Raw genomic sequence first — 144,179 nt, 5'->3', positions numbered from 1 at the left:
TTTAATCATGCCACCGGCTTGGTTGAAGAAACATATGATGTGGAATTTGATGAATCTAATGGCTCCCAAGGAGCACATGAGAATCTTGATGATGTAGGTGATGAACCATTGAGGGAAGCTATGAAGAACATTCCAGAGGAAGACATCAAGCCTAAAGATGATGAAGATGATGTACAAGTTATTGATCAACCTTGTTCATCAAGTGTACCACAAGATGGTGAAAAAGATAGGAGAGTAGAAAATGAAGATACTCATGTCTCCCATGAGCAAATGGTGGTACAAGCACAAGATGTTGATGCTCCACAACCTCCCCCTCAAGTGGTCAATAGAAGAAATACACCTTTCCTACAAGATCATCCACAAGATCTCATCATAGGGAGTCCATCAAAGGGAGTGATGACTAGATCTCAAAAACTTGCTTCATTTATTGCTCATCACTCTTTTGTCTCTTGCTATGAGCCTACCAAGGTAGAAGAAGCTCTTAAGGATCCAGATTGGATCAATGCTATGCATGAAGAGTTGAACAACTTCATAAGCAATGAAGTTTGGACTCTTGAAGAGCGACCAAAAGGAGCAATAGTCATTGGAACAAAGTGGGTGTTCCGCAACAAGCAAGATGATCAAGGTGTTGTTGTGAGGAACAAGGCTAGACTAGTTGCAAAGGGGTTCTCTCAAGTTGAAGGTTTGGATTTTGGAGAGACCTTTGCAACGATTGCAAGATTAGAAGCCATCCGTATCCTCCTTGCATATGCATCACATCATGAAATGAAATTATATCAAATGGATGTGAAAAGTGCATTCTTAAATGGCTTTATTAATGAACTAGTCTATGTTGATCAACCTCCCGGGTTTGAAGACCCTAGATATCCTAATCATGTTTATAGGTTGTCCAAGGCACTATATGGGCTTAAGCAAGCCCCAAGAGCTTGGTATGAGCGCCTTCGGGACTTCCTCATTCAGAAAGGATTCACCATTGGGAAGGTCGACACCACACTATTCACCAAGAAGCTTGAAGGGCATATCTTTATTTGTCAAGTATATGTTGATGATATCATCTTTGGATCATCAAATGAAGATTCATGCAAAGAATTCGGTGAATTGATGTCGAAGGAGTTTGAGATGTCAATGATTGGAGAGCTTACATTCTTTCTTGGTTTTCAAGTCAAGCAAATGAAAGAAGGCATCTTCATCTCTCAAGAGAAATACACAAAAGATCTTCTCAAGAGATTCAAGATGGATGAATGTAAGCCAATCAAGACTCCAATGCCTACTAATGGACATCTCGACCTAGATGAGGGAGGTAACCCGGTTGATCAAACTCTCTACCATTCTATGATTGGTAGCTTGTTATATTTAACCGCATCTAGGCCCGGCATCATGTTTAGTGTGTGTATGTGTGCTAGGTTTCAAGCTAATCCTAAGGAAACTCATTTAAATGACGTAAAAAGAATCCATAGGTACCTTAAGCACACACCAAGCATTGGCCTTTGGTATCCCAAAGGAGCTATATTTGAATTAGTTGGCTATTCCGATTTGGATTATGCCGGATGCAAAGTTGATAGAAAAAGCACATCCGGAGGGTGCCATTTGCTTGGTAGATCACTTGTGTCTTGGTCCTCCAAGAAACAAAATAGTGTGGCTTTGTCCACCGCCAAAGAGGAATACATTGCCGCGGGTGCTTGTTGTGCACAAATATTATATATGAAACAAACTTTGCTAGACTATAGAGTAGTTCTAGAAAAGGTACATCTTTTGTGTGACAATGAAAGTGCGGTAAAACTTGCAAATAACCCGGTTCAACACTCTCGCACCAAGCACATAGATATCTGCCATCACTTTCTAACAGATCATGTTGCTAAAAATGATATATCACTAGAAGGTGTAAGGACCGAAGATCAATTAGTGGATATCTTCACTAAACCACTAGATGAGGCTACTTTTTATAGATTGCGGAACGAGCTCAATGTACTTGATTTTAGTAACTTCACTAAAAGATGAGCTTGTGTTGTCCCTTGCATTCATTGTAATATACAACATGTTTAATTTTTGGTAATGCATATAAGGCTTGTCTAACATGGTTAAGATAACCGCCGAAAAGCGTGTGAAGAAGCTTAACCTTGGATCAAACTTGACAAGCAACTAGATTTACTTACAAGTATTGTATATGCATGAATGTTGTTTTGTCGTTTTGTTCAATCTGCCCTCTTATTTCCTATTTTCTTAAAAAGAATTATAGCCTAAGGCAAAATATTTTGAAAAACTTGAGGGTTTGAGAGAGGTCACTCATATCAGTCCCAATTGGTGTTTATTTGGATCTTATTTGAATTTGGGACTTGATTGGGAACAGGCAGCACGAAGGAACATTAAAGATTTGCTGGAAAAGAGTGACCGGACGCTTCACCGGACTCTGATGTCCAGCGTCCGGTCAGTTCACAAGAGGTGAACTCGCTACGAAGAAGTGACCGGACACTGCCTTTCTGCGTCCGGTCAGAAGACATTTCAGCGTCTGGTCGTTTGGAGAAGGAACAGGCTAAGTTGACCGGACTCTGGCTGCGTCTGGTCGGTGTCCACCGAACGCGTCCGGTCGTGATTCCAGAGGAATTGGACCTCTCTGGAATCGACTGGACGCTGGGTGGTAGTGTCCGATTGCTACCACCGGAGCGTCCGGTCAGCAGATCTCGTGCGGCTTTAGGACTCTTAATCCGTTTCCTTCTTTGTCGCGTTTGGGGACCCTTTATAACCAATCCGGCCGTACCTTCATCGCATCCATCTTGCCCTAGCCGCCTACGCCACCGCAGCCACCAAGCGCCGCCGTAGCCGTGCCCATGCGCCGCCGAGCTCCTCCGTGCCACCACCGCCGTGTCCGCGCGCCTCTCCGCGCAAGCGCCATCGCACCAGCCCCTGCTCACGCCGAGCCACTGTGCCCTGCCTGCGTCTACCACTGGAGCCTCCACAGCAACGTCCCCTCTCCACTCCGTGCCAGTAAGGCCATGACCTAGCATCCATTGTGCTTTGCCCATGACCTAGATCAGTTTTAAAGCATTGATTTCAATTGCTTCCAGAACCACTGATCCAGCGCTTCGCTAACCCTAGCTGGTTCCGAGGTTCCTCGCGTGACGTCTCATCTTTTCTCGGATTGCCGGTTCATCAGGTAGCAAGCCCGTCGCTTCAATTTCATATCTACATTGCTTGCTCTCATAGGGTTTCGTATCTATTAGATATATTGTATTTATTTGTATATCTATCTATTCTATCGTGCAGCGAGTCGGTGCCGTTGAGGTGTCAGGTGCAGTTGTCAGTTAACTCGGGGCCAAGCTCGTGAGTACGGATTGAGGCCAAGCCTTGAAAGTGTCACTGGACAGTTGTTCTTGTCAGTGACAGTTGATTCTTGTCAGATCAGATGGCTCACACCAAGAATGTCGGTGGTGGTCCAGGAGATGATGATCGGAGGCCCCCGCCTCGCCTGCCTGCAGATCCAAAAGGCAAGGCGACAAAGAAGATTGCATCCAAGAAGAGGAAGTACCCAAATGCAGAAATAGCCAGAGCAGCAGCAGTTGCAGAGGCCGCAGACCGTGCCGAGCGAATAGGTGCTCGCAGTGGGGTAGTCATCGTAGATTAGTAGCTCCCACCAGCCGCAGTAGAAGCCCTAGTGGAGTCTGAGCTCCTTCATGGTGGTCGACCTGGCACTGTCACAGTTGCAGGACGACGTCATGTTATTGGTGAGGGTTAGCCTCAGGGAGAGACACAGCCACAGCAGCAAGAGCCAGCTCAGGAGACTCAGGAGGGACAGCAGGCCGAGGAGGCCGAGGAGACAGAGCTGGCACCCCAGCTTCGCCGCTCTGGACATACCCGTGTTCCGGTCTCACCGAGGCCGCCCACTCAGCGGAGGGGATCGCGTCCACCACCTAGACCACAGGGTCCTCCTCCAGTGGTACATCTTGACTTGATTGCCGCCATGGCCAAACAGGTGCAGCAGCTTCGCTTCATGGAGTTTGATGTGTGGTTTCCACCCAGGAGGGATGAGAGAGCAGCAGAGGGTTTCTATACACCGCTCTAGGAAGACTTCTACAATGCATATCTGAATAGTGGGGCAGTCTTCCGATCTCAGAGAGTCTATAGTATTGAGGCTATTGTGGCAGCAGCCGGATAGCACATCCGCCCCTATCTTGCATATCTACCGGGGTTGATAGATCTGATTGGCCAGACAGGAGTATATGTACCATCTTGGGTTTGATAGTTCTATGCTTCACTGTATGTTGACCCGCATCATAACTATATACACTTTGCATTCAGAGGCAGAGACTATAGGATGACGAGTCAGAGGCCTAGAGAGATACTGAGGCTATAGGAGCAGCCCATCAGGTTACATGAGGTGTGTTATGGACATCAGGAGCCTCACAGGCGTCCTCATGGCAGTCTAGTGCCTCCTACAGACTTGGTTCGTCATTGCTTCAAGGAGCCCTTCGGTGAGGGGTCGAGGAGGAACCCTAGTAACCAGACTCCTATTGCCAGAGTGCTAGAGGCTATCATTAGGAGGACACTACTTCCCAGGATGGGATACAGAGAGGGCTTGACTCGCCTCCAGCTTTGTCTCCTTAATGCCCTCATGCAGCAGACTGTGTTTGATATTTGGGACCTCCTTCAATCAGAGATGGAGGATACTATAGCTGAGCGCTTCAAGGGTCACAGACAGCTCCCATATGCACATTGGATTACATTCCTTATCCTCAAGGCAGTGCAAGTGAGGACACCAGAGATGGTAGCTGAGTACAGAGGTGCCACCACAGAGTTCCCAGCATATAACATCGCACAGAGGATCAGACACATCACTCCTCAGGCACCTAGTCAGCCTCGCCGTTGTCTAGATGTACCAGAGTCTGCAGCTCAGCAGGATGAAACTATTAGAGGCATAGCAGCTACTGAGGAGGAGCAACTAGAGGCACAGCAGGAGATGAGCGACACTAGTGACAGCTTAGACAAGGATTACTAGGCTATACCTCAGATGCCTCCACGTCGACATGACCATGAGGCCGGTAGTTCTAGCTCAGCTCCACCTGCACCACAGACGGACCCCGCTTTCATTGCCATACTTGAGCGGATGCAGCAGGACCAGGCTAGATAGGCACAGGACACAGCTGCTAACTTCACACAGTTTTAGGCTTGTTAGGACGAGTTCCAGAAGTAGTAGCAGGTCCTCCAGCAGCAGCAGCAGCAGATGCACCAGCAGTAGTTACTCATGCAGCATGTAGTGACAGCACTTGGGGCCCCACAGCCACAGCCTTCGCCCCAGCTCGATCAGCCTGCCATCACTTCGACGACTCTAGCAGTACAGCCCAGTGGGCTTTAGAGTCAGGGACAGCCTCCAGCTCAGTTTGCTTCACCCCTAGTACAGGTGTCCTAGTGGTTATCTTCACCCGTAGTAGCCCCGCAGTTCGCTCCATTTCAGACGGGCTTCACACCGGACTAGTCACCCTCGCTCTTTGTGCCTGACACGTCAGTCTCTAGGAGTCTTGGAGCATCTTTCAGCGAGTTGATAGGGATGCCTACACCGCCACACATGTATGCCCCAGGCCCTTCTATAGCAGCTCCCGTCGCTGTGACGACTCAGAGGCTTCCTTCTTCTGTCGCATCATCAGATCCTACGACAGATGTACCAGCAGCATCTCAGGCAGCATCTGCCCCAGCTCAGACCCAGACCGCTTCAGCGACACTTCCTGCTTCAGAGGGTCAGTTAGTACAGAGCTTCGGGTTAGATGATGATGGCGCCCAGTTCACGCTTGCTCCTCGTACTTCAGCGCCCGACTCGTCCGCTGCCGCCCCGCCGACCGACCCTTAGGTTTTGGTGTTTGACGCCAAAGGGGGAGAGGGTTCGAGTATGTAGACTCAGGGGGCGCAACATTTAGGGGGAGCTTAGTTATCTATTAGCTTATACTTATATACATTTGGAGTTTTATTTGTGTGATAAACTATTATTATTATGCATTCGTGTGTTTTATCTTCATGCATACTTTTATATCTATGTGATAGTGATATCTACGTGATTGTGATATGTGACATGTGCTCTCTACTTTGAATTATTTATATGTCATATCACTTATGCCATGCTCATTTGCTTTGCTTCCGCGTTTATACTCCGATGCAAATGAGCTTTGTTATTTGTACTCATGCTTAATTCATATCTTTTGAGTACATTGTGTTGGCTTGGGTCATATAAGCTTGCCTAACTCTTTTGTTCTTATTGACAAAAGCTTATATGAACCAAGCATATCAAAAACCTCAACTCTTTTACATACTCGAGGTGGTATTGTCATCAATCACCAAAAAGGGGGAGATTGAAAGCATCTAGGCCCCTAATTGGGTTTCGGTGATTAATGACAATACAAGATTACTATGACTAACGTGTGTTTTGCAGAGGCAATTAAGTTAGGTCATGGTAATGGAGATCGATTGGGCGATCAGTGGATGTCATGCCCCTACGATGGAAATCGTTTCGGTTTTCAAGGATAGACGACAAGGTTAAGGATGACTAGTTCTAAGTGTCGATTGGAGTTGGAGAGACACTTAGAGTAGTTTAGGACTTTGTTTTTCCTTTGGCCGTACTATTAAGGGGGGTATAGACGGGTAGCTTGACCTAGGTGAGTCTAGTGAGTTAGGTGTGGTGCACACTTGCTAAGTCTAGCACTAGGTAGCTCCAACAAAGCCCTTTGATCCTATGGAGCAAACTTTATTCACAAATGATCGAAAATTGGAAGTCAATGGAGAGTCAAATACTGACCGGATGCTGGCTCCGGTGCGACCGGACGCTGGCCGTAGGGTCCGGTCAGTTCATTTGACCAAGGTGTAACTGTCTGGTGTGACCGGACGCTGGAGGTCATATGACCGGATGCTGAGGGCCAGCGTCCGATCGACTCCAGTAAGGTTCCAGAGAAGAGAATCTGCGACCGGACGCGTCCAGTCAGTACTGACCGGACCATGGGGGTTCAGCGTCCGGTCAAGTACAGTAGGCATCCAGTGAGGGAGAAATGTGACCGAACGCGTCCGGTCAGTGCTGACCGGACCCTGCCAGCGTCCGGTCATCACTTAAACACTGGTGTGCGGGTTGAACTGACCGGAGCGTCTGGTCACCCCGCAGAGGCACATAACGGTTTGTTTTTCAGCCGCTGTTATAAATACTTGATCCCTTCGTGTGAGGGGGTACTTTTGCTCATTCCAACAGCTGAGAAACACGTTTGTGAGTGCCAAGAAGTGCAAGGTCCTAGTGAGGTGTTTGAGATTTGAGAATCCAAAGAGAGCCCTCATTAGTGAATTAAGAGTAGCAAAGTGTGCATCCACCGTTCTCATTAGGCTTCGCGTGGTCAAGTGAGAGTTCGTGCTTGTTACTCTTGGTGATCGCCATCACCTAGACGGCTTGGTGGTGATTGGGAGCTTAGTGATCATCCGGCGGAGCTTGTGGGTGACCCAACTCAAGTTGTGAGCGGTTTTGGGTGATTCGCCGCAACGGAGTGTCGAAGAATCAACCCGTAGAGAGCACTTGATCCTTGCGCGGATCAAGGGGGTGCTACACCCTTGCGCGGGTGCTCCAACGAGGACTAGTGGAGAGTGGCGACTCTCCGATACTTCGGCAAAACATCGCCGCGTTCCTCTCTCTCTATTTACTTTGAGCAATTCAATTCTTGTCTTTTACATTCCTAGAATTGCCATGCTAGAGTAAGTTTGGAATATATGTTGCAAGTCCTTTTGTGCGTTAGAGTAATAGAAACACTTTTCTAGGCACAAGTGGTTAATTGGGCTAACCGTTGGATTTAATTATTGCAAGAAAATTTAGAATTAACCCAATTCACCCCATCTTGAGCATCTTGATCCTTTCAGCTACTTAAAATGAGTGATAAGTTAATAAATACCAACAGTATCCTCCCTGTCAAATCCCGTAGGATGTTCCTTACGATTCGTGCGCGGTTTGTTCATTAGTGTTTCCACTTGTTACTTAGGTGGTGTTTGGATCCAGTGACTAAAATTGAGGAGGTGTGTCGGGAGGATATTGCATGGGGTATTCGGATACTAAGAAAAAAACAAGTTACATAATCCGTCAGTACTCCACGAGATGAATTTTTTAAGCCTAATTAATCCATCGTTAGCACATATTTACTGTAGCACCACATTGTCAAATCATGGACTAATTAGGCTTAAAAGATTCGCCTCGCAAATTAGTTACAAACTATATAATTAGTTTCATAATTAGTCTATATTTAATACTCTATACATGTATCAAATATTCGATGGGACAGCCACTCATAACAACACCTTAAGCTGGTTCGTCTCCACAGCAGGCCGAAATAAAGCTGCAGGCTGCAGCTGTTGTATAGTTAGGCAAGCATGGCTATAGCATGTGTACAGTGTATTCATTTATTGCTTGCGTTACCTATCTAACATTTATCATTATAAATATTTAAATCACCGTATTTACTAAACCATACATCTAATTTATATTCCGATTAAACATTTGTGCTCCTTACAATTAAATCTAGAAATCAAGACTAATATTGAATAGTTTCTGATGTAAAATAAAACAACAACATGTGGGCCCCACAAGAAATGGCCATAACTTTTATACATCAAGCATATTCGCAATAACAAGTATCCATATATAAAGTTTTGAAGCAATTTTTATATGAAATTATATCTTTCGACGAGGTCTAACTTTCTAGTTTTGAGTTTTTCAGTTAATTTAAAATAATTAAAAGTTTCAGCAGCATATTAATGTCATACTAGTGTTTGTTGTCTTAGGAAAATCATATATTTCTTGTATGGTGTTAAATGAAGGTACTTTTTATATAAAAGTTGTAGCCCTCGATGACATCTACAACTTTATGGTTTTGAGTTTTTTTTTTATTTTAGGTAATTAAGATGCTTAAAAAATAATATAAAGTTTGAGTAGCATATTAATCGCGCACAAGCACTTTTCACCTTAGAAAAATTATATCTTTCTTGTACGGTGTCAAATGAAGATATTTTTATATAAAAGTTGCAATCCTATATGAGAACCACAATTTTATAGATTTGGGTTTTTTCATTTAAGGACATTATGATGCAAAGAATAATATAAAGTTTTAGCAAAAAATTTCTTCATATAAGGCCATATGTTTTCAGCGATCCAACGCTTCTTTCTTCCTTCGCCTTCTGCGTCGAGGTGAGCATTGATGTGTCGTACTTTCTTTAGGATTTATGGTTGAGGGTTTAACATTTTAGGGTTTATGGTTTAATGTTTAGGGTTTAGGGATTTACGATTTGCATTTTAGGGTTGAGGGTTTAGGCATTTAGGGTTTTAGGGTTCAAGGTTTAGGGTTTAGGGTTTTAGGGTTTAGGGTTTAGGTTTTGGGTTTAGGGTTTAGGGTTTAGTGTTTAGGGTTTTTCGGTTTAGTGTTTTGGGGTTAAGGGTTTAGGGTTTAGGGTTTTAGGGTTTACGGTTAGTGTTTAGGGTTTTAGGGTTTAGGATTTTTATGGTTAGGGTTTAGGGTTAAGAGAGGTTTTAGGGTTTAGGGTTTTAGTGTTTAATGTTTAGGATTTTAGGGCTTAGGATTTTAGGGTTTAGGGTTAGGGATTTAGGGTTTATTGTTTAAATTTTAGGGTTTAGGGTTGAGGGTTGAGGGTTTTACGGTTTAGGGTTTTTAGGGTTTTAGGTTTAGGGTTTAGGGTTTAGGGTTTAGGGTTTAGGGTTTTAGTGGTTTAGGTTTTAGGGTTTGGGGTTTAGGGTTAGGGTTTTAGGGTGTAGGGTTTAGGTTTCGGGTTTAGGCTTTTACGGTTTAGTGTTTAATGGTTAGGGTTTTCGGATGAGGGTTTTAGGGTTTAGGGTTTAGGGTTTTAGGGTTTATGGTTTTAGGGTTTAGGGTTTTAGAGGTTAGAGTTTCAAGGTTTAGGATTTTAGGGTTTAGGGTTTAGGGTTAAGAGAGGTTTTAGGGTTTAGGGTTTTAGTGTTTAGGGTTTAGGATTTTTGGGTTTAGGGTTAGGCTTTTAGGGATTATTGTTTAGATTTTAGGGTTGAGGGTTGAGGGTTTAGGGTTTTAGGGTTTAGGGTTTTTAGGGTTTAGAGTTTAGGGTTAAGGGTTTCAGCGTTTAGGGTTTTTTTCCTTGTAGTTAATGTATAAAAGCTTTGAACGTTTCATGTGGGGCCCAGATGTTGTTATTTCATTTTACATCAAAACTTAATCAACATTGGTCAGGATTTGTAGTTTTAATTGTAAGGTACATAAAGGTTCAATCAGATTATAAATTGGTTGTGTTGTTTAATAATTATAGTGATTTAAATATTTGAAACGAAAAAAGAGATGCACATTATCACAACCATTCATAGCATTTCATGTGGGGTGCACATGTTGTTATTTTATTTTACATCAAAACATAATTAATATTGGCTTGATTTGTAGATTTAATTGTAAGGAACATAAAGCTTCAACCGGATTATAAATTGAACATATGGTTAAATAAATTTAGTGATTTGAATATTCGTAATGACAAAAGGCACACACATTATCACAACCATCCATTGCATTTTATGTGGGGTCCACATGTTGTTATCTCAATTTGTAAATTTAATTATAAGGAACACAGAGGTTCAATCGGATTTTAAATTGGATATATGGTTTAATAGATACGGTGATGTGAATATTGGTAACGAGAAATGTGATGCACGTTATCACAGCTAACTAGTTCTTGACACGTCATCCCCTGGCTCATGCACATGCCTTCGAGTGGCCCAAGTTGCAGTACTCCACTCCACTGCGGCTATATATGTCCCTTTTCTCAAACAAATAAATGCTCTCTGCTTTCTTTTGTCTGTTCCCTTCTGTGATCGCAACGTATTACAGTTTTCAACCACGTTATAACTAGCATCGGCCCCATCTAATACACTGGATCCTAGCCGTTCAGAATAATTGAGGTCTTTGTCGATGATGCCGTGCGAGGCCAGCCTCCTGAACTTATCGACCTGAGTGCCGAGCTTGGGCACTTCGTGCGTCCCCTCCACGACGCCGCTGTCGAGGGTAATCTGAACGAACAGCCAGATCAGGGAGAACACCACCCTTTGCCCGAGGGTCCCCAAGACATTCACCCTCGCCACGACCGGGGCATCGCCCAGCCGCGAAACAGCCCATCATCGTCCTAGTTTGAAACCTCGTAAGGAATGTACACGGCAAGGTCAGTGCCGTTGAGGGTTTCAGATCCCTCGCTTCCGTCGTCAAGGCTATGGATGCTTACCATCACGACGAATCTGCTTGGATCCATCATCGCAATGTCCTTTGTCCCCGGCCTTGTTATCGAGGGTGCTGAGATCGGTTACAGCCGTCATAGCTATGCAAAGCATGTATTGGTAGGAAGCCGCAGCGTTCTTGAGGCCGATCGGGATGTCGGTTAGGATGCAGTGTGGCAGTGGTGCCGCATCTGCTCTGGGGACTAGCATGGATCCGGCAGGAGCTCTAGTGTACATCTAGATAGAATCTTGCGGCGGATTTGATAAGTGGGTTTTAGTTGGTTGTTAAGTTAAAAGTTGTCTAATTCATCCTTCTTATAGGCGTCATGGTCCCTTCACTTATTGTTCTAGATGGTACCATTATGCAAGTTTAGGTATATTGCATTGCACATTTAGCAAGTTTAGGACCTAGATGGTACCGTCATGCCAGTTTAGTTAACGGATCCAACATGTCAGATTCACATCAGCATTGAGTCACATTCCACGTTGACATATGGAGCGGGTCGAAATTTATTTAGCCTAGTTCAAGAGCCCAGAACATGTTTAAGGAAAAAATGGAAGATTGGGACCTACCAAGCTTAGTGACCAGCAATATATACTCATCTTTTTAAAACAAAGACTCAACTCTAAAGGAGAGGCTGGTGTGTCGTCTGCCTAAAAAAAAATCAGTTTTAGGGCATGTTTGGCAGGGCTCTGGCTCCTCTGAAAATGGCTCCGGCTCTGGCTCCTCTGAAGGAGCAGCTCCTCTGGAGGAGCTGAAGCTGTTCTGGAAAACGTTTGCCAAAACAGCTCCTTCGCACTAGACGACATGAACCCACAGCAAGGAACCGCGTGAAGCTCGTTTTTTAGGCTTCTCCTGCGTAGGCAAAAAAAAGGCTCCGGCTCTTGACCGGCTCCCTATGTGGAGCCTTTTTCAAAACAGGCGTTTGGCACAGCTCCTGCAGGAGCTGAAGCTGGAGCTGAAGCCCGCCCTGCCAAAGAGGCTCTTATTCTATCTCCGAAAATCTGCTTTATAGTAGTGTGTTTTGGTGGCCACATGCTTGCTCACGCATGTGACAATTTATTAAACAAAAAAAATACAAACATAAATTCGTATTACTGTTCTTTTTTTTCGATCAATCATATCACTGTTCTTTGAATAGAAGAATATAAGTAAAACAGATAGGCATGCGGGCGCTTTCTATGAGTTGGTGTCTTGCTGCTCCCTTATCGCCACGTAAACAATCGGCATCCTCACCTCTTCCACCGCCTCGCCCATCATATTTTCGAGGCCTTCCACAACGTCGTCGTCGACGACTGCGGCACTGCCCCTCACGGCGGCGGATCACCATCGCGCTCTGGACGACGAACAAGTCGTCGCACCGCATGTTGGCCGGCGGGCTCCCTTGCGCCTGCAGCGTCGCGACGACGTACAGCTTGGACGACGGCGGCATGACGCCCCTGTCCGGTACCGTGCGGTACCTGGACTGGTTCGCCAGCGCGGTGAACGCGACGAAGTCAGGTGACCGGTTCGTCAGCTGCAGCACGCAGGATACATCCCTGTCCACCTCGAACGGGAACCGCACCTCGAGGGGGTCTATCGCAAGACGCTCCAATTTGTACTCGGAGTTCTGCAACATGAACAACAGAGATTCTGATGCTTCCAATTCCAGCTACCGCTTAATTCGAAGGATGCCTCGAGACAAATCATTGTGTTTCAAAAGCATTGTTTCACCATCGTGAACTTGGAGTTCAGTGTTGTGATTCCACATAAAAAATCAATAAACTACACTTTACTATTACTAATCGTGGCCCTAATGGAACCTCTACATAGATGCTCACGAGACTCGCTAGGAAAAAAAGAATCCTAAAAATTCTAAAAAAATAAAGGACATTTGGCCATCTACTCGGCAGGCTCTACTCATCATTAATAATAATAGCCATTAGATTTGTTATGTTTTCTTAAAAAAAATACACACCTTTATCATTATTAAAATGATCTAAATTAATTCCTAAATAATGATTTAAATTAAGCACAACCGCCATTATGTACAATAAACTAATGTAACATCAAATTTTCATCTAAATTATCCATATATGCCTTTGTGGAAAATAATAAAACTTAACTCCCAAAATTTACATCTAAATTTCTTACATTTGTCATTGTCATTATATATATTAAAACTAGCTGAAGCTATGCATCCATAAGACTGTCTCCAACAAGGAATCCATATGGGCACCCAAACCCAAAATGGGTAGCAAAAGACAAAAAAATCAGCCTCCAACAGAGTACCTATACGGGAGACCTATTTTGGGTTGCCTGAGAGGCACAACCCAAATATGAGCATCCTCTCTTCTGGAAACCCATTTGCAGAAATGATTCTCTTTTGTGTCTTGTTCTTGGAGAAGATACCGAATATGTATTGAACCTTTTGCCTGTAGCGCTACCCAAAGGACGAATGTGTCTTATATTTTGGGGTTGTTGTAGGAGATAGCCTAACATGCGTCACTATGCAGACCTTATACACATACTACATGAAGCAATGAGCATGTCGATTTTCAAGCCAAATACATATATAATTGAAGATTTTGTTCCATCTCAACATATATCGTGTACAAATGAAAGTGTGATACAAAGATAAAAAAACATTAATGGGATGGAAAAAGTATGTTAAGCAATTGGTAACTTAAGTTACCACAACAGGAAGATAAGAAATTTTTTTTATATGAGATTAATCTAGTACACTACGCAGAAATGAAAGAGTATCAACTGAACAGACGTCAAACACACATAGAAATGCTATCCAAATGGAGAAAAAAATGAATAAGGAGAAGAAGGTATGTTAAGTAGCTGTAACTAAAGCTTATCACAACAGTAAAAAAATAAAGTATTTATGGAAATTTTGTTAGAATATGAACACGAGAGATAAATTCAAGTAAAATATATTTAACGCCAACGATTATGCCATGCAAAGTGGACTTTTATGAATTGGGGTGAAAAAGTATATAGAGAAATTGGAAGAAACAGTCCATCACCATTGGATATGGATAAGAAAGTATATGAATATTATGTTAGCATAGATGCAAATGAGAGAAAACAAAGGTAAACGATTTTGATTAGTCATTGACCCTAAAATTTATAATAATAAGTCTCTAATATTCATATCTTTTAAGTTACTAGCCCGTACAGCATCACATGCTAACTATATAGAGGAATACAAATTATATATTATAAGAGCATTTTGCTTCTGGTTATTATATGAATGATGTACTGGTCGTGAATATGATGATAATACCTGTCCTGTAAGTGATTTCCTCACAGTTTCTAACTTGTTCAGTTTATCAACAATCTCCCTTATAGTAGGCCTTTTCTCTCGGACTGCTTCCACGGACCTTAACGCTATTTCAACGCATGTCTCTACTTCCAGGTTATATGCCTTTTGCAAGATCAATGTATAACTTGAAGTCCCCTGCAACCTTTTCTTCCAGTTCTCTTTTACCTTTGAAAGTAAATCATAAAGAAGAAAGGTGTTATGGTTGCACAACATGAAGTAAAAATAAAGGTTCCTTGCTTCATCATGAATGTGAAAAGGTATATAAATAATCTTACATCCTCGATAAATTGTTCGGGAGACACTTCATCTCTTTCGGAATGGCCTGAATGTCCTGCAATTAGCTGTAAGATTATAACGCCCAAACTGAATACATCATACTTCATTGAGATTCGCCGTCTCTCAATGTATTCTGGAGGCATGTACCCTCTACACGATTTTAAACAATAGTGAGAAAAACCATACAAGAAATTAGCAAAAGATCACGAGGGTACCAACTTACCATGTTCCTATGAACGTTTTTGTGGTATAAGTTCTAGTATGACCAAAGAGTTTTGACAAGCCAAAATCAGCAATTTTTGGCATGAAATTCTCATCAAGTAATATGTTAGCGGGTTTCAAGTCCAAATGTTGCATAGGATCTTTTGAGTTGTTATGAAGGTAATCCAAACCTTCGCATATCCCCTTAATTATTTTGTAACGTATATGCCAATCAAGTCCACATGATTCATCTATAGAGAAGTAAACAAAAATAATGTTAGTGGAACGGAAATCTTGCAATTAGAACATTTATGTACAAGTGAAATGAAATAGTCAAAATAGATTGAGCAGCATGGATGTCTTACCCGAAAGATGCTTGTCAAGGCTTCCACGCTTAAAATATTCAAAGCAGAGGGCTCTATCTTCAATTCTAGAAAAAACATATTCTCCCTTGTCGTCCTTGACATGTTTGTGTCGTATTTCAAAGCAATAGGCAATTAACCTTATAATATTCTTATGGTGGACCTTCATAAGGTTATTAAATTCTTTCTTAAATTGCACATCGTCAAGTCCTATCATTTGATGAAGCTTCTTGATAGCAATCTCTGTCCCGTTACCCAGTACACCCTGATGAAATGCATCTGTTAATCTATGCTCCCACTGTCCAAGAATGGTAAGTGTATTTTGTAAAGGAAAATCCAAACTTCGATCAACACTTAGTCAAATTATGTTCTAGCGATTGCCTCTGAACCAGGGTCCTGCTCTGAACAACTGTTTGTGAACGAAGTCTTTGGTAAAGGGTTTTCATCAGCATTTTAAAGATAATTCTGCCGAAATCATGAAAAAATGTGTAGGGCTGCCTCTTGCTATAGTTAGAGCTGCCATGTTAGCGCAACATCAATCAGTTCATGAATGGAAGAAGATCGAATTGAAGTCATTAGTATCAAGTTCAGATGAAAATTATATGTGGCAGTTCCTCAATCTCAGTTACCACGATCTACCAGATATTCTCAAGACATTTATGCTGTATCTAAGCATATTTCCTGAGCACTACGAGGTTGATGTAGAGCGCCTAATGAGGCTATGGATTGCCGAAGGACTCGTCAATAATGCAAGCTACAGAACTTTGGAGAAAACAGCATTAAGCTACCTTGATGGGCTCATTAGCAGAAACATGGTGCTGCCGTTGCATGTGAACCATCATGGTATCCCGAAGTGTTGCATGGTTCACCCCGTGATACATGATTTCATTGTTCACAAATCCAGGGAAGAGAATTTTATTGCTGTAGTGAATGACCAGCACCAACATATAGCAAACAAATATCACACTATTTGTCGGCTATCTCTGCAGAGTAATAGCAAGAAAGATCGAAACATGCCTCGAAATAACTTATCCCATTTTCGCTCAATCATTGTCACTGGTCCAGCCAGCACCGCGCCTCCCTTGACTGGTCTGAGGCTGGTGCGTGTTGTGGACCTCGAAGGCTGTGACGTTAGGACCGTATGCCTCGATGGCTTGCACAAGCTTCTGCGTCTGAGGTACCTGAGCCTCAGAGGCACTAATGTCAGTGAGATCCCAGAGACTATTGGGGAGTTAAGGTGCCTGCAGACACTGGATGTGAGACCCACGAATGTGAAAGAGCTGCCCTTCAGCATTGCCAGGCTGGAAAAACTAATGCATTTGCTCTGTGGCAGTGCCAAGTTACCTCCCACAATCGGGAGGATTAAAATGTTGCAGACATTGTCGTGTGCCACCAATAGCTCGAGCATTATTAGGGAGCTCAGTAAAATTGCTGGCTTAAGGGAACTAGAATTATTTCTTGATTTTACTCAAATGCCCCCAGGATTGGAAGCAAGTCACTTTCCCTCATGGAGGGTTTCACAGTCTTAAGAAACTGTGCATCCGATGCCACTCAGCATCAGTGGCATTTGTGTCCACGTTGCCGATGGTCGAAGTGCTTGAACTGAGTTTTAAGGGACTTCTCGTTAATGAATCTAGCGTTGTGACTGGCATTGAGCATTTGCGGAGCCTGGACCATGTGCTACTTGAGTTCTCACAGGTGGATGCAGGTGCCATGGCGACGGTGCATGCTGTGAAAAATGCTGCCGCCACATCGCGCTATTACAATCCGAAGGTTACTGTCAATGTGGATGGGAGGTAAGTACATATTCTACTTATCACAAACAGTGGAAGAAATATGTTGATTTAATTTTTTGCACCCCTTAAATAGATGACATTTTCATGGTTTGTTAAGTTGATGAGCGCTGTACTTTGTTTAGTGGAGTGCCTTTTCATTTCATTTATGTGTGATAATGTGTCAAAATTATGATGTTTTCTGCTATTATTCCTTGCTTTCAGGCCCCTTGGTTCGACAATCACTTAAATGGCCTTCATTGTTCTATGCATCCTTAGCAGGTACTTCTATTCACCTTTATATATGTCCTCTACTATTAGCTACCTGCAGACCATTGTTTATGTCTAGACAGTCATATATCTATGAGATGGCAAATTGGGTAAAGGCAAGTTTATATGGTCTTGCTATGCTAATTCTTCTTTCAAAAAATTTGGCAGGACTGATAGAAATGTCCAAGGCTGACCCCTAGCATCCACGCAAAGTGCACAGGCATCAATGCTAAGGATCCTGTGACTTCACTGCCTGGCGTGTGAACTGAAGTGCCTTATGTCTTTCGATTTGACCTTCGACTTTTTGTTCTTTAATTTTTGGTCCTCCTATGGTCTGTCATTCTGATGCTTCCGTGTTTTCAGAGTTTGGTTTGGTGATCGTTTATCAAACTTTAATAAGCACGCAGCATTGTTGTTGTCCTTAGTATTTCAGCTACACCATTGTACACCGATAAACTATTTCGTATCCATGAAAGATGGCTTGTGTGTCGTGACAGATCTGATAGTCTGATTCAACTGCAGAACTATGTATGGTGTGTGCCGTTTCTTTTCCCAAGAAGTTTGGGACAGGTAATGTTACTACATCAAACTTTCAGGAAAAATCTCTGTTCTTAAAGATACGGTGTTCTACACCTTCAAGGTAAAGCTAAACATGCGCACATCTCGTAGCATTGTCGGTTTTTAGTATCCGGAATTGGCTACAATCACTGATGAGAACCCGCTACGATTGAATGCCACTTTGGTACTACAAATTTAATAGAAAATTAGCAGAAAAATAATTCACTCCCCGCGGTACGCGATTCCAAACAGGACCTACGAGACTACAATGAGAAGAGACTAGTGTGCGGCAAGGCACTTACGCAGAAATGGACGAGGTCCTCGACGTCGCCGACCAGAGATCCCAACGCCATTGCCTCTCAGATTGGCCGCCTCCGCGTGGAAGAAACACAACCTGACAACTGGCTACTTAGGGTGGCAAGGCGCGGCCCCATGGATCACGGCACTCCCAGCACAGATACCGCCAACTGGAGATCGAAGTCGAAGGCAACGGACGCCGCCGCCTGGCAGTGGCGGGATCAGCGACGGCGGGCACTGGATCCGCCGGCGATGCCCCAGGCTGGTGGTGACCGCTGCCGGGACGGGGTGGGCTGGGCCGAATTCATTTCTCTTGCACTTCTGCAGCCCAATGAAAACGAGAGGGTCCATCACGTTCAGTGTTTACAAAACGGGTAGCCCAAGCTGCACTGAAATGGGCAGGGCTGATAGAACTGTGTCCGAGGCCGGGCCCTAGCATGCAAGCGAAGTGCACAAGCATCGATGCTAGCTATGGTACTGACTTCATCCACTCAAAAAAAAAACTATGGTACTGACTTCAGCGAAATGCCTGGGCACGTGAACTGCATAAAGTGCTTTATGTGTTCTTCTTTTTCTTAATTTTTTGGTCCTCCTTTGCTCTGTCATTGTGACTATTTCACAGAATTCCCATTGGCGACTGCTTATCAAACTTTAATAACAATTGTCCTCGATCAGTGTTTATGCTGCATTAGTGTACACCGACGAACTGTCTCTTATATCAATGAAAGATTGTTTGTGAGGCGTGACAAATCTGGTTATCTGATTCAGCTGCAGAATGTATGTTGTCTACCTTTTGTCACTGTTCCTTCGGATCCGGTGCCCATTAGCTCTAGCAGAAACAAGATGTCGGCATCGAAGCAGCCCGTACGCGGAAACGAGGACTCGGCACCAAGCAATAGGCCAGAAGCTGCTGGACCTCATGACCGGCCCAAGAGGAACTGCAAGCCCGGCCCAAATGGAACCAGAAGCCCAAATACTAGATTCTGGGTCTAGATTCAGACTGGGCATGTTTAAACCAATACTTCGGTTCGGTTTGGCAAAACTTCGGTTCTCAAGAATCCAAAACCGATCGGTTCTCCTAAGAACAGGGAACCGATGAATTCGGTGTCAATTTTCTACAACGGTTTTTTGGTTTAACCCGTACTAACCGAATCTCGCTGGTTGCAGTCGCACGCGCCGCTACCTGCTCGGTGCCGCCTGGGGCTGCTTGCCGCTGTGGCCCGCGCCCCGCTGGCTGACGTGGAGGACGGTGTTGTTCTCTACTTCTCTTCTCAGGGACGCATGCGGTCAGCTGGGCCGTGGGTTGGGCTGGGTCGCTAGGATACGTGGGAGCCAGGGAGGGGGTGGCGTGTTCGCGTGTACTGACACCTGGACGCTTTGGGATTTCGGTTTCGCGGTGTTATGGTTGGATTCCACCTGGAAACCGAAGCCGAAACCGACAACAGATGTTCCAAAATGCAACAACCGAAACCGAACCGAAAAACCGACATTTCGATTCGGTTTCGGTTCGGTTCAGTTCGGTTTTCGGTCTTCGGTTAAAATGTGCCCACCCTGAGTCCAGATTGGCGAGTGTAGCATGAACTTTCTTCTTTATGTTGTGATGAAGCCGAGAGAGAGGGAAAGAACAGGATAACCTGAGGCCTGGCTTGGAATGGAGAAATTTCAAAGAAATGCTAAACCTCCTCATTTTGCTGACTTCACTGTATGCTTATTATCAGCAAAAAAAAAACTTTTGATAGGAACGATGAAGAAGCATGTGTAATTTTGGAGGGGAAAAAATGATCTCCAAGCAAAGCAAATACTCCGTACTTTCCTGTGCCCTTTCGCTCAGCTCTCCCTCTCCAAAATAATTCACTTCCCATGGTCCCCGATTCCAAACGGGGCCTCGGCCTACGAGTGCGCAGAAAGCCACTCACGCGCTCAACGCCACTGAAGATCATATCATGGCTTTTCATGTCGAGATCCTGCGACGGCGTGCAGGGGCCAGGGGATACGCCCCCACGCGCGTGGCTTGTGACCGCTGTCGGGAGCGGATGGGCTGGGCCGAATTTTGCTCTTGTGCTTCTCCGGCCCCAACAAAACGAGAGGGTTTGCTAAAAAAAAAGACAAAAACAAAACGAGAGGGTCCATAACCATCGGTGTTTATACGAAACCAAGCTGCATTAAAATATAGGCCCATTCCAACTCCAAAATCCAACTGTCTCGACCGTAAGCCCCCTTAACTTGTAGCATTTCTCTCTCTCTCTCTCTCTCTCTCTCTCTCTCTCTCTCTCTCTCTCTCTCTCTCTCTCTCTCTCTTATCTTCTTCTTCTTCTTTTTTAATCTTGAATTCTTGATGTTTGCGTGTCCTTCTTCTTGCGAAAACAAAGCCCAAAGCTTGATTGCATGAATGACACAAGGCCCACACGGTGACATATAGCGATTCGTCTTCTTCCTGCTCTTGTCTACTAGACAGAGGGTTTGAGATCGAACTTTGTTCCACCATTTGCATGATCCATGGCGAACCAGTAGATGAGGCGTGGTGCCGGCGATATATATATATATATGATTCAGCGTGACGATCCTTTTGAAAATCAGGATACAAGCATTTTATATAGTAGGAAAAAGTTGTTGACGTCAAGGCTGACGGTTCGAGGCCGCCGGACGTCGGCACCACGGTCGACCTGAGGGCTGAGGCCGCCTTCGACTAGGGCTTCTCATGGGTTTGGCATTGATGTATTCTGCAGCTGCTTCTTGGAATTAAGGCCTGGTTTAGTTTCTTCTCTAAAGTTTAGTTTCTATTTCATCGGATGTTTGACACATACATGTAATATTAAATATAGACTAAAAAATAACTAATTGCACAGATTGTCACTACGTAGGAAACGTTTTTTAGGGGTGGCTCGTAACCCTCTGTACCCAGACCGCCCCTACAAATACAAATCGATTTGTAGGGGCACCTGATGTTATCAGTCGCCCTACAAATCGGCTGGATATTGAGCCGCTCCTACAAATCATTTTTTAGAAATCACGAAAAAAGAGGAAAAAATAGCAATTTTTTTAATCCGATGAGGTCCCCACCGGCAGCCACACACACCCTCACTCTATCGTTGCAGCATTTTTTCATGATTGCGTGTAAACTCCTCTACCACTGCACCTCACGATCACTTGTGTCTACATTCTATTTTGGTTCCCCACATATTATATAAAACTGAGCATAAATTGATTATTTGGGGCCCTAAAATATTTCAAATGAAAAAGTTGTCAACTACAAAGTTTTATAACTTTTCGAGATCTACAACTTTCATTTTGGTAGTTTCTCCATCCAAGGTCACTTATAAAATTTGAATTTCAAATTTAAGAAATTCGAACGTAGATTTCCATGAAAAGATTGATTTCAAATGAGAAAGTTATCAACTACAAAGTTTCATAACTTTTCAAAATCTACAACTTTTATTTTTACTGTTTGTCCATCCGAGGTCGTTTAAAAAAATTAAATTTCAATTTTTTGAAAATTCAAACATAGTTTTCCATGACAAGATGATTTCAAATCAAAAAGTTGTCAACTACAAAGTTTCATAACTTTTTGAGATCTACAACTTTCATTTTGGTTGTTTCTCCATCCGAGGTCGTTTACAAAATTTGAATTTTAGTGCTTAATTTTTAATACTCGACGCCTATTTGTAGAGGCACTTCAATATTGAGTCGTCCCTACAAATCTGATTTGTAAAGGCAGCTGGATATAGATCCGCCCCTACAAATCAGGTCATTTGTAGGGGCGACTGATAACACTGGCCGCCCCTACAAATTCATTTGTATGGGTGGCTCATTTGGCAACCATTTGTAGGGGCGGCTCAATATAGAGCCGCCCCTACAAAGAATGGAAGGCGTTGCTACAAATCGTTTTTTAGTAGTGGTTGACTAATTTAAGAGACGAATTTTTTAAGCCTAATTAGTCCACAATTTGACAACATGGTGCTACAGTACCTGTGTGCTTATGACGGATTAATTAGGCTTAATAAATTCGTCTCACGGAGTACTGAGGATTTCTGTAATTTGTTTTATTATTATTATCCGAACGCTCCGATGTGACACCGCTAAACTTTAGCCCCTAGATTTAAACAAGGCCTAAGGCACCTGTCACTGTACTATAGCTGAAGGCGGGTTTTTTTGCCCTTAAGGGCATGTGCTCTGAGCACATTCACTTTTGGATTCACATTGAGAAGTGTGCGCACACACATCTCAATGCACAGTACTATAGCTGAAGGCGGGTTTTTTCCCCTTAAGGGCATGTGCTCTGAGCACATCCACCTTTGGATTCACATTGAGAAGTGTTTATCAGAGGAAGCAGTCCGCTGGCTCTCTTCACGGTGACTTTGACCTCTTCTTTTGGTTTATTCTATTGTAAGGTCTGGAATCTCCGATATTCTGATCTGATGATGAATGATTGTAAGCCTGTGTTCCTTGCAGGGTATCTCTAGCCGATGTTCTTTCTGTGAACCCTAGATCTCGTTGTCAGTCTTCAAAGCCTTATACGGCGAGGGTGATTGTAGGTGTCACTTTTCTTTGCTGTCTCTTCAGTGCGCTTTTCAATCTTTGACAGGCAACGGATGATCAAAGAAAAAAGATGACTGGTTTGATCTTCAATATACTTTTATTTTTTTAGAGGTCATTCAGTGTGATTTTTTTTAATATTTTTTTAAACTATTTTTAAATCTGATATTGTTTATTTTTTTTAAACTAACACTTTTGGCCGCATCTATTCGCATGGCGCGGTGAAATCACGTTGTCGCGCCATGTAAAAGGGCAAGGTAGGAACGATGACATGGCATCGCCAGAGCCACTGAACGTTGACGTGGTCGTCGCTGCCGCGTCGCGGATCTAGGCGCGGCACAGACGTGCAGTGGAGAACGGCGCGGAACTGATAGCCCGACAGGTTGGATTGGTGGCTTATCTTTATGGTGCCTGGTAGGACGTGACAGGGCGGGGCGCTTTCTTTATTGGCGGTCACGGCGACGCGAACTCTGATGACAGCTGTTCCGGCTCCATGCAGTTCCGGCTCCGTCACCGTAGCAGCGCTATCAGCTGCAAATTTAATGCCCATCTAGGTGCGTGAAACGTCAAAAGCTGAAAATTGCCAGTGCCTTAAGTTGTGCACAGTACATGAACCACACTGGGTGTCTGGTTCTTTAGTCGCTCTTAAAATTTATGTCACATCGAATGTTTAGATACTAATAAGAAGCATTAAATATAGATTAATTACAAAATCAATTACATAGATGCAGGCAAATTTGCGAGACGAATTTTTTAAGTCTAATTAATCCGTCATTAGCACAAAAATCATAGACTAATTAGGCTTAAAAGATTCGTCTCATAAATTAGTCGTAAGTTGTGTAATTAGTTTCGTAATTAGTCTATATTTAATACTTCATGTATGTGTCCAAACATTCGATGTGACAAAAATTTTAAAAGGTCATGTAGAACAGGCCTAATCGAGCATTCAACTTTGGCCGCTACATAGGAACCCCTTGCGTTGGGACCTTGCCTTGGTTCTTTCTCGACACACAACAGTTCCTTTTATGGTTACAACACTGTTCTACCACGACGGGGGTTTATACATATTTTGAAAACAGTATAGAAGATTTTCATCTCATAAAACTATCTCTATTTCTATGAAACTTTCATCATCTCTCTTTTCATTAATACACTGCCATGTTAACATATTTAATGCTCATAAAACTCTAATTGAGATTGGCCTAACACAGTTGCCCTTAATTGGAGTGATAATACATGCTATCTCGGTATCAAAATAAATTAATTTCTAGTCAAACCATCTTGAGTTTGACCAACTCTACACGAAAGGGTAACAATATCTACGGCACCAAATAAATTTCATGGTGTATAGAGCGATATTCGGTCTGTTCGGTTGGCTGGTTCGTATCGTTGCTGGTTCGTGAAGAAGTACTGCTGTCTGGTTTGTGTGAGAGAAAAATACTGTTCCGGCTGGAAATTTACGATCGTTTACGACAAGCCACAGCTAAACGAACAGGCTTATTAATTTGGTGTCATAATTATCGGTGCTCCTGTTTATAAAGTTGGTTAAATTTAAAATAGTTTGACTTAGGATAACTCACCGATACGAAGCATGCAAGATTCAGATCTAAGAGCCTGTTTGGTTCACGGGAAAAGCAAAGGAAAAATAAAGGAATCATGTTCCTATGGTTTTTTTCACTGTAGACGCGTTTGGAACAAAGGAAAGAACGGTTACGTTTCCTTTGGAACGGCGAGCGATCCTCTACTTTTTGGAGGAAAAAAACATCCACGCTGAGCTGATGGAATTTTTTCTGCGACGCTTGCGTGCGGCTCACGGGCTAATCAAGCTTATAATGACGGGTGCTGCAGTTTACAGTAGCCATTGATTAGACAAGCTCGCTGTGAAGATGCATGCATCTCTATTTTTTTATTATCTACATGTATTGATTAGACAAAAGTAAGTGGTTGCATCATACATCAATGTAGCACATTTTTAGGATACCACACCTGCTAATAAGTAGTTAGCTCTTATTTATTCTAAACAACTATGCTTACTGCAAACTAATAGATTCCTATGTTATTAGTATTCATGTGTTCCAAACACCAATTCCTATAAAAATCCTGTATTTTTCAATCATATGTTTTACACCTCTATTCCTTTTTCTATTCCTGTGTTTTCTCCGATTCCTACATTTTACATTTCTCTGTTCCAAACAGGCTCTAAAGCTGCTGCACTCAAGGATCTTTCTTGTGCTACTGATAGCACAACAAGTGCTGCTACGGCGCCGGAGCCAGAACCGCATGGAGCCGGAACAGCCGTCATCAGAGTTCACGTCGCCGTGACCGCCGATAAACAAAGCGCCCCGACCTGTCATGTCCTACCGGGCACCATAAAAATAACCCACCAGTCCAACCTGCCGGCGGTGAGTGCCGCGCCACGCGTTAGCGCAGCGCCTGACGACCACGTCAGCGTTCAGCGGCACCATCGTTGCCATGTCATCGCTCCTCCCGCACCCCATACATGACGAGGCAACGTGATTTCACCGTGCCATGAGAATAGGTTTGACCAAAACTGTTAGTTTTAAAGAAAAAAACAATGTCAGATTTAAAAAGAGTTTAAAAAATGTTAAAAATAAAAAAAAATCTTCTGTGCCAAGTTGTAATTTTGTACGAGTTATTGTTGAGACACTTTGAGTGTCTTTCTACAAAAACTATATATATGAATTCCTTTTTTTGAAGAAAAAAAAGGAAAAAGACCAACAACTACTCATCCAGTCCTCATATTAGGCCAGTTTTGGTGGGGTTTCATAGGCCTGTTCTTAGAAGACTCTTGTGTGTTAGAAACCATGCAAACAAGTTTTATTCCCATGAAACTAATTTTATTTTCCAAAACTTTTATCATCTCTCTTTGTTTACACTATATTACAAATTTAACGTCCATGAAACTATCGTCAAACTCCTACTGAGACTTACCTTCTCCATTCAAGATCGCCGCATACAAGTGCTTGAACAGTTGAACTGCCTGGCAACTTGCACGTCGAGCCAGGAGGTGCGACTATGACTGCACATGCTGTCATGCACGAATGGAAACGTTCCCAACCAAATTCTCAGAAAGTGCTACAGTAGCCATCACATCGAATCTTGCGATACTTGTATAAAGCATTAAATGTAGATGAAAAAAAACTAATTGGTTAGAAATTGCGAGACGAACGTTTTGAACCTATTTAGTCCTTGATTGAACACTAATTGCCAAATAAAAACGAAAATGCTACAGTAGCCAAATTTCCAAAATTTAACCGACTAAACAAGTCCTAAAGCTGCTGCACTCAAGGATCTATCTCGTGCTACTGATAGCACAACAAGTGCTGCTACGGCGCCGGAGCCGGAACCGCATGGAGCCGGAACAGCCGTCATCAGAGTTCGCGTCGCCGTGACCGCCGATAAACAAAGCGCCCCGACCTGTCATGTCCTACCGGGCACCATAAAAATAAGCCACCAGTCCAACCTGCCGGCGGTCAGTGCCGCGCCATTCTACATGGCGCGTTAGCGCAGCGCCCAACGACCACGTCAGGGTTCAGCGGCACCATCGTTGCCATGTCATTGCTCCTCCCGCGCCTCATACATGGCGAGGCAACGTGATTTCGCCACGCCATGAGAAAAGACCTTGCCAAAACTGTTAGTTTTGAAAAAAAAAACAGTGTCACACTTAAAAAGAGTTTAAAAAATGTTAAAAATAAAAAAAATTCTTGTGTGTCAAGTTGTAATTTTGTACGAGTTATTGTTGAGACACTCTATTGAGTGTCTTTCTAGAAAAACTATATATATGAATTCCTTTTTTGAAGAAAAAAAAAAAGAGGAAAAAGACCAACAACTACTCATCCGGTCCTCATATTAGGCCAGTCTCGGTGGAGTTTCATAGGCATGTTCTTAGAAGACTCTCGTGTGTTAGAAACCATGCAAACAAGTTTTGTTCCCATGAAACTAATTTTATTTTCCAAAACTTTTATCATCTCTATTTGTTTACACTATATTACAAATTTAACGTCCATAAACTATCGTCAAACTCCTACTGAGACTTACCTTCTCCATTCAAGATCGACGCGTACATGTGCTTGAACACTTGAACTGCCTGGCAACTTGCACGTCGAGCCAGGAGGTGCGACTATGACTGCACATGCGTCATGCATGAATGGAAACGCTCCCAACCAAATTCCCAAAAAAAGCTACAGTAGCTATCACATCGAATCTTGCGATATTTATATGGAGCATTAAATGTAGATAAAAAAAACTAATTGCATAGTTTGGTTGGAAATTACGAGACGAACGTTTTGAGCCTATTTAATCCTTGATTGAACACTAATTACCAAATAAAAACGAAAGTGCTACAGTAGTCTCAAAAGGGGGGAACTGTTGTAACACGGCCTCCGAGAGTGGCGGAGACCTACACGGCCAGCAGTTCGCAGAGACGTCTCCGACCAACTACCTAAGCAAAGGCCCGGCTACCACGCCTCCAGACCCAGAAAGATGACGGTTTCTCAGACTGCTTGCAGGACGCCGCCGGTGACCCAGGCGTAGCCTCCGCCCGGTTAGCTCGTAGGCATCTCCGAGCGGAGGAGGCGGGGGCCGCCCCGCTGCAAGGCTAATCAAGTGCCAACGTTACCTATGTGTGTGTGCAGATAACCAGAGGAAGGCGCTCGTGGACGGCGCGGGCGCGCCGGTTCGGCCTTCGCTCGCAGGGGCAGAGACCCAAGCAGAAGGACGGCAATACTGGACGTCGGGGGTCTGCGGCCTCGGCGCCCTAGGGGCGGAGACCGATGGCGGAGGCCTAAAGGCCCGACGCCGAATCCTGAGGCCTGATGGGCCGGCTGATCGCGCGGCCCAGTACCTGAGGGCGACAAGACAAGATTACCCCCGAGAAGAAAGGCGAGTAGTAGGATATTCCGAGAATGTACTGTAGCAGTTGAAGGGTACTATTGTAAACTCTGTAAAAGTTGTAGTTGAGCCCTATAAATAGGGAACACTTGTAACAGTACGGGAGGTTGGTGGATGAATTAATAAAACCCTAATTTTACGTGCTATTTCCCTACACGCCTGCTTGTCGTGTCTGTTTCCTGAACCTCAGCCCGAGGGCAACGCTTGGCGGGCGGAGGCCTCTACCTCCTCCACATTGTCTGAGGCTGCAAGTCTCAACATTGGCGCCCACCGTGGTTTGGCCAGGGCAAACCAACGATGACAGAAAAAAGAAAAACCACCACCAGAGCAGCAACGACCACGGGTCAGCGAGGAAGGCCTAGGCGCACCACTCGTAGCACTTACGCAACCTCGCCAGCGGAGGATGACACCAGAGCAGATGCCCGGGTCATCCACCGGAACCCCAAGATCCAGAGATTCAAGATCCGGAGGCCCAACCAAACTCAACCACAACACTCGAGCAAGAACTGCAACAGCTGCAAGCATAGTTGCAAAGAGCGCAACAAGAGAGGGACAGAATGGCAGCAGCATTCGTAGCTAATCAGCAAGCTATTCAAGCGTCAGCACAAGCAGCAGAAATAAGGCAGCAGTTGGCAGTCCTACATGCTGAGACGCTAAGTATGCAGCATGCAGTACCAGCGTCAACCTCCGCAATCCCATACTCCGCAGCAACACCAACTGCAACCATACTACAAGGGCCTCCGCCAGTGATCAGCGAGCCCACGATGCCATCTCAGGTGATGCGGAGGCCTATCGATCCCAAGTCCCCACTCTCTGAAGGCATACAACAGTCGCCATGGCCAACGGCGTATAAGCCAATCACACTACCAAAGTTCAACGGGAAGACAGACCCCCATCAGTTTATTATGAGTTACGAGGCAGCAGTAGCCTCCGCCGGCGGAGACGGCGTCGTCTTGGCAAAGTCATTTGTCATTGCAGCCGAAGGCGACGCGTTGGCTTCGTATTCTATGCTCAAACCAAGCACAGTCTATTCTTGGGAGAACCTCCGGGACAAGATATTAGCAAACTTCAAGGGGCTAACAGCACAGTCGCTGACTTCCACAGATCTGTTCTAGTGCAAGCAAATGCAGGGAGAGACACTACACGACTACTTCCGGAAATTCATGCAACTAAAGGCGAAGGCACCAGACGTCCCAGACGAGATCGCCATTGAAGCAGCGATCAAAGGCCTCCGAATCGGGCTGTTCGCAGCACACCTAGCAAGAAAGAAACCAACTTCCATACAGCAGTTGTATGATGAGTTTGAGAAATACTGCAGATCAGACAATGACCTCCGAAAAAGGCTGGAGGAGCAGGGTCAAAACAGACAGCAAAACAGCAGCAAAAACTCCCAAAAAACCTATACGAACCAGAATGCATCAAATCAGAAACCAGGCCAGGGGTAAGTGCTCAGCATCGAGGGTCAACTTCACCCCGAGCAAGGGCAACTGGCAACGCCAGCACGGCCGGAGACCCAGACCAGGAACCAAGGTTGGCAAGGTTACCAAGGCAAAAACTGGAACAAAAACCATAGGCAGAAACAACGCATGCCATATTGCGTTTTTCATGGCGAAAACGCAGGTCACAGCACCAAAGATTGTCCGAAGACAAAAGAGACACAGGAAAAGATGAAGAACAAGCAGACTACCCAACCTCCGACACAGCAAAGCGCAAGAGAGGTCAACACCACCTGCACAACTGGCCTCCAGTAGTACTGCCCAATGTACCCAGCGCTAAACGCAACCCAAATACATCCCTCCACACTGGCCTCTGCCTATTACCCAAACTTCCTACTAGCATGGCAGTCAGCGCTTTTGCAGCAGCCTCCGACGGGTAACTATAGGTCGGAGGCAAGCCTGACCTATATAAACCCAAAACCTCCCCACATAACCTACCTCAAAACAAACCCACCGGCACAAAACCAAATCAGGTTCGAGCCTCTGCCGGAACAGCACCACATGCAGCAACTGCCTCCACCGCCACCTCACAACCAACCACCAACACCAAAAAATGAGCCAAACCTAGAAAACCAAGTCAACCCCCATGGACCGGTACCAATAATAGGCATGATACTACCAATTGCCGGAGGATCATCAATGGAGTTTCAAACGAAAAAGCAGAAAAAGGATCACCTCTGCCTGGTAAACAACGTAGCAGTCCAAGGCCCAGCAAAATATACAAATTGGTCCAGAGTCCCAATCACCTTCACAGAAGAAGATCTCCAGCTAGAAAGCTACCCTCATGCAGACGCAATGGTAATCAAGACCAACATAGCAGCATGGGAGATAAGCAGAGTACTAATTGACACTAGCAGTTTAGCAGATATCATCTTCGCAAATACCTTCGACCAAATGAAGCTCAGCAGAAATCAACTACAGCCCTCCAAATCCCCTTTGATAGGATTCGGAGGCAAGCAGATACAAGCATTAGGAAAAATCTCACTCCTAGTGTCGTTTGGAAACCAAGAAAATGCTAGAACCGAGTACATAACCTTCGACGTCGTCGATCTGTATTACCCATACAATGCCATCTTGGGCAGAGGATTCACGACTAAATTCAACGCAGCCCTGCATATGGCCTACCGGTGCATGAAAATACCAGCACTCCATGGTATTATCATAGTTCGAGGCAGCCAGAAAGAAGCAAGAAACATAGAAAAAGCAATCTACAGAGCCCAAAGAAACATCAATGCAGTCGAGTCGGCAGACAAAGAACTAGAGCCTCCGGATATGCCCAGAGGAAAAACAGATATGGTAGGTCAAGAAGAGACAAAGGTGACCCCTCTAAAAAAGGAGTTACCAGACAGAAAAGTAACAATCAACTCAGAGTTGAGCAAAGCAGAGGAGGAAGAGCTCATGGAAACTCTAGTAAAAAAACAAAGACATCTTCGCCTGGTCAGCCTCCGACCTATAGGGAGTCAGCAGGGACATCATACAGCATGAACTGGATATCAATGAAAACATGAGGCCAAGAAAGCAGAAACAGAGAAAAATGTCGGAGGACAGGATCCTAGCAGCAAAGGCGGAGGTGCAAAGGTTGCTAGATGCAAAAGTCATCAGGGAAGTCAAGTATTCAGAATGGCTTGCAAACGTAGTACTGGTACCAAAGAAGAATGGCAAAATGAGAATGTGCATAGATTTCACATATCTGAATAAAGCTTGCAAAAAAGACCCTTTCCCATTGCCAAGAATAGATGCCTCCGTCGACAAGGCAGCCAGATGCCAGAGGTTTTCCCTCCTCGACTGTTTCTCTGGGTATCACCAAATCTGGATGAAAAAAGAAGACAAAGACAAGACAAGTTTCACCACTCCATTCGGGACATATTGCTACACCACAATGCCGGAGGGCCTCAAAAATGCTGGAGCAACCTTTGCCAGAATGACAAAGGAAGTTTTGGGCTCACAAATAGATAGAAACATAATAGCCTTTGTCGACGACATAGTGGTCATGAGCAAGAACAAGGATGATCATGTCTCCGACTTATAGGAGACCTTCGCCAACCTCAGGACAGCTGGCCTCCGCCTCAACCCAGAAAAATGTATATTTGGAGTTACAAAAGGGAAGATGCTCGGATACATCATAAGCAGCGAAGGCATCAAAGCAAACCCAGACAAAACCAGAGCAATAATGACAATGGCAGAACCCAAAAACAAGAAAGAAGTGCAAAAGCTAACGGGAAGAATAGCAGTGCTCAACAGATTCATCTCAAAATCAGCAGAACGCAGCCTCCCCATCTTCCAAGCCCTGAGGGGCGGAAACAACTTTGAGTGGGGGTCCAAGCAGTCAGAGGCATTTCATAACTTGAAAGAGTATCTGGCAAACTCACTGGTGGTCTCCATCCCAGAATTAGACAGCCACCTATTGCTATATGTGGCGGCCTCCGACCATGCAGTCAGCGTAGTTTAGTTCACGAGCTGGAAAAAGAATCAGGCAAAACTCAAAAACCAGTTTATTTTATCTCAGAAGCACCATCCGGAGCCAAGCTAAACTACACTGAGGTAGAAAAAGTTGCCTACGTAGTGCTGATGGCATCAAGAAAACTAAAGCATTATTTCCAAGCCCACGAAATCTCAGTTCCAACATCACTGCCACTACAAGACTTGCTTAGAAATAAAGAAGCCTCTGGCAGAATAGGCAAATGGGCTACAGAGCTATCACAGTTTGGTATCTCGTATGTCCCCAGAACATTTGGAGCGGAGAAATTTGGAGCAGACTCATCAAATACCTATCCGTTGTCAGAAATTTGGAGCAGAGATTCGAGGGCTTCACCCTGAAGCACATCCCAAGATCAGAAAATGCAGAGGCAGATGAACTAGCAAAAGTTGCAGGAAACAACCTGCCACTACCACTAAACACTTTTTACCAGATCTTGAAGTCTCCGACAACTGCGGAGACATCTAAGGCACCTAAGCCCATACTACACCTGCAAAATGAAGATTGGAGAAAGACAATAACAGAATTCTTAGAAGGCAAAACAACCGAAGAAGATGAAGCAAAAGCAGCAATAATACAGGCCAGGGCAAGAAATTACACAATCATAGATGGTGTACTGTACAAGAAAGGAGTAGTCCAGCCTCTCCTCAAATGCATATCGCAGAGCAAAGGCATAGAGTTGTTTCAAGAAATACACTCAGGAATTTGGGGGTCGCACATTGGCTCTAGAGCATTATCAGCAAAGGCAATAAGGCAAGGCTTTTATTGGCCAACACACATACAAGACGTAGAGCAGACAGTCAGAACATGCAAAGCATGCCAAACATTCTCTCCCGAGCAGTCAAAACCATCGTCGGAGACCCAGCTTATACCTCCGACATGGCCGCTACAAAGATGGGGTATGGACCTGGTCGGCCCATTACCACCATCCCAAGGAGGAAATAGATTCACAGTAGTGTGAAAGGTCCTTGTTTGGTTTTGGTAATTGAGTAACAATCTAGGTGGACTAATTGTGTTTATGTGAGATACACAGGTGATTAGTCCACAGGTACATGTGTGTGAGCAACATATGCCATGGAGGTGAAAATGGCTTGGAGATGTTGTAAAGCTCACACATGTGATGATGAAGGAGCTTAAATGCACATGAGACATGACATTGAGTCATGTGATCAAGGTGGAGAAGATCAAGACAAGACTTGGCTTGATGGACCGGTTGCAAGCGTGAAGGGCAAGTCGAAGGCTTTGGAGTGATGGACCGCGTGGCAGTGAAGCTTGAGCAAGACTTGGCGCCGATGGACGATGGCAACGGTGAAGAGCAAGTAAAGTCAAGATCGATGAACCAATATGATCACGTGATGATATGAAGTGGATCATATCATTGTTGATCGTGTTGGTGCATGTGTTGCATCGACATTGGAGGAGATGGAATGGAATGCGCAAGGCAAAGGTATACCCTAGGGCATTTCATTTCACCGGTCATAGGTGTGTAGAGAAGTTTATGACCGGGTTTAGGATAGATGGCCGTACTATCAAGAGGGGCAAACTTGTTTGCATATCGGTCATCTAGTGCCACTCGAGTGATCTAACTTTGCATTGTCGCTAGGATCGAGTGGCGTGGCAAGTTGAGTGGCTAACATCCTTTGGGAAATGATTGTGAAAATGCTAACACACTTACACATGGTGGTGTACACTTGGTGGTGTTGCCACATTTACAAAGGAGGTGGTGTTTGCAAGGGTGAGATGGGTTTGGGTCAGCGGGATTCGGCGCTTTCGGGAAAATGGAATGTCTATTTTCTATTGTCCGGATGCAAGTTCTTGTGGTTAGCACATTGGAGCAAGGGTGATGAAGTTAGAAGTGAAAACGAGTTAATCGCGAAGATGCTGGCGTCGGTCAACTGACCGGACGCTGGGTCTGAATGCACCGGACGCTGACTGCCTACGTCCGGTCGCGCTGACGTGGAGTGTAGCAGTAGCTGGAGAGTGACCGGACGCTGGTGCTGCGTCCGATCGCGTTTGACAGGACGCGTTCGGTCATGCTCGGGAGCTTACTGGAAACGACCAGACGCTGAGGGTCCAGCGTCCGGTCAGTTGAAGCTGCTGCGTCCGGTCAGGTCAAGTGACCGTTGGAATCGGGACATGTGGTCGTCTACGGGCGACCGGACGCTGAGGTCCAGCGTCCGGTCGACACGACCGGAGCATCCGGTCGGCCCGACCGTTGCCCAGTGAAGGGGTAATGGCTAGTTTAGCCCTTGGGGCTATAAATAGAAGTGGCCTTCGGCCATGGCTGGAGCTGAGCACCTCAAGGGACTTAGTGTCCATGCTTGTGAGTGCTTGGGAGCCCTCCATCACACATATACTTGATAGTGATCATTCGATTGTGTGAGTGAGCGATTCTAGTGCAATTGCATCGTGAGGTTGCATTGAGCGGCACTAGGTGATCGAGTTGCAAGCTGGTGGTGCTTGTTACTCTTGGAGGTTGCCACCTCCTAGACGGCTTGGTGGTGGTCTCCGTCGAAGCCCGCAAGAAGCTTGTGCGGCGCTCCGGAGAAGTGCTTGTGAGGGGCATTGTGCTCGCCCCGTGGGAGCCGCGAAGAGCAACTCTAGTAAAGCGTGTCATTGAGCTACCCTCACTCAAGGGGTAGGTTCTTGCGGCGCCCGACGTGCGGGCTTGGCGGGTGATGCCAATTAGCCACCGAACCACCAAGTGAGCGGTCGACACAACGGGGACTAGCGTGTTGGCAAACATGTGAACCTCGGGAGAAAAATCATCGTGTCAACCTTGTTCTTCCCGTTGGTTTGCATCTCCGTTACACAAGCTTGCATTTACTTTCATATACATTAAGCTTGTGTTGTTGCTTTTGTAATTAGTTAGCTTGTGTAGCTTGCTAGTTACCTTCATGCTTGTGTAGCATAGAAGTAGCTCCCTTGCGTGGCTAATTTGATTTATGTAACCTTGTTAGTCACATTACTTAGTTTGTGTAGCTAAGTAATTGTGCTCTCTAATTAGGCATTGGTTGCCTTGTTATTGAGCATTGCTAGTGAGCATCGTTAGCTTTGTGCTTTTGCTTACTAGCATGTGTAGGAGCTCTCTTGTTGCTTAAAATACTAGTGGCATAGGTTTGTGTAACCTTGCTCTTAGAATTGTTTAGGAGAGCTCTAGCTAGCCCGGCACCTTTGTTGCATAATTGTTATCTTTGCAAGGTGCTAGTGAACATATATAGTGGGGTATAGTCTTGGCTAGACCAATAGTTTTAATTCCGCATTTGTATCGGTTAGCCGACGCGATTAAGTTTTAGAAAAGACTATTCACCCCCCTCTAGTCGCCATCTCGACCCTTCATAGTGGCAGTAGAATATTTTACAAGATGGATAGAAGCAAAGCCGCTGGCGAAGATAACCTCAGAAACTATCAGAAAATTCTTCTGGCAAAACATCATTTGCAGATTCGGTGTACCGAGGATTCTAACAGTAGACAATGGAAAACAATTCGATTCAGAGAACTTCAAAGAATTCTGCAAGAGCATTGGGACAAAACTAGCCTTCGCCTCAGTATACCACACAGAGTCCAATGGTGCTGTGGAAAGAGCAAACAGAATAGTATTTTCAGCAATATCAAAAACATTGCTGGGCCTACGCAAAGGAAATGGGTAGATGAATTACCTAGAGTGATTTGGTCACACAATACATCTATCTCAAGAACAACAGGATTCACACCATTAAAACTGCTTTATGGAGAAGAGGCCATGATGCCAGAAGAAATCAAGCACGAAAGCCTCCGCACAACGAGACAGCTAATGTTGCAAGATGAAGAATATGCAAAAGAAACAATAGAAGCCATAAGACTGGAAGCAGTCGAAAACATTGCAAAATATCAGTCCCAAACCAAGAAGTGGAGAGACTCTCAGGTGGTAAGGAAAGACATAAAACACGGAGACCTCATACTCAGAAGAAAACTCAATGCACAACTTGCTGGCAAACTGCAGTCGAAATGGGAAGGCCCATACACAGCAACGGCAGCAGGCCGCCCGGGCTCTTTCCACTTGACCGACAGCGAAGGTGTCATGACAACCCACACCTGGAATATTGACAGCCTACGCAGATACTACATCTAGGCAATGTACCAAAGGGCAACCTCCGCAAATAATAAGCGGAGGCCCCTCCGTTCATTTACCTTTCAGCTCTTTTTCTTTCTTTCTTCAAACCAAAAAATGTAAAAGAGCCTGTACTCTTTTCCTCATAGGGGAACTCCAAGCGGAGGTGAGGTTTTTAACGAGGCAGGCTCAATGTAAAAATCCTCTAGAAGTATAAAGAGGTAATTCCCCAAAAGAACGCTTGAAAAGTTCAAAATCAAAAGTGGCCAGCTCTGGCGCCGCAATATTCGGTGAACAAAAATAAGCACAGGTCCTTTCAAAGCGCCGGCCACAGGCATTGGCAATTTGAAACGACCTCTATGGGCAAACTAGCCTCCGACCTTGACAAAGACCTGTCCAAATTCAGGCATCAAGGCAGAAACCACATTGGCCAAACTGGCCTTCGACCTTGACAAAGACCTGTCCAAATTCAGGCATCAAGGCAGAAACCACATTGGCCAAACTGGCCTTCGACCATGACAAAGACCTGTCCAAATTTAGGCATCAAGGCAGAAACCACCTAGGCCAAACAGGCCTCCGACCTTGACGAAGACCTGAACAAATTCAGGCATCAAGGCAAAAACCACCTTGGCCAAACATGCCTCCAACCCTTGACGAAGACCTGAACAAATTCAGGCATCAAGGCAAAAACAACCTCGACCAAATAGGCCTCCGACCTTAACAAAAAAACCACCCCAAGCATCAGGGGCAACACAATTATGGCGCTAGAACCAGGAAGAAAGTCTCCGCCATCAAAAATAGCAAAACGACGAAAAGGTCTGACAAAACCCTGTCACTTAGGCACTAGGCCTATTTACTTCAAAAGATCTCAAAAGGCAAGAATAATTCAAGCAAGATATAGGCCATGAAAGCCAAGATACGTTCCAACAAACAATGTACCAAAAAATTTAACAACCAAAAGCCACCACCCCGCTATAAAATGGGTTCCCCCCACGCCCTTAAAACCTCAGTCAGCAGAAGGCGCAAGGGGGGAAGAAGTCAGAGCACAAGCACAAGCCACAGCAACGGCCATGGAGTCAGGGGTCTCCTTAGATATCTAAGTAGGCCGTAGATATTGTACAAAAACTCGTAAAATCGGAGGCACCAGTAGACGGTCGGAGGCAGTGGGAAAAGAGACAAGAACTACGGCACGGTGATGAACAGTGTAGGCCTACGGAAGAAGGGGGATATCGCACGAAATCTTGTAACATCCCCCTGACGCCGGAGAACTAACCTGCCATCTCCACAAATGAAACATGTCCCACGGGTGTGCAGCGTCGGAGGCCCATACCACCAGACAGCTAAAACACCCAGCTAAAGAATACCAAAAGTCTCCGCCGTCTGCACAAGCTGCGCCAAACCTCCTATTGGATCACACACCGATTCAGCAAGCCTCGCCAGGCGGACTTCAAGTACGCATCCGCCGGCCAAAAAACTGCAAACACTTCTACCCCCGCCATCAAGCAAGCACAGAGAAGGAGAGAACATGGGGCGGAGGTCCTAGCCACCACCTCTGTATCGCGCATGTTCGCCCAAGCAAAGGCCCACGGTGTGCAAGCTCGGGACTAGATGAGATATGTAAACAAGCACAACAGACATAAGCCCCCACACAAACAATCAAGAAAGTGAACCTGTTTTGTATTCCATGAAACGTCAAGTAGCATTCTTACAGGACACAAACTTACAATAAAATCCAAACTATTGTGGCGGAGGTCCGCGCCAAGCAAGCACGTGAGTAAACCCAGCGCGCTCGTCGCCTATGTCAAATTTAACTGACTCAAACACGTCGCGCGCAACAGTATGGGGAAAGGCCGAACGCCAATACTCCCAAAGCTTTCCGCTCACATAAATACCGTCGTTGTAGAGAGTCAAAGGCGCAACATCTTGCGCAGGCTCCCGGTTCGGAACCTGCGCAAGGTTAAAATTTTCCACAAAATCATTCAGAACAAAAGAAACTTTATTTACAAGAGTCCAACTGGACTACAATATACAAGTCAAAACAACTAAGTCCTACAAAGAGCCTAGACCTTCGGCACATCAGCCGCAGCAGAAGTCCTCGGAACGGAGCCCGCATCAACTGTGGGCGGGGATGGCGCCTGCAGCCTCCGACCATCACCGCCGCCGATCGTAGCGCCCACCGGAGTGCCAACGGTGGCGGAGGCGTCGCCCGCGGTCGCCGAACGCGAAACTGGCGGAGGCCTGCCCGCAAGGCTCTTCTGCGCATCCTGCAGCACAGGTTAAAATATCAGTGGCACAGGCAATGAAATCCTTCGCAGCTTCACAAAAAGCAAGGAGAGAAAAATAGCGACTACAAAGACTAAAAATACCTTCGCCCTCTTTTCCTCCGCCAATTTCCGGGCAGCAGGTCTCCCAAACGGAGCCCAAAAGTACCCAATGAAATTTCTCAAGGTTTTTCGCAAACCAAGAGAAGTCTCACCAAGCTCCTCCGGACCCGGCAGCGCTCCCTCCAGAATACTTTCGGTATGCGTGCACCCGCCGCGCACCAAAAGCTTGGCGTAATTCGCTACTCCCGCCAGCGCCCCGTAGTCCGTTCAGCCATTGATCAGACCGAGGAGCTTCGCAAGGTGACGCTTTAGCCAGGAGGCAAGGGCGTGGACGTTGTCTTCCTCCGGAGGAGCGGAGGTTTCGTCTCCGAACTCGGCGACGATGGCCCGATAATGGCCAACGGTTGCAGCTAGGACCCCCTTGACCGAGTCCAAACGCCTCGTCGACAAAGATAGCTGCTCCCCCACCGCAGCCGCGGATTCCTTCTCAGAGGCCAGCTCTCACCGGAGACCCTCGGCCAACTTGTTCGCCCTAGGGGCCTACTCGGCGGACAAAGCTTCCGCATCCTAGGCCTTGGCGAGATCGGCCCTCAAAGCCTCCTTTTCTTGTTCCTTCTCCGCCAGAGAAAGGCGGAGAGGTGCAAGGGAGTTGGCCAAACCCCCTTTTTCACCTTCCAGGCGCTCGTTCTCCGCCTTGAGCGCTTCAATCACAGTATCTTGGTCGGAGACCTCGCGAGTGCAGCGCTCTTCCATAACAACGGCCATGTGATACCCCTGCGATCAGAAAGAAGAAGACCAAGGCGATCAGCAATAGAAACAAAAACAAGTCTAAAGGCGAACATACACCAAAAAAGGCAAACCGCCGAAGACGCACCAAGCTCTGGTGTTCTAGATGAACACGGAGAAGTTGGAAGAAATCCATGTCCCTCAGACGCTGTTTGAAGCGATCTGTTCAAAGAAAAACAAACAAACACAAAACAATAAGGTGAGAAAAGCAAATCTCACAATAAATACACCAACTGCCAGAGACCACCTCCGACGTCTCCAAGAACCCCAAGATAGCACTCTTCCCAACCTGAGATAGAAGTGTCGGAGGAGCCTGCGTAGCAAAAAAAACACAACAACAACTCAGGTCAGAGGGTCGATCAGAAATAGGCAATAACAACAGGCCAAAAGACGAGTAAGATAAAAACACTCTATACTCACTCGGACCCGGCGCCATCAGCCCTGGTTGCCTCAGACCAAACCTGACGCTGGCAGCGGCCGCTCGCTCCTCCAGGGTAAGGAGTCCAGCCATGACATCACCTACAAAGCAACAATTAGACGGTATTAGCACTTGGTACAATACATAAACAAATAAACCGGGCGAAGATAGTAAACACAAAAATATGCGCCAAACAAACTTACTCATAAAAAGCCTAGGCTGGACCGCCTGCCGAGCCCCCTGGGCAGATGTCTCTGCCATTTCATGCTTCGAAGGCCCAAAGGGCTAGCTCTCCTCAGCCAGCGGCCTGGCGGGCGGAGGGCTCGAAGAAGACTGAGCCACCGGGGCCTGCTCAGCAAACACGGCCTCCGGCTGCCCGACGTCTGCCGCTGGCGTGGAGGAAGGTGCAACAACGACGGGAAACGAAGGAGCGTGCTGCAAGGCGACCTCCGTGCCATCTTTAGAACTTGAATACAGCCTGCCAAAAATGTCAGGCATAGGATCGGCGGCGCTAGCCTCCAGCTGTATGGCGACACTTGCAGCACCGTGCAAGGAGCACGCCGGAGCAGCGCTGGCCTCCGGACGCCCAGCACTGCTCACAGCGCCACTCATAGGGTGCACCGGAGCTCCAGGAGAGCCACGATCCTCGCCGCTCGCGACCCACACGTCCACTGACGGGACGGAGGAGCTCTGAATGTCTTCACTGCCGGCAGAGGCAACGCCAGCACTACCGGCCAAAGACACGGCCACCGCGATCACCAGACCACCGGTCTTCTTCTTCTTTTTCGCAGACGCCTGAGCAACAACAGCGCCCTTCCTCTTCTTGGACTCGTCTCTGCCGTAACATTCTTCGTGAAGGCCTTCTTCTTCTTCTTGTCAATTGAAGCTAGGACCTCGGCGGGAACCTCGCGCTCCCGGTAGACGATCCCGAGCTCCTCAAAAACACGATTGAGCCACGGCATGGTGCCTGCCACGGCTCTCCGAGACGTGTACTCACGCTCGGAAATTTTGCCAACCAACCCGACGGTGGCCTCCTCAACGTCGGCAACAAAGCTGTCCTCCGTCACCCCCTCCCCTAAAGACCGGCCAAAGCGGGAGAAAGGAATCCCGGCCTCCGGACCAAAAACAGGAACCTTCACCTTTTCTAGCCGAAAGGCTGGGTTGTCCTTGCCCAGGGGCCTGTAGTTGGAGGCCATAATCTCCTCCACCAGGTCGCGGCCCCCGGAGTAGCGGCACGCAGCCGCAAAAGCCCGGTCGCAAGCCTTCCTCGCCGGAGACTTTTCCTCCAGCGGATCCACGCACGTATGCGGCGCCATATCCTCCATTCTTGAAGTCAATGGATATTCCACGACCTCCACACCATCCTCGGTAGTGCCGCGGACCCCGTAGGTCTTCACGTAGAACCACTGCTCAAGCCAGCCACAGTCCCCCTTGCCCTTCTGGCAAAAAGAAAGCTCCAGGCAGTCTACGCCTTGGTTCCTCTTCGACATAAAGGTGCAACTACCATACTGGTAGGTCACCTCCACCTCCTTGCCCTCCCGCACCTCCTTCTTCTTCTTCGGCTACTTCTGCAGCTCGTAGTACGCGCAGAAGGTGTCCACATCCGGCTTGGCACCATAAGAAACACACGCCCAGCAAAATTTGCTGAGCGTAAGGAAGGCCGTAGGGGTCAGATGGTGAACCTGGATATTGAACGTCTCCAACACCCAGCGGAGGAAGGTGACGTAAGGAAGGTGGAGGCCACAGGTGAAAAAGTCCCAAAACACCACCGCATACCCCTCCTCCGGCTCCGAAATGGTCTGGCCGAGCGGAGGGATTTTTACCCTCGAAGAAGGAAAATACGATTCCTTCAACATCTCCGCGACCGCCTCTTCAGTAATGGAGGAGGGGCCGAAATCCCATGACTTTATCGCCATGTCTCTGGAATCCGCAGCGATCAGGTCTCCAACAGACGCGGAGACACTCCCCAAATCCTCCTCCACTAGCTTTGCAAATTCCAACGCGGAGGCGGAGGCAAGCATGCACTCTTCAAAGCGCGCACTCCAGCCGGCGGCCCTAACACCGAGAAGGTGGCGATAGGGTCCGAAGAAGGCGGGCCGGCGAGTATGGGCGGAGGCGGGAAAGAAAGCCACCGCGGCGATAGCCTAGGCGGAAGACGCAAGCGAAAAGACGGAACGCGCAAAGGCAGCTCAGGCGAAAGCGAAGAGAGCAGAGAGCGATTTCTCAGAGGCAAGGAAAGCGAATGAGCAGTGCAGGGGGGACCCCGCCACCAACCCCGCCCTTATATAGGACGCGGGCGGGCGGTTCGGCTACCGCCGTACAACGGTCATCTCCGGACAATTCGCCTGCCGCCCAACGGTCATCTCCGAAGAAGTCGCAAGGTATACAACGGAAAGCAATATGGCGTAAACGGCCACAGCGTAGGACAACGGCTAGTTTTGCATCCTAACGACTACTATGACAAGACCAGCGGCCACGCCAGAGCGGGCCAGGGGGGAACCTACGGGGATCGGTCAGAGACATGACTACGCGCAGTCTTCGCCCCCGCGGACGTCCTTGCTTAGGGCGTTTTGAGCTCACGACACGCTCGGGCGGACCGTGGTCTCAAAAGGGGGGAACTGTTGTAACACGGCCTCCGAGAGTGGCGGAGACCTACGCGGCCAGCAGTTCGCAGAGACGTCTCTGACCAACTACCTAAGCAAAGGCCCGCCTACCACGCCTCCAGACCCAGAAAGATGACGGTTTCTCAGACTGCTTGCAGAACGCCGCCGGTGACCCTGGCGTAGCCTCCGCCCGGTTAGCTCGTAGGCGTCTCCGGGCGGAGGGGGCGGGGGCTGCCCCGCTGCAAGGCTAATCAAGTGCCAACGTTACCTACGTGTGTGTGCAGGTAACCAGAGGAAGGCGCTCGTGGACAGCGTGGGCGCGCCGGTTCGGCCTCCGCTCGCAGGGGCAGAGACCCAAGCAGAAGGACAGCAATACTGGATGTCGGGGGTCTACGGCCTCGGCGCCCCAGGGGCGAAGACCGATGGCGGAGGCCTAAAGGCCCGACGCCGAATCCTGAGGCCTGATGGGCCGGCTGATCGCGCAGGCCCAGTACCTGAGGGCGGCAAGACAAGATTACCCCCGAGAAGAAAGGCGAGTAGTGGGATATTCTGAGAATGTACTGTAGCAGTTGAAGGGTACTATTGTAAACTCTGTAAAAGTGGTAGTTGAGCCCTATAAATAGAGAACACTTATAACAGTACGGGAGGTTGGTGGATGAATTAATGAAACCCTAGTTTTATGTGCCATTTCCCTACACGCCCGCTTGTCGTGTCTGTTTCCCGAACCTTAGCCCGAGGGCAACGCTTGGGGGCGGAGGCCTCCACCTCCTCCACATTGTCTGAGACCGCAAGTCTCAACAGAGCCTATTTAGTCCTTGATTGAACACTAATTGTCAAATAAAAACGAAAGTGCTACAGTAGCCAAATTTCTAAAATTTAGCCAACAGTGTCAAGTTTTGAAAGAGTTTAAAAAAATGTTAAAAATAAAAAAAAATTCTTCCATGTCAAGTTGTAATTTTGTACGAGTTAATGTAGAAACACTCTATTGAGTGTCTTCCTAGAAAAACTATATATATGAATTCCTTTTTTGAAGAAAAAAAAGAAAAAAACCAACAACTACTCGTCCCGTCCTCATATTAGGCCAGTCTTGATGGAGTTTCATAGACCTATTCTTACAAGACTCTCATGTGTTAGAAATCATACAAACAAGTTTTATTCCTATAAAACTAATTTTATTTTCTAAAACTTTTATCATCTCTCTTTATTTACACTATATTAGAAATTTAACGTCCATAAAACTATCGTCAAACTCCTACTGAGACTTACCTTCTCCATTCAAGATCGACGCATACATGTGCTTGAACAGTTGGACTGCCTGGCAACTTGCACGTCGAGCCAGGAGGTGCCACTATGACTGCACATGCGTCATGCATGAATGGAAACGCTCCCAACCAAATTCCCAAAAAATGCTATAGTAGCCATCACATCGAATCTTGCGATACTTATATGAGTATTAAATATAGATGAAAAAAAACTAATTGCACAGTTTGGTTGGAAATTGCGAGACGAACGTTTTGAGCCTATTTAGTCTTTGATTGAACACTAATTGCTAAATAAAAACGAAATTGTCACCGTAACCAAATTTCCAAAATTTAGCCAACTAAACAAGACCTAAAGCTGCTGCACTCAAGGATCTTTCTTGTGCTACTGATAGCACAACAAGCGCTGCTACGGCGCTGGAGCCAGAACCGCATGGAGCCGGAACAGCCGTCATCAGAGTTCGCGTCGCCGTGACCGCCGATAAACAAAGAGCCCCGACCTGTCATGTCCTACCGGGCACCATAAAAATAAGCCACCAGTCCAACCTGCCGGCGGTCAGTGCCGCGCCATTCTACATGGCGCGTTAGCGCAGCGCCCGACGACCACGTCAGCGTTCAGCGACACCATCGTTGCCACATCGCTCCTCCCGCGCCCCATACATGGCAAGACAATGTGATTTCGCCGCGCCATGAAAATAGGCCTGGCCAAAACTGTAAGTTTTGAAGAAAAAAACAATGTCAGACTTAAAAAGAATTTAAAAAAATGTTAAAAATAAAAAAAATAGTTGTGTCAAGTTGTAATTTTGTACGAGTTATTGTTGAGACACCCTATTGAGTGTCTTTCTAGAAAAACTATATATATGAATTCCTTTTTTGAAGAAAAAAAAAGGAAAAAGACCAACAACTACTCATCCGGTCCTCATATTAGGCAAGTCTCAGTGAGGTTTATAGGCCTGCTCTTAGAAGACTCTCGTGTGTTAGAAACCATGCAAACAAGTTTTATTCCCAGAAAAATAATTTTATTTTCTAAAACTTTTATCATCTTTCTTTATTTACACTATATTACAAATTTAACGTCCATAAAACTATCTTCAAACTCTTACCAAGACTTACCTTCTCCATTCAAGATCGACGCATACATGTGCTTGAACAGTTGAACTGCCTGGCAACTTGCACGTCGAGCCAGGAGGTGCGACTATGACTGCACATGCGTCATGCATGAATGGAAACGTTCCCTATCAAATTCTCAAAAAGTGCTACAATAACCATCACATCGAATCTTGCAATACTTGTATAAAGTATTAAATGTATATGAAAAAAAACTAATTGCACAGTTTGGTTGGAAATTGCGAGACGAACGTTTTGAGCATATTTAATCCTTGATTGAACACTAATTTCCAAATAAAAACGAAAGTGTCACAGTAACCAAATTTCTAAAATTTAGCCAACTAAATAAGGCCTAAGGCTGCTGCACTCAAGGATCTTTCTTGTGCTACTGATAGCACAACAAGTGCTGTTTCGGCGCTGGAGCCGGAACAGCCGTCATCAGAGTTCGCGTCGCCGTGACCGCCGATAAACAAAGTGCCCCAACCTGTCATGTCCTACCGGGCACCATAAAAATAAGCCACCAGTCCAACCTGCCGCGGTCAGTGCCGCGCCATTCTACATGGCGCGTTAGCGCAGCGCCCGACGACCACGTCAGCCTTCAGCGGCACCATCGTTGCCATGTCATCGCTCCTCCCGCGCCCCATACATGGCGAGGCAACATGATTTCGCCGTGCCATGAGAATAGGCCTGGCCAAACCTGTAAGTTTTGAAAAAAAAACAGTGTCAGACTTAAAAAGAGTTTAAAAAAATGTTAAAAATAAAAAAATAGTTGTATATCAAGTTATAATTTTGTACGAGTTATTGTTGAGACACCCAATTGAGTGTCTTTCTAGAAAAAACTATATATATGAATTCCTTTTTTAAGAAAAAAAAGGAAAAAGACCAACAACAACTCATCCGGTCCTCATATTAGGCCAGTCTCGGTGGGGTTTCATAGGAAAAACTCTCGTGTGTTAGAAACCATGCAAAAAAGTTTTATTCCCATAAAACTAATTTTATTTTCCGAAACTTTTATCATCTCTCTTTGTTTACACTATATTACAAATTTAACGACCATAAAACTGTCGTCAAACTCGTACTGAGACTTACCTTCTCCATTCAAGATCGACGCATACATGTGCTTGAACAGTTGAACTGCCTGGCAACTTGCACGTCGAGCCAGGAGGTGCGACTATGACTGCACATGCGTCATGCATGAATGGAATCGTTCCCTACCAAATTCCTAAAAAATGCTACAATAGCCATCACATCGAATCTTAAGATATTTGTATGGAGCATTAAATGTAGATGAAAAAAATTAATTACACAGTTTGATTGGAAATTGCGAGACGAACGTTTTAAGCCTATTTAGTCCTTAATTGAACACCAATTGCCAAATAAAAATAAAAATGCCACAGTAGCCAAATTCCCAAAATTTAGCCAATTAAACAAGGCCTAAAGCTACTGCACTCAAGGATCTTTCTTGTGCTACTGGTAGAACAACAAGTGCTGCTACGGCGCTGGAGCCGGAACCGCGTGGAGCCGGAACAGCCGTCATCAGAGTTCTCGTCGCCGTGACAGCCCATAAACAAAGCGCCCCGACCTGTCATGTCCTACCGGGCACCATAAAAATAAGCCACCAGTCCAACCTGCCGGCAGTCAGTGCCGCGCCATTCTACATGACGCGTTAGCGCAGCGCCCGACGACCACGTCAGCGTTCACGGGCACCATCGTTGCCATGTCATCGCTCCTCCCGCGCCCTCATACATGGCGAGGCAACATAATTTCATCACGGCATGAGAATAGGCCTGGCCAAAACTGTAAGTTTTGAAGAAAAAAACAATTTTAGATTTAAAAAGAGTTTAAAAAAATGTTAAAAATAAAAAATATTCTTCCGTGTCAAGTTGTAATTTTGTACGAGTTATTGTTGAGACACTCTATTGAGTGTCTTTCTAGAAAAACTATATATATGAATTCCTTTTTTTTAAAAAAAAGGAAAAAAACCAACAACTACTCATCCGGTCCTCATATTAGGACAGTTTCGGTGGAGTTTCATAAGCCTGTTCTTAGAAGAGCCTGTTCTTAGAAGACTCGTGTGTTAGAAACCATGCAAACAAGTTTTATTCCAATGAAACTAATTTTATTTTTCAAAACTTTTATCATCTCTCTTTATTTACACTATATTACAAATTTAACGTCCATAAAACTATCGTCAAACTCCTATTGAGACTTACCTTCTCCATTCAAGATCGACGCGTACATGTGCTTGAACAGTTGAACTGCCTGGCAACTTGCACGTCGAGCCAGAGGTGCGACTATGACTGCACATGCGTCATGCATGAATGGAAACGTTCCCAACCAAATTTTCAAAAAGTGCTACAGTAGTTATTACATCAAATTTTACGATACTTACACGGAGCATTAAATGTAGACGAAAAAAATTAATTGCACAGTTTGGTTGGAAATTGCGAGATAAATGTTTTAAACCTAATTAGTCCTTGATTGAATACTAATTATCAAATAAAAACAAAAGTGTTACGATAGCCAAATTTCCAATATTTAGCCAACTAAACAAGATCTAAGCTGCTGTACTCAAGGATCTTTCTTGTGCTACTGATAGCACAACAAGCTCTGCTACGGCGCCGGAGCCGGAACCGCATGGAGCCGGAACAGCCGTCATCAGAGTTCGCGTCGCCGTGACCGCCGATAAGAGAGAATTATTTATTTGACACTGAAATAAACCAGTGTTTTGTATTTGGCACTCGAAAATTTGAACTTTCTTATCTGGCAACAAGTTGAAATTTCCTTTCGTAAATGGCACTGCCGTCCATTTAGGACAGTAACGGTGTCAAGTGACCGGCAAAAAGACATAAATACCCTTGTTTGCAGCAGAAACCCATGGTGCCAAATAGGGAAGTTCAAGTATTTTCGTATGGTGCCAAATAGGGAAGTTTAAGTATTTTCGTATGGTGCCAAATAGGGAAGTTTAAGTATTTTCGTATGAACGATATTGGCCTCAACTACTTCCCTCATCCTAGTCACTGACGTGTAGGCCCCACGCGTGCTCATCGTCAACTGCAGCCACCAGCAGTTTCCGTACGTGTGTACCCATCAACTAATTAGCGGATTGAGATGCTGCAGGCGAACCCTGGGGTGCTACGCCGTCGTGGTGAGCACCGAGAACATCACGCTCAACTAGTACTTCGGCAACGACCGCTTCATGCTGCTGTCCAACTGCATCTTCCGCATGGGTGGCGCCGCCGCGCTACTGTCCAACCGCCGCGCCGACGCCGGGCGCCCCAAGTACCGGCTGCTGCACACGGTGCGCACCCACAAAGGCGCCGCGGACGAGTGCTACGGCTGTGTGTACCAGCGCGAGGACGACACAGGCCGCGTCGGCGTGTCGCTGGCGCGCGAGCTCATGGCCATCGCCGGGGACACGCTCAAGACGAACATCACCACCCTGGGCCCGCTGGTGCTCCCGCTGTCGGAGCAGCTCAAGTTCCTCAGGTCCCTCGTGCTCCGTCGCGTCCTCCGCTCCCGCAGCGTCCGTACGTACATCCCGGACTTGCCGACGACTAGGAACAGCAGGCCGTCACGCTGCTGCCTTCTCGGCCATGGCAGTCGAGCGTGCAGGTGCCTCAGCTGCTGGGGAGCCTGTTGTTCCTAGTCGTCGGCAAGTCCGGGATGTACGTACGGACGCTGCGGGAGCGGAGGACGCGACGGAGCACGAGGGACCTGAGGAACTTGAGCTGCTCCGACAGCGGGAGCACCAGCGGGCCCAGGGTGGTGATGTTCGTCTTGAGCGCGTCCCCGGCAACGGCCATGAGCTCGCGCGCCAGTGACACACCGACGCGGCCTGTGCCGTCCTCGCGCTGGTATACGTAGCCGTAGCACTCGTCCGCGGCGCCTTTGTGGGTGCGCACCGTGTGCAGTAGCCAGTACTTGGGGCGCCCGGCGTCGGCGCGGCGGTTGGACAGTAGCGCGGCGACGCCACCCATGCGGAAGATGCAGTTGGACAGCAGCATGAAGCGGTCGTTGCCGAAGTACTAGTTGAGCGTGATGTTCTCGGTGCTCACCACGACGGCGTAGCACCCCAGGGTTCGCCTGCAGCATCTCAATCCGCTAATTAGTTGATGGGTACACACGTACGGAAACTGCTGGTGGCTGCAGTTGACGATGAGCACGCGTGGGGCCTACACGTCAGTGACTAGGATGAGGGAAGTAGTTGAGGCCAATATCGTCCATACGAAAATACTTGAACTTCCCTATTTGGCACCATACGAAAATACTTGAACTTCCCTATTTGGCACCATACGAAAATACTTGAACTTCCCTATTTGGCACCATACGAAAATACTTGAACTTCCCTATTTGGCACCATGGGTTTCTGCTACAAACAAGGGTATTTATGTCTTTTTGCCGGTCACTTGACACCGTTACTGCCCTAAATGGACGGCAGTGCCATTTACGAAAGGAAATTTCAACTTGTTGCCAGATAAGAAAGTTCAAATTTTCGAGTGCCAAATACGAAACACTGGTTTGTTTCAGTGCCAAATAAATAATTCTCTCCACCGATAAACAAAGCGCCCCGCTCTGTCATGTCCTATCGGGCACCATAAAAATAAGCCACCAGACCAACCTGCCGGCGGTCAGTGCCGCGCCATTACATGACGCGTTAGCGCAGCGCCCGACGACCAGCGGCACCATCGTTGCCACGTCATCGCTCCTCCTGCGCCCCGTACATGGCGAGGCAACAGGCCTGTTCGCTTGTCTGAATTTTGGAGGAATCTGGATGGTTTGGAGGAAAGCTGGAGGAATTTGTGAGAGAAAAACACTGTTTCGGATGAAAAAATAAGCAAATCAAGCCAGGTTTAAAGGCACGCGAATGGGGCCAACGTGATTTTGCCGCGCCATGAGAATAGGCCTGGCAAAAAATGTTAGTTTTGAAGAAAAAACAGTATCAGATTTAAAAATAATTTAAAAAAATGTTAAAAAAAATTCTGTTGTGTCAAGTTGTAATTTTGTACGAGTTATTGTTGAGACACTTTATTGACGGTCTTTTAAAAAAACTATATATATGAATTCCTTTTTTGAAGAAAAAAAGGGAAAAGACCAACTACTCATCCGGTCCTCATGTTAGGATAGGCTCGGTGGGGTTTCATAATCCTGTTCTTAGAAGACTCTCATGTGTTAGAATCTATGCAAACAAGTTTTATTCCCATGAAATTAATTTTATTTTCCAAAATTTTTATCATCTCTCTTTGTTTACACTATGGCATTGTTTAGTTCCGCAAAATTTAAGAATTTGGTTACTGTAGCACTTTTGTTTTTATTTGGCAATTAGTGTTCAATTATGGACTAATTAGGCTCAAAACGTTCGTCTCGTGATTTCCAACCAAACTGTGCAATTAGTTTTTTTTCGTCTACATTTAATACTCCATGCATCTATCACAAGATTCGATAAGATGGCTACTGTAGCACTTTTTGTGAAAATTTTTTAGAACTAAACAAAGCCTATATTACAAATTTAACGTCCATAAAACTATCGTCAAACTCCTATTGAGCGCGTGTTTAGTTCCAGGAATTTGGAATTTGGGGCTACTGTAGCATATTCGTTTTTATTTGGCAATTAATATTCAAATATGGACTAATTAGGCTCAAAACGTTCGTCTCGCAATTTTCTACCAAACTATGCAATTAGTTTTTTTCGTCTACATTTAATGCTCTATACATAAACCGTAAACATTCGATGTGACAGATACTGTAGCACTTTTTGGGATTTTGGGTTGAAATGAACACGCGCTGACACTTACCTTCTCCATTCAAGATCGACGCATACATGTGCTTGAACAGTTGAACTGCCTGGCAACTTGCACGTCGAGCCAGGAGGTGCGACTATGACTGCACATGCGTCATGCATGAATGGAAACGTCTGCACTAGCTAGCTACACCGTTCATTTGCCTCTCGTCTCGTCGTCGTAGCCTCGAGCCTCGTAGGCCCCCCGGCCTCTATACGCGGACCGCCCATAGCCATTGAACGTTGACCCAATAATATGAGTACTCCCTCCGTCCACGACGTCGTGTCCAGGTTCAAAGCTAGGACGGAGTAAGTGCCGCAACGCGTTTCTCTGCGCCTCGATTTAAGGACGTGCAGGTTCGGCCGCCTGCGTTATCGTAGGTGCCGCAACGCGTTTCTCTGCGCCTCGATTTAAGGACGTGCAGGTTCGGCCGCCTGCGTTATCGTCGTCTTCGCCGTCTTTACTCCGGGTTTCCTGCATGCCCCTGGTGTGCTTCCTCCGTCCCCTCCGATCGATCCCTCGGACGACGTGCAAATCCTCCGGTGCCCTGCCCAGCCGGTGAGTCCTTTATCTTGTACATTATATATACGTATCTTGTTTCTAAATTTAGCTAGCACACACCAATTCAGTCAGTCCTTTATTATTAATTATTTAGGATATCGCTTGTTCCTTGTCGTCATCATTTCTATACTTTGTTGTGTATACAACTCCGCCGATCCATGTGCATAGATATATGCCTACGGAATGAGTCTGCAGCATAGTTTAATGTTTGCGCATGCATGCATGGTTGAGGAACGTATTGTATATAAAACCGAGTTCCACGGAGAAAATGTTAAGATTCCTTTTGAAGTTCTTATATTAGAGACTAGCTTGCAGCCACTCGCATCGCATGGATGACCAAATTAACACAGGGCATGCACCGGGGAACAGGCCCGAATGGGATCAGATATGAGAGACCCTCCGGCGTCCCGCTCGCCCCTTCTTCGAATCTGTTTGGACGTGGCTTATCGTAAATGATCGTAAATTTTCAATCGGAATAGTATTTTTCTCTCACACAAACCAGCCAGCAGTACTTCTTCACGAACCAGTAACGATATGAACCAGCCAACCGAACATGCTTCGGCCAGTACGGCGGTACTGTGGAGGAAGCAAATTGATGGCAAGGCAGCGCTCGCCGGCCGATCGCAGACAGTACTGGAGAAACCGAGCTAGCTAAGCTAGCTACAGAGCATCAAGCTGTGCACGCAGACAGGATTAGGGCTCAATCATATATATCATCAATCACTCCTGCACAAAATCTTTTACAAGACGTTTTCAAAATAGATTCCAAGGTGGTGGGGTCGGCTGCTCGCCTCGGTTATTCATGGTAGGGCAGCCGGCCCAGCGACCACCTCAGTTAATGTTTAATTTATCGGACAATGTAAAAGAACCACCTAGATTAAGGCGTTTGGTTAAAATTCCTGCGGCAGTGGACTTGTGTGGAGAGGACCGCGGCTGCGTGCTCTTCTTCCTGTATCTGAATCCTCATCCACTCGACGAAGCAAAGAGAGAGACGAGCTAGCACGGAGAACAAGTGACCCAACTATCCAAGTGGGGCACACGCGCGTGGCCGGTGTACTAGTACTACCTGTCAAGCTGTTTGCTTAATTAATTACTCACGGACAACCACGGCCACAGGGAATTTTCTCTCTCTTTTTTTTTTGATAATTGCCACAGCGACGTTAGATTTTTCGAAAGGAATCTATACCCAAAACTCATAAAATTCAAAGGATGAGCACAGCCACCTTTTTCTCCCGTCCACCACCGAGATATTTTTTTATTTTTAACACTTTTGTAAACTAATTTTAAATCTAACACTGTTGATTTTTTTTCTAAAATTAATACTTTTGGCGGTGCCTATTTCTCTGACGCAGCGAAACGCCTGTGCCGCGCTATACATGGTGGCGCGACGAGAGGGATGACGTAGCGACAATTGAGACGCTGACCGATAACGTGACAGGGTCTGCCGCACCACCGATCTAGACACGGCACCACCGCGCCCTGGAGAATGGTGAGGCAAAGCTAGGTAGGCATGGCCGGAGGCCTCGGTATGGCATCTAGACTGCTCATGGTAGAGGTGACGCTAACGGATGCCTTCCTTCCTGCTGATGGACGATAGAGAGAATTAAATAAACAAGCCTAGAAGACACCGTAGCAGAGCAGGGGGATAGGTAGGTGTCGAGCGAGACTGTAGCAGCACAGGGGGATAGGTTAGGCCTGTTCGTTAACGATCGTAAATTTTTAGTCAGAGTATTTTTTTCTTACACTAAACTAACCAGCACTAAATAATCTACCATACGATACGGCCTCGCACGGAGGCTCTGCACTCTGCAGACCAGGGGATAGGTAGGCGTCGAGCGAGACTGTAGCAGCGCGTGACAGCTCACGTCGCCGCAGACTTGCAGCCATGCTCGCTGCACCAACGCGAACGTTGGCCCCCAGTCTTTTTTACTGTGGAGGAGGCGTGTCCAGTACTACGTGTACCAGTGTGCGGTGTGTCCGTTCAGCTAGAGTGCTCGGCATGTTTTATTTCCACCTCGGAGAACGGCACCTCAAGTTCATGAAGTCTGAAAAACGTTCTTGTATCGCGCGAGCTTTGTCATCATGGTTTATTGCCCAACGCTGGCCGTTCCTTAGCCTCTGGATATAATTTTTCCTTCTTCTCGTATTGACTTTTCGATGGAAGAATTTTGTGTTAGCATCACCTAATTTGATGGTCGACAGTCCGGATGCTTGTTTGCATCTTGCTCTTTCAATCACAGCTAGGCCGAGCACTCCCGTAAAGTTCAGCAGGCGTCAATTCTCTATTTTCTTGGGCAATGTACCGGGAGTCTGGGAGCCCAGTCGCTTTGCCCGCAGGGCTCCGAATTGCAGTGGATGTCCATCGCCGCTTTCAGGCCGGCACGGCGGCTAGTTGATCCAGTTTCTCCGAAGCACTTGGGCCCCAACAACTCAAGGTACGGCCTCCAATCCGGCGATCATTCTGTCACTCTCTGTCCACTACCTTCCGCGCAGCCACACGCACAGAAAAAGCCTCCAATCGCCGCTTTGCAGTGATGTTTCAGTATCAGAGATGCTCGATACTCCTGCACGGACACACCGCACACGGGTACACGTAGTACTGGACACGCCTCCTCCACAGTAAAAAAGACTGGGGGGCCAACGTTCGCGTTGGTGCAGCGAGCATGGCTGCAAGTCTGCGGCGACGTGAGCTGTCACGCGCTGCTTCAGTCTCGCTGGACGCCTACATAACCCCTGCAGTAACATCCTAAATTTTGCAACTTTAGAAATAGGGTTAAAAAGATTTAATTTGGAATTTTTGTGCGTATGAAAACATAGGAAAATAAAAATTTTCATTAATTTAAAATTTATCATAAGGTAGAAACGTGTTTGTTGCATTCATGTCAGTCGCACCTCGTGTTTCTATGTGCAAAATGTGTGTTTTTTATACGTTTAGGAGACGAATATCTATCTCTAAGAATTTTTCAGCTTGTTTCTGGAATTTAATTCCTACTTCCTTCACCTTAGGGAGTGTTCGGTTGGCTGGTGGCTAGCCAGCCCACTCACGTGGGCATTGTTCACATGAACAGTGTCCTTCAGTCAGAACAGTATTTTTCTCTCACAATAAACCAGCCGGAACAATATTTTGGTTTATTTTTCAGTCCTGCCGAACAATGCCTTAATCTTTATGTTCCAAGTTTCCAACAATATTTTTATGAGCTCCAAATACTTTATTTGGGTCCATCATATTCCAAAGTGTCTCTGAGAATTTTCCCCAAATTTTCGGAGGTCTCGGAGTATTTTTCGTGGCTTAAATATCAATTGTGGACTTTTCTAGAATTATTTTATCCACGAAATTAATTAATTTCGAAAATAATAAATCTCTCATTTTTTTCCAACCCTCAAAGCCCATGTGCAATAATCCTAATAAATCATAAAAGGTCCATGCATTTATTTACTAATGAGCTTTAATGATTATTTAGACCCATTAGTAAATGTTGAGGGTGCAACATCAATTAGTACCATATTGCTAGTTGATGTAGATGTGGGGAGTTTTTTTCTTCCTATAAATCTATACTAACCCCTTGGGTAAAGCACACCAAAACTACCGCTCTAGTTTGGAAAATCCCTCATGTAGTAAATTTGATTTTTCTCCTCCTTCTCTCGTCGCCGCCGCCGTGCTGCCCGTTGCCGCCCCCATCGAGCTGTACGTCATCGTTCTTCTACTCATCGCTGGAGCTCTCTGTCTATGAAGACACGCCGCCACCGCCGCTGGCACCACCAGCTACTTCATCGACGTTCGCTACACCGCTGTCGAGGTTCGAATCGAGGTGATGAATCTGTCAACGCCGTCTACAGCTGACTACTGCCGCGAGCCTCGAACCATGGTATGAAGCTACTCATCCTCTCAATTGTTTGTCTGGCGTCATCTACAAGTTCATCAACTGGAGCTGTTGTGCCCGACACTGCCCATTGGTGCCCAGCGGACCAGGGCCATGAAGATCGTGAATACGTGCAGAACGTCTAGAGGCCCTGCCGGCTGCCGCGGGACCGCTGATGGAGGGGCACGACCAGGCGAAGCTCTCACCGCTGGCTCTTCTCATCGTCTGAGGCGACCATGCTGTCATCTGTGCCTGTTCGTTCGTCTTCAGCCATGTTCATGCAAAGCAAGCAGCTGCCTCCTGCCTGTTCTGCGAGCTGTCCTGTTTGCCATCACCAGCAGCAATCAAAGGCCAAACCGGCTATCAGCTAAGCAAATAGCACTTCCCTGCAAGCACGTGACCGGCCAAAGGAACAACTGATATGTCCAAGCACAGTATGTTATACTTTTCTTCGAATCCTCTGCTCTCCTTGATAACCCGATATCTAAAGCTAATTCCGTCAAAAACAATCCTTCATCGTTTGTTCGTTTTAGCTCAGAATTTGTGTGATACGCTCTTGTCAATATAATCTACGTGTTAGTTTTCGACATTTATCTTTCTACATATTTATACGTTTATGATTAAATGTTAATTTGGTTAATATGTATGCAGATAGTTTTATAATTAAAAGCAACACAGTAAACATTGATCTTTCGCAAATAAACACTAATTTGATTCATGATAAATGTTTCTAATTATTATAACTTGGTTAGTTTAAACTTGTTTCATATACAAAGATGATCACATGTTTTCTCTTTTATACTATTATAAAATTTAAATGTGATTTATATGCTCCATATGATTTTGCTCAATTAAAATGAATCAAGCACGTAGGCTTCTCTTTTATAATATATGGAATTCCGGTAAACATTTCTTTCTAACGGTAGGTTCGTTTTCGGCGTTTCTTGCGTTTCTGTGACTGTAGCAACGAGTCATCTCTTTAGAACCCTTTCTATTATGATTGGTGTAATGTGCTTAGTTATTTATGTTTGTTTGCTTGTATGTTTCTGTGTGCTTGGTGTTTGCTACGAGTAGAAGAGAACCGTACGTAAGCGCTGAAAATCAGAAGCTGTGGAATGGAAGATAAAGTTGAGGCTTCTCTAAGCAAGTTGCTTTGGGTGTAAAGCAAGTTTAAGGCAAGTATAGCATGGGATCTTCCTTGTTGTCCTATACACCTTTAATCATTTAAATCATGCCGCATGTGTCTACCTTAAGTGACACTAAGGATTTCCTAGTACTTTGTTACCCTATACACTACTACAGGAATCAATTTGCGCAGCGTGGCCAAAACACGCTCCGTGCGCGGGCACCTTTTTTGCCCGCCACGGTTAACCGGTGGCCGGCCAGCGAGGCCGGCCACCGGGGCGCCCGCTGCGGGAAATTGGTTTACCGCGGCGGGCAACCTTACCTGCCCGCCGCAGGAAATCGTTATTTACCGCGGCGGGCGGTATGAATAGCCCGCCGCGGTTAATACGGTTTACCATAGCGGGCTCTTTAAACTGCCCGCCGCGGTAAAGACTTGATTTACCGAGGCGGGCGTTTTATGTTGCCCGCCACGGTAAAGCCTGTACAAATACAGACCTCAGACCCTCCTTCTTCTCCACGGGTCTTCCTCTCTCAAAACTCATGGGGGGAGGCTTTGCCCTAAAATTTGAGGAAACTTTTGATTTGAGTTGAAGGGCTTGGATTTGAGGGAGGAGGACATCTTAAGAGGTTCATAAAGGCTCTCCCTCTCTCCTTCCATCCTCTCTCTCTATTTCCATCACCTAGAGTTCTCTTTAGATCTAGATCTAGATCTAGATCAATTTTAATGGAAAAAATGATGTCATGTATTTCTTTAACTTTAGATTCATCATAGATGCATGCTTCATCTTTCACATCGTCATTTCCTCTCTTTTTCATGATTTTGGACGTAAAAATCATCAATTTCTCCTAATTCTTCTTTATTTAATGTTGATTGTGATGGATAATGTTCGCAGATACGATGGATAGATCAGAATGGATGTATCGGATCGATAGAGTGAATGATCCGCGGTACCTCTTTGAATTAAGGAAGTTTATTGCGGCTGGTAAAGCTCACCGTGAGAGACTGAAGCGGATGACAACCATATGTCCATGTTCTCGTTGCAAGAACCTGAAAGCCCACCGAGACAGCGAGGTGCAAACTCATTTGATCATGTATGGTTTCATCGAGGGCTACACAGTCTGGACATTTCATGGCGAAAGAGTTGGTGCGAGTGGCGCTGCATCTGGAGTTACCTCTTCGACGCCGACGACGACAGCACCACCGGTGAATAAAGATCCTTCCGCAGCAGCTGCGCCAGCCGACAGTGACAACAGTTGTCGTGATTACATCACGGTGGATGATGTAATGCAAGACATGGCCGACGGAGCCGGCGACGGTGTTGATGGTCAGGATACTGTGAGCCAACCCGAGGATGTGCAGCTTGTTGAAGATCTAGTCAAACACTTCGATGAAGACGATGTTGTGTTGGGTTGCCCAAAGTGGTTGGAGAATTTCAGAGAGTTGAAACAGGCGGCAGTTGATCCTCTCTATAAGGACGGCGGCGATTGTCCAAAGGACTGCACGGCGCTCCGTTTTAACCTCCATATGTTGATGTTGAAGGCTCATCATGGTTGGTCTGACACTAGCTTCAATGAGTTGTTAAGCTACCTTGCCACCACGTACCCAACGGCTAACAAGGTGCCCGCCAATACTTATCGGGCCAAGAAGCTGATCCGGCCAGTGGCGATGAAGCTTAGAAAGTTTGATGCATGCCCTAACCACTGCATCCTGTATCGGGGCAATGAGTATGAGAATTTGACGAGTTGTCCGCACTGCGGCTTTAGTCGGTACAAGAAAAATGCTGGTTGTCACGTGGATGCAGAAGACGAGGGAGGCTTGCGGGGTGGTCGGAAGAAGAACAAGAAGGGGGCAAAGAAGAGCAGTGTGGCCAAACAGATCTCGGCTCAGTAGGACGATGAAGAAGAGGGTTACACGCACAGGAAAAGTCCAGCACTGTCGGTGTGGTACCTGCCCGTGACCGATCGCCTGCGTGCAATATTCAGGAACCCGGACAATGCCAAGCTCATGTCCTGGCATGCATCTGCTGACCGCCTGAACGACGATGGCAAGCTACGGCACCCATCCGATGGCAAGCAGTGGAAGGATTTCGACGAGGCCTACCCGGAGTTTGGCAAGGAGCCCAGGCATGTTAGGTTCGCGCTAAGTACCGATGGGATGAACCCGTTCGGTGAGCTTAGCAGCTCGCACAGCACTTGGCCCGTCGTGCTCACCATGTACAACCTACCTCCCCATCTATGTCAGAAGCGTAGGTACCTTATGCTGACCATGCTTATCTCCGGACCGAAGCAGCCCGGCAACGATATAGATGTGTTCCTGGAGCCGTTCATGGAGGAAATGAAGATACTATTTGATGTTGGGGTCCAGATGGTGGATGCATCCCGCAAGGAGAAGTTCACACTAAAAGCAATCATCTTTGTCACCATCACCGATTACCCCGGTCTCTTCTCACTGTCGGGGCAGATCAAAGGGAAGACCGGCTGCGTAATTTGCATCGACGGAACCTACTACACTTACCTTAAGGGATCCAATAAGATGGTGTACATGAGGCACAGACGGTTCCTCGCAAAAAATCACAGGTATAGAAGAAGTATTATGAACAAATACTTTGACAATCAGGACGAGCCGCAGCGTGATCAACCGACACAGACTAGTTGGGGGACAAAGGTGTATGAGATGGTCAAGGACATGGATCAGGTGGAGTTTGGAAAGAAGAAGAAGCTGCCTGAAGAGGGGAGGAAGCAGACAAGGAAGCGAAAGCAGGACCAGACGGAGGAAGTCCCCTCCGCCGTTCCTTTCAAGAAGATGTCAATTTTCTTCAAGTACCTATCGTATTGGAAAACACTGAATACACCCCATGCCATCGACTGCATGCACCTGGAGAAAAATGTCTTCGAAAGCACGATCGGTGTCCTGCTGGACATCAAGGGCAAGACAAAGGATGGTATTAAGTCACGGACGGATCTTGTCAATCTGGGCATCAGGCCGGACCTTCACCCAGGACCGCCTCAGAATGGTAAAGTCGATATCCCGGGTGCGGCCTGCAACCTAACGCAAGACGAGAGGACGACTTTTCTTAAGTTGCTTAGGGGTATCAAGGTGCCGACTGGTTTCTCTTCCAACATCAAGAGCCTGGTCTCCATGAAAGACCTCATAATGATCGGCTACAACTCACACGACTGCCACGTCATGCTGACGGTGTTCCTACCAATTGCGATTAGGGCTATCCGTCCAGAGTATGTGAAGATGGTCATCACACGGATGTCATACTTCTTTAATCGCATCACTCAGAAGGTCATTGATAAGGCTGAGCTGCCTGCCCTGAAGGAGTTCATCGCGGAGACCCTTTGCCAGCTCGAGATGTGCTTTCCACCATCTTACTTTGATATTATGCCACACCTAATGATGCATATGGTCGATCAGATCCATCAACTAGGTCCCGTGTACCTACACCAGATGTGGACGTACGAGCGGTTCATGTCCACCCTCAACAGATACGTCCATAACCGCGCTTACCCGGAGGGCTCTATGATCGAGGCATACACAACGGAGGAGGCCATGAACTGGTGTATGAGGTACATAAGAGATGGGAGGGTGATTGGGTTGCCTGTCCATCACCACGAAGGCAAAACCTCAGGAATGGGGTGCACAGGCCGAAAAGTGCGCACCGATGTGCCAAACCGAATGGTGCAAGAAGCTCATTACAGCATCCTTCATCAGTTAGTGAGCATGGAGAAATATATTGAAAAGAACCTGGAAGAGATCCGCGCCGCTAATGATGGACAACGCACGGAGGCATGGGTCCAGAACCATCACAAGAGCAATTTCGTAGAGTGGCTCAAAGAGCAACACATACCCCTTGAAGGATGCCCTGATGAAGATACGGAGACCATTAAGAGGCTTGTGTTAGGCCCATCCAGCCAAATCACCACGTGGCAAGGGTATGACGTCCAGGGCTACAGGTTCCACACGAAAGACAAGGACAAGAAGAGCTCGGCACAGAACTGCGGTGTTCGATACGAGGGTGAAGAAGAGTACATGGGCCAGAGGAGGCAATACTATGGGCAAGTTGAAGAAATATGGGAACTTGACTACGGCCAGAACCTACGCATAACCGTCTTCCATTGCCAGTGGGTCAAACCGAATGCGGTTGCAGTGGACAGTTATGGGCTAACCACCGTGGACCTCAAAAGTATCGGCTACAAAGATGACCCATGGGTACTAGCAACCAATGTCGCACAAGTGGCCTACTATATATATGCAGAGGACCCAAAAAGGCATGTGGTTGTGTCCGGAAAGCAGCGGATTGTGGGAGCTGATGGGGTGCAGAGTCCCGAACAATACAACAACTACGCAGAGCTCGAGCTTTTTACCGATCACCCAAAGAAGATCATTCTCTCGAAGTCCTGTGGAACAAGGATGACATAGAGATCATTCTCTCGATGCCGACTTCTACGCCGATGGCGACACCAGCATCACAACCATCCGTTGCCAGATCTTGTCCCCCCAATGATCTGGATCACGGCGACGGCAATGACGAAGGCAATGGCGGGGATGACAAGGGAAGGAAGTCACCCCGAGGCACAAGCCCTCACCCTCGTTCTCCTCCAACAACAAGTCCACCTCCACCTCCCGATAGTCTGTCTAAGGGCACAAGCAAAGGACCGGGAGGCACGGAGGAACCGGGGGCAAAGACATCGCCTGCTGCCATTGCGAGCACAAGCCACTGTCCTCCACCGCCGGCAAAGACTAAAGGCGACCAAGGGCATCTCACATACTCACTTGAGTTCGAAAGGTATGGTAGCGGCGAGCATAATTTGCTAATAACTTTTCTTTGCCATAATATGGTACTAACATTTCTATCCCAGGCCAAGATCACCTTTCCATCTATTTCCTGAATCGGATGACTGCCCCGGCCATTACGAGCATGGGAAGTTCATGATAACCAAGGCCCAGCTCGTCGACGAGGAAAGGTGGGAGACAAGGAGGTTTCATCTCTGGTACATGGAAGCGGCAAAAGCTGGCCTACATGGTTTTCTAGTCAAGGTTGTGGCGGAGTACTTCCACTTGCCCGGCAACGATGTAGAACTCCCCGTGGACTTCCATGACATGTACAGACTACTACGGGAACAAGACCTTGACATCGCCCAAGTCACCTTGTTCTCTATGTAAGTGATGAATTACGAGTTTCACATATCACCTACCTTTGAATCGGTCAAGACTACTTATATATGCCACGATGGCTTGTCCTTGCAGGTTGATGGCCTATATATCCAAGGAACTAAAACTTGATGTTATCTATCTATCTCCAATGCATATTGCTCAAAGAGTCATCATTGGTTACCACCTAGATGACAATCATCCAACCATGAAAGACTTGACCAAGCGACAGAGAGAGGCGCACAGGAAGAAACTGATGGACAATGAGAAGTTGAACATTTCAAGGTACATACTAGGAGCAATGAAGAAGATCAGGAGAAATGGGTGTATCGTAGCTGCCTACCACTTTGGGTAAGTCGAAGACATGCCTGTAGAGATAAGTGGGTAGCTAGCTAGTATTATTATTTCTCATTGTAACCTGTATTTTGTTTCAATGGCGCAGCCAAGGCCTCGAGGGTCACTGGGTTACATTTATCATCTATCCTCAGGATGGCAGGGCCTACGTATTTGATTCGTTGAGAATGCCAAACTTAAAAGGGTACAAGGCCTTTGAAGATTGCCTCAGAGTGTAAGTGACTGAACTGTCTTCTCATATGCGTTCTAATGCCCTACCTAATACTAGTACATTTCGTATAGCGCTTATAAGGAGTACGTGAAGGATCCTGAATGCTATGATCGAAGAACAGAGAATTTTAAGGCTAAGCATAAGAACCGCATCAAAATCAGACGCAACTTTCCGGTAAGTATTTGAAAGGTTTAATTGTGCTTTCTGTTCATAAGCGTTCTAATGCTTGTATTCTAATGCTTGTGTATCGATCATGCAGTGTGCCAAACAACCGGTAGGATCACAAACCTGTGGCTTCTACATCTGTGAGTACCTGAGGGAGTGCAAGCAGTACAGCAGCAGTTGGAGGGTGCTCAAGAATGGATTGAACTGGTGGAGAGACGTGTAGAGCACCCAACACTCCTTCAAGCAGACAAAGGCGGACATATGTAAGTTTGTCTTAGACAAATGCGTGCTTGAAGGGAGCACGTTCTTCAATGAGAACAGCCAGCTAGCAATTTAACGGAGTACGAGAGGCTGAGGAAATGGCCCACGATGATGCGTCCGCAAGATTACTCCTTAGGGCATGTATAACGACTTTAATATGTAAATGTAATGAATTAACGATGACAAGAACGACTAAGTGAATGTATATATATGTATATTATCTCATGTGTAATGCCTGCATACTTTTTAAGTTTAATCTGTGAAATCTGGATGTGATTTGAATTTGAATTTGAATTTGAATTTGAATTTAATTATATGCTGCTGTATTTTTTTTAATTCAGGAAATAATTTACCGAGGCGGGCAAATAATAATGCCCGCCACGGCTAACTAACATAACCGCGGCGGGCGGTGTACCGTGTCCGCCGCGGTAAAATAATTTACCGCGGCGGGCGGTTCAACGTGACCGCCGTGGTAAAAGTATATTTACCGCGGCGGGCACGTTACACCGCCCGCCATGGTAAATAGGTTAACTGCGGCGGGCAAAGCCGCCCGCCGCGGTTAAGCCACGATTTACCGTGGCCTCTAGGCCGCGGCGGACAGCTTTGCCCGCCGCGGAAAATCAAAAACGCCCGCCTCCATTAAAGTTTGTGTAGTAGTGATACCTTGATACCTACGGGGTATTGCATTGGGTAGTAAGATGCTAGTGCTCAACTACAACCATGATCTTGTAACTTGACTAATGGTATATGCAATAAACACTAAAAGATGTTTTTTAGCAACATGGAACAAGGGGGCTAGAGCATTGTGTTGCTTTTATGGTGCTCTAGATTCCTCTCCCTAAGGACTTATCTATAAGTGATCATCCGGGACTTACAGTACAGCTGTGAGGGCTATATGGCTCTGGCTTTAGCTCAGTATGAGGACTTTTTCTAGCTTGTTAGAGGTTACCTTTGTTGGCGTAAAAATGGCTTGACGAATCGGGTATAGGACAACCTCTATCCCCTTATGTATAGGCTGCGTGTCATTGTGCCATCAGGAAGGGGGTTCCTACATCTGTTTGCCGAGTGAATCTAATGGCCCTAACTTGTTAGACGGACCTTTGAAAGGCTTCATAGTGAACCCTGGCGACCTTCCTTGGTAGTGGGTCAAGAGGCTGATCACCTCGGGCGAAAGGGTAAATCATGACTCACAGTGAAAATGTACAACATATGTAGAGTGTAAAACTGATATATCAGCCGTGCTCACGATCACGAACGGCCTTGGAACCCTTATGGAATAGATGTTGAACACTAATAATATGGATGATGATAAAGATGCAAACTAATAATTACTATTTATGCTATTCATTATTCATGTTTACCTGATCATGTGTTTATGGGCTTGTGATAAACTTATTGCCACCCAATTGCTAAAAGATGACTCATTAAAAGCTAATCGCAGTTGAACCAGTGTCAGCCTTTTGAGCCTCATGAACCCCATGTTATATTTGTTGAGTATGACATGTACTTACGCTTGCTTTATTTTTTTCAAATATTTGGATGAAAATCCCGGATGGGTACCAGATGGCTAAAGTTTAGAGGAATTATGCTTGTGATCAACCAGTCAGTTGTCTCTGTGGAACTGGAGTCTTCACCCGATAATCAGAGTTGTCTTTCCGCTGTTTGCTATCTAAGGTTATATCCTTTATACTAAGTATGCTATGTATTTAAGCATTGTCTATTGATATTACCCTTATTTTAGCTGTATGTGAGATTTGACTTCCTGGGCTCATATATGGTGTGTATCTGGTTTTGTTCTTAAAACCGGGTGCTACACCTGCTTTGCAGAGTGCAGAGCCCCCATGCCATACCTACCCCCCTGCGCTGCTACAGTCTCGCTCGACGCCTACCTATCCCCTGCTCTGCTACTATAAATGTCCATGCAGTCTAAGGCACGACGGCACCGCACGAAGCCCGTTTTTTTAGCCCGACACGAGCACGGCCCTGCCCAGTGACATGCGGGCCCAGGCTGGCCCGGCCCAAGGGAGCAGGCCGTGCCTGAGCCGTTGCTCAGGCCCATGGGCTGGCACGGCCCGGCCTACGTCGGTCGGCCCGGCAGCGGCCTAGCCTCACCCTCCCCCTCCTCACTCCTCCTTCCCTCCCCGCGGCCCAGCGTTCCCACCTCCCCCCTCCTCATATGGCCCCGCGCAGCCGCAGCCCCACACTCCCACCCCCGAACCCTATCTTCTTTCCCCTCCCCCTCCCCGCCGCCACCTCCCGTTCCTCGCACCGCACACGCTTCTCCGCCCAACAGCCGCCCGCCTCCTCCTCGCGCACAAGCTACAAAACGCCACAACGGCCATCCGCGACCTGCCTCGGGCTCCTCTCTTCCCATCCCTCCATGAGGCCGCGCCTTGGGTGCGAGCGCGGCGTGCTCAAGCTCCACCCCATCGGCCGCCGACACCTCGAGCTCCTGCTTCCCCGTGGCTCACCGAATCCCACCTCCACTCCAACCCGCCTCCGCCGACGGTGGTCACCTCCTCCTCACCGCCACGCGCTACTGCTCCTCCACATGTCTCCTCTATGTGGATCTAGCCTCGTTCTCCGCAGATCCGGCCTCCTCATCGCTCATCCTCCGTGGATCCGGCCTCCTCATCGCTCATCCTCTACGGATGGAGAGGTCGCATTGTCCATGGCCTTCCAAAGCAACGACGGTAGCTTGGCGCCCTGGCCTCCCCCCTCTCTCTCTTTTGGTGTAGTGGGCCTTGGGCCGACCAGGCACGCTGGATTAGCCATGCTTCTCGGGCCGGCCCGGCACGAAAAATGCCCTAGCAGGCCGTGCCTGGCCGTCGGCCAGGCACGAAGCCCATGGTGGCACGGCCCGCAGGGCACGTCATGCCTTGTCGGCCCGACCCCCATCGGGTCGTGCCCGCCCGTTGTCGTGCCGTGTCGGGCCGGGCTGGGCTGGCCCGTTGCACATCTATATCTGCTACGGTGTCTTCTAGGCTTCTTTATTTAATTATCTCCATCGTCCATCAGCTGGAAGGCATCCGTCAGTGTCACCGCTACAATGAGCAGGCCTAGATGTCGTGCCGAGGCCGCGCGGGTAGGCCTATGCTCCGGCCATGCCTAGCTTTGCCTCACCGCGCCATTTTCCATGGCGCGGTAGAGCCGTGCCTAGATTGGTGGCGCGGCAGACCCTGCCACGTCAACGGTCAGCGCCTCGGGCGTCGCCGCGTCATCCCTCTCGCCGTGCCACCATGCATGGCGCGGCACATGCGTTTCGTCGCGCCAGGGAAATAGGCGCGGCCAAAAGTGTTAGTTTTGGGAAAAAAAATAAACAGTATTAGATTTAAAATTAGTTTATAAAAAATGTTAAAAATAAAAAAAATCTCCACCGACGGGGAATTATTGACGTTGACATCCCTGCCCACAAGGAATAGAGTCATATACTACTAGCCTACCACTAGCGAGGAGAACTTTATTTTCTTAAACTACTTTTTATATGTTCAATTCAATGTACTAGTCCATCATCCCGTGCTCTCACATGGACTATCCTTGATATACTTATTCCATACAATTAACTTTGATTTGAATCCAAAGTAACACACGTGTATAGATTTGTATTGGCATGAATCAAAGAGATCGTCGTGGCACAACTAACGTTGTAACATTATAGTTTGATTCTATGGTCGGTTGTTTTTCTTTGTTTGTTTTGTGTCCTAGTATAGTTGACTTTGTGCCGTACATGGACGTGTTGGACGTCCTCTTTAGTTATGGAACTACGTAGATAACAATATTAAAATGTTAGTTCACCTACAAATTAAAAACTAATACCATAATTGAGTTTTGGATATTTAGGTTCGTACCTTAAATTGTTTTCATCAATTGTAATATTTCTTTAATTTGTCTGATGAAATTTTTTAGGTTAATCTGAAAGTTCATACCATTTATGTTTGGCTTGTCATTTGTTGGTTTCTAATCTTTTGCTCTGTGAATGGCTGTTGTCGACGTAGTTAAGTCATTGCTCTCAACTCTTGGTGCATTTTCCTTGCATCTTTGAAATTATTTGATATGTATCAATTGCGTCGTAGAAAAGGATGTGAGAGTATTTTTTTTTTGCCGTGGTAGTGTTTTTTTAGATTTTTGTGAGATGTTCGTTCATGTTTATTAAGAGCATGTCCTCCTGATGAATACGTTGATTCTTCAAGATCGAGGATTCAATGTGTTAGTACATATCTATTTTTGGAAAAATAGTATAGATTTTAAGCTACACTCTAGCTACTACAATGGCATAAAAAGTCATTACAGCTTGGACAACAACCATCAAGATGTTACATTTATTGTATAAAACAATTAAATATTATTTACCATTCTTAGGTCACAATCCTTTAATCAATATATAATACACTTATTTAAATAACAATGGTTATTAATTTATTTATCATAATAACTTATGTTATTATTTACACATAGATTTAGAGTTATGTTTATTTAATAATTTTAGTATTTACATGTAGATTTAGAGGTATATTTATTTATTTTTATAATAGTCAAGGTGGATAATTTAGATAATAAAAAGTTTTATTTTATAATATCTCTGTTAGTGACATATGTGGGTAATTTAGATACAAATTTATGGGTTATCTTGAATTATAGTTCTAATGGCATAGGTGCATAATTCAGATGTAAATTTTGAAAGTTAATTTCAGTTTGCGAGTTGTTGACGAAAATTGCCTCCTCTTTATTTATATATAATAAAACAGTCCGACCGCACATGCAAAATTTTGTTTGTTTGTCTCTCATATTCTAACAATATATTAAACTTCCATTAGATTTCTATTAATAGATTAACTAATTGCGGACTTGGTGGGTCCTACATATTCTCTTCGTCCCAAAGTAAATATACATCTCATTTCCTAAGGACTCAAATTATTTAGAGTTTGGTCAAATATTTATAAAAATATATTAGTATTCATGAAGAATAATAAGTGTTATTAGATTCAACATATAATGTAATTTTATAATAAATTTTTTGGAGATACAAATGTCACTATTATTTTCTTTACGTCTCGTCAAATTTAAAAAAGTTTGACTCCTTGAAAATGGAATATGCGTTTATTTTGGGATGGAGGAAGTATATAATAATCTATTAATACATTACCAAGTGAATGCGATTAGTAGGACTCATCTGATATTTAATTAATACATATATTTTGTTTTATTAATAAAGATATTCTATTGACTAACTATGAACGTTGTTACTGCACATATGATATTTTAATAATTTATTGCCAAGTGACGTGATTAATAAGATCCAACTCATCTAATATTTTATTAACTAATTGTGAATGTCGATAATGTGTTATTTTCAATACATATATTTTGCTTTATTAATATATTGTTTTTATTAACTAACTACGAACGTCAGTATTGCAGATATGATATTTTAATAATGTATTACCATGCGACGTGAATAATAGGACTCGTTCAATATTTTATACTAACTAACTGTAAATGTTAGTACTATCGATCAAGATTTTCTATGAACCTTCAATGTTTTTTTCTCCTAAAAAGTGATTTTTATCTATAATGACAGATGTGGGCAATTTTCTAGAAAACAGATCCAATGGTGATTGATGGCTAGAGTCTTTGATTTAGTGGTTGGATGTTTTTTATTAATGTGAGAATTTTTAGTATTTATCTTTTTTTTTCTAGTGCATCTGATGATGATTAATGTGGAGGCTCTGTTGGGGCCTCTAATTAGTAATAGTAAGATTCTACTATAAATATCAAATCATCTCAAAACCAAAACTTACAATAATGTTTCTGCTTGGCAAAAAGTGACCGTACCAAGTATCCTATTTTTAACAATTCTTAGAGATGATTTTGAACAAACTTTACTTTTACAATAAGAGCAAGTATAGAGATGGGCGTGACACCGAGCATATCAGCTCGTGTGGCTGAGCTGGACGAGAGAAGGGAGGAAGAAATAAAATAAAATAAAATATTAATATGGTTGCTAGAGAATATTAATGTCACACCCAATTTTAAGGATAAAATTGAATGCACGAAACTCGTGTGTGCCTAGGATTCAATCACACACACAAGCTGACAAATTACAGTAGTATCATCACGGTGTCTCATATATCAGAGTTATAATAAAACTTAGTCTTATACATCACAACGGAATAATAAAAAGATAATAAACTCTCGTGGCCGTCATCACAGGGAAGGTCAACTGGTTGTCCACAAGCCTAATAATCCTCCGGGAAATCCTCATACCCGTTGTCATCTGTTACCCATCCGGGATTTTTATCCAAGGAAAGAAAATAAACAAGTGTAAGTACGTTCCGTACTTAGCAAGCTAACATGGGGTTATGAAGCTAAAAAAGGATAGACTCTGGTTTACTGCAGTTAGCATTTTTAATAGGTCAAACTTTTATTCTCATGTATTATCAAGTTATGCTTAAGCTCCCATTTAATTCCCATAAGAACATATATCAAGATCAGGTTTACCATATTTCATCATAGAACAACTTAATTGATCATCATCAAGTATCCAGTTATTCTGTGAGTTTTTCGGGCCGCTCGTAACCGTGAGCACGGCTGTTAGAACAGTTTGTTACCCTCTGCAGAGGTGGTGCACATTCACCGCGAGTCGTGATCCCCATATGCCCGGGTTAATTACTCCCATGTCACTTCCAAGGTGAGCGGGCAGGGTACACTATGAAGCCATTTCATAGGTTTCCCTAACAAGTTAGGGCCGCTAGGTTTCCTTGGCAGGCAGATGTAAGGACCCCCCTTTCCTATGGCACAAATCCATCGCGGCTATACTCATAGGAACAGAGGCAGCCCTATACCCAAAGTGGCAAGCCCTATTTACGCCAAAAAGGTAACCTCTAACTAGTTAGGAAAGATCCTATTACTGAGCTAAAGTCAGAGCCATATGACACTCTCGGTTGCACTGTCAGTCCCAGCTTTTGCCGACAGATAAGTCCTTATGGAGGGCCGAGAGCAACATGAACAATTGTCATTTGCACTTTCGCCCTATGGAACAGTTGTTATAATTCATGTTACTCTCTTTGTTCCATAGTATCATTCATCAATATGTATATCAAGTTCAGTTAGAGCACTAGCAATCTACCCATATGCATTTAACCCATAGGAGACAAGGAATAGGATAACAATCACTGGGATGTCCTTACGGGTATCAAAATTAGACACATGCAAATGAGTAATTGCTTAAAGTGAAATAGGACATCAAGGAAGGCCCATGTTATACTTGCCTTGGTTCACAAATTCGTGCTGGTCCTACTGGTCGTCGAAGAGTTCTTGGTCTCCAACGTTTTCCTCACCGTCTGAACGCGACCAACACGGCAACATACAACATTCCAAAAGCATTCATGCAAAGCAAACATTCCTATCATTAGAACAGTACACCAACAGTATTGAAAACAAGATAAAATGTTTGTAAAACTAATCTACATTTCTCTACGATCACGTCAACGCGAAGTTCACGAAAAACGGAGCTAAAATGTGAAAGTTATGATTAAAACGGGTTTTCCTATAGCGCTATATTTAATTAATTCTAATCATAAAATTAAAAAGTTCCAAACTTGTCTAACAGTAGCTCCAACATGTAGCTTATGAAATTACGAAGCTAACGCGATTTGAATGGATCAATTCGGAGTTAAAACGACAATTCTATAAGCGAAACAGTTCGAATGGCATTTCTGTAAATACTGAAAGCGTACTTTTGACTTAAACAGTGAACTTTACGCTTTCAAAATGAGAATGCGTACTCGAGGAAATACGCCTTGGACTGCGGGTTCAATTCGGTGAAACTAGGAGGGCTCTTTAGCAAATCTACCCGCGAAGGGGTATCTTCTATTCCTGGCCGTTGATCACGCAAGGGACGGCTAGGATCGGCCTGGGGGGGTTCGGCCGGCCGGAACAGTAACACCGGCGAGGCTAGCCATGGCCGGCGGCATGGAACACGCCGGCGAGCTCGGTTAGGGGGGTTAGGGTCCGCCAAACGGGGAACCGAGGGCACCCGAGAGCTCGGGGGGAAGAAGGGGGTCGCGCACAGGTCGAGAAGACGGCCGGAGGGGAAAGCCGGGGCGCGGGCGCCATGGCCGGCGGCATGGAGCTCACGGCGCTCGCGGATTGGGCGCTAAAAGCCACGAAACGCGAAATGAAACGCATGGGGAGAGAGAGGGGACCACGGTGAAGCTCACAGCGGGGAAGGATGGAGTCGACGGTGGCTCGGGGAAGACGGCGACGCGGACGGCGGACGGCAATCCTCGGAGCTCCTCCGTGCGGCAGTTGCGGCCGGGAATGAGGCAAAAATGGAGCGGGGGCAGCAGGGGGCGCGCGAGGGGGGCTCGGCTGCCTTTTTAACGAGGCCGAGGGGCGGGGAGGATGCTCCCACGACCTGCGTCGTGGCGGCGGTTGCTGCAGCGCCAGGAGCGGGCGGTTGCCGAGCCGCGAGGTGAAGACGGCGCCGACAAGCGGGCCCGGGCGTCAGCGGCTGGGCGCGGGGCGAAGGCGCGCGGCGACAGCAGTTGCTGGGCCGCACGTAGCTGGGCCGGCGCGGTTGGGCTACTGGCGCGTAGCTAGGCCGAGCGGGAAAAGGGGAGGCGAGCTGGGCTGTGGCTGGTGCTGGGCCGCGGAAAAAAATAAAGAGGGGCCAGCGGGCCGAATGTGAGGAAGGGGAGGAGATGGAAGGAATTTTTTTTTCTTTTTATAAATAAAATTTTCAAACTCATTTTCAAAAGGTTTTTAAAATCTTTTAGCATTTGAACAAAACCACCAGTCACAGAAATAAATATGCAATAGCATGAATGCATCAACATGTTTCTATTCTTGTATTTTCTTTTAATTTCATAAAAGAATATTATTTCCTAAATTTGAAATGCACATATAATTGCATATTTAAATCAAATTTACTATTTTAAAAAGTATTCAAATTTTAGGGTGTTACAATTCTACCCCCCTTAAGATGAATCTCGTCCTCGAGATTCGGGTGATTGCTTACTCAAACAGTTGGGGATAAGTCTTTCTCAGATCCTCTTCTCTTTCCCAAGTAGCCTCATCCTCTGTATAACGATTCCACTGTACCTTGCACATCTTTACTGTTCGGCTTCTCGTAACTCTTTCGGCAGTTTCCAAGATCTTTATCAGATACTCTTCATAAGTAAGGTCTTCCTTGACAACAAGTTCTTCCAAAGGGATTTGTTCTTCTGGTACCCTCAGACACTTTTTCATCTGGGAGACATGGAACACGTCGTGCACACCGGACAAGCTCTCAGGCAATTCCAACTGATAAGCTACTTCTCCACGTCTCTCTAGGATCTTAAAAGGTCCTATATACCTTGGGGCTAACTTTCCCTTCATATTGAATCTTCTCACACTTCTCATTAGTGACACTTTCAGGTACACATAATCACCAATCTCGAAAGTTAGCTCTCTTCTGCGGTTATCAGCGTAACTCTTCTGTCGAGACTGAGCCACTCTCAAATTGTCTCTAATCATTCTTACTTGTTCTTCCGCGTCTCTAAGGACATTGGGACCAAACACTTGGGTTTCTCCAGTCTAATTCCAGAACAAGGGCGTTCTACACCTACGTCCATACAACGCCTCGAAAGGTGCCATCTTGAGGCTCTTTTGATAACTGTTGTTGTATGAGAACTCTGCGTAAGGTAGACTCTTATCCCAACTATCACCATACGGAAGTGCACAAGCTCTCAACATATCTTCCAAAATCTGGTTGATCCTTTCAGTCTATCCATCAGTCTGTGGGTGGTAAGCAGAACTGAAATTCAACTTTGTTCCCAAAGATCTATGTACTTTATGCTAGAATTGCGATGTAAATTGGGTGCCTCTATCCGACACAATTTTCTTGGAAACCCCATGCAAGCACACTATTCTTTCCATGTATAACTCTGCTAACCTTGCACCATTATAAGTAATCTTGACTGGTAAAAAGTGAGCGACCTTGGTGAGTCAATCCACTATTACCCATATTGAATCATAACCTCTTTGAGTGCGGGGTAATCCTACAATAAAATCCATGGCAACTTCTTCCCATTTCCATTCAGGGATCTTCATTGGTTGTAGTAACCCTGCAGGTCTTTGATGCTCAGCTTTCACTCTTTGACAAGTGTCACACAAAGCCACATATTCTGCCACATCTCTCTTCAAACCATACCACCAATACTTTTCTTTGAGATCCAAGTACATCTTGGTACTTCCGGGATGTATAGAATAAGCAGACTCATGGGCCTCTTGCAGAATTGCATCTCGGATAGCTTTCACTTCTGGTACACATATCCGTTTTCCGAACCAAAGGGTACCATTCTCATCCATTCTGAATCCGGGTGCCTTTCCAAGCATTACATTCTCTGCTATCTCTTTAAGTTTTTCATCCTCCAATTGACCTTTGCGTATCTCCTGCTCCAATGTAGGCTCTATCACCAACTCCATTGCATTAGTGACCAGGCTCAAGTTGAGATACTCTATTTCAGCACACAACTCTGCTGACATAGATGTTGTCTGAATTCCATTGGCATACCCCTTTCTGCTAAGCGCATCAGCTACAACGTTTGCCTTTCCCGGGTGATAATGCACTTCCAAATCATAGTCTTTGATCAATTCCAACCAATGACGTTGTCTTAAATTCAGATCTGATTGGGTAAAGATATACTTCAAACTCTTATGATCAGTATAGATATCACTCTTATGTCCAATCAGATAATGTCTCCAGATCTTCAAAGCATGAACCACAGCTGCCAATTCCAAGTCATGAGTAGGATAATTCAACTCATGCTTCCTTAGTTGTCTGGATGCATATGCAACCACTCTTCCTTCTTGCATAAGCACACATCCAAGACCCAAACGGGATGCATCATAATATATAGAGAAGTTCTTGTTTAAATCGGGCAAAATTAATACTGGAGCTGTAGTCAATCTCTTCTTTAGCTCTTCAAAGTTTGCCTGGCATTTATCCGACCATACATACTTAGCATTCTTTTCCAACAAAGCTGTCATAGGCTTGGCTAGCTTGGAAAAGCCTTCAATGAACCTTCGGTAATAACCAGCCAATCCCAAAAAGCTACGAATCTCACTTACAGTAGTTGGTGGTTTCCAATTCAGTACATCTTGCACTTTGCCTGGATCCACTGCTATCCCACCATTGGAGACAACATGACCCAGAAAAGAGACTTCCTTTAACCAAAACTCACACTTGCTCCGCTTAGCGTACAACTTATGCTCTCTAAGCTTTTGCAAGACCATCCTTATGTGTTCCGCATGTTCTTCTTCAGTCTTGGAGAATATTAGTATGTCATCTATGAATACCACCACAAATTTATCTAGAAACTCCATGAACACCTTGTTCATCAAATACATGAAGTATGCAGGTGCATTGGTCAATCCAAAAGACATAACGGTGTACTCATATAATCCATACCGTGTAGTGAATGCTGTCTTGGGTATATCCGAGTTCCGAATCTTAAGCTGATGATAACCAGATCGGAGATCAATCTTGGAGAACACATGAGCTCCCCTCAACTGATCAAACAAATCATCTATCCTAGGCAAAGGGTATTTATTCTTGATGGTAACCTCATTAAGTGAGCGGTAATCCACACACATCCGTTGACTACCATCCTTCTTATCCACAAAGATCACAGGTGCCCCCCACGGGGAAGAACTGGGACGTATGAAACCTTTTTCTTGCAACTCTTTTAGTTGTTTCTTAAGCTCTTCTAATTCATTAACTCCCATTCTATATGGACGTTTAGCTATTGGTGCAGTTCCAGGTAATAATTCAATAATGAATTCAATGTCTCGGTCAGGTGGCATACCTGGCAAGTCATCGGGGAAGACATCCGGAAATTCCTCCACGACACGATCTTGTTCATTGATTTCACCATCTAGCTGATTCACTGTGGCTGTAGGCTGAGCTTGCACTACTACTTCTACATAGATTCTATCCCCATTGAGTGAGGTCACAACCACAGATTTCTCCTAACACTGAATCACTGCCCGGTGTTGTTTCATCCAATCCATTCCCAGGATAAGGTCAATTCCCACTGTTCTCAACACAATAGGCTTCACCTTGAAGTCTACCCCCCTTAAGGAAATGCTAGTTGAGGGGCTCCAATAAGAAGCGGGCATACTACCTCCCGGGGAATTCACTAGTATTGGGTTTTTCATGGCACACAAAGGTATGCTATGCATTCTAACAAAAGCTTGAGAGATAAAAGAATGCGAAGCACCAGAATCAAAAAGTACGGTAGCAGAAATAGAGTTGACACTGAACGTACCCAACATGACCTCAGGCGTCTCCTGAGCTGCATCAGATGACACATAGTTCACCTTCGCTGTGAGAGGTGGTCGGGCGTTGAACTTCTGATTGTTGGCCTGGTTCTGAGGTGCTTGCTGGTTCTGCTTCTTAGGACACTGATGAGCATAGTGACCTACTTCTCCACATCGGTAACAGGCATTGGGATTGTTGGGTGCACCACTCTTCACAGGAGCATTGTTAGGCACTCCCTGGCGTGTTGCAGGATTGCTAGTCTGTTGCGGGGGACGCTGATTTCCAAACTGTTGCTGATACTGAGGGCGTTGTTGGAACTAGTTCCGCTGAGGATACTGACCACGGTTTCCCTGATGAGTTGGTCCTTGATTCCTCTGCTGGAAACCTTGCTAGGGATACGCACGTGGGCGAGTGTTGCTTCCAGAAGCTTGCCCTTGGAGCCTTCTCTTCTTAGCTTCCATTTCCTTGCGCTTATCATCAATTACGATTGCGCGATTCACCAAAGACTGGAAGTTAGGATAAGTATTAGACATCAGCTGGAGCTGCAGTCCATCATAGAGTCCCTTGAGGAAACGGTGTTGCTTATCTTTGTCATTCGCTACATCATTAGGAGCGTAGCGTGATAGTTGTGCGAACTTGTCCCGATATTCCGCCATAGTCATTGATCCTTGCTTGAGGGATCTGAATTCTTCCTGCTTCAGTTCCACTAGTCCATCAGGAATATGGTATGACCGGAAACTGTCCTTAAATTCCTGCCAAGTGATATCAGGAGCATTGTTGGGACGTCCAAACTGGAATGATTCCCACCAATCCTGAGCAGCTCCTTGGAGTTGCCCGGAAGCGTACAACACCTTCTCCAGGTCGTTGCATTGTGCTATGTTCAGTTGTTTCTCCACAGCACGCAACCAATCATCGGCCTCCATAGGGTCTGTGGCATGTGTGAACACCGGTGGACGACCTTTCATAAACTCTCCACGCTTATCTCTAACCTGGACAGGCGGTGGACCTCTTGCAGGTTCATTGTCCAAGTGCTGCATCATAGCTTGCATCAGCTGCGCTTGCATTCCCAATATCTGCTCCATGGTCACAGGTGGCGGTGGTGGATTCATAAGAGCATCACGCCCACGACCACGGCCTCTGCCTCTTCCTCCTCTTGCGGCCATCTGTTTTCCAACAAATGTGCAAAATTTAGAGATTTTTCCAATTATAGAGAGCTTGCAAGAGATAAGAACAACGCTGAAAATTTTCTGGGCAAGATTCAAATTCAGCAGTTCAGTAAAACTGTTATAACTCGAGTTTCAGAGATCCAACAGAGGTGCACCAAGATTCGTTAGAAAGCTTAGGACATCAGCTAAAACTTTCATTTAGACCACTTTTACAGATTCGGACTCGCACATAGCCAAAAATAGAGCTAAACCGAAACTGTTCTGAGTTCCAGACAGCGCTGGAACATCAACTTGTGTCAGCTAGATCTCCCAAACCTGAACAGCTATTGGCGTGATTCCAAAGACACTAGAAAGATACAGAGGTCTAGTTATCTCCACAAAAATTTCAGAATTTTTATCACCCCAGATTTCGAGTTACCAGAAAAAGAACACAGACTGCTCCAGAAATCAGCACAGCAGAGATAAGATAAAATGATACTTCTGCATTAAGATTTCATTCTAAATTTAACATTCCCATCTAAGGAAGTTGTGGACATGCCCACAAACTTCCAGCAATCAAGCAAAATACCAAATCAACCAAGTTCACAAATCCAACAAGACTAAATAAGAATACGAACTAACAACGTGATAATCTAGATCAAGGCACCTAACACCTATGGAGCGGTGTCAATCATGGTGAAGGAACGACGCTTCTTCTTGTAGATGGAAGGCTATCCCAACTGTGCACGAAGTTCATCCACTTGTTTCTGAAGACGTCTCTGCGCTCTCTGAGATGCACGCAGTTCTCCTTTGACCTTATCATCCACTCCCTGCATAGCATGGACATGCTGCACCATTGCCTCCAAAGTGGGGTCATTCTCTGGTGGAGCCAAAACTTGCCAAACACCCTCATGATCATTTCGAGGAAGGAACCAGAAACGATCCTCCCTCATGGCCTCGAAGCGACGACCATGGTAGTGGATGTAGGCATTCTGTGCTGCATCCTCCATGCCATCCAAAGCATGGGCTCTCCTGGCAGGGGCACTGTGGACAGTCTCCACCTCATGTCCATTGATGATATCATTCCATGCGGTGACCACCAGCTCTACCTTCCAGAAGGTAGCCTCCAGTGGGTGCTTGTACTCGGCGCAGTGGTAGCTGATGGAGGCGTGCAAGTTGGGGAAGTAGTCGTCCAGCACGCGGGTGAGGAGAGTGTGGTAGTAGGCTGTCTCTGGAGCTGGCTTGAAGTAGTACTTGCACTTCCAGCCAATCTCCTCGTCCTCCACAGGGGCAGCTGGGGAGGGTGCAGGTGTAGGGGAAGTAGCCGTCGACTCCTCAGGTGTAGCTACCACAGGGTAGATGGGCACGGCGACTGGTGTAAGAGCAGGTGTAGGCGTCGGTGTAGCCATCTCCTCGTCGTCGGAGATGATCACAATCTCCCTCTCCGCCGATGGGGCACGCGGGGTGAACATGGCACGATAGCCGGCGGTGCTGAGTCGAGCAGTCTTTGGATTATGAGACATCTATAGATTTAAAGTGAGATAGAAATTAGAATCAACAATTTTAAATAATAAATTAAGGTATGAAAAGCATAAAGGTTTTAATAAAATAACAAGAATAAGTCAGTAAGCAAGAAACCAGAGGAGCAAAGCTGCTAAAACGACCATTTTCTAACTAGGATTGCGTCCTACAGTCAACACGGCTCTGATACCAATTTGTCACACCCAATTTTAAGGATAAAATTGAATGCACGAAACTCGTGTGTGCCCAGGAATCAATCATACACACAAGCTGATAAATTACAATAGTATCATCACGGTGTCTCATACATCAGAGTTATAATAAAACTTAGTCTTATACATCACAGCGGAATAATAAAAAGATAATAAACTCTCGTGGCCGTCATCACAGGGAAGGTCAACTGGTTGTCCACAAGCCTAATAATCCTCCGGGAAATCCTCATACCCGTTGTCATCTATTACCCATCCGGGATTTTTATCCAAGTAAAGAAAATAAACAAGTGTAAGTACGTTCTGTACTTAGCAAGCTAACATGGGGTTATGAAGCTCAAAAAGGATAGACTCTGGTTTACTGCAGTTAGCATTTTTAATAGGTCAAACTTTTATTCTCAAGTATTATCAAGTTATGCTTAAGCTCCCATTTAATTCCCATAAGAACATATATCAAGGTCAGGTTTACCATATTTCATCATAGAACAACTTAATTGATCATCATCAAGTATCCAGTTATTCTGTGAGTTTTCCGGGCTGCTCGTAACCGTGAGCACGGCTGTTATAACAGTTTGTTACCCTCTGCAGAGGTGGTGCACATTCACCGCGAGTCGTGATCCCCATATGCCCGGGTTAATTACTCCCATGTCACTTCCAAGGTGAGCGGGCAGGGTACACTATGAAGCCATTTCATAGGTTTCCCTAACAAGTTAGGGCCGCTAGGTTTCCTTGGCAGGCAGATGTAGGGACCCCCCTTTCCTATGGCACAAATCCATCGCGACTATACTCATAGGAACAGAGGCAGCCCTATACCCAAAGTGGCAAGCCCCATTTGCGCCAAAAAGGTAACCTCTAACTAGTTAGGAAAGATCCTATTACTGAGCTAAAGTCAGAGCCATATGACACTCCCGGTTGCACTGTCAGTCCTAGCTTTTGCCGACAGATAAGTCCTTATGGAGGGCCGGGAGCAACATGAACAATTGTCATTTGCACTTTCGCCCTATGGAACAGTTGTTATAATTCATGTTACTCTCTTTGTTCCATAGTATCATTCATCAATATGTATATCAAGTTCAGTTAGAGCACTAGCAATCTACCCATATGCATTTAACCCATAGGAGACAAGGAATAGGATAACAATCACTAGGATGTCCTTACGGGTATCAAAATTAGACACATGCAAATGAGTAATTGCTTAAAGTGAAATAGGACATCCAGGAAGGCCCATGTTATACTTGCCTTGGTTCACAAATTCGTGCTGGTCCTGCTGGTCGTCGAAGAGTTCTTGGTCTCCAACGTTTTCCTCACCGTCTGAACGCGACCAACACGGCAACATACAACATTCCAAAAGCATTCATGCAAAGCAAACATTCCTATCATTAGAACAGTACACCAATAGTATTGAAAACAAGATAAAATGTTTGTAAAACTAATCTACGTTTCTCTACGATCACGTCAACGCGAAGTTCACGAAAAACGGAGCTAAAATGTGAAAGTTATGATTAAAATGGGTTTTGCTATAGCCCTATATTTAATTAATTCTAATCATAAAATTAAAAAGTTCCAAACTTGTCTAACAGTAGCTCCAACATGTAGTTTATGAAATTACGAAGCTAACGCGATTTGAATGGATCAATTCGGAGTTAAAACGATAATTCTATAAGCGAAACAGTTCGAATGGCATTTCTGTAAATACTGAAAGCGTACTTTTGACTTAAACAGTGAACTTTACGCTTTCAAAACGAGAATGCGTACTCGAGGAAATACGCCTTGGACTGCGGGTTCAATTCGGTGAAACTAGGAGGGCTCTTTAGCAAATCTACCCGCGAAGGGGTATCTTCTATTCCTGGCCATTGATCACGCAAGGGACGGCTAGGATCGGCCTGGGGGGGTTCGGCCGGCCGGAACAGTAACACCGGCGAGGCTAGCCATGGCCGACGGCATGGAACACGCCGGCGAGCTCGGTTAGGGGGGTTAGGGTCCGCCAAACGGGGAACCGAGGGCACCCGAGAGCTCGGGGGGAAGAAGGGGGCCGCGCACAGGTCGAGAAGACGGCCGGAGGGGAAAGTCGGGGCGCGGGCGCCATGGCCGGCGGCATGGAGCTCACGGCGCTCGCGGATTGGGTGCTAAAAGCCACGAAACGCGAAATGAAACGCATGGGGAGAGAGAGGGGACCACGGTGAAGCTCACAGCGTGGAAGGATGGAGTCGACGGTGGCTCAGGGAAGACGGCGACGCGGACAGCGGACGGCAATCCTCGGAGCTCCTCCGTGCGGCAGTTGCGGCCGGGAATGAGGCGAAAATGGAGCGGGGGCAGCAGGGGGCGCGCGAGGGGGGCTCGGCTGCCTTTTTAACGAGGCCGAGGGGCGGGGAGGACGCTCCCACGACGCGCGTCGTCGCGGCGGTTGCTGCAGCGCCAGGAGCGGGCGGTTGCCGAGCCGCGCGGTGAAGATGGCGCCGACAAGCGGGCCCGGGCGTCAGCGGCTGGGCGCGGGGCGAAGGCGCGCGGCGACGGCAGTTGCTGGGCCGCGCGTAGCTGGGCCGGCGCGGTTGGGCTACTGGCGCATAGCTGGGCCGAGCGGGAAAAGGGGAGGCGAGCTGGGCTGTGGCTGGTGCTGGGCATTCATCTAATGTAATATATAATAGCTTTATCATGATTTTTTCACACAAGGAATTTTTTTATAATCTATTGGAGTATAGAGAACAAAAATTGGAGAGTCTATTAGAAACACGAGAGGTATACAAAAGGAATATCCTTTGAATAGCTCTGCAAATAGGAATCTAGAGGTGAATAGCTCATGTTTCACCTAATGTTTCTTAACAAAGATTTAGTAATATGATGTGATGTCACTTATTGTCTATTATAGTGGATTGATTTTTCAAAATATTCTCCATATATACCCCATGTTGTACTATAAGGTTAACTTCCATCTTGTTTATTTTGTGTAGTAGGGAAACATATTTGATCTTCTAGAAAGTACAACAGAAAAGAAATGGCCACTCAAGATGATACATATCGCACTCTCGAGTACATGCTATGTGATAAAAAAGGAGAGCCATTGAGTCTTAAGCAACACTTCTTGGAAACCATCACAAACAACTTCTCCAAGGACAACCTTATTGGTTATGGCGGATACGGGGAAGTATACAAGGTATGTGGGACTTTTTCTTTCTAGTCACAAAAGCATTTCAAAACCTAATAAAATATAAAAAGTATTTCACTACATATTTATTCAGTAATGAGAACACTTTTCCAACAGATTATGAAACCCTTAGAAGGGGTAGATTAGGGTCTCTTAAAACTAGGCCAACTTTGCACATATAAACACCTACATAAGTCAATCTAGATGTGCACTAGGTTTCTGCTTATGATGATATCTCTCTCACACAAAAGTTTTGTAGCATAGATTCCAATCCTATTAACTATTCTAAGACAGTAAAGCAATCAATACATGCCAGGTCAAAGAATACAATGGGTATATAAAGAGTTATGGAAAATGCAAACTCCTACATGGCAGCTTTTTACAAATGTATTGAAAAGGTCGCCCTTTTCCCTAATTCTTGTTGGAGTCCCTAGTAAGGAAGCCCTTATTGAGCCAAGCTCTCAGTCGAGTAACTCCACGCAAATAGCCGAAGGGCTTTACTATGCGTAGGTGGGTATTCACATTGCCTCCTCCGAAAGACTCTCTATATTCTTCACTCAGTAGAGGTTTTGGCTAAAACCAAGGGCCTCTTATTTTCACACAACGGCGACCACACAACAAATGATATTTGAGGGTCTCACAAGAGTAGAAGACGTGCAAGCCCCAGATTACAAATTACAACGTTTGGTGCACGCAAGCATAACAAGTAAGGATGAAAACGGTCGAACTCGGTCGAAAAACTCCTCAACCGTTTTCTACTTTTACATTTGAAATACGAAAGCGAAAGCGAAAGCGGACAAGCCGGACACGAAAACGAACACGAACTTACGGAATATCTAGAATTTCGAAAACGAATCAATTCGAGCGGAATTATGTCGAACACGGTCGGTATGCGAAAATTCAATACGAAATACCGACCCACAGTGCATAGCATTAAACAAGTGCACGACCAAATACATAACAAGTTCACAACTAACAAGTGCATGATCTAGTTCAAGTGCATAGCATTAAACAAGTACACGACCAAATACATAATAAGAGAGATGAGGCTGGGCGCCGTCTATAAGAGAGGGCAGCTAGCCACCGGTAGAAAGAACACAGCTGCGTGGTGAGCAACCTGTAATTGGGCTGTATGACATGTGCAGTTGGCCAAATTCGGTTTAAACCGAATTTTGAATTCGGAATATTTCAAATTAAAAGTAGAAAAGTAGAAAACGGTCGAAAAATGTGTAAACCGTTTTCTACTTTTACATTCGAAATACGAAACATCTCAAATGCGAAAGCAAAAACGGTAAAGTCGGACAAGAAAATGCGGATTCGGTCGGATTAAATATAGAAAACGATGCGGTTCGGTTCGGGATATTTCCGTTCCGTTTTCATCCTTAATAACAAGCAAAGAGATATGCAAACCTAGCCTAACACTATGGTAATACCTAAAGAAATGCGCTAACTAGTCCTAACCGGGAACTAATCATTAGCACTAAAGACTTAACCTTCTCTTGAACACTTTTGAGGCTAGAGACCACAAATATGTGTGTCTACATATAATCCCACTACAACAATTCAGAATGAGCTAAATCCATATGTATAATAGCCTCAAGTACACAACTAGTTGTTGCACACAATTTCACACATTATGCGATCACTAGATCTTCCAGTGGTTGTAAATGGCCATAACTAGAACATCCGATGGGTTGCACTCAACTGGTTGTTGTGCCCTAGTACACATCACATCATGGTCCGAAGAAAATTCTCAATGGGAACTAGACCTTTCGGTGCCTCCCACTATGTCTTTGGTGTGCTTTTGTAATCATCAAATAACTAGGGTGCATGGTTTCTCCTATCACTGAACCTTCCATTGATCCTGGCATGCCTTTTTCCTAATCCTTAAAACAAAGCTATAGTAGTAATATTCTAATGGCTCAAGTTTATCACAAGATCATCCAATGAAGCATTTCATCAAGTCCTTGTGATGCTGAACAATTAATGTGGTGGTCTTGATCTGAGTCTAGTGCTACTGCTCAAAGCTCTGGTGGTCTATGTTTCTTTGTTTAATTTTGTTTCTTCATGATGGGTTGTTTTCTGATGTTTTGGAGTCTTCATCACGTACACTTGGTCTTCCATTGAGGTGCACTCTCCCAAGTATATCAACTTGCATATGTCAGACTAAGTCCTTATATACTAGCACACATTGTTAGTCCCATTTGTCATTTTGTCACACAATCAACAAAATCATAACTACAATTTTGAAAACTTTTGAGCACCCGTGTCGAGAACGTAAACTTGGTTAGACATGTTTGACCACAAGTAATGTTGCCTACCACTGAAAGAATTGCACAATTGAATCCTGAAATAAAATTTTGAAAAATGTGAGCACCCATGTGAAGTTGAGAGCATGAACTTGGGTAGATAGGTTCCACCACAAGGAACCTAACCATCTAAGCTACGCTCAATTTGCATCTTTGTTCCTTTGCTAATACTCGATAGTGTTGTGGATGATGCAATCGTGCCTTGCCATGACAAAGCCTTGCATGAGCATATGTACTCAAAGGGGCATTGTGTAGGCTATAAGACAATTGGGATCCACTCCTACTACACTCTGAGGGATGGTTCCCTTCAAAGTTGCACTAGAGAAGCTCAAGATTTGAACTGTTCAATGTCTTCCTTCCTATAGTGCATGCCTCTGACCATTGCTACTCTTCCTCTAAGTGAAGGGTTTCATTTTCATTAGAGATGTAGAAGGAGTGGTTTAATCTAGATGCCACTCAATGCACACTTTCAAAACAAGGAAATTGTTCCACACTAGCATTGGGCACATTAAATTCTACGACTAGCCAATAAAACAAAACTAAAACTATGCATTGGAAGTTGTGGTTTCATTCATCAATGCAATAGCTCTAAATGATGTGGCCCTCTTACAACATCTCCAGTTGTTCCCAAAAAAATGGGTAAACCAATGAGTTTTACAAGTAACTAAAAAAAGTAGGGAGCATATTTGTCGTCTTACTCCAACCATTTCCAACATCTCGCTTCTAAAAGCTATAAGGCAATTTTGTATCCAAAATCCCAGACTATTTTCAAATCATCCCAGCCACTTCTATACTTTCTTTCTCTTCTACATTTGCATACTTTCTTTCTCTTGTACATTTGCATTGTGAACCCTATCCTTCTTCGCTGCATCCTCACACCTCTAGATCAGTCGTTTGGATATAGACACGTATATATTTGTGCAATTGGATCAATTTTGCCAAGTGTAGAAATATTGGGAGTTGAGATGAGGAATTGTGGGAGAGGTTTTTTTCAATCTTGCCAAAAAAATAAGATTGGAATTGGGTTTTGGAAACTCTTGGAGATGTTCTTAGAATCAACAAAATATCCACCCATTGAGATTGGCCACTATGGCTACTGAGCTGAATACTGCTTAAGGAAACAATATAATTCAAATGATATATAGGGGCAACTATGAGGTGGTTGAATAGAACGATGCCATCGAGGGGGGAGGGGGCTTGATATCGATCTTGGAACTCATAGTGTAAATCAGCGATAATGACCTCATGAAACACATTGTAGGGCCACACACGTGACCCACTTTACGAAATTCATTAGACGTAGAGCCAAAACCGGATTTTGTTCCAACTATGAATACAAAATACCAGTTGATGATGACATCTAAGGAAAAGAATGCTCAATTCGTAATCCATTATAAACTCAGTGGAAAATGACTAATGTATAATCCAATCCTTTTAAGACCAAGACAATCAATGATGATCTAATAACAACAGAATCAGTATATCTACATGTGGTTCCATGTCAAAAACTAGATCTTGGATTTAAAATCTAGTGTTCACATCTAAAAAATTAGCAAATTTGACAAAGCTAATTGATGCAAATAAGGGAGTCTAGATATATGTGCGGACCCATGTTAAAACCGAGCACCTGCAACTAAACGTCACATTCATACAATGAAATTTTAACGAAATTCACTAAAAATTATTTGATATGGCACATTATGATATTTAGGTACTCCTTTCAGATAATATATAGCTCGATTTAAATGTGTGACCCAAGTAAAAAGGCAGACCTTGGAATTTGAAAACATTGTGTTCACACCTTAAAATATTATAGTGAAATTAACTAAATTTGTTTCGAGGCCAACTAGCAAGATATATGTACAGCCACATACTTCTCTACCAATTTTGAAACGTCTGATCATAAAATTGAAGCTCTAGGTCCATATAGTATAGATCTATCCTCCATCTAACAAAAACCTATCCATGCATCATAATTGATGTCACTTTAGCTAATTTACAAAATCATCCATCTAACAAAAACCTATCCATGCATCATAATTGATGTCACTTTAGCTAATTTACAAAATCATCGAGACACCTAGCTTGCTAAGACATTGCAACTTGGATCTGCGATTGAAATGTTTCTGGCACCAAATTAAGTTGGATTTCCTCTTTCATACCAGCAAAACTACATCCACCTCCCTTGAGCTCACTATTTTTCGGACATATAGCAGCACGGTCTAAACATTGGCAGAGCTCAGAGAGGAAGAAGACTATTTTACTGTAGTGATTATTTCACACGGTTAGAGCTGTTAACCTGATTAATTAGCAGGTAGAAATCAGGTGCACTTATACTAGCAGATTTTGGTAAGATGTACATACTTGTTTTCCACCTCATATAAGCTAAACTGTAGAAAATAAGTATGTATAACTATGTCAAACACCAAATTACAACAACTTCAAATTATTTTAAGATAGATATAACTATGTGACTTTCATGTTTCCAAAATATAAATTTTATAAGAGTTATGGTTTGTCGCTGCTTTACATGTTTGACCAGATCTTGTCCAAAATGTCAAGTATTTATAACTAGGGTGAGTACATCATTATAGGCCTTTTCTTAAAAGTTAGATGTTGGCAATTGTGCATACCTATCTGAATTGTTAATTCACCTCTAGATGTTGGCAATTGTGCATACCTATTTGAATTGTTGGTTCACGTCTAGTTTATTTAAATAATTAGTTATGATTTAATCTCACAGGGCATCCACAAAAATAAATGAACAAATATTCTATCAGAATTTATAGATTATTTCTTTTTTCTAGCCATTGTACATTTTTACTCTTAAATAGATACATGCTTGTGGAAATATTATATAAAAAATTGAGGAGAGTAGTTCAGAACTTACAGGGAGTGCTTGAAGATGGCCTTGTTGCTGTCAAGAAGTTACACTCAGCTCATGCAATCGAAGAAGAACCATTTCATCGCGAGGTTGATTGTCTAATGAATATTAGGCACCACAATATAGTCTTGTTTGTTGGGTACTGTGCTGAAACACAGGAAGTCGTCGTGCATCAAGAAGGGAAAAATATTTTTGCAGAAAAACGAGAAAGGTTGCTTTGCTTCGAGTATTTGCGTAATGGAAGCCTTCACAAGCATCTTACTGGTATGATTGTGGAATAAATTAAACATGTGATCCAGTTACTCGAAATGGATGGGCTTTCCAATCTTAGTACTCCATTGAGTCCAAAATATGTTGCACTTTTGATTTAGCATGGTCTTCCATGTGTTTGAAATATGTAATGAATTTATGAGATTGTGGTTGCACTTTCCAAGAAAAAATGCACACATGTAACTACTTTTTAGAGTAGATATCTTAAAAGTTATTGATCATCAAGTTCAACAAGTTTAATTATATTCTGTTCAAAATGTCAAGCTTGTAAGACTAGAGCAGTAGATGTGTGAAGTATACATCAGCATAAGCTTTAGAAACCATAATTGTATTGGTTAGTAGGACACATTCAAAAGCTAGCGATGTAAAATTGTATAAAACAAATGGAAATTTTGTTTTACAGCGCACTGCAATGAGGTTTTATTCACAAGACACTTGACCAATCGGTTATGTCTACATTACTGCACAAACAAGTGGCTTTGTTCCGTGAGACACTGGAACAGGGGAAAGCACTATTATGAATGTTTCTTCTCCATGCATAAGAAACTTTGCAAAATGATGCAACATTATAGAATACACCATTATGAATATTCTATTTCCCCATCTCTGTGTACAAGAAAATGATTTAACTATTTAATTTTGACCAAGAAAAGTGCACATACATCTACAACATGAAATTAGTTTCAGTAAATTCTCCATGAAAAAAGGTCATGATAGTACATTTATTTGGAAACCTATAGATGTTAATATATATTTTCTAAAAGCTAGGTAAAAGTTACAGAAGGCCTGATTTTGGTCAAAGTAAACTATAATTTGGAATAGAGAGAGCAAAATACTATATGAAGTTTTAATAGAATGCATTTTTATGTACTATTTCCATTGTTGATTTGAGGATTTATTTTATTTATTATTATTGTTGACGTACAATGAGTGATATTCATGTTTTTCAGCTGGACCATGTGGGCTTCCATGGCGTGTTTGTTACCAAATAATAAAAGGAATTTGTCTGGGCTTGCACTATCTGCACGAGAAGAACATAATTCATTTAGATCTCAAACCGGACAATATATTGCTTGATGATGGCATGTTGCCTAAAATTGCAGATTTTGGTTTGTCAAGGCTCTTGGGGGATGAAAAAAGCCGCACGATCACACAACTAAGACGCGGAACACGGTGAGCTATGTATATACCAAAAAATTAGGGATATTATCCTTGCAGGTCGTTTTTTAAATCAAAGATATCAAAATGTTTTTTCTCCGTTGTCAGCCGTGACATTATCAGTGTTCATGCATGCAGGGGTTACATGGCACCTGAGTACTTAGATGATGGAATGATCACAATCAAGTCAGACATATATAGCTTGGGTGTGATAATCAGACACATGGTGAAGGGACGTAAGTTGGCAGATATATACCACTGATCAAGATGTATGTTGAAGAAGAAATATATATATAAGATTTTGTGTGTATATGTATATTCTTGTAATAATAAGGAGATACATTGTTAGCCAGGTACTAGAGAGCTGGATGATTAGGCTGGAAAAGGATTCATCACAAATGAGGCAGCAGACCCAATTATTGGAAATAGGCTACAAAGAGCAAATAAAAGCGTGCTTCGAGATATTACAGAGGTGCACACGGCCTGAACCAGAGGATAGGCCAACGACAGAGGATATCCTACTTACACTGGAGGAAACAGAAGCAAGGGTCCAATTGGTCGCTGGGCCTACTCCAAATGCCTGTCAGGTATGTACATACTTATCGGGATAATATATTAGACATTCCAATTGGTCGCTGGGCCTACTCCAAATGCCTGTCAGGTATGTACATACTTATCGGGATAATATATTAGACATTTTCACTATATGTAAGATAGCAACATAGGCATATTTTGTGTGAACCGTTTAAATTCCACAATATACATTTTTTATGTATGGAACCGTCTCTGTAAGCTTATTCCATACATCTTTGCATATTAATCCATATATATAAATCACACATTTACAAATTAAGCCACATTTTATACAAACAATGTCCATCCCCTACATCATTCAATTGCCACATTTCGTACAAATATTACATATTTCATATACTTACGTATCTTTAATTTCAAGCCAACAACACGTCATTACACATATAAAAAGTGCACATTTGTATGCTCCATTCATCCCTAAATATACACATATCTAGCAATTTCGGGACAATTTAAGCTAGAAGAGAAAAAAAAATCCATAATGCACTAACTAAACAGCTATAACCACGCTCGATTGGTATAATTGCAGTTTTATTTTTGGTTAATCAATGCAGTATAAATGGTAGGCTCAATTAATCATTTGTTGGTTTGGGCATACCCACATATTGCCATAATTGTAGGCAATGCGTTCTGCTAATGGATGCATCGAATGATATGTTTAGTTAATTATTTGTAGTGTTGAGCAATTTCATCCTTCAAATGTTTCATACTTAGTGATGAATTTGAAAGCTTCAAATACTTGTATTTAGGGACTGAGAGAATAAATAATAGACTAATATGGATTAATTAACTTTCCATTATATAAACGCACTTGTTCGTATATTTCTATGGCAGTGTCAATTAATCTTATTTTTTCAGTTTACGGATTTTTAATCTTAATTGGTGTGCCACAGCTTGAGCTTGCCAAATTTGGGCCATGGGGTGGAGATGGGGGGAAGCCACGAGACATCAAAATGGTGCCTTAATTACCTCTTGGACAACATAACAATTAGCAGTGGAACTGTTATCGACTCTATCGGGTTTTCATATACTGACCACTATGGACAGCACCACACTATTGGGCCTTGGGGCGGAAAGGAGGGTAAGAATAAGGTGAGCATGAAAAGAATAATGCTTTCTGTACAAATATAAATGATGTTATTTAGATGTGTACAACACTGCACGAAGTTAAATTTGCACTTGTGGATGTAATCATTGTTTAAGCTTGGGGGACTACATCTCAAGACATGCCAGCATGCATAGGCAAATACAGGTAGCTAGCATGATGATATGACTCCAAAACTCTCGTTTCATATAAATGCAAGTACATGCAATACAACCCAGCCAATGTGTAGTCTGCTATTAGTGATGTTTTATAACCTCTAGTAAATTATCTATTGCATATATTGTATGTACCTCTGACGAGGTAGGATTGATTCACACCACCCCTTCACAAATGGCAAAATTTTCATAGTTCCCATGGGAAATATATAACACAATGACTCGACTACCACGCAAGAGAATGTCTGACAGATTGGACCCAAAGCTGTGAGTGGCCTGTCATGTCTGAGTAGTTTCCTACCTCGGATATTGAGACCAAGCTATATCACTAGGATGACACTACTTTTCTCTCTTTCTTTAATTCCAATGCTAAATCAGGTAAAACCATAGGTGGCGGTCATCTATCTTTGTCCTAAATCAAACTATGCAGGTTTGACCAAGTTTATAGAAAAGAATATCAATTAATAACATGAAATAGGTTAATTTGAAAGTATGTGTCATGGTGAACTCAGGGACAATTATTTGATATCATAAATGTTAGCTTTTTTATAAAAGCTTAGTCAAACTTGAGATAGTTTCACTTACCACAAAAGTAAAACCATCACTCTTTTGTGTGATGGAGGTAGTAGGCATTAAATTGTTGCTGCTAGGACATTTGTTGACATGGTAAAACTGTAATGAAATAAGTGAGGTAAGAAATGCCTTCATTGAGGTACACCTTGGGCATGAAAACATTTCTTGGACAACACATCTTGGTTACTTTATCATATCCATAATTCATACAACAATTAATTGACTTCTAATTACTAAGAAAGAACACCATGATAATACTACTATAAGGGTATATCATCCCTCTTCATAAAGCATGTCATCTTTGTAGAACTTGCTGTAAAAGAATGGATTTGCATGCAGTAGCATAGTGGTAACATTTGGACTCATATATAATTCTATAAAGAATCATAAGTAAACTAGGGATTTTGATGACATTCCTAAGTTATAATTTAAAGTACTAAAATTTGGTACTCGAGATGCCAATTTCACATACATCCTATGTTGTAGTAAAGGTAAATCTTGATACCTCTCCAAGGCAGTATCTGACTACTCATGATTGTCTACAGAATATTTCAATGTGAAATATTGTTTCTCTTTCTCTTGCAGATTCAACTAGGTCCTTTGGAGTTTCTTACAGGAGTATCTGGAACAATCGGTCCACTCAAAAGTCTAATAAATGTTATAACATCACTTACGTTTGTCACCAATACTCGTAGTTATGGACCATTTGGAAAAGGCCGAGGAACACAATTCCACATTCAAATGCAAAACAATGGCCGGGTTATTGGTTTCTTTGGTCGTTCCAACCAATATCTCAATGCGATTGGTGTCTACACAAACCAAGATGTACTACAAATTTAGTCCATACTAGTTTTTTTTAATCTGTGTTTTCATTCAAAATTTTACTTAATCAGTTCACTTCTAGGCTGGGGTTGCAAGGATTGGGCCTTTGGGTGGAGATGGAGGGGTTCTTCATGACGTCATAGTAATAAACCACATCATTTAGTAAGAATGGCAATTTTTTATGGAACTATCATGAGTTCACTCTTGAGTTTTTATCCAGGACCACAATGGGCAGCAGCATAGTGCAGGTCCATTGGGAGAATGTGGAGGTAGCGATCATAAGGTGAGCATTAATCGTTATGAAATCTAGCTCTCGACTCTCAAGATAACTTTCCTAATTTCTAGTCTTAATTCCTGTTCCCAAGCCTGATGTGTATGCCAAATTTGGCCCATGGGGTGGAGATGGAGGAAAGCCACAGGACATCAAAATTCTACCCTACCGTTTAGATAGGGTTAAAATTAGCAGCGGAGTTATTATCGATTCAATTGAGTTTTCATACACCGACCACGATGGCCAGTACCACACTACAGGCCCTTGGGGCGGCCATGGAGGAGACAATAACTCTGTGAGTGTGATGAACAGAATAAATCTTTCCTGTACCAATATGAATTATATTGTTTAGATGTGTGCAACACAAAGTTAAATTTGCATTTATGAAGTTCATGGTTATTGTTTTAAATTTGGGGGACTACATCCCAATACATGCCAACATGCACATGCAGAGAGAACTAATTACCAGAGACAGATAACCAGCTTGATACTATGACTCCTAATTAACATTGTCCCTGCTGAATTGTAATGCCACTCTCTCCAAAACTCTCATGTAGTACATGCAAACACGAAATATAATTTTGAAGAAACTATCCATTCAGAATGTGGTTTATATTGTAGTGTCTACTTGACTTGGTAAGTATGAAAACCATCTCATAGTTTCTAAGTTGGATCTTCCCTAATAAATTAGGGTTTTTAAGACATTCCTAAATTCTAATTTAAGGTGCTAAAAGTTATACATAAGATGGCAATAGTTTTGTGTACCTCATATGTTATACTAATGTATGGTAAATCTTGATAAATACCTCCCCAAAGGCATGGTACCACTAAGGCCCCCTTTGGAATGGAGGAAAAATTCTTGTTTTATGTGTTTTTCTAGTGAAAATGAACTGATTCCTATACAACTCCCGCAAAATTCCTATGTTTCAAAGGGCCCTATAAGTTACTACCTGAGCCTAGGTATTCATAATTGTCTGGGGGTGTATATTTCAATGTGAGAAATAATTTCTGTTTTTCTTGCAGTTTCAGCTAGGGCCTTCGGAGTTTCTTATAGGAGTATCCGGATCAATCGGTACATTCAATAGTCAACTAAACGTAATTACGTCTCTTATGTTTGTCACCAATGCTCGTAGCTACGGACCATTTGGAAAAGGGAGAAGAACATCTTTTCACATTCCAATGCAGGGCAATGGCTGCATTGTTGGTTTCTTTGGGCGTTCTGGACGATATCTCAATGCAATCGGTGTCTACACAAATCCTGAGTTAAAATTAATTAGGAAAGAAGAGGTACTAATTTATTATTCCATATTAATTTTGGTTGAAATTTGTCTTCTTGTTGGTTCGTTCGTTCTTAATTTTTTACTGAATCGTTTTTTTTAATTGCAGGCTGAGGTGGCCAGGATTGGACCTTGGGGCGGAGATGGAAATGTTCTTCATGACATCACAGAAAAACCACATCACCTGCAAAGAGTGACAATTTTCAGTGGGGCTATCATAAATTCACTTGAGTATATATACAGTGACCACAATGGGCAGCAGCACACTGCCGGTCCATGGGGCGGCTGTGGAGGAAACGGCCGAAAGGTGAGCCTCAATCGTAGTGAAATCTAGTTTATATATGCAATTCATGTGGTCCATAACTTATCTCTTTTTGTAAAAATAATAAATAACCAGCAGGAGGCAGTTTTTTATACTATTAGTATGGAAAAGGTAATGCGTGCCCAGGTTTTTTACTGTTTGCCACCACCAAATTTTCCAAGCCAATCATTGAACTCCATCTGGTGACAGAAATTCGGGTGCTGGGCTGGTAGGGTGACCGGTGACTAAAGCCCGTTAAGGCCCAGTTTGGATGTCTATGTATATTCACATTAATCCAATGTCTATTGAAGTGGTTTGGTCAACTAAATTCCATATTAATCTATTCTAACACATATGGATTGAGATCAATACATTATACATGAGCATCCAAACATAATGCCCTTACTGTATTAAACAATATGCAGCGCACCTTGTCCAAATTAAAATATATAGACATCAGCTTAAATAACCATTGCTATTGTTTTTTTCTCTCTGTTCCTTTTTGCAGATTCATCTTGATCCTGAAGAGTTTATAGTGGAAGTTTCTGGAACATTTCAGCCATGTGCATGGGACAGATCAATACCAAATGTTATATCTTCTCTTACTCTTGTCACCAACACAGGCAAAACACATGGGCCTTTCGGAACACAGCTTGGAGCTGCTTTCCACGTTCCGGTGCAGAGCAACAGCAGGATAGTTGGCTTCTTTGCCCACGGAGACAATTACATCGAAGCAATTGGCGCCTACGTTCGCACTCTGTAACCAAAGCCTGTATCCCTGTATTGTTGAGTACATTGTTTCTCCATGATCTTTAGCCTGTTCGGTTGGCTGGTTCGTATCGTTGCTGGTTCATGAAGAAATACTGTTGGCTGATTTGTGTGAGAGAAAAATACTGTTCCGGCTAAAAATTTACGATCGCTTACAACGAGCCACAGCCAAACGAACAGGCTGCTTAATGGTTACGAAAGAGAAACCCAAAATGTTACTAGCAATTAGCTGTTGTGTAGTATAGCACGTACTCCCTCCGTCCCGTAAAAATTACAATTCTAGTACCGAGCATGCATAGCAAGAAACGATGCTGAATTATAATAATACCTCTATATAGTTCAGTCCCAACAGACAGAGATACAGCTCGCTGACAGAAGGAGCTTGTATGGGAGTGTTCTGGAATACAAGAATGAGTGGACGAGAGTCTGCATCCGATTTTTTTTAATCTGCATGCAGCAACTAGTATAGAAGACGAGTGGACGATTGGTTTTGCTCAGGGTGGGTCCCACTAGCTGATATGGTACCTATACTTTGTATGTGTGCATTTTTTGTTGGACAAAATTTAAATGGTAGGATTGCAATATTTTTGGGACGGAGGGTATTTAGTCCATTTGACTGAATATTGAGCACTGGCTGCATAGTTCACTTTCTGTATGTGAGTTGTTTGCAGTAGCGTCCCTGTATCCTGCACAAACACAGGCACGCTCTGTTCTCCGAGGAAGAGTAGGGGGAAGGCTGTCAGGCGGGCCTGGCATGTGGGGTCCGTGTGTCAGCAGGGAGTGGCCACTGGCAGGTCCACGCGGTGCCGACAGGTAAGTGAAACTGGAACGAGGGTGTGGGGTCTGCATGTCAGCGAGCGAGGAAAAGGAAGCGGACCGGTGCGTGGTAACAGGCCGACTTTGGATCATGGCGGGAGCTTCGGCGATGGGTAGCGCCCAGCAGTAGGTTGGATCCCTTTCAGTCAGGCTAACAGGCCGCTGGCTGGCCTAAATGCACACGCGATGGGGACGGGCAGATCTGGAGTTTAGGCCCGTAGGATAGTTTGGTCTTTTCCCTTTTCTTGTTTATTCTGTTTCATTCCAACGGTTCAAAAAGCAATTTTGATTGCGATGTTAACTCTTTTGGATTACCATTCAAGCACAGAACATATGAAGGTTCTCAAAAACATATAACTGAATGAAATCATTAAGTACGGAATTCATAATAGCCTAAATTAAATTATGGAAGCATATGCTTAAAGGCGTAACAACTTGTGATTAGATTTTGTAGTGTCTGATGGGGGCGGGGTTTCCGATCTTCTGTGAGGTTCAAGATAACTATCGATTTGTACAGAAAGTGACATACCGATCCGGCTTCAGATCACAAAGACCCGAACCCTGCAACCTTAGCACCACGTCTCCTCTGGTTATCAACCGTGTCACAATCCGGTTGACCTCGCAAAAAAGGCTAATCCCTGCTGCGAATCGAAGAACACAAGCAAGAACAAGATAAAGCGCAACTCACTTGAAGTGACAAATGCAGATGAATGATTAAGCACTCAAAGTTAGGGTCTTGCAAACCGATAACGGCGACTGTTCAAAGTCAGATTAATCTAAAGCAAAACACAAACCCTAACGTAAGTGGAGGCTACTGAATATATAGCCTAAGGGGTGTGCAAGCACCCTAATTCACGTCCCTAAGGAGCCCCGGCATGTTACAAGGCCCAAACGGCCCAAAAGACGGCGACGCAGCGCCTTGACAGATTCTAGACGTCAACTTCTTTTGACGACTCCCATTGATTGGAAAGGAATTTTGACATGGGACCATTTTCATTGGTTGCCTTATCAAATTATCTTTCCAACCACATATGGATCGTCGAAAACGGAGTCCGTATGCGACCTGGGAATCCGTTTTACTACACATTGCTCCTGGTGCCCGAGATGGACTCGAATTTGACTTGAATTGGGCCTCCAACTTGGCTTGGACGCCCTTGCTTGCCTCCTCATGTGGTGGCCAAGGAAGAGGACGTCCTTGGGCATCTCTTAGGTGTTCTCCATCTTCTTGGGGCGTGCTCCAACTTGGGCCTAGGTCCCAAGTGTGAATAACAAGCCCGCGACGACATCGAAGCACCCGACAGAAACAGCGGCAGAATGTCTTGATGATTTGAAGACCTTGCTGACATGATATTGAGGTAGGACCAGATCTATTTGAAATCTTATCAAATAATGTTTCCATCAAGTGTTCATTGACCTCAATCGCACTCCGGATGGACGAGTTATGACCTTCGCAATGAAGCACTGTCTGGCTGCCGATGAACCGAATGTTGGACTTTGATGAGCTTGCATTCCAAGATCGGTCTTGTTCATGACATATCCATAGTCTATCATCATCGCCATTGTTCCTAAGCACATTTGAAATACCAATATTAGGTAGTAACAAATTCTTAATTTTATCATTATGCAAACATAGGAATGAGCTCACCTTTTCTTTAACTTTCATGGGCGTATCCATAGGTGTCATGTCCACGTCATCCTCCCCTTCTTGGTAGCAAACCATCCTCGGTTTGAACTTAGTTGGAGGACAGGTTGCAGGTAGTAGCCAACATTGCTCCCCTTCTTGAAATTTAACCTGTTCTTTATAACAAAACTTGGGGATCTCGACATTACATGATTATATCTATTGCAGCCGTCTAATTGATCATATTGTTGCACAACAAAAAGAGATTTCAAATTTGAACAAATATAAACATGATGCACCATATACTCTCCTTTACGATTATATTTTCCAATAAAATGGTATGCACAAGTAGACAACCATGGCAATTCAACACATTGAAGTTTGTCTTCCAAACTACTAAGAGCACATAGAGTATCAAACTCAATATAACCCAAAGTATTTAGAGAAGACAATAATTTTAGCTCGTCTTTTTCAGCATTAATGGGAAGCAATTTCTTATTTTTAGCACAAGTATTTTGTTCCAAAACAAAAGAATCATTCTCATTCACTGGTTGTGGCACATGAATAATCATACCACTATCACACCACTCTTCTTTATCACAAAGATCAATAGAATATTCATCATGTGACAAAGGTAAATCAATAGAAGGTTCTAGTATAGAATTATTAGCATCATTGGTGGAAAAATTTAGCACATCAAGAGAGCTCTTACCTGATACATTTACTTGTTCTTTCTCAGAAACCTTGCCCTCTTTTTTGGATACATGCTGCAAAATATTAGTTCCAACAAGAGGCAAAGAAATATCTTCATTTTGTAAAAATTCAGATTTAGATGAAGGTATTGTAACATTTGATATAACCCATTCTTCTCTAAAAGGCTCATTCTTTCTCCTCTCGGCCCTTAGGAGATCTTTCCTTAAAATTTGAGCACTAGTCATAGGTATAAATATAATTTTCATACCACTATATTTAAATAAATATTTATTAGCAATCGTATTGTGCACAACATTATTTTCAGATATTCATGGTTTACCAAATAACAACTGACATGATTGCATAGATACTATATCAAATTCAGCGCTATTCTTATAAGGACCAAGGGAAAACTCAATGCGTGCAATTTCAGTTATCTTTATCTTATCCTAAGAATTTATCCATTGGAGGTAGTATGGATCTGAATGTGGCTTTGTGGTTAGACCAAGCTTCTCAACCATCTCTAAGCTTCCAAGGTTATTGCAAGTCTCGCCATCAATTATAACACGACAACGCCATTCCTTCACAACAAAGTATATTCGGAATAAGTTGTTGAACTGATTTTGCTCCGTCTTCTCCATTTGAGAACTGAGCACTCCCTGTGCAAACTCCGTAGTACATGCGGGAGGTGGCAGTGATGACGTCACTGTAGCAGAGGAGGACAATCGTGTGCACGCTCTAGTGCCCACTTTTGCAATTATTTCATCCATCCTTGTAGACAGTCAGTCCATGATGTCCTACGATTCACTCTTAAAAAGAAACTCGTTGTTTGGCATTGTTGGCAATAAAAATAAATGCCCTACCAACTATTTATGGGTCAGTAGAATCACACTCACACGTCTTACCAAGCTCTTACAAGTGTTCTTACCAAAGCAAGCAGTGGATGGTACAGCCGGCGGCTGGTTCGTGATACGGGTGAGGGCGTGGTACCGAGATTGCAAGGATCTTTTTCTGTACTGATCTGAAGTATATATGTTGAGCTTGGGAGGCTTAAAATATGGTAGCAAGAAATAGCAATAATTTAATTCAAAAATTGCAAGATTGGAAAGTAGTCCCAAGTTAGTCTATATCGCCGGCCTAAGCTTGTCTTGGACCTAACACAAGAAGGCAACAATACAACTCGGCGTGAGGACTCAAAAGATGCAAGCAATTCTGAATTTTTTTGTCACTTTCTTTTTCTTTTGGTGCGGCTCTTTTATTTTTCTTCTTTTTTTTGCACCTCTTTGCCTTTTTCTCTTTTTTAGGGTGCGGCTTTTTTTGCACCTTTGCCTTTTATTCTTTTTTTTTCAACCAGAGAACCCAAACTGTAGCAATATATTACAACTCAACCTGACAACAAACTGCACTCTATAGGCGAGGAACAGCTAGAAGATTCTATGCAACAGGACAGGTTAAACTATGCTGCTCAAACACAAGGTTATAGGCAGTCCAAAGCTTCCAGCACTGAATGTAGAGTTACTGGGCAAACGTGAGGCAGGCTCCCTGCTATGCTTTTTCTGAAAACGCCGCCTTGTTTTTAATTAGTGCATTAGCAGATTGGAAACTTCAACGTAGAGTCAAAAATATTATAGGACTCTCTAACCAAGTGTTACTTTCATCGAATAAACAATATGCGCACACACGCGCGCGCGCACACACACACACACACACACACATATATATATATATGAAGCTTCAGCTAATAGGACAAACCAACTAGTCTCAACTAGTATAGTACGCAATTCAGCTTCTTGTGTCACTCGGTGTCCGTTTCCTTTTTGACAAAGTGACAGCCCTATTCTAGGTTAGCCGTAAACTTCTTCTTTTGCAAAAAATACGCTGACCAGCAAACTCAAAGCGTGAACCAGGAACCAGATATGAACGAGACCTAAACACGGCGAACACGATGACACATGAGGGACGACTGTTTAATAAAACAATATGAAATAAAAAAAATTGCAGAGGCACAATGGGTGATAGGACTAGGGGAAAACGATGAACACAAATATATTTTTTTGTGGTGCAATTTTCTGGATTTATAGGACAAAAGCAAAAACACGCGAACTAGGGGTATCGATACGAACCTCACGGTATACCTGATGCTCTGATATCACTTGATGGGGACGGGTTTCCCAATCTTCCGTCAGGTTCAAGATAACTATCGATTTGGGAGGAAGGCGATACACCGATCCGGCTTCAAATCACAAAGACCCGAACCCTGCAACCTTAGCAGCACGTCTCCTCTGGTTATCAACCGTGTCACAATCTAGTTGACCTCGCCAACAAGGCTAATCCCTGCTGTGAATCGAAGAATACAAGCAAGAACAAGATAAAGCGCAATTCAATTGAAGTGACAATTGTAGATGAATGAGTAAGCACTTGAAGTTAGGGTCTTGCAAACCAATAACGGCGACTGTTCAAAGACAGATTAATCTAAGCAAAAACCAAACCCTAACGTAAGCGGCGGCTACTAAATATATAACCTATGGGGAGTGCAAGCACCCTTATTCACGTCCCTAAGGAGCCCCGACATGTTACAAGGCCCAAACAGCCCAAAAGACGGCGACGCAACGCCTTGACAGATTCTAGACGTCAACTTCTTTCGACAATTTCCGTTGATTGGAAAGGAATTTTGACATGGGACCACTTTCATTGGTTTTGTTACCATATGTGGATCATAAAAAACGGAGTCCGTATGCGATCTGGGCGTCCATTTTACTACACGCTGCTACTGGAGCCCGAGATGGACTCAAACTTAACTTGGATTGGGCCTCCAACTTGGGTTGGACGCCCTTGCTTGCCTTATAAGGTGGTGGCCAAGGAGGAGGATGTCCTTGGTCATCTCTTAGGTGTTCTCCATCTTCTTGGGGGGTGCTCCAACTTGTGCCTGGGTCCCAAGTGTGAATAACAAGCCCGCGACGACATCAAAGCACCCGACAGAAACAGCGGTAGAATGTCTTAATGATTTGAAGACCTTGTCGATGTGATATTGAGGTAGGACCAGATCTATTTGAAAGATTATCAAGTGTTCATTGATCTCAATCGCACTCTGGATGGACGAGTTATGACCTTTGCAATGAAGCATTGTCGCGCTGCCGACGAACCAAATGTTCGACTTTGATGAGCTCGCATTCCAAGATCGGTCTTGTTCATGACTGAAAGGATCAAGATGCCCAAGAGGGGGTGAATTGGGCTAATTCTAAATTCTGGGCAATAATTAAGCCCTACACTTAGCCCACTTCACCCCTTGTGCCTAGAATTTATTTCTATTGTTCTACCGCACAAAAGTTTTGCACTCTAGGTTCCAATCCTACTCTAGCATGGCAATTCTAGGAATGTAAAGACATGAAATGAATTACACAAATGTAAATGCTCAAAGTAAAGAGAGGGAAAGGAACACGGCGATGTTTTCTAAGGTATCGGAGAGTCGCCACTCCCCACTAGTCCTTGTTGGAGCACCCGCGCAAGGGTGTAGCTCCCCCTTGATCCGCGCAAGGATCAAGTGCTCTCTATGGGCTGATTCTTTGACACTCTGTCACGGTGAATCACCCACAACCGCTCACAACTTGAGTTGGGTCATCCACAAGCTCTGCCGGATGATCACCAAACTTCCAATCACCACCAAGCCGTCTAGGTGATGGCGATCACTAAGAGTAACAAGCACAAACTCTCACTTGACCACGGCAAGCCTAATGAGAAGGGTGGATGCACACTTGCTACTCTCCTTACACTAATGAGGACCTTAATCTTGGATTCTCAAATCTCAATCACCTCACTAGGCTCTTGCTCCCCCTTGCACTCTCAAGGTGTTTCTCAGCTGAACAAATGGGCAAGAGACCTCACTTGGATGCGTGGAGTAAGTATTTATACCCCCTCATTCAAAACATAACGTTTGGAGGCTGAGTCAGCATTCTGCGGGGTGACTGGACGCTCTGGTCAGTTATACCCGCAAAGAGCCATTAAGCTCTGACCGGACTCTGACCAGCGCCCGATCAGCACTAACCGGACGCGTCCGGTCAAGAAAAATGCTCTCTGGAACCTTACTGATGTTGATCGGACGCTGGCACCCAGAGTCCGGTCACTTCACTATTCAACGTCCGGTCAGTTACCGGATTCTGACCAGTGTCCGGTCAGCACCGACCGGACGCGTCCGGTCAAGAAAAACCTTCTCTGGAACCTCTCTGGAGTTGACCGGATGCTGGTACCCAGCGTCCGGTCAGTACCAGACAACTTCAGTTGATCAAATGAACTGACCGGACTCACCCTCCAGTGTCCAGTCACAACCATACCAGCGTCCGGTCAATCATTTGACCATCCATTCACTTCCAACTCAAAATCCTATGTGAATGAAGTTTACTCCAATTGATTTTAGGGCTATTCTTGAGCTACCTAGTGCTAGGTTTGACAAGTGTGCACCACACCTAACCCACTAGACTCACCAAGATCAAGCTACTAGTCCATACCCCCCTTAATAGTACAGCCAAAGGAAAAACAAAGTCCTAAACTACTCTAAGTATCTCTCCAACACCAAACGACACTTAGAACTAGTCCGTCCTTAACCTTGTCGTACATCCTTTGACAACCGAAATGATTTCCATTGATAGGGGCTTGGCAACCATGATTGCCCAATCAATTGCCATTACCATAACCTAACTCAAATTACCTCTGCAAAACACACGTTAGTCATGGTAATCTCATGTTGTCATTAATCATCGAAACCCAACTAGAGGCCCAGATGCTTTCAATCTCCTCCTTTTTGGTGATTGATGACAACACAACCTCGAGTATGTAAAAGAGATGAGTGAGGTTTTCAACATGCTTGATTCATATAAGCTTTTGACAATAAGAGCAAAGGAGTTAGACATGCTTATATGACCCAAGCCAACATGGTGTACTCAATAGATATGAATTAAGCATGAGTACAAGAAGTAAAACTCATTTGAATCAGAGTAAAATGCGGAAGCAAAGCAAATGAGCATAATCAAGTGACATGACATATATATGTATATCAATGTAGAGAGCACACATGTCACATAAGTCTCACCATCACATGTATGTAATGCAATGCATGAAGGTAAACGTGAATATTTGAAAAGATCCAAGTGTCATTATTAAACTTAGAGCAGAATTCCAAAGAAAGGCAACATTCATTTCGGAAGATCTTTGTACCAGTGAAGACACTAGACTTCTAGATAACGATAGAGCCCCCAGAAGCTCCTAGAGCAGGTATATAATCAAAAGCATCAAAGACAGAAGGACAAATTTTCTTAATGAACAAATGATCAAAAGATTGCTTTTTAGTCTCTTGGAGACAGACAATGTCACAAGAGCTTTCCATTACACAACCTCTGACAGCATCCCACATTTTGTCAGAGTTAATACCCCAAACATTCCAACATAAAACTTTCCAAGTTCTAGTAGTCATTTAAACACAAAAGATAACAAAAGGGGTCCTAAACTACTAAGGACCAGGAGCAGCTTCATCATCATTGGAAGATTCAGCAGTGGTAGACTTGTCTTGCTTCTTGCCTACTGTTGTCTTCTTCTTTGGCTGGGCATTAAGCTTAGTTGGTGATTGGTCTTCAGGATTCAGACCACAGAAGGAAACACTAAGGTTTCTGATAACCTTTGGAGAAATGGTTGGAGGTGTAGCTGAGCAACCCAAGCAATTCTCGTCTTTACAGGAAGAAGATTTGAAACCATTATTTAGCTTCTTCAGCCTTGTACGCCTTCTAACTTCACCTTCAGAGAGGGGGGCTTTTCCTTTGGTTCTGCTCTTTCTCTTTTTGGGTGTCATGGTTTCTTCAGGTTGTTTGGCAGAAGGTCTTCCCTTTCTGAGGCCTGCTCATCATCAAGAAGTTCTAGGACAACATAGGAAGATGGCTCAAAATATTTGTAGACAGAGAAATCAACATTTGGGCATTCTTTTGGCAAGGAAAAAGTGTAGCATTACTAGATGCTGCAGCCCCAAAGAAGTCCCAGGCCTTTGATGGTAGGAAGTCCTTGGCCCAGTCAAAGGTTGGAGACTGCAGAAGAAGAAAGGAGAAGAAATCTATTCAAGTGTGAGTAATACGAATAGGACTAGAGACATCAGAGTGATGAGAGAAGAATTTTACCCAAAGCCTGATAGCTTCTGGCGATGGTCCACGCTAAGGGAGATTCCCAAAAATGGGGTCTGCAGAAGGTTGTGAAATCTGCACCATTCCAAGCTGAATGTTCTGTTCAAAAGGCCCAGGTTTAGGATGATTGTTGCCATCAAAGCCAAGCAGGTCTTCCAGCTAGATTTCATCTTTAGGAAGAGGTATCACAGGTTGAAGATTGTTGAAGTCAGGAAAAGGAGCAATTTCCACTGGTGGTATAGGCAAAGCCACAGGTGGGGTTCTGCCTCTGAATCTGTGTCAGTGAATTCATCCATAGCTAGGACCTGTTCCTGTTGATTAGCCACAACCCTTGCAAATATCTGATCACCATTTGCAGCTGGATTGATAATCACTTCTTCCACATGCTCTGACTGAAGAGGGATTAGAGGTGGTGCTTCCTCCTGCTGAGCATCAAATTGTTGAGGTTCAGCAAAAACAATGTTGGCTACCTGGGCTGTCTAAAAGCCTTGTTGAACTTGTGCAGCAAACTGGCCATCAACCTGAGGAGGCCAAGGGGCCCATCCCATGACCTGAAGATTTGTGGCATTGGCATTGAAGTGATTCTGTGGCCCATTTGGGGTGTTGGCTGGTCCCTGATCTGGTTGCCCAAAACCAAAGAAGTCAAAGTTGTTTGGGTCAGCAAAATCAGGATCCTCAAGTGGGAAATCTTCATCTTGTGGCTGAGCACCCATCAACCTTGTCAAGAGAATTTCACATTGAACAGCCCAACAATCAGATTCTGGCTCTGAACTTTCAGTAAAGTTAAAGAACCATGGGATGGCATCTAATCTAGAAACTCTTGCTTTGTCTAGAACTGTAGCCATGTGATCATGATCTTTTTCCCACACTATCAGCTTACCAAATTGGGAAATGGCCTTGTCCACTAGGGAATGGGTCCAGAGGTCAAGATTGAGACCAATCAATATTAACCAAACTTCATGTGTAAAGACAGTAGTTCGATTGTTCCAAGCTCTGTTATGGGGGATAAACGAAATGTGCCCATTAGCATATTGATGGGGACTATTCTAAATCAGGAAATCTCTATGGAACAAGTGTGAAAAGCGAATGTATGCCTATCCATGGGGATAGGGCTGCATAGTCAGAGTAGGTATGCCCAACTGCACATTCCGAAAATCTACCAGAATATTCCTGATGATGTCAAAGTTTAGTTGTTCCTGTGGCAAAGGATGGAGATGAGCGATGGCGACGTCATTGTTCTGTTCTTGTATGCGGCCTGTCACAACCCTCATCATTGCTGGACGCCCAACAGAGTAGATGGCACTTAGAATTTGGGTTTTTCTGAGTCCAGGCGATATGCAAAGAAACAGGAGCCCAACGAATGCCAAGAATCCAAGTAGAAAACTCACCAAAAGAGGAGCAGATGATGCTTGAGGAAGCTTCTGAAGGCAGTAGTAAAGAAGGAGATGACGGCTCGTCGATGAACTCCGGCGCCTTGAGACGCCAGGTTCTGCTCCAGGGAACGACGATGGAAGGAGGGGAAGAATGCCAGTGACTTGATTAATATATTCAGCAAAAGTGTGGTAAAAATTTGTCCGTGGAGGTGACTGCGGCCCACCCGGCAGCGACTGATAAGTGTTCTGAGTCCCCGAAGATGAAGGGCCGCTTGAATCAGGCATAGAAGGGAGGCACATAGATCGAGGCGTGGCATTACAATTTCCTGATTCATGCCCGAAGTTGAGACATTTACGGCAACAGATAGGGCCGTTACAAAAAGGCCGGTCATGGGCCGTGCCAAACATCTAGGGCATAAACGCATTAAAGGTCTGGATCCTGGGCTGAGCTTAGATTGCTCTGGCACTGGGCCTAAAATTCCAGCCGGTGATAACTTATGCATGCGCGGGGGATTAAAGAAGGACATTGAATTTGTCCAAGCACCGTGGAATGATGCATATTAACTTGGGAATCAAAATTAATACGCGAGAAAACTGACTTCCGGCCGAGGTTATTGGAAGATTTAAAATTTGAAAACACCATAGCTGGAGAAATACGAGGAAGACGATGATCGCTGGAGATGGCATTTGCACCTGATAGACGTACCGGCGTTGTTGCTGATGAGTCTGCTGAGTCTGACGGTTGCGCTTAACAACTTCAACCCATTCAGCGGATTGCTCTGCTTCCCAATTACGTAATTCCATCTTGTAATTTGGTCCACCACCATGCCAGAGGCGGAAGAAGACCTTGAAATTCAAGCACTCAAAAGAACAAAGCTGGAAGACATGAAAACCCACCGGCTTTGAGGAGACCAAAAACCTGAAAACCCGGTCTCCCAGCTGCACCACTAGAAAGGCTTGAGAAGAACCACCAAGCACAGATTGAAGAAGCTCCACCGTGCTAGACGAGAGGCGAAACTTGCATCTGCCCACAGATAAGACAAGGAAGAATTCTTGAGCAGAAGAAGCTGGATCAAAATTGACCGAGGAACCAAACTGGCGAAAAATCTCAGCCTCAACCACCTGTTCAGGCCGGGGATTCAAGATAGGGAACTCCATGGGCTGGAGCACTACTCGAAGATGCCATGGGAAGAGCTTCATGGTGCTGTTGTTCGGCGATGTCACGTTGCATTGAACAAGAGCTCACCTCTAGCTACCTCGATCCATCCCGGTGCATTGTCCCGTAAAAACAACGATTGGTTGTTCCCATTCTGTGTCTAAATGCCCTCTAACTTTATCTGTTGTGGAGTACAATAGACGGCATCGGTAATTTTTTTCTGAACTAAATTTCTACAGATACTAATGGCATATTGGCATTCAACAGACATCGTGTAACGCCCCGATCCGAGAAGACGGCTTAGGCCCACTCTACTAATCAACTCTCTTTCGCTTTCGTCCTTGCTTCGTGCAAATGGATCAATCTGGAGTTAACAGCCTCCCAGGTCCAGGCTTTTAAGCAGGTCTAGCGTTCGTTCCGTTTCAGGCATGGGAGTAAATTGGGAATAATGTGCCGATGCTATGGTACCTTAAGCTACAATACTCATCGCTACAGTGTCATGAATTCGGTCCAGCCCAACTGGCTCAATGGGCTGGGTCTCACATCCACCCACCTTCAAAGGATTCAACATCCTCGTCGAGCTATCGAACCACCTTACCCATACGGGACAAATGTTCACGATCGACTCTCTTGGCCACGTCCGTATTTCTAGTTCCCCGGCCCAAGTGTCATGCTCTCACTGGAGCCATGCACAACCTGTCCAGACTTCTGGACCCTACGGAAACATAAAATCGTGAGAGTTGGCTCTGATTACCATTTTGTAACGTCCCGACCCGGGAAGACGGCTAATGCCTACTCTACATATTGAATGAACCACACCTGCTAATCAACTCTTTTGCGCTTTCGTCCTCACTTCGCGCAAAAGGATCGATCCGAAGTTAACAGCCTCCCAGATCCAGGCTTTCCTCATCGCTACAGTGTCGTGAATTTGGTCCGGCCCAACTGGCCCAATGGGCTGTGTCTCACATCCACCCACCCTCAAAGGATTCGATGTCCTCATCGAGCTATCAAACTAGCTTACCCATACAGGACAAATGTTCAGAATCGACTCTCTTGGCCACGTCCGTATTTCCAGTTCCCCGGCCCAAGTGTCATGCCCTCACTGGAGCCATGCACAACCTGTCCAGGCTTTCGGACCATATGCAATCGTGAAAACACGAGAGTTGGCTCTGATTACCATTTTGTAACGCCCCAACCCGGGATGACGGCTAATGCCTACTCTACATGTTGAATGAACTACACCTGCTAATCAACTCTCTTGCGCTTTCGTCCTCGCTTCGCGCAAAAAAATCGATCCAGAGTTAACTGCCTCCCAGGTCCAGGCTTTTAAGCTGGTGTAGCATTCGTTCCATTTTCGATATGGACTAAACTGGGAATATTGTGCTGATGATACAGCACCCCGAAGGTACAGTACCTCATCGCTACAGTACCGAAGGTACAGTACCTCATCGCTACAGTACCGAAAACTCGGTCGGTCCCAACTGGCCGGTCTCACACATCGTTATTCCATTGAGCCTGGGTTGTCGAGCCTGGGTTGTCACGTACAGACGTTCTCACCTCTCACAAGCATTATTTTTTTAAAAAAAAGAAAAAACAAAGGATCGTGGCAACACATTAGATTCGTGCTCAGCAGCCATTTGCACATATATGATTGGGATTTGATATGAAGCAATGCCTGTGTTACAGACCACAACTCAGCGCCAATTGATGCATAGATCCCAAAATTTTAGTACAGCCAGATAATAAAAAATATGCATCTTAGCTCACAAACAATACTGAGTATCAGGTTGACAAGGGTATATAGTAGGCATATGCAAAATGTTAACCCCATCTGTAGAATCGAATCTAAATAGCTGAAGTGATTTAGAATTTCCTCATCCCCAATCCTTCGTATTGTACATGCTGGATTTGTTCCTGATTCTAACCTTTTCAACGAAGAGGCATGAGACAAAGATTTGATTTAAGATCAAAACAAAAAAAATAAGTTCAACATTATTGACCAATGTGAATCCTAAATGGCCATCCATGAGACGTGAAGAACTACATAGCTCTTAGACTCTAAAAGTTCACACACCCTTTAACGATAACAATTCCTTCTGGTCATTAGTATGCTATATAAGAGCACACAAAACCGAAACCAGTGCATCTTGTTGAATAGAACCTGCAAAAGAAGTTTTTGTACACAAAATCCTTTAGTGTGTGCTAAATTGCCCAGCTAAGCGTTGCAGCTCACGTCAATGACAACGATGTAAGATTCTGACCCACTGCTTGGAGTAAGAACAGAACAACTGAGCTGATGTATGTGGTTGTGAGATACCTGAAACAAGGTACACCGCACATTATAGACATTTGGCATAACAACATTCAAAGAAGAGATGCTACATACTTTCTAATTCACTACAAAAGCAATAAATTTTACTGTTGTTTCAATTCCGCCTATCTAGGTTGTTCGTAGTCTGGATGACCCCTCCTTTAAAAAGCCAAAAGAGAATTTTTTTTCTGGGAGTTACTTCCAGATGTCAACCTTTTGTGCAACCTTCATTTCGTTATTCACAAGAAAACCATAGATTGGCTTGAGTGTGAATTTGTCATAATTTGGTAAATCCACACAAAAGGATCCAAATCCTTATTTAGGTTAGTAATATAAGATCCACACGTGCAACAATATTATGCCAAATCGTGAGTTTCCTTGCTAGGAATGCTCTCATAAAAAGACATAGGCTCCGTAATATGGCCATTTCCGCTACTATTGTATGCTTTTGAAATAATATTAATGCCCTGCTTGGTACTTCGGCTTTGGTTCCTCCGGGCACTATTTACCGAGGAGGTGTTATATCTCTCTTCTCAAAATAAACTAGGATTTCAGTGGAACCGCTATTTTTGGTGTACCAGCTCTCTGGTTCCTCTAGGCATCGTGCAGCAAGTAGTTGTTTTTATCTCTCTTCTCGAAATGAATTAGGATTTCAGTGGCTCTGCTCTGGCTCCTCCATGCCAAGGAGCCAGAACCACTCACAAATGGGGTCTAAACAAAGAAGGGTATTGGAATTTTAAAGCATGGGTGCCTAACCATTTATATTTCGAGAACGTATTATGGTGTCCACTTCTTAAATTAAAGTGGGTTCAGGTTTTCGTCATTGACCCCATAAGGCTTGATAACAATTGTAAATCTCTTGTCAATGTATGGTTACAAGGCTTGACAAAAAATGTAAATCTCTTGACAAAAAATGTAAATGAGTTTAGGAATTAATGCTTATAAGGCTTGACAAAAAAATGTGAGTCTCCTACTTTCTAACTAACTTGTCTTAAGCAGTTATTATATTCATGAGATATTTGTTAGCCTAAGAAAGCCGTTTGTTAGCCTGAGATATTCCTCCACTTGGGGTACTCAAAATGAGTTCTAAAGAAATGAGTATGAGTTTGTGCATATATTAACTACGGAGTACTACTCAAATTACTTGTGTGCGAATATTTGGGAGTACTGTAAAAAATATTTCTCCTCTACTTATCAATGAAAGCCAGGCAACTGGATCTTTCGAAAAAGCATTATTTGGTAGTACAGTATATTTTTGTGCACTTGAGAATGGAGGGGTGGAAAGTTGGGAACGCGAACCCAAACCAAGTTTCAAAGTTTGAGTGTGAATGAGGAATTGCATACAGCAAACAAGTTTTGGAGTAGAAAGTCATAGGAAAATGCGAGAAAGAAAACAGATATGGTTTTTGCAAAGTGGTTGGCAGACTGACGGAAACAAGGCAGGAGTGAACACTGATCCCTGGTATCTACATTTAACTATACTGCGTGTTGGCTCATGTGCTTGGCTTACTATTGTATGATCCAGGGATTGGGAACCAAGTTGTTGATGACTGGCCTCATGTCCGCTCGCGAGTGCGCCGCAAAACGTGCTGCATTTGCGAATTGCCAGAGCACAGAGGTGAGAAAAAGGATATCGATCGATCTCTATACAAGTCACAAAATGTGACATTTGAGAAGGCCAGCTCAGACTTCAGATACTTACCGCGGAGCAGTGCAATGTTGTCGGTGGCGTCGCCGTGGAATGTGACCGCACTGGTCTCTTCGAGGTCGTGGCGGTGCTCGTACGCTTCCATAATTAGCGGCAGCACCAACGCCTACCGTGAAAGACAGTGGTTTTGTAAGAAAAGTCTGTCACCTCACCTCTGGCGATATGATATGACGATCAAGATAGCTGTCAGATGATATGATAGACAATATATACAGACTCACCATCTGGTCCCAGTTGAGCTGCTGCAACGGGCACTCAATGCCACCGATCTCGACCTTAACGAGGTTGAAGACGGAGTTCACGTAGATGGTGCCGCCATCCGCTGCGTACACGTACACCTTGTCGCCGGGGACGCAGGTCCTCGCGTGCCTGCTGGTCTCCTCCCACATACGGTCGGTAATGCCGTCGCCCAGAATCTGATCCCACAAGACAGAGCATTCAAACACAAGCATGCACGGCCAGAGTTCCGATCCCCCTCCAGAATGGAAACTCACCGCACGTAGTTCGTCAGGCTTGACCATTAGCATCCTTATAAAGTCCTGAACAGTCTTGATGTTGTTGTGCTCCAGCCTATTGTGGAACGCGCCTTCCTTGGCGATATTCTCGAGCACCCACGCCGAGTCGTCAAGGGAGGGACGGTAGCGCGTTTCGATGAGGTTGTAGCGGTGCTCGTACGCCTCCAGAATTAGCTGCCGCAACAACATCTGCAGGAGACAGCAAATGTAATGTAAGAGTTCTGATGTCCAGCTCAAGGAGGCAGATGATCGATCAACTCACTCACCGTCTGGTCTCTGTTCAGCTGCTGTAAGGTGCACTCAGTGCCGCCGATCTTGACCTTAACGAGGTTGAAGACAGAGTTCACGTAGATGGTGCTGCCACCCGCTGTGTACACGTACACCTCGTCGCCCGGGACGCATGTCCTTGCGTGGCTGGTTGTCGCCTCCCACATATGGTCGGTCATGGCGTCGCCCAGAATCTGATCCCACAAAACAGAGGACTCAAAGAGAGTCAAAACCAGCCCGCGGCGAGAGACCGAGAGTCCGTGAAAGCATTCCCCTGAAGAATGGAAACTTACCGCTCGCAGCTCGTCAGGCTTGACCGCTAGCATCCTTAGGAATTCCTGAACAGTCTCGATGTTGTTGTGCCTCAGCTTCCTGTGGATCGCGCCTTCCTTGCCGATGTTCTTCAGCCTCCACACTGAGTCACCGAGGACGGGAGGGTAGTGCTTCCGAAACAGATCACTACGGTGGTCTCTGACCATGAAGGCTTCGGTGATGGCCTCAACGATCCTGCCGCCGTCGTAGCTTGTTGGCACGACGCTTGCCCCGATGCGGAACCTTCTGCAGCGGAGCCAGGACGAGTTGTCCGTGAATTGGAGCTCGCCCACCGTGGCGCGCCCGTCCCTCATGGTGAGGCTGACGTCGCCTGTCAAGAGCGGGCGCTTGCCATGGCGCTCCTTGACGACGTTCCTATGGAACTCGTCGGCGGACCAGTCCTCGCGGCCCTCCGGCGGGAAGTCGCCGAACACCGGGACCAGCTCGACGCGCAGCGCCTGCGGGAGCACGGCCGGCGAGCCGGTGTCCGCGTCCACGAGGATCACCTCCAGCGGGTTCCCAGCCTCGTCCTCGATCTTGCTCCCCGTGAAGACCGGGAGCTGCGGCGGGGTCCGGAACGCCAGCTTCCACAGTGACACTTGCCCACGTTCGTTTGAGGATCCTTCCTGTTGGTTCCAATCCTCGTCAACTTGATCCACCCTTTTCACCACCACCTCAAAACTTCGGTGACATTGATGCTGTTTAATTGCATCCTTGAACGCAGACCCTGCAGCTATCCTGTCAGATTTCCCAGCACCAGGGGCTAACCCAATGCCTGCAACAACTTTCTGGAGGCTTAACAGGTGGCTGATGCCCACAGGAATACCGTACTGCTCCCTTTTGTGGGCGTTGAAGACTAGCTTGAGCCAACGAAGATTGGGCAGTGTTCCTTTCTGAAAGCCCAGCGATAGCACACCACAGGCAAATTTGAAATACTCGAGAGCTGGGAACATTCCTCTGCTGAAGATTATTGCTAAATTGGGTGGTGTTCGGACGTACAAGGACAGATGTTTGAGAACCGGTAACTCCGCTAGGACATCAATGTCGTCCGACAATTGTCTGACCACAATTTCCATTCTACGGAGTTTGTGTAGTTGACGAAACCGCAGGGGCAGCCTTGAAAACATGCAAATGGGATGCAGCAACTCAAAACTCCGAAGGGAGATGGAAGAACAGGGTAACCAGTTCCAGTCAACTAAGGAAAAAGCCGGATTTGGACTTGACTTTTTTCCAAGGTGGATGTGCAGCAATCTTGAAAGACAGACAATATCCAATGGAACATATTCTACCCCTGCATTTATTTCTAGTGTTTCCAAGTGTTTTAGACACTGCATCTTGATTGGCAATTCCACAGTGACGTTGCACCTGACCTGCAAATATCTTAGCTGAAGCAGGTTACATATTTCTGAAAGTGAAAACCTCGTGTCCACGTCGTCACTACAGATATGGAGGATCATGACTCGAACAAGCTTAAACTCTGCAATCGAAGGCATGCAACCCAAGAGTCCAATAAAAGAGAGTGAGCGAACTTGTGATAATTCCACACTTTCGGGTGTAGTAGCATATGTTGCACTGCCAAAGTGGAGGGACAGTCGACGAACCTTCTCACTGAGAACTACTGTCGACTGAGAATAATCTATGATGGTGATGAAATTATCTTCCATGGATTTGCATGTGATAAAATCAAATACCACAGGGTGCACTGTGTAGCACAACAAACCCTTCCTGTAAGAGTTAACAATATCTATTCGCTGGATCAGGCCTAAACTCAGGAGCTCATCAAAATAACTGCCGGCAACGTCTACAATGTCCTTCCCTTCTGGTGTACATATGAAATCTTCAGCTATCCATTGCTTCACTAAATCTTCTTTCAGAAGTAAGTAATTCTCTGGATACACACTAAGATACAGCAGACATGTCTTCAGACAATGAGGAAGACTACTGTAACACAGTTTCAGTACTTGGTTCAGGATCTCCATAGAAGATGAGTGTGTACTCAAATTGTTTGGCAGAAACTTAGTGACATAATCCAATTGCTGCTCCTGTTCTGTTTCTGGTTGGCTTGCCACAAGTCTAGCAGTGTAGATGATGGCTAAGGGAAAACCACCACATTTTCTTGTGATCTCATCTGTGAAATCATTGAACTGTGGTGGACATCCTTTTTCAGACCCAAAAGCTCTATCGATGAATAATTTTTTGGCTTGATCAGTACCAAGACATTTGACATTGACAATGCTATTACTGTCATAACTGCAGCATACATGGGCGACGTTCTCAACTGATGTTGTTGTTATTATTCTTTGGTTACCGGCTGGAAAGGCCCGCTTAATAATGTGCCAAACTGACACATCCCATAAGCCATCAATTACAATAAAATACCTGGTAACAAAATGCTGTACATGTCACATGCTTCATCATAGCAACAATCATATAAAATAGAATGTTGTAGCCGTCAAAGTTTTAAATTGAAGACATAAAATGTGCTAATAATCTCAGTTATGAATGTCTGCAATTCTTAGTCAAATTGTCAGAACTGCTTTAGAATTTCCTAATTCAAATTTCATTGCATATTTTTCAACATCTTAATATTACTGGGTACATACATATATATACTTAGATAACCATGAAAATTCAATGCATGTGAAGATTGCTTATCGTATTGTGTATACTTTGGGGTCAGTGTTGGGTGACACAAATATTGTGATTTATAACTTTAATGATGGCAAATAACATGTGGCATGTTTGGACACCACTAAGCAATGTTTGTTGACAAAATATTTTACCATGCGTGCAAATTATTGTAAGTGGCATTGTCGGGTTCATAAACCCGGGGTCCCTCGCGGATCGTCTTCCTCGCAAAGGCTCTGCCCAAACAGACAGCGCAATTCATGGGCCGACCCAAGTATCTAAACAGCAGGCCAGAAGGGCGATCTAATCACCGACCGGAAGGTCAGGCCGAGGAGGAGCAGCGCCCATTTTTCGACTCCGGCCCACCTCTCCGACCGGAGCGCTCACTTCGGTCTCCAGCCCGCCTCCGGACGGCCTTCCGACCGGAAGGCCTAGCCAAAGCACCACTTCCGACTCCAACCCCACGTCTCCGACCGGGGTACGTAAAACCCTGCTCACTGTTCTTCTCCGACGGGGGCAATCAGAGCCGACTGGGACCAACCGACCGGGGACGCCCGCTCGGAAAGGACCAGGGAACGAACGGAGAAAGCAAGGCAGGGCGCACAAGTCAAACCACGATACCAGGGACCGTACTCTGTACGCCTGCAGAAACAGTACTCTGTAACCTCCCTGACACAAACAGTGTTGTAGGCGCCGACATTTTCCCTATAGTATTGTGAGCGTCATTAACTCCCATACGGTAAGGCTCCCCCTACATGTCTCTGGGCATCAACAGTGTTGTAGGCGCCGGCATTTACCATATCGAGTGAACATGGTGAAACTCCTCACATACCTTTGGGCATCAACAGTATAACAGATACCGTCATCTGCCATACCCGAACCAAACGACGGAACCTCCCACGTGCATCCGACATCCAACAATATTGTGGGCGCCTACCATCATCCTGTACTTGCCGGCGTGGGCAACAAGGCTTAGAAGCATACATACTCTCTCCCTCTCACTTGTAAGGCCATCCCCTTCATCTATAAAAGGGGACGCGCTCTCTCCCAAACATTCAAGTGATCCCAGATTCATTAGATCAATCAAGTTCGCTAGTTCACAACCACAGAACCGACAGGTTCGAACCTCAAGCACACGCTTGAACACTTAGCTCATAGCGGGGCTCCTATCGCTTTCGGTCCTTCTGTCCAGAGTCCGACCGGACCTCTTGTACCCCCCACCTTTTTCCTTCTCGTTTGTAACCCAACTGCAAACTTTGAGCACCTGGGCTCAGGAATAAAGTCAACGACCGACTCAAACTGGACGTAGGGCACGTTGTCTGAACCAGTATAAACCCTGTGTCAGTGAGTGCTAGACCACCTCCGATCACAACGTACGGCAAAACTACAAATATTTACGTGTTGGTCACTTTCTGCACCGACAGTTGGCGCCGTCCGTGGGGAAGACGTTGTACGTTCAACACTTTTTGGTCATCGGATGGCCCATTTTTCTGCCACCTTCGCCATGGCGGGCTTTGGCGATACGATTCGCTTCGGCTCACTGGAGTTTCCCACGCTCCCACCTGTTGGGATGTGGGTTCTACCCGTCTTCGAGCCATCCCAGGCCTTCCTCCTCGGAAGCCTGGACTTCGTCGCCGACTGGCTCGGCGTACTACACCTCCGCGAGGAGGCACTCGTTCCGGCACCCGTCGAAGGGGCGCCCTCCATAGACTTTGGGACGCACAACTTCGACGACGCGACATCTGTGCTTCATTCCGAGCAAACTCTCTGCTCAAACCCCGCTGTGAGTAATATGCATACTGTAATTTACTCTCTATTTACTATCTCCCGCCAATTATCCGGAGGGACCATGTTGACCGCATCGCGGATACCGTACGATCGGTTCCCCTATGGCCTCGCGTCCCCCGCGGACGCATGCACTCGGGGGCTCCGAGGGACGCTGCCACCTTCTCCCCTCACATCCAAATTCGTGGGAATGGCGAGCTATGCTCCTACCACTTTCCACGAGCTCCTGGATGACGAGGGTGAAAGCGACGGCTCCAGCATCGGCGACGTGGCACCTAGCCACCGTCCGTCCTGGGAGTGCGCTATGGCGGATGTCCTAGGATAGCCGCCGGTCATTGCGGAATCTGCGCAAACTACACCCCTCCGAAACCACGTGCGGGGGCCCTCGCGTTTGCACAAGGGCACGTCGAGGAACTACGACAATGGCGGCAGAACCAACCGCCGCCTACGCCAGCAAGCTCGGTGCAGCACGTTGCGCCCCATGCGCATAACCCGGTGGGCGGCGCCTGCGGCCGCGCGCGTCAGGTCCAACACGACATCATGAACGAGAGGAACGATCTCCCACAGTTCACTCGAGCTAGCCAGAACATCGCTGCCTCAGCAATGCTTCTACGCGGCGTTCCCGAGCCCGTCGACCCCCAGGAGCGGGCGGTCTACCGGAACCTCCGAGTCCTAGTAGAAGCCACCGCCGTTCAACAGGCGGAAAGTTCCGCATCGCGACTCCGACACGCGCCATCTCTCCCCACCGAGGGAGTAGGGACGCGCCAGATGGATCGCTCCATCCACTCGCCGCTACAGCCGCCAAGTGCGGCTTGGGAGGCAGCAGCCGTGCCTTGGCCTGACCAGGCACCTGCTCTGCACCGACCGCCGATACACGAGCGGCTCGGTCCGCACTAGGACGCTCGCAGCGTCGTCAGCAACCGGCATCAGGCCCGGCATGATGATGACGTCCACCGGGCGGCGGTGAGAGCAGGCGACATGGACCCTGCCTGAACCATCGAGGGGAGCAGCGAAACGTGCCGTAGGCATGGTCGCCGCCCGAACGACCGGAGTCCCAGCCCTGAGGGCCTAGGACCACGGGCCTTTGACCGGCGTATCCGGAGAGCGCCGTTCCCACAGCGCTTCCGACCGGCCACCAACATCACCAAGTACACCGGGGAGACAAACCCTGGTATTTGGCTCGAAGATTTCTGGCTCGCCTGCCGAGCCGGAGGAGTGGATGATGACTATTTCATCATTCAGTATCTCCCCATCTGCGTGGGGAACATGTTCGGGCATGGCTTGAATTCTCCCGCACGACAGCATCCGTGACTGGGCGGACCTCAAGAGAGTCTTCATTGGAAACTTCCAAGGGACGTACGTCCGCCCTGGAAACTCCTGGGACCTCAAGAGTTGCCAGTAGGAGCCCAGCGAGTCCCTGCGGAATTACATCCGCAGGTTCTCCCAATGTGCAACTCCCTCCCTAATGTCGTCAACACGGACGTCATCAGCGCATTCCTCTCTGGAACGACCTGTGAGTCCCTGATCCACAAGCTTGGATGCCTGAAGCCCGTACCACCCGCGACCTGCTCGACGTTGCCACTAACCACGCCTCTGGCGAGGATGCGGTCGGAGCGGTCTTCAACGGGGGCCAGGACAAAGGCAAGGCCAAGCGCACGGACCAAGACGAGGGCCCCTCCACATAGAGGGGTAAGAAGAATAAAAAGGATCGGCGCCGATTGGACAGCACCGCGTTGGTCGCCGCGGCTGATCGCACTGGCAAGCAGCCCTAACAGGGACTGCCTGACCACTTCAACAAGCTCATGGACAGTCCGTGCACCAACCACGCCTACTTCGTCAAACACCTCTACAAGGACTGCGAGCTCCTCAAACATTTCCTACGACAGGCCAGTGGGCCAAAAGAAGGGGACGGCAAAGAGGCGGTAGCCAAGAAAGGAGGCGCGGCGGGCAAGGACAGAGACGGTTTCCCCGATGCTGAGGAATGCATCATGATCTTTGGTGGATCCGACGCCATCTGGTCCAAGCGCCAGCACAAGGTACGATATAGGGAGGCATGCGCCACCGAGACGGCCGTCCCTCCTTCCTTAGCTGGTCAGAATCTCCGATCAAGGTGCCCAACAAGAAGCGCCTCACCAAGGTGCTGATGGACAGAGGCAGTGGCCTCAACATCCTCTACGTCGACACCCTCGACGCCATGAGCATCCCCCGGTTGGAGTTTCGCCTGGCGGGCTCTCCCTTCCACAGGGTGATCCCAGGAGCGTAGGCATACCCGCTCGGGCAGATCGACCTGCCCGTCACGTTCGGCAACCAGGCCAACTTCCGATCGGAGGTCCTCACCTTCGAAGTGGTGGACTTTTTAGGGTCCTACCACACCATCTTGGGGCGGCCATGCTACGCCAACTTCATGGCAATCCCCAACTACACCTACCTCAAGCTAAAGATGCCGGAACCGAACGGCGTCATCACCATGAGCAGTGCCTTTTCACACGCCTTCACGTGCGACCGCGAGCACTACGAGCTCGCCACTACGGTTGTCAACTCATCTGAGCTCCCGCGGCTTGGGGAATCATCGATCCCGGCAGTCCCAGACTGCAACAAACCAACCTCCTCGATGGCCTTCTGTCCGCTCGAGGAAACCAAGGCAGTGGGAATCGACCCCACCAACCCAACCAAGATGGTTCGGATCGGGACCTAGCTCTCGGCCAAATAGGAACATGAGCTCATCGACTTCCTACGCGATAACCGTGATGTCTTCGCATGGTAGCCTTCTGACATGCCGGGCATACCACGGGAGGTCGCCGAGCATGCACTACGCCACATCCCAGGCTCAAAGCCCACCAAGCAGCGCCTATGTCGCTTCGACGACGAGAGGCGTAGGGCCATAGGCGAAGAGATCGCCAAACTCTTGGTAGCCGGATTCATCAGAGAGGTATTCCACTCCGACTGGCTTGCCAATCCCATTCTTGTTAAAAAGAAGACCGGGAAGTGGAGAATGTGCGTTGATTATACTGGCCTCAACAAAGCGTGTCCAAAGGATCACTTTCCTTTGCCGCACATAGACCAGATAGTCGACTCCACCTCGGGTTATGAGATCCTCTTCTTTCTGGATGCCTACTCAGGCTATCACCAGATCGCGATGAAAGAGTCTGATCAGCTCACAACCTCGTTCATCACCCTGTATGGTTTGTACTACTATGTAACCATGCCATTCGGCTTGAAGAACGCTGGCGCCACCTACCAAAGGTGCATGCAGCAATGCTTTGCCGACCAAATCGACCCGCTCGATCAGCCCGATCAAACCGAGTGGCCAAGACCAACGATCGCCGTCTATGTCGATGACATAGTGGTCAAAACAACTCAAGCTTGCGACCTGATCACTAACTTGGCCGCAACGTTCACAAACCTCCGAAGATTCAACATCAGGCTGAATCCTGAAAATATGTTTTCGGGGCTCCAAAGGGGAAGCTGCTAGGATACATTGTGTCCGAGCACAGCATCGAGGCCAACCCCAAAAAAATCATGGCTATCTCCAACATGGGTCCCATACGCAACATCAAGGGCGTGCAAAGGCTCACCGGTTGTCTGGCTGCCCTAAGCCGATTCATCTCCTGGCTTGGCAAACGGGGGATGCCACTCTACAAGCTCCTCAAAAAGACGAACACTTTCGTCTGGACCGAGGAAGCTCAGCAGGCCCTAGAGAGCGTCAAAGCGTCCCTGACGTCAGCACTGATCCTCGTCGCTCCCGAACGGGGAGAACCTCTTCTCCTCTACATCGCGGCTAGCAACCACGTGGTAAGCGCCATGCTAGTCATCGAAAGGGAGGAGCCGGGACACCAACTTAAGGTCCAGCGGCCCGTGTACTTTGTTGGTGAAGTACTCACCGACCCCAAGGTCCAGTACCCCCAGGTGCAGAAACTCCTATACGCCGTGCTGATGGCGACCCGAAAGCTCCTGCACTACTTCACCAACTACGAAGTCGTAGTCGTCACTTCATACCCACTCGGGGACATCATCCACAACCACGACGCCATGGGATGGATCTCTAAGTGGGCACTCAAACTCATGGGCCATGACATGAGGTACATCCCCCGTACCGCCATTAAATCTCAGGCTCTCGTGGATTTTGTCGCTGAATGGACAGTGGTACAGCTACCGACCCCAGACGTCACCCACGAGTACTGGACAATGTACTTTGATGGGTCAGTAATGGCACCTGGCTCGGGGGCTGGAGTGATTCTGATCTCCCCGGACGGGAGTAGGCTCCGCTACGCCATCCGCCTCCACTTTTTAGCCTCAAACAATGCCACGGAGTACGAGGCCCTCATCAACGGACTACGCATCGCTATCGAGCTCGGTGCTACGCGACTCTATGTTCGCGGTGACTCGGAGCTAGTCGTTGATCAGGTCATGAAGGAGTCCTCCTGCAAAAGCCCCCTCATGGCAACATACTACCAAGAGGTGCGCAAGCTCGAGGACAAATTACAAGGGATCAAGCTACATCACTTCCCTCGAAGGGACAACGATGCCGTCGATTTTCTTGCGAAATTGGCCGCCAGGCGGGATCCATCCCCAAGCGGGGTCTTCATCAACGACGTCCACGAGTCGTCCGCCCGCATCCTGGAAGGTCCGATCCAGACACACCCCGACGCCCAGCCAGCGCTCGGGGGATCTGACCCCGACGCCAAGCCAGCACCTAGGGGCTCTGACCCCAACGCCAAGCCAGCACTCAGGTGCTCCAATCTCAGTACCTCCATGACGACGTCACCCGCAAACGTCGTCGTATTAGCACTCGATCAAACTGACTGGCGAGCACCGCTACTCGCCTACCTCCTCAGGTTCTCCCATCCGAAAGGACTGAAGCCCGATGGATCGCTCGATGCGCCAAGACCTTCGTCACGCTTGGTGACGAACTCTACAAACGGAGTCCATCAGGGGTACTCATGAAGTGCATCCCCACCAACTAGGGGAAGCAACTCCTCCTCGAGGTCCATGCCGGGATCTGCGGACATCACGTGGCCCCAAGGTCGCTGGTCGGAAAAGCCTTTCGCCAAGGTTTTTACTGGCCCACCGCGCTACGAGATGCAGAGGAGGTCATCCGCAGGTGTGAAGGATGCCAGTTCTACGCTCGGCAAACCCATTTGCCGGCACAGGAGCTCCAAACCATCCCCATCACCTGGCCATTCGTGGTCTGGGGCCTCGACATGGTGGGACCCCTCAAAAAGGGCCCAGGCAGCTTCACTCACCTACTCGTAGCAGTCGACAAGTTCACCAAGTGGATAGAGGCCAAGCCCATCACCAACATCCGCTCGGAAGAGGCAGTCAAATTCTTCCTCGACATCATCTACCGGTTCGACATTCCTAACTGTATCATCACCGACCACGGGACTAACTTCACCGGAAAGAAGTTCCTGGACTTCAGTGATGGATACGGCATCAGGATCGACTAGGCCTCGGTCGGACATCCACGAACTAACAGTCAGGTTGAGCATGCCAATGGCATGGTCCTCCAAGGACTTAAGTCACGCATCTTCGACTGACTCAACAAGTACGTCGAACGATGGGTTGTAGAGGTCCCAGCGATCCTCTGGAGCCTGAGAATGACCCCAAACCGATCCACAGGGTTCACACCCTTCTTCCTGGCCTACGGAGCTAAGGCAGTACTGCCCTCCGACCTCGACCACGGCGCCCCAAGAGTGAAGGCTTTCGACCGTGATCGAATCGCGGAGGCTCAGCAAGACGCAGTCGACCAGCTCGAAGAGGCCCACGAGACGACCGTCATCCGCTCCGCTCGCTACCAACAAACCCTACGCAGGTACCACGAAAGGAAGATCAGGGGGAGGATACTCGAAGTCAGCGATCTCGTACTCCAGAGGACCCAATCAACAAAGGGAAAACACAAACTCTCTCCACCATGGGAAGGGCCCTATACGGTGACCGAAGTAATCCGACCGGGCACCTACCGACTGGAGGACAACAACGGCAACGTTCTCACCAACACTTGGAACATTGAACAACTACGTCATTTTCCCCTAAATTTGGTCTTACCGCTTTTTTAGTGAACACTTGCTCCTGTAAAAGCACCCTAGCCCGAACATTTTTAGCCCGGGTCGCTCGGGGGCTCCATAAGGGTACAATACTAGATAGTACATCTCTTTTTTACTGTCACATGGTAAACAACTTTGTCCCCGAATGGAAGCACATCCCATTCCTTCGATTGCCCTACGTGACTCTGTTCTTATTCCCGACCAAACGCACCCCGCCATGACCTACGGTTATAAACAGCCGAGCCCCGCGGGCCATGCCCAGGTTCTTAACAGCTGTAGCCTACGGAACTAACGGCAGGTGCGAAAAAGAAAAGGATAAAAACAAAAGTTATGCCAGGATAAAAAACAAGGAATGGATAGTGATTCTATCACAAGAACAGAGCTGATGTATTCATTGATACAAAAAACTGTTCACACGGGGACTCACCCACGAACTCAACTATTATATTTTCTACTACTACTCCAAATACTACTGCGGCCGCTCGACGACATCGCCTGGACGCCAAAGGAGAAACCGCGGCACACGCCGCCGGACATAACCACCGCCGAGGGACCCGCCCGGTTCCGCTCCCTCGACTTCAGCGAATGCAACGGGTACCTCAAGGGACCCGCCTGGTTCCACTCCCTCGACTTCGGTGAGCGCAATGGGTACCTCAAGAGTGTCGCACCCATAGATGCTCAGTAGAAGAACATGGAGCTCCTGACCTTCTCATGCAGTCGAGGCAGCTCCTGGGCAGGGACGCTGCTACCGAGGTATGGCCGCTATGGCTGAAAGAGATCTCATCAAACTTTATGAACTGGCCAACCTGAGCAGCTGCCGGCGTGGACAACAAGGCTTAGAAGCATACGTACTCTCTCCCTCTCACTTGTAAGGCCACCCCCTTCATTTATAAAAGGGGACGCACTCTCTCCCTAACATTCAAGTGATCCCAGATTCATTAGATCGATCAAGTTCGCCAGTTCACAACCACAGAACCGCCAGGTTCGAATCTCAATCACACGCTTGAACACTTAGATCATAGCGGGGCTCCTGTCGCTTTCGGTCCCTCTAACCAGAGTCCGACCGGACCTCTTGTACCCCCATCTTTCTCCTTCTCGTTTGTAACCCCACTGCAAACTTCGAGCACCTGGGCTCAGGAATAAAGTCATCGACCGACTCAAACTGGACGTAGGGCACGTTGCATGAACCATTATAAACCCTGTGTCATTGAGTGCTAGGCGATCTCCGATCACAACGTACGGCAAAACTACAAATATTTACTTGTTGGTCACTTTCTGCACCGACAGGCATATACTACTACAAAAATGATTTCAGGATTCTTGGCCCTTAAGAAAATTCTTTGCACTTAAGAAAACTCTTGGCCCTCAAGGTAATTCAGGATTCTGGTAGTTTATGTAACTCATAAAGGAAACAACTTTCATAATAATTTAAACCATGAATATTGATACACTCAACATTACTATACATGATCTATGCCATACATGCATGTATACCTTGAGTTAGTTTTTTAATATACTAGTGAAGGTCTAAGTGAGGGATTCATAAGTATGATATGCATTTAGGTACTTTGTTTTTTTCCATAAGCACAGAGGTGGATAACTTAGAAGTAGATCTAGAGGGGTTTTTTATGTTATTTCAATAGTATAGCATGTGTGGGGAATTTGAATATAGATTTAAGGGCTATTTTAGATTTAATGGTAAGAGTTTGGTCTTTATATAATAGGACATGGATAATTTCAAGTTAGTTGGATCTAGCTAACAAATGATGATTGGGACTACAAAATTGATGATCGTATGTATTGCTTTTATGAGAAGCTATATGATTTTTTTTTTCTAGTGAATCTAGTGAGAATTAAGATAAAAGCTTAAAATGTATTTACCTACTATGGCATGTCTGTCTTTTGGTCTTTGAAATAAGATTGGGTTAGAGTGAGTTTTCTATCTATAGTGTGGTATGTGCGCACCCGGAGCACTGAAAAGGGTTAGAAACAAGTTTAAAAGTATTCAGCTAATTGTCTAGGCATAGTTTTCGAACCTCTTATCTTGGAGATGTTCCCTTAGATCGCTAACGAGTTTTGGCACCTTGCAGACTTTTAGTGGCTGCTTCGGGCGAACTTGTGAGAGTATGCTTCTGAGAATCATCCTCGTATCAGGCTTTTTTGCCGTCCGCACGAAAGCCTGGCAGTCGAACTTCCCTTCAGATAAACGCCATATTCTTTTGACAAGCGTGCTCTTCCCGGCTCCTTCATCACCAAGAACGGAAACAACCTTGAGCTTGAGGTCTTCTTCACCATGTCCTTTCGGCATCAGCCACTCAAGAATCTTGTTTGTTGGTTCTTCCATGCCGACAGGATCGGGTTCTTCGTACTGAGTTCGAAGATGACGGCTCACTAAAATTTTTGCCGGATTACTGAGAAGTACGTATCTGTTAACAAGATTGTACCTCTCACATCTTTCGTTAACCTCCTTCACGCGAGCCTCAAATCCCAAGATCTCTTTAATCCAGGCCAAAACCCACGCTACCTTAGCTGGCACATCTTCTGGCTGGCTGGCATGGACGAACAGGTCGACGCAGACTTCCATGTCGTAGGACAATTCACGCGCATCATTCATCCAGTATTTCACCGTATGGGGAGGGCTGTGTACCTCTGATAGCTTCTTCATCTTGGTGCTTATGATGCGAAGATCGCCTATGAGTCCCTTTGCCCTCTCTTCAGTACGCAGTAGCTCATCGAGCTTTCTGAGAAGGGATCCCATGGCACCCAGCGAACAGCTGTTCAGAGGTTCCATCATTCTGTCTGCAACGATCAGAGATCAATTGTTCTAGTTAGGTACTGATCAATACTAAGGAACCGAATCCTATAAATGAAAATGATAATGATGCTGCAGGAAAAAAGAACTTCACCGAAGATATCCAATGCTGGCCTCGCACAATCAAGTCCAGTCAAAGCATGGTAAGCAGGAATATATGGGTAACTTCTATTTTCTCTCTTCTGTCTATTGAATTTGCCTATATCGTATCCTTAGTGGATTGTGGACCTATAAAAGTGGTAAGAGCTGATTGCTGATTGTGCGTCCACTACACTCTAGGAAAGGCCCTCGAAAGCAATCGATGGACGGTGAAGTTCCCCACTACACGTCCACTACATTATAGGAAGAAAGAACTTGTATTGCTTTCGTGGGACCCTATCATTTGGCTATGGATGGTGACATATAGAAATGGCTTTGTTCCTATGAACCCGTCCTTTATGGCATCGGCCGATGAATTGGCATCTCGCTGTCAAAAAAGTACTGCAACTACAATATATTTTTTGAGAGGACAACTAAAATAATTAAACATATATAGCTCAAGGGCCAAAGCAGTTGTTGGGCACGATAGACGCTGTCCGAATGCAACCATCCCCAGCTAACTCCTTCCCCAAAACAATCCAACAGGTTAAACCAGGAGCAAAATGCAGAATAATCTGCATAACGTGGTTTACCACCACTACAGGCTGAATCGAGTTTTTTTTAGTTTCGAGTTGGACCGCGTTAAGGCGTGACCGGGCACGACCGTTCACGTGATTTGAGGAGCCCACGACCTATCTTCTTTGCAACGGCGCTGGTGCACTCAGCCATCGCCATCCCGCCCCACCCTGCTGGTTCTGCCGCCGCCCCTGCTTGACTACGGTGCTTCCCTGGCGCCTCGGCCGCCCGCCCAGCTGGCACTTTGTTGGCGGTCCTTACAGACCAATTGATGGATGGCAAAGTGGAGGGGCTAATATCATTGATATTTTACATGAAACGAACATTTCAGGTATCTTATCATAATGACATTTTGACTACTTTGTGCTTTCCAAGAAAGAGATATCCTGTACAACTATTAGCTAGGGGGTCACAGATCTTAGCTTTGAGGTGTTTGATCGTGCACAACAGAGTATCTTAGGTGGCGTTGACGTGGCCGATACCTCGGAGCTAGAATATATGGCTGACAAGACAAGTCTTGAGAAATGGCATAAGCAAACAACATACAAGGGTTGAATTCGTGTCTACCTACTTATACGCTACTGTACAGCTAAGCTAGCTAGTTGGATGCATCAAATTTTGTGGCGCAGCAAACGCGGTAGCTGAGGGAGGTGAAATGCGATGCTGCTACACTAGTCAGTACTGAGGGCCTGTTTGGTTTCTATAGACCTCCTAAAATTCCTGTCACATCGAATATTTGGACACATAAAGTATTAAATATAGACTAATTACGAAACTAATTACATAACTTGCGATATTTGCGAGATGAATCTTTTAAGCCTAATTAGTCCACGATTTGACGATGTGGTACTACAGTAAATATGTGCCAACAACAGATTAATTAGACTTAAAAAATTCATTCTCATAAATTAACCTCCATCTATGTAATTGGTTTTGTAATTAATTTATATTTAATGTTTCTTATTAATATATAAATATTTAACGTGACATAAACACCCCTGAGAATCGGCACGGTAAATGCCACGCTGCTACCGAGTAGCAAATGCCCTGTCAGTCGCTTGCTTGCCAGCAGGCCACCCGGCCGGGCACGCATCACTGCATCAGCTAGCTAGCCGCTGCTGTCTCTGCCTGTGTGTTGTCACTCTCACTCCTGTGCCTGTAAATGTCCATCATATCCAGTACTGCACGGCGGGGTATCTTATCATAATGACATTTTGACTACTTTGTGCTTTCTATGAAAGAGATATCCAGTACAACTATCAGCTAGGGCGTCTAGAATTATTCCTTCTTCTAAAAAAATCAGCTAGGGGTGAGGAATTTGAAGGCCAACAAACATTTTGGGAATAAAAAAAAAGAACACACCCCTACCTGTTTTTCATTGCTAGCCAGGAACTGGTTTCTAACGTTAGTTCATCATATATCTTTCATCCACCTACCCTGAGTTGACAGCGGTCTAGCATAAGCATGGACATGGAGAGGTGCACACGAGAGTGATCCGGCCGCTGATGAACCAGTGGCTTGAAGTTGAAGGGAGGTGTGGTTGCTGCCATGGTGGCCCCCCTGGTGGGCAGTCTGCTGGGCGCTGTGACGAGCAACGTGGTGTCAGTGGTCATCAAGCTTATAGGTAAGCGCTATGATCTTTGGTCGGACTTCGATAATGACATTGAATCCATCAGGAGAGACCTTCTCATGATCGCCGGAGATGAGGAGGACCAGCTTTCGGAAGAGGTCGATTTGAGTGCCGTGATGGGCAAATACCGGGAAGAGATGCATGATCTAGCACTCGAAATCGAGGACTTCCTCGATCGGATCCTGCGGCACGTTGTTGAAAAAAATGGCAGCCCACTCCATAAGGCCCTCGGATTCACCACCGAGCCACTCTTAGATGCCAAGGTAAAAAAACTCAAGGAGAGGCTGAAGGATGCAAAACAGCGGAGAAGCGACCACGACAAGGACATCAATGGCCGCCAAATCTCCCACTCCTCGACGCCCACAGCGAACACATACACAACAAAGATCGAACCTGTGGGCATCGACGAGTCCAAGCAAGAGATTTGCGAGTGGGCGACCAAGGATGTGGAGGGCGAGCCGGAGCAGCTGAGCGTGATCTCCATCGTCGGGTTCAGTGGATCTGGAAAGTCCACGCTCGCGAAGGCAGTATATGATTGCCCCGATGTCACCCGCAAATTCCGTCACCGAGCCTGGATTGTGGCGTCGAAGCACAGGTGTGATGCCAAGGGACTCCTCATGGAGTTACTTCAGAAGCTTGGCCAGGGAGACAAGATCTCTGACTTAGACGTTGAACAGCTCCAGGCCAAGATCTCAGAGTATCTGAAGGGAACTAAGAGGTAATGATTTTGTTCTCCATTTACCTTTATTCCATTTATTTTTATGGGAGCATAGGCTTAGCAAAGAAGTGACCCTGCATTTGTTCTGTGTTAAAGAAGAGCTTGGATACAATATTTCTACTTTTTTTCTGAGGCCCCTACGATTTATTGACAAAAAAGTGGAGCAGTTGTCTCTATTATTTTTTACTCCACTCTTTGTGTATATAAATCAATGATATATAAGACAGTGGCCTTTAGGGTGCCTAATAAACAAAAGAAAATATTTAATCTGCCACTGTGTGCAACAGATTGAATTACAATGGTGTATGTGCTTCCTTCAAGCTCACCATTATTAGTGGCTAATGTACCAAATTGACCCCTCATTCTAGTGAATGATAACTGTACTAACATTTCATTTTATCAATCAATCTGCTAGGTACCTTATTGTACTTGATGACATCAAGACTCAAACATGGTGGGACGGTATCAAATCTGCCTTCCCTGAAAAGGCAACGGGAAGAATAATTGTGACAACAACAATTCAGAGAGTAGCTAAAGTGTGCAGCCGTGGGAACGGTTATGTGCACAATATGGAAGCTCTAGGTAACAAGCATTCCAAGGAGTTGCTGAAAGCTGTATTGAAGGGGCATTCGCCTGATTTGGAGAGGAGCTCAACGTCAATCATGAATAAATGTGATGGCCACCCCCATGCTCTTCTTACCTTGGCAAATTATTTGCAGAGTGAAGATAGGATCACCAAATCAGTCTGTGAGAAACTCTGCAGCAACCTAGGCTTTCGTATGGCAACGGACGATGCCTTCGTGGACCTGCAAAAGGTTCTTATGAGTACCTACAGATGCCTGCCAAAAGGTTTTCTCAATCTCAAGACCTGCTTACTCTATGTTTGTGTGTTCCCAAATGGTTGTCACATCAGCAGGAGCAGATTGATAAGGCGATGGTCGGCTGAAGGATATGTGAAGCATGATCATTCACGCAGCACTCTAGTTGTTGCAGAAGATAACTTCAAGAAACTAGTTGACCAGAGTACCATTTGGCCAATTGATACAAGCAAGAATGCAAATGTGAAGACTTGCAGAGCTCATAGCATCTTCCACGAGTTCCTGCTGTACATGTCCATGTCTTCTAAGTTCATTACATCTTTCAACAACGAAGAGAGAAAAGACTACCGCCACCTCTTTATTCAGAACACACCAAACAGCAAGTATGGGGATGATGAAGAGAAATCCCGTGCCCATTCTCTGACGATCTATGGAAGTGCAGGTGAAGCTGCTGGGTATTTTGCCAAGTGTCAGCTGCTGAGAGTCTTGGATTTGGAAGAATGCAAGGATTTGGAGGACAAACATCTTGATGGCATACACAAGCTATGGTATCTGAAATACTTGAGTGTCGGGGACAAAATAAGCAGACTGCCGAAGCATATTGAGAAATTACATTGCTTAGAGACCCTCGACATGAGGAAGACAAAGAAAGTTATCATATTACCCGTGGAAGTCATCAAGCTGCCCCACCTAGCTCATCTGTTGGGAAGGTTCAAGCTTGATAAGAGGGACTGGGACAAAAGTGAACCACAAAAGTATGTGCCTGAAAAAAGCAATCTGCAAACGCTAGCAGGATTTGTCACAGACAATAACCCTGGGTTTTCAAAGTTAATGCTTTATATGAAGATATTGAAAAAGGTTAAGATATGCTGCAACTCGACAACTGATGAGGGCCTTGATGGCCTTTTGGTGGCTATTGAAAACTTCGTGCAGGCTGACTTGGACACAGGTGTTTGTGTTCGTTCTCTGTCATTAGATATTGGGAATTTTTCAGTAAGGATCCTGAGTTCTCTAGCATATGGTAACCTCAGGTCCCTGAAACTACATGGAGAGCTGAGGGGACTGGTTCAGTTTACTACGGTGTTGTGGAGTCTCAGGGAGTTGTGCCTTTCGTCGACTAATGATCTGACGGAAAAAGACCTATCAGACCTGCGCAAGCTCAGTGATTTGGAGTCCCTCAGATTGGATGGAGTCAGTCTTGAAGGCTTCGTCATCACAAGTGACGATTTTCCAGGACTGCTACGCCTATGCCTTGTTCAATGTGCAAGCCTCCCCAAGATTGACGAAGGAGCTTTGCCGAATCTCCTCTCACTTCGGCTTCTCAATCATGGTTTAGATGGGCTATCTGGCATCGAAATCAAATGGCACAAAATTCTCCAGGAAATTGCACTTGACTCTGAGGTTAAGCAGGAAACAAAAACTGATTGGGAAGATGCAGCTAAGAAGCATCCAAAGAGACCAAGAGTTTTGTATCTGAAAAGTGTTGATCTGAATGGCACGGGGTCTATGGTGAAATATGTTGCCACGGAGAGAACAGTACCTGCGACTGGCTCCTCCACCATGCGAGGGAAACATTCGATCTCAAGGGTCGAATCAAATTCAGTTGACAAACCCAGTTCTTCTGATTCGAAGCATGTAAAACGAGAAGACGACAATTCTTTGAAAGAAGCAATAGTTGCAAACCCCTCTCCAGCGTCCACCGAGCTCTGCAGTGCTGCGATGGAGATGGACATTGACATGCCACCTTCTTCAAGGGTGGTGTCCTGATCATGGCTAGCAGCACTCTGGTCAGTTCATCTATAACTGATGCAGTTTATTAGTGTTACAGTACTTTATCAATACGTGGCTAAAAACTTTAAGAGACATACCATTAGAAGTTCGTTATTACTACATCCTTACTGTTACTAGTTAGAGGCACTACGTTAAACCTCTAATGCTTATTATACCTTTTATTCAAAATACTTCTTTCAGATTTTATCAAAACAGAGACATTTTTAGGCAGTAGAGTACACTCTTAATTAATTATTATTAGTGTTACTAGTTGATGGCCAAATTTTTCTGATATTTTGAGAATTTCTAAAATTCACTTTTGTCCAAAACATCTCATATGGATTAACTTGAGCCTCTTTTATAGTGTCCAATTAGTACTAGTCCTAGTAAGATAAGATCACTGTGTATCAATCTTCACCCCCTTTGCATAAATATCTGTGACAGTGCTGCATCCCCTAGTTTCTATTCACAAACCAAATCTGGTTGAGGCTCTTGCCTAAAACTTCCAAAAAAAAAGGCAATTTGTTGGTCTTCCTCATGTCGTAGTTATTTTCGGTTAGCAGAAGGACATTTATTTACCATTCACCTCTAACAGTTACATCCGAATGTTGCGAACTGATATAGTGATATCCATTTAAACTCTGCAGCATAAATGATCAAGTTTCGGAGAGCATCTCGTGAAGCAAAGTTTCTGGTTCGACGGCCATTCGTTGCTGCTTTACCTCGTTTCAGAGCAGCAGTGTATCTATGCCATACGGTTGCTGCGAAGACTATTTGTGTTCTGTTTGCTATTTATGTGTGGTTATATTATGAGGTTTGTTGAGCCGTTATATGTACCATCTAAAAAATAAGTCCATCAGAACACGCAGATGGTAGTCATGTTTCATTTCAGTTTCAGCCTTGTCGATTCAGTGTTTCACTTGTTTGTAAAAGACGATGTTCTTGCTTGGCTGCTTCCTGTACTCGTACCGTATTCTGCACTTGAGGCACCTACATAAACTTGATCCTTTATGTACTATTCAGCTTGGACCAAATGCTAATCTACAAATATTTCATGAACTGGAGTTTGATGCCATTCTCTGCTGTCTGCTCCGTGCGTGACACGGATTCTGTCTGTGCTCTTCCCGTTGCTGGCAACAGATGTATGTGATCATTGGTACCTTGGTTACGAAACAGAGAGCCAAAATGTTGGCAATTGGCTGCTGTACATCAGGACGCTCCATCCATTTGACTGAATGTTGAGCACGGCTGCGTAGTTTCACTTTCTGCGTAGTTTGACTGAATGTACTGTAGCAAGTAGCAGGCCGAAATGTTGTTTGCAGTAGTGTTTCTGTTTCCTGCAGAAAAACAGGCACCCTCTGTTCTCTGCGCTCGCCGATCCGCGCTTGGGATGGCAGGGCAAGCGCGTCGGAAGGCAGAGGCAGTGCGTGGCCGACAGGCGGGCCTGGAGTGTGGAGGTGAACGTGTCAGCTGTGGAGTGGCGCGCTGGCATGTCCACGCGGCGCCGACAGGAAGTGGAGATAGATCGCAATGGACGCCACCGCTGGCTGTGGAGGATCTGCTCTGCGACGGCGGGCACTGGATCCGCCGGCGATGCCCCAGGCTGGTGGTGACCGATGCCGGGACGGGGTGGCCTGGGCCGATTTCATTTCTCTTGCACTTCTGCAGCCCAATGAAAACGAGAGGGTCCATCACGTTCAGTGTTTACAAAACGGGTAGCCCAAGCTGCACTGAAATGGGCAGGGCTGATAGAACTGTGTCCGAGGCCGGGCCCTAGCATGCAAGCGAAGTGCACAAGCATCGATGCTAGCTATGGTACTGACTTCATCCACTAAAAAAAAAAAGCTATGGTACTGACTTCAGCGAAATGCCTGGGCACGTGAACTGCATAAAGTGCTTTATGTGTTCTTCTTTTTCTTTATTTTTTGGTCCTCCTTTGCTCTGTCATTGTGACTATTTCAGTGTTTTCAGAATTCCCATTGGCGACTGCTTATCAAACTTTAATAACCACCCTCAGCGTTGCCATTGTCCTCGATCAGTGTTTATGCTGCATTAGTGTACACCGACGAACTGTCTCTTATATCAGACTGGGCATGTTTAAACCCATACTTCGGTTCGGTTTGGCAAAACTTCGGTTCTCAGAATCCAAAACCGATCGGTTCACCTAAGAACAGGAATCCGACGAATTCGGTGTCGGTTTTCTACATCGGTTTTTCGGTTTAAACCGTACTAACCGAATCTCGCTGGTTGCAGTCGCCGCCACCGCTGCCCGAGCCGCTCGATGCCGCGCCGCTACCTGCTCGGTGCCGCCTAGGGTAGCTCGCCGCTGTGGACCGCGCCCCGCTGCAGCACGCAGCTGCCGCCCGCGCGCTGCTCCCTGTCCGCGTCGCTAGTAGCCGCCGCCGCCACGCGCGCCCCTGCTCACGTTGTCGTGGGGTCGCGGCTGCTCCGCGCCGCCGCCAGGAGGATAGTTAGCATCGGCTGCTAGGGTTTGCAACTTGGACGGGAGAAGAACGACCTAGTGAGAGTGGGTCGTGGAGGACGATGTTGTTCTCTACTTCTCTTTTCAGGGACGCATGCGAGCAGCTGGGCCGTGGGTTGGGCTGGGTTGCTGGGATACGTGGGAGCCTGGGGAGGGGTGGCGTGTTAGCGTGTACTGACGCCTGGACGCTTTGGGATTTTGGTTTTGCGGTGTTACGGTTCGGTTCCGCCTAGAAACCGAAGCCGAAACCGACAACCGATGTTCCAAAATGCAAAAACCGAAACCAAACCGAAAAACCTACATTTCGGTTCGGTTCGGTTCGGTTCGGTTCGGTTTTCGGTCTTCGGTTAAAATGTGCCCATCCTGAGTCCAGATTGGCGAGTGTAGCGTGAACTTTCTTCTTTTATGTTGTGATGAAGCCCAGAGAGAGGGAGAGAACAGGATAACCTGAGGCCTGGCTTGGAATGGAGAAATTTCAAAGAAATGCTAAACCTCCTCATTTTGCTGACGTCACTGTCCCTCTGGTTCCATTTGGGACACCCCTTAAATACTTTCCTGTGCCCTTTCGCTCAGCTCTCGCTCTCCAAAATAATTCATTTCCCACCCACGCGCTCAACGCCACTGAAGATCATATCATGGCTTCTCATGTCCAGTACAGTAACCGCCGCGCGTGGATTGTCGAGATTCTGCGACGGCGTGCAAGGGCCAGGGGATACGCCCCCACACGCGTGGCTTGTGACCGCTGTCAGGAGCGGATGGGCTGGGCCGAATTTTGCTCTTGTGCTTCTCCGGCCCTAACAAAACGAGAGGGTTTGCTAAAAAAAAGAAGACAAAAACAAAACGAGAGGGTCCATAACCTTCGGTGTTTATACGAAACCAAGCTGCATTGAAATATAGGCCCATTCCAACTCCAAAATCCAACGGTCTTTTTTTTAATCTTGAATTCTTGATGTTTGCGTGTCCTTCTTCTTGCAAAAACAAAGCCCAAAGCTTGATTGCATGAATGACACAAGGCCCACACGGTGACATATAGCGATTCGTCTTCTTCCTGCTCTTGTCTACTGGACAGAGGGTTTGAGATCGAACTTTGTTCCACCATTTGCATGATCCATGGCGAACCAGTAGATGAGGCGTGGTGCCGGCGATATATATATATATGATTCAGCGTGACGATCCTTTTGGAAATCAGGATACAGGCATTTTATATAGCAGGAAAAAGTTGCTGACGTCAAGGCTGACGGTTCGAGGCCCGCCGGACGTCGGCACGGTCGACCTGAGGGCTGAGGCCGCCTTCGACTAGGGCTTCTCATGGAGTACATGGGTTGTAGGACATCTATTTCGGGCTTGGTTTGGCATTGATGTATTCTACACCTGCTTCTTGGAATTAAGGTCTGGTTTAGTTCTTTCCTTAAAGTTTAGTCTCTATCCCATCGGATGTTTGACACATGCATGGAATATTAAATATAGACTAAAAAATAACTAATTACACACATTGCGACTAATTTACGAGACAAATTTTTTAAGCATAATTAGCCCATGATGTGACAATGTGGTGCTACAGTTAAACTATAGTAAACATGTGCTTATGACGGATTAATTAGGCTTAATAAATTCGTCTCGCGGAGTACTGAGGACTTCTGTAATTTGTTTTATTATTATTATCCGAACACTCCGATGTGACACCTGATGTGAGACCCGATGTGACACCCCTAAACTTTAGCGTCTAAATTTAAACAAGGCCTAAGGCACCCGCCACTGTACTATAGCTGAAGGCGGTTTTTTTTTTTGCCCTTAAGGGCACGTGCTCTGAGCACATCCACCTTTGGATTCGCATTGAGAAGTGTGCGCATACACATCTCAATGCATGTCCTCTGAGCACATCCACCTTTGAATTCGCATTGAGAAGTGTGTGCACACACATCTTAATACAAATCGGATGTGCTCAGAGCACATTCCTTTAAAGGCATATTTGACTTTACCTACTATAGCTAGCTAGTCCCTTTTATTAGAAGCAATATTGATCCCGTTCTGCAATAAAAAAAGCAGATTTCCTAAAAAAAAAAAGAGGCAGGACCAAGTACGTACTGTGATCCTGTTAGTAGTACTAATATATATGAATCCGACCACGCCGGTGTCCATAGGAGTGGGGACCCGATCCCTCCGTAGTTGTTAGTTTTTTATTGATCTTTGTTCTTCTAAGGTTTGGTTTCTGGTATCATCGACAAGGTGGTGGTGACGATAGAATAATGTCTCTTCGGCCTTTCCCTACCTCTTCGATGTTTGATCCGGCGTTAACGAAGGACAATGAGAGTTTGGTCTGTTGGTTTTCTTCAGATCTCGATGGCAGTTGGAGTGTTTATCAGGGGAAGCAGTCAGCTGGCTCTCTTCACGCTGACTTTGACATCTTCTTTTGGTTTGTTCTATTGCAAGGTCTGGCATCTCCAATACTCTGATCTGATGATGAAGGATTATAAGCCTGTGTTCCTTGTAGGGTATCTCTAGCCGATGTTCTTTCAGTGGATCCTAGATCTCGTTGTCAGTCTTCAAAGCCTTATATGGCGAGGGTGATTGTAGGTGTCCCTTTCCTTTGCGGTGCGCTTTTCAATCTTTGACAGGCAACGGACGATCAAAGGAAGAAGATGACTGGCTTGATCTTTAATGTACTTTTATTTTTTTCACTACTAGAGAACAGACTTTAGAACGATGTCCCAATTTAGCATTAGCCTCGGCATTTTTTGCCCCCGGGACTAAAGGACCCTTTAGTCCCGGTTGGTATTACCAACCGGGACTAAAGGTCCCTGCCCAACGGTCGTCCGCGGGGCAGGGATCTTTAGTCCCGGCTGGTATTACCAACCGGGACTAAAGGTTTACCTTTAGTCCTGGTTGGTAATACCAGCCGGGACTAAAGCTTTTAGTCCCGGTTTGGGTTATGCCCCGGGAATAAAGATTAATATTTAGTCCCGGTTTGGTCCCCTAACCGGGACTAATTATCCCGGCCTATAATTCTGCTCAATTCTTCCTCCCCGAGCCCGAGCCATTCCATTATTCAAACTCACTGCCTCTGTTCTTCAGCTTGCTGTTGTTCTTGCACTCTCCCCCTCCATTGGTGTTGCTCTTCGATTTTGGAGGTAACAAACTTAATCCTCTTATGTTTTATCAGTAGCTTATCTCATTTTGCGATGTAGATGCATGTGTAACTTTATATGTTGGACTTTATTATGATTTTATATGTCATTTTTAGCTCAAAATCACATGATGATTTGCATATATGTTTGGATAAACAAAAGTTAAATTAGTTCATCAAAATCACGCCTCGCTCGTCCTCGCTGGAGCACGCGCCATTCTCGTCCCCGGTGGCTTACGTGATCTTAGAATTAATTTTTCCATGAAATGAAAAACTTAGAAAATTGTTAGAAAATTGTAGAAAATCCGTACTAGTTGAACTTGCGGACCGTGTTCATGTCGGCGAGCATGTTCTCTGCCGAGCGGTAATGGACGTCAAGGAGGAGCTTTGATTCTACGAGGGAGAGCGGCAACGGTCGTGAAAGACCGTGTTCCCTTTCTCGTAGAATCAGAGCTCTTCCTTGGCCAAGTACGGTGCCGTCCGGTGGAGAAATGCTCGTCGAGATGATCACGTAAGCAAGGTCAATTAGTACGGATGGTTATTTATTGAAACATATTTTTGAGCTATAATTTGATGGATATTTGAAAATATGAAATTTACACTAGTTTGCAAAAATAAGTATAGAAAGTAGATGACAACTGTTACTGGATCCTCGGCCTCTCGTTCGGTTGCGAAACGACTGAGGCCAGAACTCCCTCTCATTATCTGCGGCAAGTGTAAGCAGAAGATTGTGATGGAGTACCGAGTCAAGAGACAGGGACCCAACAAGGGTCGTGTTTTCTACAAGTGCCCGGATAGCGATGTGAGTTTCTTACACATTTTATAATTATGGCTAATTGACCTGCTTTTCTTGAATATTTTTGACTAAATATTTTTTGGCTTTAATTTCAGTGGGAGGGCAATGGATGCGATGGTTGGTACTGGGAGGAAGATTATGCTACATACGTGCAGAATTTGGGTGCGCTTGAGGTAGCGGATGCTGCTGATGAGGCAGTGAGCCAGCAGGAGAAGCTTATTGATATTCAACAGAAGAATGATTTGTCTGTTTTAGTTGCGTACGATCACAAAATAATTATGTTACTAAAGTGCATTGTAGTTTTAGTTTGTTTAGTGATAGTTGGGATTGCTTACGTTGTAGCCAGGCTTAGTTAATTAATCAACCGTGTGTGTGTCATTTATGTTGTGTAATAAAATACTTAATTATGTTCAAGGTTTTCATAATTTGTCGTGTAATACAGATTATGTCACGCCATTGGATGTACAATGCCGATCGTCGCTCCCAAGACTTTATAGAGGGCTTGCACTATTTCTTAGGTGTGGCCGAGGCAAATAAGCGGGATGGTTTCATATGCTGTCCATGTGCCCTATGTAAGAATTTAAAGGAATATTCAAGCTCAATGAGTCTTCATTCACATTTGCTTAAGTCAGGTTTCATGTCAAACTATATATGTTGGACTAAGCATGGAGAAAGCGGGGTCATGATGGAAGAAGGTGAAGGAGAAGATTTAGACATTGATGACATTATTGCTCAGTATGGTGCCTTTGATGATACTACAATGGGGGGAGATGAAGAAGAGGTAGCGGTAGAAGATGATCTCGGTGATGCTCTTGGCGATGCCATTCGTGATGCACAACAAGAATGGGAAAGTGAAAAAGAGAAAGTTAAGTTGGAGCGCATGCTTGAGGATCATAGGAAGTTGCTATACCCGATGGCCGAAGAGGGGCAAAAAAAGCTGGGTACAACACTGGAATTGCTACAGTGGAAGGCAAAGAATGGTGTATCCGATAAGGCATTTGGGAATTTATTAAACCTCATAAAGAAGATGCTTCCGAAGCCAAATGAATTGCCCACCACTACGTACGAAGCAAAAAAGGTTGTCTGCCCTTTGGGATTAAAAATCCAGAAGATACATGCATGTCCTAATGACTGTATCCTCTACCATGGCAATGAATACGAGAATTTGGATGAATGCCCGGTATGTAAAGCATCGCGGTATAAGATCAGGCGCGATGATCCTGGTGACGTCGAGGGTGAACAACGTCCTAGAAAGAAAATCCCTGCCAAGGTTATGTGGTATGCTCCTATAATACCACGCTTAAAACGTTTGTTCAGAAATAAAGACCATGCAAAGTTGTTGCGGTGGTATAAAGAAGACCGTAAGGTAGACAATATGCTGAGACACCCAGCTGATGGGTCCCAGTGGAGAGCGATAGATAGAGAATTTTCAGAGTTTGCAAATGAGGTTAGAAACTTAAGGTTCGCCTTAAGTACAGATGGTATGAATCCTTTTGGACAGCAGAGCACTAGTCATAGCACTTGGCCAGTTACTCTATGTATCTACAACCTTCCTCCATGGTTATGCATGAAGCGGAAGTTCATTATGATGCCGATCCTCATCCAAGGTCCGAGGCAACCTGGAAACGATATTGATGTATATCTGAAGCCATTAGTTGAAGAACTTCTAGTTTTATGGAACAAACCAGGTGTACGTGTCTGGGATGAGTACAAACAAGAACACTTTGACCTACGAGCAATGTTGTTCGTAACCATCAATGATTGGCCTGCTTTAAGTAATCTTTCAGGTCAGACAAACAAAGGATATAATGCATGCACACATTGTTTTGATGACCTTGACAGTATATATTTGAAAAGATGTCGAAAGGTCGTGTACCTTGGCCATCGTCGATTCCTTCCTTTGAACCACCAAGTAAGAAAGAAAGGGAAGCATTTTAAAGGTAAGCCAGACCACCGGAAGAAGCCTCATAACCGAACCGGGGAAGATGTACTCGCAATGGTCAAGGATGTGAAAGTAGTATTTGGAAAGGGACAAGGCAGTGAATCTGTTCCCAAAGATGCTAATGGACATGCACCCATGTGGAAGAAGAAGTCCATCTTTTGGGAGCTACCCTATTGGCAAGTCCTAGAGGTCCGCAACGCAATCGACGTGATGCACCTGACAAAGAATCTTTGTGTGAACCTGTTAGGATTCATGGGTGTGTACGGGAAGCCAAAGGATTCACTTGAAGCACGCCAGGACTTGCAGTGCATGAAAGAACGAGACAACCTTCATCCAGAGAAGACAGGTGATGGACGTCATTACTTAAGTCCTGCTAGCTACACGCTTAGCAAAGAAGAGAGGGACAGCATGTTCGAATGTCTAAGCAGCATCAAGGTCCCATCAGGATTCTCCTCCAATATAAAGGGTATAATAAATGTGCCAGATAAAAAATTCCTAAACTTAAAGTCCCACGACTGCCACGTGCTTATGACGCAATTGCTTCCAGTTGCTTTAAGAGGAATTCTACCTCCACATGTACGTCTAGCCACCGTGAAGCTATGTGCATTTCTCAATGCAATTTCTCAGAAGGCAATCAATCCAGTGGAACTAGCTACTCTACAGAACGATGTGGTTCAATGTCTTGTCAGCTTTGAGTTGGTGTTCCCTCCATCCTTCTTTAATATCATGACACACATCCTAGTTCATTTGGTGAAGGAGATTAGTATTCTTGGACCTGTGTTCTTACATAACATGTTCCCCTTCGAGAGGTTTATGGGAGTCTTGAAGAAATATGTGAAAGTCCGTTCTAAGCCTGAAGGAAGCATCGCCCAGGGCTATGGAACAGAGGAGGTCATTGAGTTCTGTGTTGACTTTATTCCTGACATTGCTCCGATTGGCGTTCCCGAATCACGACATGAGGGGAGACTCAGTGGTAAAGGAACTTTAGGGAAGAAAACATATATTGGCATGGAAGACGATTATTTCAATAAAGCACACTACACAGTTCTTCAGAACTCGTCATTGGTGCATCCGTACATCGAGATACATAAGGAGTTCTTACGATCCAAGTTTCCAGGGAAGACTGAAGCTTGGATTAGGCGTCAGCACATGAAAAGTTTCAGTGGTTGGTTGCGAAAAGAATGTCAAGGCGATGACAATATTGATGAGCAACTATATTTGTTGGCTAGGCAGCCATCGTGGCATATCCTCACGTACCAAGGGTACGAGATAAATGGGAATACATTTTACACAGTTGCCCAAGATAAAAGGAGCACCAATCAAAATAGTGGTGTTCGCATAGATGGCACAGATCCAAATGGGAATATACAAACATATTATGGCCGCATAGAAGAGATATGGGAACTAGACTACGCACCTAATTTTAAAGTCCCTTTGTTCCGGTGCCAATGGGTGAAGCTGATCGGAGGAGGGGTAACAGTCGACAAAGAGTATGGAATGACAACAGTGGACCTCAACAATATTGGATACAAAGAGGAACCATTCGTCCTTGCTGCCGATGTGAGTCAGGTGTTCTATGTGAAAGACATGTCTACAAAATCAAAGAGAGGAAAAAACGAAGACATCAACTCAATGATCAATGAGCCAAAGCGCCACATAATTCTTTCTGGGAAAATAAATATAGTAGGAATTGAAGACAAGTCAGACATGTCAGAAGATTACGAAAGAAATGTCCGAATTCCACCCTTCATAGTGAAGAAAGATCCAAGCATCATGTTAAATGATGAAGACACTCCATGGTTACGACAAGATCATAACCAAGGGTCATACGTCAAGAAGAAATTCACTGTTGTGCCCGCATGATACAACGATGCATGTTTAATATATTATGTTTTAGAGATGGATATTATGTAATATGTTTTCGGAACCCTAGATTGTCTAAAATTGAAAAGTTTTGAATACCAAGTTTGTTCATATCATCAATATCTACAATCCTTATATAGACCATTTTTTCATTTGAGAAAGCTTGAACAACATGTAGTTCAATTTTCACAAGTGTGTGACATAGTTTTAGAAAGTCTATAAGAGATAAGGAAAATTGTGACTAGTGTTTGATAAAAATTTCTCAAATGGGAAAATGATCTATGTAACAATTGTAGATCTTGCTGAGATGATCAAACTTGGTATTCAGAGTTTTTTCATCTGAGGTCATTTAGTGTCTCATTTGAGCAAGTTTGACCAAGTCAAATTTGGTCAAATGAAAAAACAACACTTTGACCCTAGTATTATGGACTCTAAATGACTTCGAATTGAAAAGTTTTGAATACCAAGTTTGTTAATTTTGGTCGAATTGAAAAAACAACAATCCTTATATAGGCCATTTTTTCATTTGAAAAAGTTGTACAACAAAAAATACTATATTTTCTTTATTTTTATAGGTTTAACAAAAATTTCCTGTCAATTTTGGTCAAAAACCGAGAAAAAAATTGAAACATTGACGTTACAATAATGTGATAATAAATTTCCTATCGAATAATATTAGTTTTATTAATTTTAAGTTACAAATATATTTTTGCATTAACAAAATACTTAGTATTAGTAACATTTATATTCTATATTCATAAAAGAAATTAAAAACTATAGGTTACAAAATTTTCCTATTTACAATAAATAATTAGTTAATCAATAGAATTTTTTAAAATAAATATTGCAAAGTATTGAAGTTGCTATGGAATTAATTGATTAACCTAGTATTAAACAAAATCAAAATCCCAGGTCTTTCCAATTACGCTGGCGGGTTGCCAAAATTTTCGGTGCCTTCAGTCCCGGCCCAGACCAAGAACCGGGACTAAAGGGTGAGCGGCAATTTCGGTGCGCGCCCAAAATACTTTTAGTCCCGGCTAGTAACACCAACCGGGACTAAAAACCCTTTAGTCCCGGCTTGTAAGGCGAGCCGGGACTAAAGGGTTGGGCCTTTAGTCCCGGCTGGTAATACAAGCCGGGACTAAAGGGTTTTTAGTCCCGGTTGGTGTTACTAGCCGGGACTAAAGGGTCCCGGCCTATATATATCGAACGGTTTCATCTTCTACCTTTCGATCTATACGTCGATCATCGCCGCCGCCACCGCCATCTTCGATCTCGCCTCCGTCGCCCCAGCCCCGCCCGGCCGTACATCGAGCTCGTCTCTGCCGCGCCGCCGTCGTCTTCTACCCCTGCCCGGCCGCGCCATCCGCCCGGCCCCGTCTCTGCCCGCACCCGAGCCCCCTCCGTCGACTGCTTCCCGCGCGCCCGGCGGCCTCGTCGTCGAGCCCCGCCGTCTCCGCCGCCGTACGTCGTCCTCGCGCGATCGAGGTGCTCAGCTCGGCCCCGCGCGTGGCCGGCCAGCACGCCCTGCCGGCCCGCGCCATCCGCCTCGATCCACAGCGCCTGCTAGAGCTTAGCTTGCTCTCGGCCGGCCAATATATATTAGATTAAAATGTTAGATTTAATTAGTAGTTTTTGATATATGTTAGATTTAAATGTATTAAAATTTAATTAGTACTTTATTTAGATAGTTTTTTTAGATAGTTTTTTATTATAGTATTTGATATATGTTAGATTAAAATGTATTAAATTTTAATTAGTACTTATTTAGATAGTTTTTTTAGATAGTTTTTTATTATAGTTTTTGATATATGTTAGATTAAAATGTATTATCTATTACTAGTTTATCTAATTTCATGTTAGATTTATTTAATTGGATTTAGTAATTATATATTCTATCTCTCTATATATATATATCTAGAGAGAGATTCTATATGTATACATATGGTACTTAATTAATTATTTCTATATGTATATTTACATGTACTTATTTTCATGTGTTGAGAGAGAGAGAAAATTGTATCTAGAGAGACATTCTATGTGTTATCACATGCATATCTAGAGATATAGACATATGCACTTATTTCTATGTGTTGAGAGAGAGAGAAAATATATTGTATCATTCTATGTGTATATATATACATGTACTTATTTCCATGTTTTTGGATCGAAAGTGTTTTTGATTCGATTCCAAAGCCTATACCTTATTATTGTTTATCCTTATGAAATATTATGTGTTATTATATTTAATTGGATTTAGTAATTCTATATGTGTTATCACATGTACTTATGTTATGTACCATAATAATTCTATCTATGTGTTATCTTGAAGATACAAATGGCTGCTCCGGATGATAACTTGAGTGATGACATAATGGCGGATATTATCAACGCCGGCACCAATGTGGATGTAGATGACACGAGTCAGTACTTTGCTGATTATGAGGATATCCTGAATATGCCGGTGGTTGAAGATCAACAAATTGTCGCGCAAGAAAATACTGGCGAGGTATATTCGATTATCTATCATCTCTTATAGATGCATGCGTACGTATATTTGTTGTTAATCATTGTGTTTCTACTCATGTAGCCGGTCTCTGGATCTACATCAACCACCGACAAAAGTAGGAAAGTCCGAGGGCCAAAAAAGCCATTAGAGGGCCGTTTCATAATATCAGAATTCGACACCGACACCGGCAAACCATTGGGACCACATGCTCAGACATATGTCAATCAATGTGGGTTCATTGTAAGGGATAGGATCCCAGTTAGTGCTCATGAATGGAAGCAGAAGATATCCGCTCCTAATGTTAGTTTTGTATCTGATCGTGATAAGAACCTAGCTTGGAGAGATATCACTCAGCATTTCACATTACAAGTAGATGATGCTTTAAAGGAGCTAGTGAGGGATTGGACAATGAAGAAGATGGCAACATTGTTCCAGAGTTGGAAGAAGACATTGTATAAAAAGTTTATCTTGAAGAATGCTACGCCGAATTTCAATGCTAAGGCGTTTGTCAAGTTGGAGTCCCATTGGGATGCCTTCGTAGAATACAAGACATCTCAAGACAGTGAGGAACGTGTGATGAGGAATCGGCAGAATGCCCGACAGAAGCAATACCATCATCGCATGGGATCAGGTGGTTATAGGAGTGCTATTCCCAAGTGGCAGAACCTAGAAGCAGAGATTACTGCCAAGGGAATCATACCTGAAACAATAGAAAAGAACTGGCCTCAACGCGCGAAGAATTGGTTCTACGCTCATGGGGGAAGCCTAGACCCAGACACCGGCAAGCTAATTTTCGGCCAAAAAATTGAGAGAGCAACACAGAGACTAGCTCGTGCTAGGGAAGAAGCTGATAGTGGTGTTTTCAAGCCCAACAGAGAGAAGGATGAATTGACATATGCCCTAGAGAATCCCGAACACGGTGGTCGAACAAGAGGCTATGGGGCGGTTCCGTGGCTACACGCATTCCCAGCAGACAAGGATACCTACAGAAGCCGCCAGAGAAAGAAGGATGAGGAGGCAGAACGAATTCGTGCATTGGAGCAATTTGTTGATGAGTCACGACAAGCATTGCTTGAATCACGTGAACGAGAAAAATCTCTTGAGGCAAGAATGCAGGAGGAGATCAAGAGGCAAGTGCAGCTAGCAATGAGTCAAATGCAATCGCAATCAACGCCGGGAGTCACCATTAGCCCCGTTGGTCAGATGAAAAGCAGTTGTGCTTCTACGGAGCTGCCAGTTATTCAAGACGACGCTGGGTTGCGCTTCCCTGTTGATGACATTACCGAGCCTCTAACAAAATGTGAGCTGCACATTCCAGATGGTAATGCATCAATCATGGTGGCTGTCGGGGTTGTATCTCCAATAGACCGAACGAAGACACCAAGAATCCATGGGTCAGTTATTCAACCTGGATATGCTAGCGTCTCGGTCGATAGAGTGCTCAAAGGTTACAGCAATGTTCCTCTTGACATTGAAGGCGGTGATGGGGAGAAGACACTAGGAGAAACAGAGAAGACATTTATTCAATGGCGCAAACGCTTCATCATCATTCCTGGGGCGCCACCGCTTCCCCTACCTCACCCTAGGTACGAATGAAAGTGAATGAAATATTATTTTCCATTAATTTTCTATTGGCTTCAAAAATAATTGACACACAAATTGTTTTTATAGCAGGGTCTCTCCCCAGCCTAGCCTAATCATTCATTCCCCATCTCATCACAGCGTCGCGGGGGGCGAGACGACTTCATCCCCACGGCGATCGCCAACTCCTACACCGGCCCCATCACCTCCACAACGATCTCCAACTCCTACACCGGCCCCATCGCCTCCACAACGATCTCCAACTCCTACACCGGCCCCACCGCCTCCACAACGATCTCCAACGTCTCCACGCCGGTCTCCACCAACACTGGCCTCATCGCCTCCACGCCGATCTCCAACACCGCCTCCACCCCCTCCACAGCGACGCACTACAAAGACGTCTAAGGTCCCGGCGGCAAAGAAGACCCCAAGAAAAAGAGTTATTTCTCAAGAAATACTTCCTGAAAAGACTGATGAGCAAATAGCAGCTGAAGAAGACAAAAAAGTAAATGATTTTTTTATAGATATCAAAAACAAGAGTCAAGCAAAGCTTAAGGAGAAGCCGTACTTTTACATACCACGAGATGTGCTGAGGCAGAAGGTCGATGCTCACAAGAAAAAGATGATTGAACTTCGTAAGCCTTCGCCACTATCAGACTATGACCGCTCCCTCGTGAAGTCACATGATGCAGATAAGAAAAGGAAAAGAGCATCAGGGAAGGATGTCCCACAGCTCGGACAACAGAAGCAACCAATGCAAAATCTTGTTGTTGCTAATGAATATGGTTCCAACATAGAAGTCTATCGACCAGACAACTCTGGAGAAGTGTCGGTTCAAGCCCTTAATGCTTTTTTTAAAGATACTGGTTTAACCTTGGATCAATTGACGGGCAAAGCTCCAATCCAGAACCTGGAAGTTGATACCTGGAAGACTTATAAATATGGCAAAAGTCTATACAACCCTGCGGCTCTGAATGAATTGGGTACGCAAATGTACTTGCTCAACAAGTGGTACATGCAGGCGTGTGGCAGGGGTGAGCAGTGGATCTTTGTCAGATTTAGAGACCATCATTACTTCCGTGGCGATGACATCTTACATATTAGTTTCGAAGAATTGCATCAACTATTCCACTTGGACGCTCTGGACAAATCAATCATGAGCTCCTTTTGTTTGTAAGTGATTCTTACTTTTATTTAATAAACTCACTTCCATGCGTACGTGTATATAATTATCCTCACATGTAACTTATATTTATATATAGATTCCAGATGTCAGAGCTCCAAAGAATACAAGACACCAGTGTTGGCTTCATTGATCCTTATATCGTATTCAAAACCGATATTATTGTCAAGGACTACTGGGTATCTGAAGCACAGACGAATATCATGAAGTTCTTCGTGAAGCAGCACGACAAGACAACAATACTTTTCCCGTACAACTTTGAGTAAGTGTTAATAATAATGTAGTCTACACATTTTATGTAATATCAATACAACTTATATGCATGTACGTGT

The 144,179-nt window shown here is 45.1% G+C and overlaps 4 protein-coding genes, 1 long non-coding RNA gene and 3 pseudogenes across 7 annotated transcripts; 4 read left to right on the top strand and 4 right to left on the bottom strand.

Annotated features, from left to right (window-relative positions):
• Positions 1 to 5,230: 5,230 nt before the first annotated feature.
• Positions 5,231 to 18,558, bottom strand: LOC136489344 (cysteine-rich receptor-like protein kinase 44; annotated as a pseudogene).
• Positions 18,559 to 38,701: 20,143 nt separating this feature from the next.
• On the bottom strand, positions 38,702 to 39,221 carry LOC136487007 (uncharacterized). 2 transcript variants are annotated; one of them, XR_010767109.1, is made up of 3 exons: positions 39,156 to 39,221; positions 38,997 to 39,070; positions 38,702 to 38,896 (listed from the first exon to the last, which is right to left on the bottom strand). It is a non-coding gene; the product is annotated as an uncharacterized lncRNA (long non-coding RNA). The 2 variants fall into 2 exon arrangements; XR_010767108.1 differs by having other exon boundaries at positions 39,198 to 39,221.
• An 8,185-nt stretch (positions 39,222 to 47,406) lies between these two features.
• LOC136489343 (3-ketoacyl-CoA synthase 20-like) lies at positions 47,407 to 47,842 on the top strand (annotated as a pseudogene).
• A 73-nt stretch (positions 47,843 to 47,915) lies between these two features.
• LOC136489341 (3-ketoacyl-CoA synthase 20-like) lies at positions 47,916 to 48,302 on the bottom strand. The gene has a single exon (XM_066486009.1). It carries the CDS (start codon positions 48,300 to 48,302, stop codon positions 47,916 to 47,918), a length of 387 nt encoding a protein of 128 aa, XP_066342106.1.
• A 2,124-nt stretch (positions 48,303 to 50,426) lies between these two features.
• Positions 50,427 to 92,573, top strand: LOC136489340 (uncharacterized; annotated as a pseudogene).
• LOC136487005 (uncharacterized) lies at positions 60,062 to 61,985 on the top strand. Its single transcript, XM_066484106.1, has 6 exons — positions 60,062 to 60,414; positions 60,488 to 60,787; positions 60,876 to 61,130; positions 61,222 to 61,347; positions 61,416 to 61,518; positions 61,604 to 61,985. Exons 1-6 carry the CDS (start codon positions 60,062 to 60,064, stop codon positions 61,730 to 61,732), a joined length of 1,266 nt encoding a protein of 421 aa, XP_066340203.1. The 3' UTR covers positions 61,733 to 61,985.
• A 13,949-nt stretch (positions 92,574 to 106,522) lies between the features above and the next one.
• Positions 106,523 to 123,098, bottom strand: LOC136487002 (disease resistance protein RGA5-like). Of its 2 annotated transcripts, XR_010767107.1 has the most exons (10): positions 122,872 to 123,098; positions 122,002 to 122,764; positions 109,490 to 111,887; positions 109,196 to 109,390; positions 108,909 to 109,118; positions 108,636 to 108,830; positions 108,409 to 108,520; positions 108,217 to 108,295; positions 106,657 to 106,712; positions 106,523 to 106,556 (listed from the first exon to the last, which is right to left on the bottom strand). XR_010767107.1 is itself a non-coding variant. In XM_066484103.1 (9 exons), coding segments are annotated over exons 2-9 (3,948 nt in total). In that variant the 5' UTR covers positions 122,760 to 122,764; positions 122,872 to 123,098; the 3' UTR covers positions 106,523 to 106,711. The 2 variants fall into 2 exon arrangements, 1 of the variants encoding a protein (XP_066340200.1); XM_066484103.1 differs by having other exon boundaries at positions 106,523 to 106,712.
• Positions 123,099 to 124,719: 1,621 nt separating this feature from the next.
• LOC136486992 (disease resistance protein RGA4-like) lies at positions 124,720 to 129,426 on the top strand. Its single transcript, XM_066484095.1, has 3 exons — positions 124,720 to 125,779; positions 126,195 to 128,384; positions 129,015 to 129,426. The coding sequence occupies exons 1-2, from the start codon at positions 124,980 to 124,982 to the stop codon at positions 128,362 to 128,364; spliced, it is 2,970 nt and encodes a 989-aa protein (XP_066340192.1). The 5' UTR covers positions 124,720 to 124,979; the 3' UTR covers positions 128,365 to 128,384; positions 129,015 to 129,426.
• The last annotated feature ends 14,753 nt before the right edge of the window (positions 129,427 to 144,179 follow it).

The sequence above is a fragment of the Miscanthus floridulus genome, chromosome 10 (assembly GCF_019320115.1).
Source record: "Miscanthus floridulus cultivar M001 chromosome 10, ASM1932011v1, whole genome shotgun sequence".
Lineage (NCBI taxonomy): Eukaryota > Viridiplantae > Streptophyta > Magnoliopsida > Poales > Poaceae > Miscanthus > Miscanthus floridulus.
This window is presented reverse-complemented; position numbering and strand designations above follow the sequence as displayed.

Bases quoted from the DNA above. Each gene is read 5' to 3' on its own strand.
- LOC136489341 (XM_066486009.1), bottom strand. From the start codon at position 48,302: ATGCTGCTGTCCAACTGCATCTTCCGCATGGGTGGCGTCGCCGCGCTA.
- LOC136487005 (XM_066484106.1), top strand. From the start codon at position 60,062: ATGCCGACTTCTACGCCGATGGCGACACCAGCATCACAACCATCCGTT. The intron at 60,788-60,875 runs GTAAGTGATGAA...TTGTCCTTGCAG, and splicing joins CAAGTCACCTTGTTCTCTAT to GTTGATGGCCTATATATCCA. The intron at 61,519-61,603 runs GTAAGTATTTGA...TCGATCATGCAG, and splicing joins AAATCAGACGCAACTTTCCG to TGTGCCAAACAACCGGTAGG.
- LOC136487002 (XM_066484103.1), bottom strand. From the start codon at position 122,759: ATGATGGAACCTCTGAACAGCTGTTCGCTGGGTGCCATGGGATCCCTT. The intron at 111,888-122,001 runs GTTCGAAAACTA...TTTTGTTACCAG, and splicing joins GAACATCTCCAAGATAAGAG to GTATTTTATTGTAATTGATG. The intron at 108,296-108,408 runs GTAAGTATCTGA...TCGCAAATGCAG, and splicing joins CAACATTGCACTGCTCCGCG to CACGTTTTGCGGCGCACTCG.
- LOC136486992 (XM_066484095.1), top strand. From the start codon at position 124,980: ATGGTGGCCCCCCTGGTGGGCAGTCTGCTGGGCGCTGTGACGAGCAAC. The intron at 125,780-126,194 runs GTAATGATTTTG...TCAATCTGCTAG, and splicing joins TATCTGAAGGGAACTAAGAG to GTACCTTATTGTACTTGATG.